Source organism: Spodoptera frugiperda, chromosome 31 (genome assembly GCF_023101765.2).
Source record: "Spodoptera frugiperda isolate SF20-4 chromosome 31, AGI-APGP_CSIRO_Sfru_2.0, whole genome shotgun sequence".
Taxonomy (NCBI): domain Eukaryota; kingdom Metazoa; phylum Arthropoda; class Insecta; order Lepidoptera; family Noctuidae; genus Spodoptera; species Spodoptera frugiperda.
The window spans coordinates 5,697,743-5,819,638 of record NC_064242.1 but is presented as its reverse complement, the minus strand read 5'-3'; the positions used below and the strand labels follow the sequence as shown (position 1 = coordinate 5,819,638).

Here is a 121,896-nt window from a genome sequence, read left to right as displayed (position 1 = left end):
TTCTACTAACAAATTACTTAATTATCTCATAGATTGACAGCTACAATTCTATGATTATTTACAGAAACCTTTGACCAATTGTATTGAGCAAAATAACCAGCTAAGCATTTAAAAAGAACGAAAGATAAAGAAAATACATCTTTTTCACACGCCAAAAAAGCTAATGACATGTAGGTACACTGTATTGTATATGCAAAGATTTGATATGAATATGATTTTATACATAGTGTCCGGCAAATTGGGAGTATGTGGCGAAATGTAACCAGTTCAGCATGTGCAAGACAGAGCCTTGCGCTGGTATTTAGCAAAATAACGCCTTGATGTGTGACAATATGCTCACCCATATTTCATGCAACACCTAATAAGTGAAAAGTGGTTATTACTTACATAGAGGATCTATTTTATGTGCACAGAACATTGAAAATAGTGATATTATGTAACAAAATAAAAAGAAAATTCAATAGGAATTCTTGGACCTCAGCTTAGAACCCGCTTGAAGTACCACCGTTAAGTACTTGGTCACTTATTTGTAGAAGGACTTGCAAGACGAGGCTATATACACAAGACATATTGAGCTATACAAATCCAGTATACCAATGTCTCGCTTTGAATGGATCTTCTGTACACTCAACAGTCAGTTTATACTGGTATTCTTAGCTTGATGTGTTCCTCGCGTACGTATTTCACATTTAATCTTATAAGTCGACATCGTGTGTGCGTGTGGGATCAATGACCGCTACATGAAACTGGCAGAGCAATATTATGTACATGTCTTATAACATTTATAAGCTTCGAGACTCGAGACGTAAACGTCCCTTGAAATCCACTTAATCATGATTTGAATATTAAATGTCACATTTTTACATAGCATATTAAGCTAGATTTGTAGGCAGATATCATAATCTTATGTTTTGTAAGTCTTGTTTACTTATAAGTCGTAGTTTACAGACTTATTTCATTTTACAGTACGTTAACATACTTATAACTATTTGTGTTACATAATATTATATTTATTACAATACAATAAGAAGCGACTTAATTACGTCAATTTCATTAGCACCATCTTTCTGCAAACCGCTTCGATTTAATTATGTGCGTCGCATAATTTTCATCTCCTTCCTTTCCATCCCTTCAACTGGTTTTTACTGGTCTCTCTCTTTGTCATAATAATAAATCTCCCGATAGATTTCGATCACGGTAACCACTCTGTCTAGTTTAATTTACATAGGAGATATTATAGTGCACAAGTTTGTGCACAAACACAGGGTCACTCTCTGAACACGATAGGACGGTAGACCGATACGATCGGAGAGAGATCAGGTGCAGGACTAACGGATTGACGTGTTTCTCGAGGCACGGGGGTGAAACACCGCAGAACTTCCTGACTCCGGCTACTAGTCATTCTACTCAGAAAATGCCATTATTAATTTTGACCGGTACGGGAATCGAAGTCGCAACACATTGCACTGCAGCCGGTCACCCAATCACTGCGCCAACCGTGTAGTCAATTAACTAAATACCACAGCAGAATTTCGAAACAAAAGTCAAAATAATACTTTGTCCAAATTAAGCATCAGATCCTATATTTAAAAGTTACACTGACGCCTACTCGGCTAACGAGGTAGTCATAAAGTTTATCACTTATCAGAATAAACCTTATTAATAAACTTATGCCTCAAAGGGCCAAAGTTGTACGAAGTCAAGGACAGATAGACAGGTCAAATACATCTTCTATCTTTACCTATATACCAAAATTAAGCCAATAGATCAGTGTGTCTGTACGTAGAAAGAAAAAAGAGTAGCTATAGCGTTTCATCAAGTGAAATGGCTCGACCGAAGTGTTACCATGGCCTCACAGAAAAGCGGCGTGAAACAACGCTTGCGTTGTGTGAATGAGGTTACCAGATGCCCAATTGACCCCCTTCCCAATCTTCCTATCTTATTTCGGGTGTCCATGGGCGGCGGTGATTGCTTATCATCAGATGATACGTCTGCTGGTTTGCCGGCTTATATCATAAAAAAAGTTTCTTTGTTTGTTTGCCAGTTAAACAATTTAAAAGAACACCATGACCTGGGTAAACATAGTTAATATTTTGGGCATCGAAAACTTGCCCCATTAACATAATGGGTACAACTGTGGCCGAAGCTAACACATACGAAGAATACTTTTAGTCCGTAAATATTATGTTTTTGTGTTTATAATGGATAAACAGCTGTATCGAATTTCACGCGTTTTAGCACAGATATAGGACCTACCTCGAAGCCAATGAAACGCTTTATTGACGTAGTCGAAGCTACAGAGATATGTAGTACTTTATTTGCTTTATTACTCTTGGAAAAATAACACACAATCTGTCGTCTTAAGTTTTATTTACTCAGTAAATGTAACAGTCAACTCAAGGACATCCCTAACTGCTTACAGTTCTAGTTTAGTGCCATAAACAGAAAGATTATTTTTAGTTTCCCCTATTGCGGTAAAATGCGTAAATATAAAGCTTTGAGATAAAAGAACTTAGGTACATACCATATATAAAATAAACAACTGTTTTTACTATTATAGGTAATAGACTATAGTATTTTAATTGAAAGTTGAATCAATCAAAATTTAATCATATGATGAATTGATTAGGTTGAACGGTTTATTTATGTAACTTTTCGACGAATTCGTACTCAAAACTAGTAGTTTTGAGTCACGCTTAGGACCCATAATAATAAATGATGCAATTTTTTGCGTACATAAACTACAATGTAATATTCCTCAATAAATTTAACCTTGCTTCAAAGGAACCTATTATAAGTATTAAAAATAAAGGATATAGTAAATCCCTTTGACAAAAATAAGTATTGTAGTCGGGGTGGGTCAGGATTCAACAAAAGGGCTTTGTGACTCGTAAAACTTTATGGAATTTAGCAACTTTACCAAAAACTATATTATCAGAACATATTACGAAAACTCTCAACAAAAGAAGTATGACAAGCGGCGCTTTTCATCGCACGGGTACTGTGGCTAGCACCCAAAGAGTTTGCATACCACTATAGTATTATGAAAAAAAAAAATTGTCTCCTTTGCTATATCGAAGCCACCTCTTTAATGCATGTGATATATTTAAATGGAAAGGATTTTCTTTTTCACAATATTTTAATATGGAAACTTAAATGAGTTTAAAAATGAGCTTGAAATAACGTAATTATGAGACTTCAGTGTCATAATTTATAGGAGCTTGAGTATGTTAATATTTTACTCTGTAGACAATTTTAGAGTATATGAAAGCCAAGGCTTTAATCAAAGTTAAATGTAAGTACAAAGGCATTCTGTTGAAAGGACTTTAAAATAAACTGCCTTCGTTATTACAATACTAAGGGATGTGTGAAGTTCCATCAACTGAACGTCTTTTAAATTTAAATTAAATGCTCCTATTTAATGCTGGAATATCTAATGTCAAGTTATATTTGAAGATTAGGTATCTTAGATTACGTCTGTTTTTTCTTATTGAAAGTGTTAATAGATATAGCGATTCGGTGCGATAGGATGGCTCTACCTTAAGCGTTGTTTGACGGTAAAGGATTCTGTGACGTCGTGGTTTAACTCCGGTCGAGCCGGCCTATTTGTGCCAAAATCTGGTTTCCACACTTGCACAGATTCCTACTTTGTCGTAGGTGCGTTTAAAACACAAATGAGTTAAATTAAAAACTTGTACTAATATTTTGGGTTCAAAATTTGGAACTTACTTATCTTCCGTAGTTATAGCAAAGTTAGAACTGGGTCATGTCCAAGAAGATTTTTTTTTCAAAGTAGGTGCAAACTCTTTCAATATTTTCTTTCGTGCCCTTGCCATGTAAGTAACATAACTTCCTGCTTCTAAGACTCTCATGTAACTAAGTGACAGTTTACCCAGCCCGGAAATTGAACTCATGACATCGTGCTTTGGCATAAACTTAATACGAAAGATAAATAGAAGTACATAAGTGAATAGTACAAATGGAAACTTGCATTGAAAAGGTTTATTAAATACATATATTATTATGTATAGGTAGGTAGGTATGACAAAAAAGAGATCAAGTTTAAATATGGTATAAATTATACCTACGTACGTAGTATGCCTACGTTACCTATATGCTTACATATGTAGTAGTTTGCTGCTTATTAACATAATTGTGTAAAACCTACACAGTTACTAACACATCCAAATGTGGACAGTCATTGAACTAAAATAAATTATGCAATGACGATCACTACAAGTATTGTAACGGAAAATTTTGTACGGAAGCCTGTAGATCTCAATTTGTATGTAGTTAGCAAACCAACCACAAGATCAGAATAAATATTCCGGTGAGATTTTTTGTAGATTAATGTGACACAAATATACATATTTATATGTAGTTACTTGACGTATGTATGTGCCATTATAATCATCATCATCATCATATTCATCATCATTATTATCATCATATTATTATCGATGCCTTCCGCCCAAAAACTATTTTTTATAGCAATTTTGAGTTACATACATATTCGGAATCAGCAAATTTTTCTCCTTCGAGTGATATGTATTAATGAATATCGCAAAAAATGTTGCTTAACATCTTCCGGTCAGAAGGCATCGTTCATCATGTCAGCCACAAGACGTCCACTGACGACTATAGGTCTCTCTTAATGGTATCTCGCTGCTACTATGTACTAAGACTAGTGTCCGACCGAAGGTGCAATTCTAGCCGAAGCCGAAGCCGAAGCCGAAGCCGATTAATCGGTATTCACCAAAAACTTCGGCCGAAGCCGAAGCCGAAGGTGATGGATGACCTTGAGAAATGTGATTATTACATATTCTGAGAGCTTTAGAGGTTTAGCCTAATTACGAAGCGAGTGACAAAAACATATAAGTAGGTAATATAAATTATTGTCAAATTGCTTGAAAAATTGCTCTGCGCAATCTCGGTCTCGCTCTAGTATCCTTCAAAAAATTAAAATTTTGACAACTTGCAAACCTTCGGCTTCGGCCAAAGCTTCGGCTAATCTTTGGCCGAAGCCGAAGGTTTGGCCGAAGGTGGCCGAAGCCGAAGCCGAAGCATCGGTCGGACACTAACTAAGACTAACATACTTTACCCACTGAATATCAAAAAAGTAAACAAACTTGTGCTTAACTTTGTATAAATTCTTTACTATTGATTCTCTTTAATTTATTTGTGTTAGAAAAGTTAAAAATAAGTATTATTAAGATGCTGTTGTTAGGTTACGATATATGATGAGGGTTTTGTTTGAGGAAAATATAAGTTAATGTTAAAATCAGATTTTGGAAGATGGAAATACCTATACGAAATATTATTATTTAATTACCTAAAGACTGGACTATGTAGATTCATTTCTTGATGTTGAATCAATCTTAAAATATTAAAACGTTTCAATGTGTTATTTCATAATTGTTTTGCCAAAAGTAATAAGGTTGGGTCGCTACTTACTTGATACTAAAATTCAAAATCAAAATACTACTCAATACCAAGAAAGAATCGCTTGCATCATTTCAAAAAAAGTATACAAATTCTAGAACATAGTATTATAAATCACTTTTATAGTGACGTCACTTTTAGACTGACTAGACTAGGCTGACGCACAAGGATTTAGCTAAGTGGTGTGAATTGCATTTGCAATACGACACGACATTTCTAATAGACAGCTGTTAATATGATGTGATACTATTCGTGTGTTAACTCAAATATTGCTTAATTTTGTTCTAAAAATATGTCACAAATATGAATTCAGCGTCATGGCTGTTATTGTGCACCAAAGGAAGCATTTGCACTTAGAAGTAATGGTATTCAAAATTGATTATCTTTATTAAAAGAGGAGCTAATTATTGTGATTGACAGTTATTAAAAATGTTTAAATTTACTATTTCGTCGGATAGTTAGTTAGCAATCATTAGCAGACTTGCTAGTCGTCACCGCCCATGGAAACTTCGGGTTTCACGGTTAACATCAGAGGTATTATAAGTACGTTGCCGGCCTTTTGGAGGTCAGGAATATGAGGGTTGTTGGGGAATCGGGGATTGCGAAGATTGGGAAGGGAGGTAATTCGGCCTCCAGTAGCCTGACGCATACAACGAAACACACCGCAAGCGTTTCACTCCGGTCAACCCGGCCCATTCGTTCCGAAGCATGGCTCTCCCACACTTAGATGTTAGTAAGTATATTTCCTTCTATCTCTACAAAGAAACATAGGAAAGATATACAATTTCTAAGAATTTATTACTTACTATGTAATATCAAGTGAATCACTAATGAGCTGAGGCAATATTATAATACGTTGACTAAGTAAGAAGCTTGCAAGCGTTTCCTAGTAACATCAGGATTCAATTTATTAGCAAAATATTTTTGACGAAATGTTACTGGATATTATAATAAAGGCCATACTTGAGGTTAAAAGCAACTCTAGTATACCTAAACTAAAGATAATTTTCAATTTAAAAAAGTAATAATAATAGTGAGTGATTTAGATTACCTCTACTGTCAGCGGTAAAATAAATCGCGTTTCGGCGTTCCAAATAGCCATCAACCACCACAGATGCGGCCCAGTAGGGCTGATGCCGATCCGGAGCTGCGAACTGTCTAGCGGGTACAAAGGCTCCGGCTTAAAAGAAGAAGTAGGAACGGGGTAGCTTTTAGGCAGTAAGAGTGTGACAGTCCGTTTGCCTAGTTCAAGGTGAGAGAAGGCACTAATGATTTCCCAGTGTACTTGACATTGTACATAGAAATGTACATTATATTACAGCGAATAGGCTACATGGTACCAAGTGCTACAACAACTAATCTATTAACTAATCAACATTATAAACCCCAACAGAAATACATGCAGTAGTTAATAAAACTCAAACTAATAGATTACTGAACAGAGAATAAGCAGAAAAATCTTTTTCCCTAAACTTCCAGTTCTACCATGTAGGTAGGTAACAGAGGACCAGTTTGCAATAGCCAGTCAGTTATCAGGAAAAACCAATATTATTTCTGTCGGTATAAACCATTAAAATATAAAAATAGAATTCGTAAAATCCCCAAAACATTATCTCGGTTTCGCTCTGCCGCGCGTGACTTTAGTAAGGGTATGGATGATAACGCCATTTATATAATTTGTATATACATTACTAAATACATATTTAGATCGTTCTAGCTCGTTGGTTGAGTGGTTACAGTGTGGTATGACGCTCTCTAGAGAGTATTCGTTAATGATTTTTGCAATAGACAGTTTTGCAGTATCTTGATTCAAGTTATAACAGCTCACCCATAGGGCCCATTCAGTTTATTAGTCAAATTTTTTGCTTGGCGCCTATTCCCAGTGGAGTATCTTTTGTGTCTTCAGGCTTAAGTCATTCTGTCTCCTGCATTAAATTCACCGGAAACCTATCGTTTTTTTCTTTTCCTCTAAAAATATCTTTTGATTCATTTCGTTGTGGGATCCAAGATAGTTATTTATGTTCAAAGGACCCATAACCACCACACTTAGAGTGTTCCGGTTGTATCTACTCGGACTCCCATAAAAAAGCCTTACCGCGGCCATGTCCGGCTTAAAAAGAGTAACAATCACAGATATCGCGTATGACATTGCGGCTGGCTGGCCTATACAAGTGCGATTGGCTAGCCTCATGTTCTTGCCGGATTACCGCCGTGGGAAGGTTGGAGAGCAAGCACTAAATGCTTGCGCGCGTCTTCTGTTTAAAGTGTCGCCGACGCGCGTTGCATTGGGCACAAACTCCACTTCATATTAGTGCGTGGCGGGACGAATCCGGCGCGATCTCATGGCGGAATGGGTAGATTAACGAACTGTCGCAACCGAAAATGGGCTCGCTGTCATTGCAGCGATAAGTTCCCTCTTTGACCAGTGGCAGGTAGAGTAACGGCGTCCTTTGCAACCGCCAATCAGGTGCTTACCGGACATGGAAGTTATTAGGTTCCTGTCAGTCTGAAACCATTGGGCGGGAGGAAACGCCCGGGTGTCATCCCTGCAAAACCGTCCTGAGGCTCTGCAGTGGAACATAGGTGGGTATGCCCTGATGGGCTGAACCGCCGTGTATCAGGGATTTGTAGTCATTACTAAGTACCTCTTTCCGGCATTGGTACAAGCCATGGTTGGAGCGAGTGGGACAGTGGGATGCCGTCTCCTCCTTCTGCGAAGCATTTGTCATTGCTTTTTGAAGGAGGAGGCGGGCAGCTTGAGAGAACGTTATACCTACTACGCCCCAGCCGTCGCGAGAGATGCACTCTCTTTTGTCGGGGATCGTTTTGTCTCCGGCATTTAATTGCGGGTCTGCGGACGGCGAAACAATCGTTTTTTTTTCGCCCGACCAGAACCAGACCCGTGCGTGTTGCGCGTCGCGTTTCGAGCGCGCCTAAAGAGTTATCAGACCACCACAGATGGGACCCACTAGGACTTCATGCCTAATCCGGAGCATGCTTTTAACCTAGCCTGGTTTACAGGGGCTGCGGCTCGAAAGGCAGAAAAGGAACGGGGTGGTTTTTAGTCAGTAAAAGTCTGACACTCCCCTACGCCTCGCAAAATCGAAAAGAAAAGAATAAGTCATTGTGATTTTCCCCCCTCAAAAAAAAAAAATAAAGCCCCATGTTCTTTGAAACAAAAGTAGTGGGCGGCCCATTTACAAACTCAGCTCTAATTATCCCTTAGAGAAATAAATATCTCAATCACTGTGCGGTTTATGTATATTACTAAGCTTTCCACAATATTACAGCTAGTAACTTAATACATAAAATTAATACTGAATATCAAACATTGTCTTAGCATGGAGAAGATTACATCTCTAAATGGGCAATGTAATTAGACTATGCAGGAATGAAGCAAGAACTAAATATAGTACAATGTAATGAAGTGAAGCGCTTGTAGATAATAAATGTCCTTAATTAAAGCAGATTGCATGGGTGCAAGTAATAATAAGTTCATATTTTTTATAGTAGTAGTTCGACGGTTAACCACCTGGTTAAGGAAGATTTCTGGAGTCTATCTGAGTCTAGGATGATGATGGTCAATGATGAAGCATGTGAACAATAGTAACCACTCAAAAGAGACTTATGCTGGGGCCACACTAATGGAATATGCCATTTGATTATGGCGATAATTGATGTTTGTACGAACATTTAAAGTTCATAATCGTTCATTTGTTTTCAAAATCAATGGCATATTCGATTAGTGTGGCCCCAGCATTAAAGATACTTCGTTTATATCTGTCTGAAAACTCTGATTCAGGCAAGGCTCTATTTTCTAGAAATACCACAATTTGACAAAAGCTTTGTGTATTTGATAGCTTAATTCTTCAGGATAATGGTTGGTCTCAGGGTATAAAAAACAGTCCTAGATTATTAAATGAAAGGACTGACTTGTCGACATATTCCAGGAATTTTCTGTTGAAATAAATTATTCATACTTCACTTAAATGTAATGAATTACCTTTTAATTAATAATAAAGTAATGATTATACTAATGTGTGCGCAATTATGATAGTGGAATTTTTTGGAAAAATCTCGAAGTAATTGGGTATTTAATTCAAATTACAATGTAATGGTAAACTAATTAATAATTTGAAATATTATTGTTTGAATTACGTATATTTTCACCGCAATTAGGTAACGCATGTTTTATTATTATGTAAATTTATTTTATTTTCATGTTTTATGTCTCTATCATTGAGGATTTGATTTATCGGTTTATGTAATTAGTAAACATTATTGTTTAATTTAAAATTAAAGATTTTATTACCTGAATTCCACATTCTGAACTAAACTTCCATCCATTTTAAGTCTATGTAATTATTGTATGCCTATTAGGCAGAACATATTGATACTTGAATACATTGTTAAGATCTGTAACTTACACAATAAAGATACTTTGGCTTTGGCTTTGAAATTATTTATGATATGATTTATTTAACAACTAGCTTTTGTCCACGACTTCGTCCACCTGGAATAGACTTCTGGCAGAATTTGGGATTTTCGACATACCTATAACCATCCAATATTTATTTTCATCAATTTAGTAGGCACTGAAGTTATCATAAAAATAATTCTCGATAGTCATTCCTCCTAATTGTATGACTTTAGAAGCAAATATTGAAGTAAAATAGAAAAAATTGCCTCAGTAATGATGTGTTCTAGAATTTTCCACGAGAAAATTAAAAGAAATTATATGAATTCTAGGAAGTAAAAGAGCAAACAGTCTAATTTACTTAAGCCGGGAATTGGCGCCGATAGAAATCATTCGAAGCTCTCCCACTTAGATTCGATGAGGAAATGGAATGAGTAGACAGTAGCCTTTTTGCTCTTCTATAGGTGAATGTAATGAGAAAATTTTACCTTTAGTGCTACTATGTGGATAAACTATTAACGTGTGTTTGGTTTGCATCTTGTACTTGAACTTTTTTTAAGAAACGCTGCTTTACTCTATGATTTTCTCTAGTATCGGGGTGCGATGATAAACACATGATTTCATAAAAGCAACGTCACGCCTTTTATCCTCGAAGGGGTAGGCAGGCTATACATATGCCGCTATCTACACCCACTTTTCACCATTATTTTGTGTTATAAGTTTCATGTAATATGGGGTGACCCTACCATATACTAAGCACATTCGAGGCTCCGTGCTACTACTGAGAAATTTTCGGAAAACCGAAAAAGCCCAGTAATACTTTGCCCAACACGGGAATCAAACCCGAGACCCCTTGCCCGGCAGTCACACTTGCGACCACTAGACCAACGGCAACGAGGCACTTACATGATTTCATATTATACAGATTACACCCAGATCCGAAAAACTAAGTATTTGTGTGATCCGCAAGTTGTTGTCTGGGTTTGATTGCGCAGATATCGGAACAGACTGATCCACGTTGTTCACAAGTAGATTATTATTTACTGCAACTACCGTAGAATCAAATACTTAAGTTGCAATAATCATTCTGACCATTAGATTAGATCATTGGATTGATTTTGAAAAACGACAATGCAAAGCAGTCGACCTTTCCGCTTAATAAAATGTTGCCAAACTATGTATTTGAATAAGGAAAACTTGAAACAAAAATATGTTTTGTAGCATCTGTTTTATAAGCTTACATTGGTTACTTAGTACTTATATTATGTGTATGTAGATCTATTTCAGATAAGTATGTAGGTAGTCTATCTGGTTATTATAGCAGTTTTTGCCACGATTGTGCTAATTATACTTGACTGTATAAGTAGTTAGAGCTGAGTATTATTAAAACATTTTGTTCCTAATATTTGATGTTAAACAGCAAACGTAAGATAGCCCTTAGTTTCGGTCTGTATTTCGTAATATTTAAAAAAAATATGCCAAGTCAAATGAGATCATCTCATAGATCCATCAGACCACCACAGAATGAGGCCGATTTGCTAATGTCTGATCCGGAGCTGCGGACTACCTAGTTTGGGTTTACCGGGGCTCCAGCTCGAAAAGTAAAAGTAGAAACGGGGTGGTTTTTATTCAGTAAGAGTCTGACACTCCCTCAAGCGAGAGAAGTCATTGAATGATTTTCCTCCTTAAAAAAATTAACCCTTAGTTTCGCACTGTCTTTTGTAAGATTTCTAAAAATATAGGTACTAATGAGATAATAATAAACAAAAATCGATTTTAAATTATGTTCTAAAAATATTCCAAACACACCAAAAAAACTTTGAATGGAACCTTCCAGGGATTCGCAATTTTATAGTAAGTCATGTTTTATTAAAAGTTAATAGCACTCTGGGTTTTTCGATCTCTTGTGGAAGGTCGAGAACCCTCCTGAGACCGTGCGTCAATTGCGCTCTTTTTACTACATTTTTATTTGTTTTTTAGCTACTTACGTGCTTACTTATACGAAATTTTGTTTATTTTTCTTCTTTGGCTTGTGGTAGTGAGTGGATTTAAGATGTGAAGTCTATAGTTAGTCTTTGTACAGCTCTATTGAACTTTTATTACATTGTTGAATTTATCCATTATTTACACTAAAACTACTATTAAAAAAAAATTTAGAACAAAATAAAATTGTGATGCGTATTTTTTTCCTACGAAACTTATAGACCATCTGATGGTAAAGATCATCTTAGCATTATAGTAGGTACTGCAATACTTCACATGTGTCAGACAGACCAAATGCAGACTTTTCAACGTTAAAAAAGGCCATAAAAATATAATGTCATTTATATTTATTAATGTGCAAAAAATTATATTTTAGACCTGTTTATTGAAAGTAATTATTTCCATGATCGTATTGACGTCATATAAGATTTTACTTAAATAATTAAAAGTAATATAAATTGATTAAAACATGTGTACCTATCTACTGTATTTTTGTGTTCTGATTTATTTTATTATTGTTTTATAAATAAAAATAGCGGACATATACCTATATCGGGTTTACGCGTTGCATTTATTTTTGTGGATTGGATATGAATGGATATAAGCACACTCACTTTTTTAATATTTTTATATAGGCGCCTATAAAATTTTCCAATGTACCAATCTACCTATTAATCAAACAGAAATACAGAGATACGAAATCACAGGTTTTTTTTTAGTAAAATATCAGATAAAAAATATTATTAAATGGTTTTATATTATATTTAGGTAGAGTCCACGAGTTTGATTTTCAGTAACAAAGCAAAAATAAGGCAAAATATTTAAAACTATTACTTTTGTATTATTCAGTAAATAAGCCTACTACTTATATGAAGAAATTATTAGTTTTTGCCGTAAATTGAATTTTACACCAACATTAGAATTTTCTCCTGTGTCGTGGGTGCGTTTACAAACATACAAGTTCACATACATATAACACTCAGACCCGAAACAACAATTTGTGGATCACACAAAGAGTGGCTCCGTGCGGGAATCGAAACCGCTACGCGTTAAGTGGCAGCCGATTGCCCAACCGCGCCAACCGTGCATTTAAGTGCTATTACATTATACATTCTTGCTAGACGTATAATACAATAGCATTATATAGTAAATTTAATTATGAAAGTAGAAAGAAAATATTTGTTGTTATTGCCATTAAATAATAGTGTATTACATTATATTACGCGATAATAACCCGTAATCACTAACCAATAAGTACACAGAACTGAGTCTTATAACAGATTTTAGAAGATCTGTACTAACTCAACCTCCTTAAAATTGTGACTATCGTGTGTGTAAAGTGATAATTACCTTAAAATTAAAATTTTGATTGTCGTATAAAACTGGTATACAAATAAAAATGTGAAAAAAGAAAAGATCAGATAATCGACAAAATTAAGCATTGTAGCTCAAATTAAGTTTAAAAACTATTGCCATAATAGTAACCAAAATAAAAGGGTTATGTTTTTTACTTGCTTTTTTACACTGTGTAAGGAGATAGACGTAGTAAGTTATTAGTTCTTAGTTTTAGTGTTAATTTTTATGCCCTATCTAGATAGGGCTCTAGACTATCTAGAGCGTTAATGTTCCCAACAGGTTTGAGTACAAAGTACTTTAATTTCCTTTGTGTAATTTAGTATTTAAATTAAGGTAGCCTTTGAATAGTTCGTTCTGTCTGTGTTCTAAGTTTCCATGAAAGGAGTAGAGATGCCAGATGTAAACGAGGAGACGAATCACCTGATGGCAAGCAATCTTCGCCTATGGACACCCGAACCCCCAAAGGTATTACCGGCCTTTTGGAGGCGGTTCACGTCGGTTTTCTATGAGGTAGTGGTCGCACTCCAGTCAATCCGACCCATTCATGCTGTATCATGGCTCTCCTACACTTGCCTTTACGTCAGCAGATTTTTATATCATCAATTTTAAGAAACTAAATAGAAATGTTTGTTTAATAAAATAGTCTTGTCATCATGTTAATGTGTTTTGAACTTATTGTTATGCAGAATAAATTATAAAGTTGAATGAGGAAATTCCACTATGCTTCTATTAATTCATTTACGCGGATTAGAGTTGCAAAATGTTGCGTTGGTGTCATTTACACAGAAATGTAACAAATAAGAGGTTCTTTGAGGTTTGGAACTAAGTTGTTTTAGCTTATTGATGTAGTCGCTGTTCTACCTTTATAATTATAGTCAAAATATGCCGATCTTGATCACAGCGTGAGGCTGATAATATATTTGGTAATAGCCATTTTTTATTTGGTAAAAGACTTGGTAAAACTTTGGTAAAAGATTATAACAGTAACTTTAAATAAACACATATAAAAGTAAACATGGGTAACTTCTTTTAAGAGGAACAAAACCTATATAGAAGATATAGGATGATTTTTCTGCTTTGGGTGAGGTAAGAGGAAGTCTCAGACTCATATTGACTAAAAACTACGCCGTTCCTACTCCTGCTTTGAACCGGAGCCTTAAATTTTATTTAGATACAATTTCTATATTTTCAAAACAAATCATAAATCATAAAATATCAACAAAAGCTTAGAAAGTAGGTACTACAACACGCCCATTAAAAGCTCAATCAATGTAATCAACATATTAATATTTCTCGGTCGAAGTTAGATGAAATGTTAAACGCGAAAATTTTAAATGCCTTATGAATAAATAAATATTCAAGTTCTTATTGTTCGGCGAAAAAATTCATGAATAATAAAAAAGAACGTTGATTTTAAATAGTACTAAAAATTATTTGATGTAGACTGGGGTAGAACTGGATTTGTTTATTTAATTGGTTTACGGTGTAAATGTGGTCAAACGGACCGGTTGAACCGTTGGACGCCGAACAGGAGAATGGCAAGGCCTAATGCTCTACAACTACGGGTAGTTGATTCAGCAAAGCCTCTATCGGCGCACGCGACGCTCGAAAGCGTATAAACGTACGAATTTCGAAGTATTTTTTAAATATTTAGTGATTTATATTTGTGCAGTGTGCTTAAACGAAGTAAGTTTTGGTTTTTGATTGGTAATTTTGTAATGGTGGTAAGATTTTTAATTTATGTGATTTTATTTTTAGTATTTTCTTTGTAGTCTTTTTAGTTTACGTGCGGCCAGTGTGCTGACCGATTTTTATTTTTTTTAATGAAGATCAGGGATTCGTTTCGGTTTATTTATTCTAAATAGGTAGTGTTTCATATTAAGGTATATGCTATTTTAGATCATGATAGAATTTCTATTCTTTACTATAGTCATCTAATTTATTATCATTATTACGTATACGATACATAACGCAGTCAGAGATTTATAAATAAAAATAACTGCCATTTAATATATTTTTTTCTCACCTAGTATCAATGAATGTATACTAGTTACAACTAGTACTAATAAAAACAATGATAAATGAATTATTTTCTCGGTCACTCGTACCTTTATTATGGCAAAATGTTCAGCTAGAACAATAGACTCATTTCGTATTCTTGAAAGCGAGTGATCACAATCCAATAGACGCATTTAGCATTATAAATGCGATCGGCTTTGTCCTTTTTAAGACTGATGTATTTAAGATGTTATTATTTTTAGTAGTTTTAGGACTTGTTTCACAATATTTGGATAGCCGAACGTATTTCGTATGCACCATCTATCATATGATTTTGTCGGGCACTTAGTTTAAGGTGGTGAATAATTTTAAATACCATGTGTTTATATTAAATTAAATACTTTTGAGTAATTAAATAAGGCATTGTGACTCAAACAAAAGAAAATAAATTGTAATAGGTAATTAGTATTCGAATAAATTAACCCAGTACTTAATGAGACTGTCCGGTTGAACTAGTGATCTATAAAATGTTTTATTTTGATTCTTGATACGATAAAATCTTGGTTTTTCCTAGACTACATAAGGATATTACTAACTTGGTGCTAAATGACGAATGTAATACCTACACGCATACAAATATACCTACTTATTATAAAGTGTCACATTGCTATCGGTCCTTCAAATACCTTTGGTAAAAATAATAGTGATGATATTTAGGGATTTGCACGAAAGTGAGAGAGCGGGTTCGAAACCTTGCAATGGCAAGAACCAACGTGATTTTTTCCGAGTTATATGTACTTTCTGAGATTATTTAGACACACACGTAAGCGTGGTGATTAATGCTCAAACCTTCTTCATGTGAGAAGAGACTTTGGTCAGCAGTGGCCACTTATAGGCTGATGATGATGATATTTAGGAATAAACACATACAAAATGTATATATAGAACACAGCCTAATGGCAAAATAATTAGAACATAGTGGAAGGTTTAACGCAATACCGCCGACATACCTACATCAAAATGATGCAAGTCTACAACGATCCAATCTCGTGGCATCATGGTTTCAAAATATATACGAGTATATTGCAGATTTGTTAATTCGGATATAAAAATAAACGTTTTATCCTCAATAGGACGAATAGAGGTGATAGCAATTTTGGCAATTAAACAATTATAAGATTTTAATAAAGATGCTTAACTTTTCGAATTCAAATCGGTTATTGCGACTATAGGTACAAGTGTAGATGTTACAGCAGTTATTATAAAATAACTTTAAGACAATATATTCAGGACTAGGAAAATTAAAGTTTTTGTCATATACCTAACTGCAACAAAAAATGATGTGCCTAATCCGGAGCTGCGGACTACGTAGCAGGTTTACCGAGGCTCCGGCTCAAAAAGCAGGAGTAGGAACGGGGTGGTTTTTAGTCAGTAAGAGTCTGACACTTCCGTCTTGCCTCGCCCGTTATGAGAAGACATTGGATGATTATCACCCTCAAAAAAAAAGCAAAAATCATATTTGAAAAAATACAACGCATTGTAATGCGTTGTATTTTTTCAAGCTAATAATAGTTTTGAAGGAACCGTTATACAAATGACACTATAAAAAAACAATAACAAAATAATTTGCTAATAATAATCCAAAACTGGTATCTAGCTAATTAATCAGAATCGCAATTAGCGTCCCTTAAATTGTTAATTAGAGTGGCTACAATACGTCCGCCGTCAAATGATCGACGGACCCGTTTTAGTGTTGCCACTGAACTAATTACTAATCACTGCGCAAATACATGCATGTCCGTCTGTCCAGCCACTTCGCTGTGTTGGAAAACGTTTAATTAAATGGCAACATTACTGCTTGCGTTTTGTTGTTTGTGGGTTTGTAATTATGTATGGAGATGTGTAAAAAGTTTATTCCTATTAGAGATAATGCTTCTTTTGACTGTTGTTATTTTAATGTTTTGATTAGCTCAATGGCCAATGCTCGCAAGTCCATTAGAAAAAGTTGATTGTGCCGAGTTTGTTGTTGTGGTTTTCGATAGTTTTTTGGTTTGGAAATTCCCAGTTACTTTTGTTACTTATGAGATACTTTTATTATTATTGTAAATTACTCCTCTGGTGTTGCGGGTGTCCATGGGCGGCGCTGATAGCTTACCATCAGGTGACACGTTTGCTCGTCTGCCTCATATTCCATAAAAAAATGCGCTATATTTGAAAATTTCCAGTCAAAATCTACTACAGTGTTTCTGATTAAATGTAGTTCTACAACAAACCCAATACTATAACGTAATAATAAATTCTTAACAAGAAAATTTGCCAATAAAAATATTATTATAAACAACCAACTTTTACCAGTCGCGACTAGTGGCTCAGTGATGTAACTCAGTAACAGTCATAACACCGGGTTGTAACACTCACTGTTACACAAAAACCCGGGTCAAGTTCATTGTAGTTACGCACTGAGTTGAACGTAAGAGTCACTGAGTTCCGTCATAAGATCCTACTTATGATTTTATTTTTATGTCAAATATTGTGAAATTAATTGTTGGTTGTTTTGTGTTTGACTAGCGACTTAGTAACGTGTCTTCTATAGATTTATTTATAGGAATTTTCCTCTTGAGTCATTAATATAATTTAACATTCGAACTTTTAAAAAGTCAACTCACGATGATGATGCTTTTTATGGCAAATAGAATAGATAATAATTGGATGTCTGTCATTATAAATAGCTTAAACAAATCTACTATTAGTTAGGTGTACACAGATCTTTGGTTGAATTTAATTTTGAGTGCTTTTCCATTAGAGATTTGCTGTGTTACGTTGCTGTGGATGCGTTTGGCTTCCATCAATTATATTTATTGATAGATTAGCACTGGTGGAAACGCATTTAGCTAAGCTTTGTTTTTTATATAGAAAGATGCATGCTATGGATGGCTTCCCTACTATAGATACATCGCAAACTCGAGCTGCGCATCTTCCTCGCACAGCTACATAGCTTAGTATTGTTGGAAATGGTCACTTACTTTCACAGCTTAGCACTGGTGGAAAATCATCCTTATTCTCCGAATAAGTAGATGTGAGACAATTATTTACAAGTTATGCAGTATCTAAAATGTATAAACCTATTAAAATTGTTCTCCATTAAAGTCATTTTGCGAATTTTGTTCCTTGAATTACTAATCAAATTACTATCTTTTTGATTTGAATTAAGTCTCAATTCGTATTGAATGAAAGATGCCTAAATAACCACTATCTTCTTCAGAAAACTGGTCTTTGATGATTGATTCTATTATGTAACATAACTTAAATTAGCTAGAGGATTTGGTAGAGCCAGCTATGCTCTAATTAATATAATAATGCCCTGATTAATAATACGTTCTGGATATTAGCCACATTACCTAGATAAATCAATAACACATCGCGGGATCTATTAGGTTTGGTTAGGAATTTACTATAATCATAATATGGTAAAGAGAAATTGTATGAATGGGATGTAGATGATTTTTATACTGGCACAAATGCAGTAAATAATAATGATGACTAAACAAAGTTTTGTATTAAATTGTCCACTTCTTTAGAAACTCTAGGTGAGTACGCAATCCATATCGATCCTCATTTAAATATTTAGCAATACACAATTTATAGACTTGTTTATATTGTAACTTTCCTGAGACATACTTAATTAATTATTATGTCTTTTGGCTTACTCATGTAACTGTTTGACGAAGAATTCGACTATTTTCAAGCCATGTTAAAGGGTCATATTCATGAGTAGATTTTACCGACAGGCTTTTCCTTGTCAAATATTTACGTGAATAAGTTGAAAACATAGTAATTATTATTGTAAGTACTTAACAATTTATAAATAGGCAATACTGTTTTAATTGAGATAACTTTATTTTAGTTACAAATTACGCGAAACTAAATCAAATTGCTTCAGAAAAGCTCGATAAAGTAAAATGTTTCACCAAAACAATTTAGTTAATTACTTATTAAGAGTGCCTCAATATTATACCGATTAGCTCAACGGATTAGCCGTGAGAAGTATGGTTATATTGACGGGTAGAACAAAGTATTTTAAGAATTTCCCCTGTTGCAGTAGTAAAGTGCAATTTGGAAATTTGCCCGGTGAATAGGTTGCCCTGTAATGTACGAGACTCATAACTTAACTGGTGAATTTGAGGTGTTGGTTGTATCCACATATTAGAGCATAGAGCACCACCACCTCTGTTAAAGGAACAAAAACATATTCGATGCAAAAACTATTTCTACCAGTTGTGTTATATGTAAAAAACATTATTCTTAATATAAAATTTAAATATATTAAATACCAATCTTCTGGAAGTGCACAAGTTATATTTTGTTTTTTTTTGTGAAACACGCCGGTAATTGAGCAGACGTATTACCTGATGGTAGGCAATCTCTGCCGCCCATGGACACTTGAAACACCAGAGGCGTTACAAGTGCGTTGCCGGCCTTTTGGGAGTTAGGAATTTAAGGGCAGTTGTTCGGGAATCGGGGATGGGGAAGATTGGGAAGGGCGAAGACGTGAAGCGTTGTTTCACGTCGTTTTCTGTGAGGCCGTGGTATCACTCCGGTCGAGCCGGCCCATTCGTGCCGAAGCATGGCTCTCCCACACTTATAACATATTTATTTTATTGTGCATTTAGTTGTGCATGTTAGGTAGCTGTTTAAATGTTAAAAGAATAAGATTAATTTATATTACTGATTACTACCAGATTTATTACTTATTTACCAACCAAGGTCAATTGGTTGTAAGTTTGACTGCGGAACATGAGATCTCATGTTAGATTGGTTTAGCAATGAGCTAATATCTTCTAGATTTTAGTGTTTATTTATTACCTCCCGGCGATTTTTTACACTCATAATAATTTTATAAATCGGTAAACGAATAACAACGAACGACGAACGGTAAATAAACAAATAAATTAACGTTTGTACCTTTTTTGGAATATGCGGTCACATTAACTTAAAAAAAAAATCGGGTTTTGACCCACAACTCCTACCTGTGGACTATGCAAATATTAATGTGGGTTAAATATAATATTTTATCAAACTTATTCTGATCAAACATGGCGTAATTATTGGTTGGAAAATAATATCATCTTTTTTTTTATCTTGTCTTGTCTTAACTAAAAAGTACGTTTTACTCACGTACATTAATGAGAAAAGCTCTACTAGTTTCGAGTCACAGAGGGACTCTTAACTGCACGCGGCGACATCCCACTGCGCGACACCGTCGCGTCTGCGCACGCTGCTAATACGTGATATATTTTTATGATTTCATAGTTGTTATAAAAATATCCTTTTTGTCTTGTTGTTAAATCTTGTCTATAAAATCCTAAGCTGGGCAAAGGTCACTTAACAAGCAGAGAAGGTATGAATTATTCTCAGCTAAATAACGAATACTAATGAAAACAGGCCTTGACGGAATTATTGATAAAATTAAAATTATTAATCGAATTGCATTAGTTACGGAAAAATATCAAATAAACCAATCCAGTTAAAGTTCATTCGAAAATGAAAAATAGTTAAAAATAATAGTCTTTTTTTACCAACGTATACGTATATACGTATTGATAGAAACAAAAGTCAGTTAATATAAAAAAAAAAAATATTTTATTTATTTACTACTATTTATGTGCATACATATAACATAAAGGATAACACATACATAAAATTGAGGTATATAGGTTTTTATATTAATTCATAGAATATTTATTTATAAAGATTCTTTATACTAAGTATTTTATAGCATACTAATAACAGTATTATCTAGTAGGTTATAAAACGTATGTATGTATGTAATGATTTGCAATAAATCGTCGACATAATATAAAGGCCCGCTGCCTTTCATCATCGCTGCAGATAACTAATGGAGTCTCTCTACTAGAAAATTGGAATATTCGGTAAAAATTGGATCAAATTTTTCACACTTCTGTTATTCGAACTTTGGTACAAGTTAAATGTTACGTTATTGTTTTAATTGGTTAGTTTTTGATACAAACAAATATAACACGCCAATTTTTAAATCTCGAATGATCACACAATTATTTGTTTTTATGGTTGAAAAAGGTTTTACCTGCGTCGATGTGGAATTAATTAACTACGTAACTGCTTGCAAACAGAGACATTTATTGATTATTAAATATTCCTTAATAACGATTTTCTATCGAAAACTATTGCTAAGGACTATATTAAGCAACTATTAAACGACTAGGAGTATCGTGGTAAAACATTTGGGTAGACACATTAATAGGTTAAGATTAAGTGTGTGTAGGAAAAATTTATAATCTCGATGCAAGGTGTGTTTTGTATTGGCTAATTGTTTGCTAATATCGAATGACGTCTCTATTTTTTGTCAATTCGATACGATGACAAATCAATTTTTGTTCAAACACTTACAAAATATATGATTGAATATTAATAGTATGAACTGTGAAGGTAAATATTGATTTGAATTTTATATCTTCGCCATACCGTTTAAGCAAAAATAACTTAGTATCTGGATTTTCATAAAGTAAGTACATAGTTCATATCATCATAATTATGTATTAATTTTAAATTAACCCCACTTTAGAATTTTATATTGTGTACTGAGTGCATTCACATTTAGACAGCTGTAAGACATGTGGTTTCCTTAGGGACAGTATATACTGTCCTATATATAGGCGAGCTTTAAGAGGATTTACCAAAACACCAACGAAACGTTTTACACGCGTTCGAAACCGCTACACAAAGTTAGTACTTTAGTACCATAAATAAATTATGTAGTAATTAAATCTGCTCTTGACGAAAACAAATTCCCGGCATATCATATTGGCATTGGCATATTGTTTATAAACACAAACAAAACGGGCAATGGAGTTGTAATTAGTTCTAGAAACTTCGACAAGCCGTTTGTAAAATGTAAAATACCATGCTGTTAAAAGTTCTTACACGTTGTAACGTTAATTAAAATGTTACCAGTTTAGCTAACAGTTTTTCGTTTAAAAATATCATGCATGTAATTCATTGAAAACATAGGTAAAATTGGTTACCAAAATAACTAATTTACTTCAGTCTCGTTACTATTAAAAAAACTGGGCCAGATTCTACAGCGTGCGATAATTTCGAGATCGAAACAACCTAGATAGGCTACTTTCCTACTAGTCAAATTCAATACTTTTTTCGAAACGTCAAAAACTATATTTTCTATGAACTTTGTATGAAATAGTGCGTTATGACGTCATAAGTTTTTGACGTCAAATAGCAGACTTATTTCTAGAAAATTAGTTAGAAAAAATCGAACCTTTTTAAGTTCATGAAATTTATGAATGAGAGTGTGATTATTTTTTAATATTTTATTGTATTGAAAAGTTCAAATAATTTATTTTTGACCGAGGATAGTACCCAATTACTCGCTTGCTTGTAGGCTCGACCAATCAGCTAGTTTGGAACAAATTCTTAAATAAAAAAAATACTTAATTTAATTTTAATAAAAACTATGACTAAATTATTTACAACAAAATATCTAAAAATAAACAAATAAAAAAAAAACTCCTTAAGGCGTCAAAGTACTCGTCCGCATCGCTGCCACTGGGTAAAATTCCCAGAAGACTGTCCGCATAGCCACGTTGAATGGCAATTTAATTCATCATAATTATAAACCCGTTCACTGGCTGGACATAGGCCTCTAAAATTATGTAAAATAATTATAAAAAGGTATCGAAATATCCAATTGCAATGTGCTATAATCGGTAATGACGTAACACTGACGTGAGGGAGTGAAAGTAATAGTGACGACACTGAGATCTGAGATTGATGCAATATTACTATCTGAGTGACTCAGATTTATAGTTGAGTAAAATGATACGATTTCATTACTTCATTCTTAATCCTGTTCCTATTTACACGATGTTCTTAGAACACTGTCTTGTTTGTAACTTGTAATTTATATAAACCACGTGAGTCAGACTCTAGATCTTTGAATCAAGCTGTGTCTTACAACGTTAGTATATTGCATAAGTTTGAAACTGAGCTCCATGATAAATAGGTACTACGATAGAGCTTAGGTAATTAGAGTACCAATTTTTCATCAACCACTATAGTTTATACCAGGAGTTCCCAACTTTTTCCTGAACAAGAACTATTTTAGCACCACTATTTTTATTAATCCTTTTTCTCATGTAGTCCCACTACTCCCACTTAAGGTTTTTTTTCCAGAGTCATGATATTCGTTATCATAAAAAATAAAAAAATAATTTTATTAAAATCAGTTAATTTTATCAGTTGTGACATTAATTTTATCTGAGCTCTAACTGTGGTATTTTTGTTAAGTATTGTCTCGTATATGTTTCTTCTTTCGCGAACCATATTTCATTTTCTGCGGTTCACACTGCAAAACGGCTTATACACTTATATATGAAATGTTTATAAGTACATATTAATGATTTCCATTTCCCTGAACTTGTGCCATAATATCATGTTTCTTCTTTCTACCAGCTATCTTCACTATATCATGCAAAATTATCTACCGCACTATCCATCTTTGCTTCAAACTTTCCCTTCCTGTGAACCCCTTTCGTATCCATCACTCTTTTATTCATATAGTTCATCCTTTTTCATAACATGCTTTTACCATAATAGATGGTTCTCCCTCTATTTACTTATTAATAGCTCTATCATAGTTAATATACTGAAAAGTTCACTGTTACGAAATTAAAGCATTTAATTTTGTTTACTAGAATGCTTATCTGAGTATGATTCGAATAGCATTACCACATAGCCATTTACTTACTTACTACTACTACTACTACTTAAGTTACTTACTTATCAGTGTACCTTTTTTAAGAATAGCTACAATTAATAATAATAAAAATTTACCTGATTAAAATAATATCGATCAAACCTGAAACTTGATACTAGATAGATCGTAAGGATGCTTTTCCAACAAAGATGAACTATGTAGCCGTTTCCATCGATACTTAGCTATGTAGATGTACGAGTATGCGATATATCGATCGTAGGGAAACCATCAATAGCTTAGCCTTTCCATATAGAAAAAAAAAACTTAGCTGCGGCCTTTTCCATTAAAGCTAAGCTATGTGTACCAATGAATATGATTGGTGGAATCCAAACGCATCCACAGCAACGTAGCATAGCACAACTCTACTAGAAAAGCATTCTTAACCTAACAAATACTTAATCAACGAAGCAGTCAATAGGTACCCATTGAGATTAATAATTACTATTTAATATATAAGTTACTCTGTACCTAACTAAAGTTTAGTTACTCCCTAACAATAGATGGTACGAAATCTTAAGCACACACAAGTTCGAAGCAAAGATTTACTTAATACTTAGTCTGAAAGGTTAACATTCTAGACACTTGTGTAATCAGTCAGTCTTATATTGTTTGATGTTTGAGTGTATTAACGTGATAACTACTTATTATATAAGGCGTTGCTTATATACGGGATTATTGAAAAACAATCAATGAATCACATTTAAATAACATTGAATTTTCATCATTCATTAGGTACAATACCTTCTTGGGAATTGTTTCAATGGGAATTGTTTCAATTTATTTGAATACAACATCACTAACTATAATAATGAAAAGGAGATGGCTAAATGACTGACCCAGGCATAATAACAAGAATACGAATTTCACGCTAACCTGTATCATTTAAATATTCACTTATGAATTATTTTATGTTTAACTAATTCTTATAACTTGGTGAACAAAAATTAACAAAAATAAGTTTCATAATTGATTTTTTCTGTTGTGGTTTGACATGACAACACGGAAGTAGGTACTGCAAGCTATTATTAGGACATTAGTTTCCCCGAAAATCAAATCGAAATAGTTAAACGAACATCAATTTTTAATAACGGTAATATAATGACTTTTTTCTGAAACCAAATAATTGAAAATGTTTTGATCGACACAAAATATATATTTTGTATAAGATTGCACAATCTTACTATATATTTTGTGTCTGTCCTTGGTTACTTTGTGTTCATTTTCTAGTATAAGCAGAATTGTTTACCTATCTACCTCATATATAAATAACTTTCGGCTCAGGTACATCAAAACGCCTTGATAAAAGTTCACAGCAATGTTGTGGTTTGAAGTTTTTGTAACGTTGTTTGACGTAGGAGCGCTACTTTATTTTCAGGATTGCGCAGATATGCCAAGTTTCTGGACCTTCTTAATTACAAAATATCAATTTTTAATTATGCGGCTTTATTTATTGCTAGGTACCATATTTATACCATATTTATTTGTACGGGTTACGACGTCCATACTTTGGTTTAGCCATGTCCTTTAAATATAATATATTTATGGACTAAATAATACTACTATTATGACTAAAAATATATACGCATCGAAAAAATTGCCCTCAGAGGAGTTGTAAAAATTATAAATTTAATATTTTTTAGCATTCTTACAAATTAGACTTGTAGTTGTAGAACGTGGGCACGTCAGTTTAGATGAATAAGATATACTTAACATTATTTAATATAATAGTTTTCATGTAGGATTAGAATTTAGAGAAATTTTAAACCAAGTTGGTAAAGGCGGTTGTTGGAAACCAACGATTCAGTATCCTAATTTTTGTTGTGACTAAATCATAAGTCAATCAAAATTCAGAAAATAATTTATAGTATTAAAATTTCTATATTCGGTTCTATACCTTTGAGTCTTGTTTCCAAACACACCGAATCTCAATAGGTAGATACGACCCAATCGAGACAGAATGTGCCTGAGTCACATTATTGGTCGTTTATTGAAATTCGAACCAAACCATTTCCATGGGACATTGTTTTGGGGATCCAATGCGTTGTACTCATGAATAAAGGGCCCGCGACTCTGTGAAACAAATGTTTGGCTTCGTGTTACATTTTGCAGATTTGAATTATCAGCGATTTTTTCACATTACAATTTATTAGGAATCTTTGTGATATATTTTTGTGAATAGAATTTTGTTGGCAACATATTGTTCAGTCCCTTTAAGGGGAGCTATAGAGTTTCTTGATACATTAAGTTTCGAATATAATGGTCTCACGTAAGTACTATGGTTTTCCAGTTAATTTTTGAAGAGATATAGTAACTCCGTGGTGATAGTAATAAAGCAACCGACTGAACATATTCAGATAAAAATAACCTTTTTGAAATACAAGTACACGTGTCACTTTCCCAGGAATCACAATAATATTATAAATGTGAAAGTCTGTTTGGTTGTTTTTCCGTTAATCACGCCGAAACTACTGAACGAATTTTGATGAAATTTAGTATACAGATAGGGTATGAGCTGACTTGAGTGATAGGATACTTTTTATCCCACGGAAACGCGGGCAAAGCCGCTGGCAGAAGTTAGTGAAGGCCTGTATCTAGAAAATTATGTCAAAAAGGTTTTAAGAATGATTGTAGGTTTATCACAGTCTCCCTGAGGGAGTTGGTTGACGTCGTCGTCGGGTTCCGTTCCCTCCCCGTGCTCGTCCTCGGGGACTTCAATGCCAAGAATCTGGCTTGGGGTTCCCGGATCACTGACACGCGGGGTAGGATGGTGGAAGACTGGGCTCTGGAGACAGGCCTAGTCGTCCTGAACCGGGGTTCTGTCCCCACGTGTGTGCGGATGCAGGGTGAATCGGTTGTGGATATTTCGTTCGCGAGCCCCGCTCTGTCACCGCGTGTCGTCGACTGGTGTGTCATGGAGGAGGTGGAGACATATTCCGATCACCGGTACATCCGGTTCGATGTTTCCGCTGAGTCCGCGGACCCACCGGTCAGACAGGCCCCATGTGGCCCGCGTTGGGCGCTGAGGCAACTGGACCGGGAGCTATTCCTGGAAGCCGCCATCGTGCAGGCCTGGGTGATACCACCGGACAGGCCTGCCGACATTAACGAGGAGGCACGGTGGCTCCAGGACGCCATGTACAGGATTTGTGACGTGGCGATGCCCCGGGTCCGTCCAGGACAGCGGAAGCGCCAGATGTACTGGTGGTCGCAAGAGCTGGCTGCTCTGCGCAGTGCGTGTGTTGCTGCGCGACGCCAGTACACTAGGCACCGCAGGCTTCGTATCCGTCCACCGGACGCGGAAGCTAGAGAGGCGGAGTTATATGAGGGGTACAAGGCGGCGAAAGTCGCCTTAAAGACGGAAATCCGGCGAGCCAAAAACCAGGCCCGCCAGGAGATGCTGGAGACTCTGGACAGAGACCCGTGGGGACGCCCCTACCTAATGGTGCGTGACAAGCTCCGCACACAGGCTCCCCCGCTGACACAGAGTCTTCGGCCAGAGGTTGTAGAGGAGGTGGTCACCACCTTGTTCCCCCAATCACAGAGGGGCTACATCCCTCCGTGCATGACTCCGCCCCCTGCGGTGCCCGATGCGGGCCACAGCGACGACGACGACGACACACCACCAGAAGTGACCGAGGCAGAGCTGAGAGCGGCGGTGCGCCGGATGGGCGCCAAGAACACCGCCCCGGGACCCGACGGATTGCCTGGCAAGGCGTGGGTCCTGGCTTCGGAGACTCTCAGGCCTCGACTAATTGGTCTTTTCAGCGCATGTTTGGAGAGGGGCCAGTTCCCGCTATCATGGAAGGCGGGTAAACTGGTCCTCGTGAAGAAGCCAGGGCGCCCTGCGGACTCTCCGTCCGCGTACCGGCCCATCGTGCTACTCGACGAGGTGGGAAAACTATTTGAAAGAATAATTTCAAACCGCCTCGTCGCGCACCTGACGGGAACAGGGCCGGACCTCGCGGACGGCCAGTTCGGCTTCCGCAGAGGGCGCTCCACGGTGGACGCCATCATGCGCGTGAGGGACCTAACGACGGGGTCTGCAGTGTCCAGGGGTAGAGTCGTCGTGGCGGTGTCTTTGGACATCGCCAACGCCTTTAACTCTCTGCCCTGGAGCTGCATTTTGGAGGCACTACGATATCATCGAGTGCCTACCTATCTCCGTCGTATAGTCGAGGCTTATCTGACGGACAGATCCGTCATCTACCCCGGTCACCGAGGTGAGTGGAACCGGCGAGAGATGTCGCGCGGTGTTCCACAGGGATCGGTCCTGGGACCGCTCCTGTGGAACATAGGCTACGACTGGGTGCTGCGCACCGACCTCCCGAGCGGCGTCAGCGTGGTTTGCTACGCTGACGATACGCTGGTACTAGCACACGGGAGGTCGCACCAGGCGGCGGCCGACCTGATGATGAGAGCGGTTGCGATAGTCGTTGAAAGGATCCGGCAGCTGGGACTCGAGGTGGCGCTTCATAAGTCCGAGGCCATGTGCTTTTATGGCCGCGGGAATGCGCCACCTCCGGGTGGGTTCCAGATCATGGCAGGAGGGGTTTCCATCGGCGTCGAGGTGACGATGAAGTACCTGGGACTCGTCCTCGACAGTCGGTGGAAATTCGAGGAACATTTCCGACGTTTGGCTCCCAAGTTGGAACGGACGGGGGCTGCCCTAAAGCGGCTCCTGCCCAACCTTGGGGGACCAAACGCCTCCTGCCGGAGGTTGTACGCGGGGATTGTGCGGTCCATGGCCCTCTATGGGGCCCCGGTGTGGGCGCCAAATCTACGGCGACGACCAGCTCGTGCGCTGGTTTCATCCCAGAGGGTCATGGCCATTCGGATGATCCGTGGATACCGCACGATCTCCGGGGAGGCGGCTAACCTCCTTGCGGGATCACCGCCGTGGGATCTGGAGGCGAAAGTGCTCGCGCACGTATATAGCTTACGTGCGGAGGCGCATCGCCGGGGCGAAAGTCCACTGCCGCGCCAGATTAGTGCGTGGCGGGATGAGCTCCGGCGCGATCTCATGGCGGAATGGAAGCAACGACTAACGCAACCGAGGGCTGGGCTCGCTGTTATAGCAGCGGTAAGTCCCCTCTTTGAGGAGTGGCTAGAGAGGCGTCACGGCGTCCTCACCTACCGCCTGACGCAGGTGCTTACCGGACACGGAAGTTTCGGTAGGTTCCTGTTTCGGATTCGGCGGGAGGAAACGCCCGGGTGTCGGCATTGCGTGGATCACCCGGAGGACACGGTGGAGCATACAGTAGCGGTGTGCCCTGCATGGGCTGAGCACCGCCGTGTCCTTAGGGATGTGATCGGCGACGGTGACCTCTCGCGTCCGGCTTTGGTTCAGGCCATGGTGCGGAGCGAGAGGGAATGGGACGCCGTCTCCTCCTTCTGCGAAGCAGTCATGCTAGCTAAGGAGGAGGCGGAGCGCGTGAGGGAACGATCCTCCTCACGCCCCAGCCGCCGCAGAAGACACTCCGGGCGTCGGGGATCGCGTGACGATCTCCGGCCACCGTAAGTGCGGGTCTGCGGACGGCGAGCAAGGGTAGCTCGCCGCCCGACCAGAACCAGACCCGTGCGTACGGCGCGTCGCGTTCCGCGCGCGCCTCAAAGAGCCAGACCACCACAGATGGGGCCCTGTAGGGCTGATGCCTGATCCGGAGCTGCGGACAACGTAAAAGGTTACCGGGGCTCCGGCTCAAAGCAGGAGAAGGAACGGGGTGGTTTTTAGTCAGTAAGAGTCTGACACTCCCTCCCGCCTCACCCAAGGCGGGAGAAGTCATTGGATGATTTTCCCCCCTCAAAAAAAAAAAAAAAAAAAAAAAAAGGTTTATCACAGTGCTGGTAGAGTTGTTATCACAAATGTTCCAGTCTATGTGGGATGTGGGTGTTATGCAAACTTTGGTAATCGTTACATGGATTTTGTTGCGTATTTTCCTTGACTAACTATATACTGGATATTCTCCGGTTTGACGTTCCTTCTTTAGAAGTTTTTAATTACCTAAATCAAAGAAAGAAATACGGTCATCAAGAATGCATGTAAAAATTATTGGCCATGTTGTAGCTTAAAATGGTTATGGTAATTAAAATCAAGAAATGTCAAATTGGAAAATGGTCAGATACAGCGAGAATATCTAGGTAGATACCAATAACAAGATTGTCGATCTATAATTCAACGATTAAATTACTAAAGTAAATTCTGAGAATTAATTTAGGAAAGTAAAGCCAAAGTTATTTATTCAGATCATCAGAGAGAGAATATCAGGATTACTATTCAGCGAGTGTTCTTAAAATTAATTCTTAAATCGATTAAATAGGTTTACTTAGATTATTGCAATAACAAATTTTCTTATTTAAATAAATACTGTAGTAGTAGAGTTGAGAAATATTTTGAGGACGTCATTATGTATAAATACTATAAATTCATTCAAATATACACTACCGAAGTATTATTGAATTAAAAACTGAAGCGTTTATTTTATAAATCAATTTACGAATCCCTATAGAAATTACTTGATCGTTCGGTCATTCACATCTGGTTGAAAACATGCAGAAAATTTTATATATTTATCAAATATTTTGAAGTATTTGAATACAAATAAAAGAAAAATTCAATCACCTTTTCTGTGTATTATGTATGTTAGGGATTTTACTAACAAACAGATTTTTCAAATATTTTCGTTAAATGTATGTGTTTTCAACCTTTGATAATGTTTTTGATGGATTGCTTGAGTTTGAATTATATTCTTTTTAGATACATTCAATAAACTCAGGAATAAAATTAAATATGTCATTCAATTTGAATATTCAATTGTTGTGTTGCTTCTATTGTATTCTTTTATGTCTAGACACCAGAACTGAGTTTGTTTTCAAATCGTTTGTTTACCGAAAGGAATTAGTCAAAATCTAATGAATATTATTGATTCTAGTATAATATTTTTCAGTTGTCATTTGCAATTTTACAGGTGGAACCATTGTGAATAAACATCATCTTAGTCTTAAAAACTATAAATGTTTTTTTAAGAAAGTTCCTTATAATTTAATATGTTGAATATATTACTATAATATAAAACTTAAATGTTAAAACAATTATTACCACTAGTAGATATATGTAAATACATTTTCATATACCAATAAAATATTTAAAAATGAAATATCTCCCTTTTCAGGAAACATGAAGCAATCCGGTATAATACTGTTCACGGTGCTCGTTGTTCAGGCGTATTCGGTGAGTATTATACTTTTCACAATAATTAAAATACTTCAAGTTATTTCCAGTTATTCGTGTATTGAAATTGACACGTAATTACGTATTAAAGCACGTATTTATGGTTACGAAATTCTTGTTAAATTGGATTTTAATACTTGAGCTTTTCCTCAATACATCGGATTGGGTTTTTCGTTAAATAAAATGTTGTATGCATTGTGTATTTATTTGTTTAATGTATGTCGTAACTTAATGTTCAGCTTTGATTGCTATTACCAGGTAGTGCCTCTTCGGAAATGAGATAAATCTACAATTAAATTTCAATAGCTACTGAGAATTTCAGTGTCAAAAAGCTGTGCTTGTTACAATTTTATGCTCATAAATATTATTTGTTAAACCAAATCAGTTGAGTCTGAGTACGCAGATGTGTTAATAATTCAATATAAAAAATATAGATCTAAATATATAATATTCTCTGACGTTTGTTCGCTACGTATCTGGTTTATACAGGTTATATGTGTATAATGTCTGTACAAAATATGTAAGTAATTATGCGTAATTTAGACATTCACTTATACTACGTCTCTACATATTTGTACGACGTCAAGAACGGACAAAGGTCAGTGGTTTAAAATAAATAATTATGCTATACAGTATATTTAATTATGCTATTTATATATAAAACGCACAACAGTTTTGAAAATACATTAAGTGAATAAATAACACGAATTCTCAGGTTAATTATATAACATTCTGAAGGACGCGAGTATAATAGTACTTTGATATGTAAATTCAAATTTTCTCGCACAATAATTAATGTAAGATTTCTTGAGGCTTGAAAATCCCTTAATTTATTACAACTTTGTCTCTTTACAATGTGTTATGTGTTCGAAAATTTTGTAGGTCGTGGAAAATTTAGTTTAATAAAAGGAAGATGGATGAAGGCGGTTTAATGAAGTACGGTAGTGAAATGAAACGATGTTTATAACACTTTATACAAGTACACTTTTGATTTCGTTAGTGTCATGGATGAGGTATTCTATGTCAATTATAAATAGTAAATTAACTGGATCACAATACGCAATTAATAACTTAATATCGGTAAAACGGAATCGGGACAAATATCATTATTTGTTGAACAAGCTTACTGTTTTTGTGGTATTGTCTATCGAAATTGAAGTTTAAGACATATCGACATTTGTAATCATCGGAGACAGAAATGATCACACTGAATGTTTTGATTCGTGTACATACGTTTTTCAGGCGCAAGCTAATTAAGTACCTACATTAGACTACATTCAACATAAAATAAATTAAATAATTTCCTCTTGAGCTTGAAAGCAGATGCGTAACAAAAACAATCGTATGCGTAAACAAAACATTGCCCTCATCATAATGTCCTCGTATGATAACGTACATGAAGTTTAACCTATATGCAGGGTTGTCTCCAAAAACGCCTGTTTATTTTGGCTAGTCTGCGTGCCCGAGTTCATATGTTGAATTGAACAATTTATCAATGTCGCATGGACCTCGGGCGCTTTGTGACTTGTGAAATATTATGCGGTCACCCATCCGGTAGCTGGCTTCGCGGACATTTTGGGATATTGTATAATCATCATCATTTTTAAAATTCTATGGTGTGGAAGAAGATGGTGAAATACTGGGTTTTAACGTGTTTTTTGAGTGAATTGTCCTTAATAGTATATCAATCGTAAGTTGTTTGTGTTTTTATACAAAAGTTACGATTGTTAAGACTTTTGTTGCTCACTGCTTCACAATTTAACTAAACAAAAAAATTGTAAGCTGTGTATGCAGTATAGACTACAACTGTACAGTTCGATTATACAGCTAAAGCTGCATTAAAATTGAAGGTATGCAGTCTGTATTAAACTCTTTGCAGGAACTATACAAATACTACTCTTTAACTAATTATCTTAATGTTAATAGAAACTAGTTTGTCATTTTGACGATGTGTAAAAATAAACAGCGATATTGAAACACTAACCAACCTTAGTGCTTCCTTTCAATTACGGTTTGAATTGGAAAAACCTGTGTAGAAAGGAGAATATTGCTTTTTTCATGTAGGCATAGAGCATAAAATATATGCTGGTAAACTTTTAGGAGCTGGACGAAGCCCAAAAATCCTCTATGACTAGATTCATAACAGAATACAATGCGGCTATGTAGCTTTAGTCATCCAGGGATGTACAAAACACAACATAATATATTTGAATGTTATAATATGATACAAAGGCACATGCATAACCTTCACACCTGTCCCACAATGGGGTAGGCAGAGATTATAGTACGCCAATATACCTACTTCATGTAATGAGATGTAAGTCAGCATCTTATATAAGAGGATCGAATCCTATCTATAGCTAGTATAAGTCTTTATGTAACTTTAGATAAATACTTAACTTTATCTGAGTATGGAAATACTAACTTTGTGCCAATTGGCCAAAATACTTTTTTTCTCAGCACTCATACAATCAATGTATAGAGTTTAGATAGCTGCAAGAGGATTGGTAAAAACAACATTATTGCCGGATTTAAAAAAAAATATATGAATTCTAGCCAGTAGAAAGTATTTTTTGAAAAAACCTCCAGAGAATCCAATTTAAATCTATACGTACAAACAAAAAGGTAGAAACAAGGCAGCCTGATTAGATGGTTGCCTTTTATACAGTAGTTTCAGTATTGTTTGTATTTGTATTTATTATTCTGAGCTAAAAATGTTGCTTTCTTAGTTTTATTTGTTAAAAAAATACCGTAACAATATTTCGTAAAAATATAAAAGAGAACTTAAGAATTCAATTTTATTTTAGGTAACGTTCGTGTATTATGTATACGTTCTTCGAAATTTTTGTAGCGAGTTTCAGAGTAGGATACGTACTTCTTTTCTTTCTTATTTTAATATATATTTTTTAAGCAAATATCCCTTCGGGCTTAAAAGGACGAGACTGCGTCACGTCTTCTGATAATTCTTATAGTACCTTCAGAAGCAATTGATATGTATATCAAGTTCATTTCTTTTTACCAAAAGATATATCGTTAGGCGTATTCATATTTCCGGACGTCGTCGTCGGGGATCGCGCGACGATCTCCGGCCACCGTAAGTGCGGGCCTGCGGACGGCGAGCAAGGGTAGCTCACCACCCGAACAGAATCAGACCCGTGCGTGCGGCGCGTCGCGTCCCGCACGCGCCTCAAAGTGCCATCAGACCACCATAAATGGGGCCCAGTAGGGCTGATGGCTGATCCGGAGCTGCGGACTACCTAGCGGGTTTACCGGGGCTCCGGTTCAAAAAGCAGGTGTAGGAACGGGGTGGTTTTTAGTCAGTAAGAGTCTGACACTCCCTCTCGCCTCGCCCAAGGCGAGAGAAGTCATTGGATGATTTTCCCCCTCAAAAAAGGCGTATTCATATTCTTCTATTTTTGTTGCATTCATTACTCTACAGAAGACAACTACAGAAGAATTAATGGAACGCCAACATTAATATTTGGAACCTCTGTTTCTGCTCGATCAGTCGCTGTGTGCACTATAATTATTCAGATCACGTTTGAGTGGGTGCGGTACAGCGCAGACCTTTACCGGTAGTGGTGCAAAAGGCCAAATTGATTGATTGAACACCGTCGTCATAGCATCCCGCATTTTGTCCTCATAGGACAGTGTACATACCGGCACACCAACCTATCCAAGTCTTCGGAAGACTGCAATAGATTTTGAACTTTGTCTCAAAATTATAAGGTTGAATCTCTATTCACTAAAATCTTACACTAGAGTAACTTGATGTGCGGTTGTCTGAACATAATATAAACAGAATAGAACGTACATACATACATGTTATGTATATCTTGTCGTACCTACAGACTCGGAATGGGTTTATACGTATTTTAATTACTTACCTACCACACTTCCTGCATTATAAGTCTACGTTCTAGTGAGTGGAGGCTTTGTAATGGAATTTTGTATTAATATGAAGCCTGTTTGACATCATAACATATTCAGATGGTAATAATTATCTCTAGTACTTCAAATGAGTAAGGAAATACTTATGTGCTCAGTAGCTACTACGTGTAATGTGAACTAAATTTTTTTCAACTCTAGTAATCGACTAGACTTTGAACTTAACAGATTTCGTTGTACTGTTTCAACTATCAAAGTTTTTTACTTATGTTATAAGCCGGTAAATAAGCAAAATGTAATCACCTGATGGTAAGCAATCGCCGCCGCCCATAGACACCCGAAACACCAGAGGCGTTACAAATACGTTGCCGGTCATTTTGGGGTTAAGGAAATGAGAGGTTGTTGGGGAATCGGGGATCGGGAAGATTGGGAAGATCCAGTAATCTAACTCACTCAACGACACAAGCGTTGTTTCACATCGGTTTTGTTTGAAGCCGTGGTATCACTCCGGTCGAGCTGGCCCATTCGTGCCGAAGCATGGTTTTACTATCACCTTTCCAAGTTACTTTTATTAATAGAACTTAGTAGCTTGTTTAGATCAAGTTGAAACATTTCCGCCCAAAGCGTTTTGACGCAACTTTCCTAAGTTTTTTTTTTATTTTCACTTTTATGATTGTAGATTGTCCGTTAACAATAAACATGGCCCGTTGATTTTAATAGCCCAATTAATTGAAACAAAATTGGAAAAACCCTGTGAGCCACGAAAAAGGATTTTTAAAAAATATCGTGTCAATTTTTAGTGATATTTTCAAATTAAAATAATTTTCTAAGTAGCGTATAATTAGCTGAAACTGACTGTAACTAAAGTAAAGAAGAGACTTTAAATTGATTAATAAAGTTAATTAATTTTGGTGGCATTTTAAATTAAGTTAGCTAAGTTCGTTTGTTTTCAAAGTATGCCCGTCTTGAAAGGAGTGAAGTAAACATTTGTACTTTTTGAAACGTTTGCGAGTTATTTAGAGGAATTTCTGAGCTTACGGGAATTTTAGGATTACTTGCTTCTAAGCTGCTTCGCTCTCGTCCCAGTGGGATAAAAAGTATTCTATTACCTAAGTCAGTTCATACCCTGTCTGTATACCAAATTTCATCGAAATTCGTTCAGTAGTTTCAGTGTGATTGACGGACAAACATCCAAACAAACAAACTTTTACATTTATAATATTATGTATAGTGTGATGTGTTTTTACTAAAATTAGTTATTTTCAAGAAAATCACATGCCTGAAATCTAATTTAGCTTAAGAAAGTACCAATTTTGGTTTCTTGAAACCGAGGTTACTTGTTGTGTCTGCGAAAACTCTCACCAATAAACCAGGTTGTATATGTCATATTCTGACAAGTTCCGCCCTCGAATAGGTAACTAGAAAAGTGACATACTCATTACAATAACAACAATAGGTATTCTTTGTTCTGTTTGACATAAACATGTACTTAAACAATAGCTTGTCCGTAACTCCCAATAGTCCTAATAAGCAAATCAATGAGAAACTAGTTACATTACAGATTTTCATTTAAGAGAGATATAGCCTTTTTTTAAGGGGGAAAATCATCTAATGACTTCTTCCGCCTTGGGCGAGGAGAGAAGGAGTGTCAGACTCTTACTGACTAAAAACCACCCCGTTCCTACTCCTGCTTTTCAAGCCGGAGACCCGGTAAACCCGCTAGGTAGTCCGCAGCTCCGGATCAGAGAGATATTGCCTACAATTTTTGTTTGACCTCGTAAGTGAAACCGCGATATGAAAGCTAATATATAAATTATTTTATCAATCGCATGTTAAAATTAATCGTACGATGATATAGTATGTGCAAATGTTTAGGAACTGACGAAACTATTAAAAGGGTATAGAGGATGTTACAAATTATATTTACGTCTAATAAAGTGCTTGTTTTTATGTATAGTTGCTTCAGAACATCCTGGAACAAATTGACGGTCACGCTAACTATACGTTCAAGGAAAGATTTGTATACCGCAATTTTGAACCTTCACCCACTAACTAGACCTAAAACGAACGAAGTAAGAGAACGAAAATAAAAGTAATTAATTAATTCAATAACATTTTTCTCTAGATATGACCGAGACTTTTAGTAAAAATGTAGACGTTAGAATAAAGTTGGACAAATAAGATTTAGACCATATTTATATTACAGTTACCTACTTTATTTAGGGCTTGTGGGGGGAGGGGCCATCTAATGACTTCTCCCGTCTTGGGCGAGGCGAGAGGGTCAGACTCTTACTGACTAAAAACCACCCTGTTCCTACTCCTGCTTTTCGAGCCGGTAATCCGCTAGGTGTCAACAAGTCAGTGTCAAATGGCAGAAAATAACCGCCAGTGACCTTTCAAGGTTTAGCCTAAACCACAAAAGAAAACCGTTACCTCCGTTATTTGGCTTCAATTTCTATTTAAAAATATACATCATAATAAATAAACATAACTGTTATAACTTAAGTTTCATCATTCAATGTAAATGAAGTTTCTCTGTTTAGCATGTCTAGTTAAAAAAATATACAAGCCCTCTTATATGAACATCCTACTAAATAAAAAAGTAGCAATAAGTTATTAGATTTAAGTAAGCTTTTCTTTTTGGTTAGTATTACTAAACAGTTATATAAAAATCTATATTTAATTATGACTTAAACTAAGGTTATTAGTATTCATAATCTCTTGTTATGTAACATACATCATATAAACTGAATAGATAATTTAATAAAACCACTCAAGGTCGTTTAATTCCATTGAGGTTTTATTACACATACGTTATGTACACATATTTCTCAGTAAATTGGTACCAGTTACTACCTTTATCTATATTAACCTTTACATTAAGTGGAATAATATTTTGTCCACTCAAAATCACTTAATATACAAATATTTTTTTATTTAATAAGTTAAATTAAATACACAAAAAATAACACATTGATAGTCGAAAAGAAAAATAGGTTTTGTCTTTAAATGTGTTTATTTATTTATACTACAGAATACAACGTTTCTAACCAAAATTGAAATGAGCTGTCGTCGGCGGTATTTCCGAACCGATACGACCTTCAAATCTTCAAGAAAAGAGCATACTCCTTTTTAAAAAAAGGCTGGCAACGCACTTGTGACTCCTCTGGTGTTGCGGGTGTCCATGGGCGGCGCTGATCGCTTACCATCAGGTGACTCGTTTGCTCGTTTGCCTCCTATTCCATAAAAAAAACAGATGTTCCTAAATTGGCACAGCAACCAAAAATGGGTCAATGAGTTGGCTAACGATTTGCATTAGTTCTCTTTTTTCATTGTACCTATTGGAGTGTGTACACAGGATTTATCTTAGTACAGGCAAATAACTTTGTACTAATTTACGATTAAATTTATTTATAATGACTAAAATTTTTGAATAAAAAATATGTTTATTTATTATTTATTGGTAAAGAAGTATATGAGTTTAAGTGAGTAGTAATGAGTTTCAGTTTAACAGTATTAGATCACTCGAGAGAATTTCTAAGAAAAGTTTATTGGAAAATTAGAATAAAACTTTATTACTCCATCAAATCCGCGTATCGAATAAACAGAATCATAAACCAATAAATCGAATACAGAAATTGATTTTATAAAATATAATTAATTTCCGTTCGGACTTCCTAAAATAGCTAAAGTAAACTTGTCTCCGCCGATGATCAACAAATCGTCAGCGGAGCACACTAATTGAATTATCCTATTACCAAGTAATTTGGACATCCAGCTTTGTTGTTCCTATAAGGGGTTTGACGAAATTGACTTCGAAAGCGAAATGATTCAATGATCAGATTTAAATAATTCATTTTGATGTTATTCAAAGGAATCAAAATGTAAGAAACATCTTGAATTGAATAACAAATTGAATTAGTGTAATCAAAGTTGTAATTGGTTAATTGGTTTTCATTGTGAAAGTAATATTTTTGAGGATTATTTTCCTCGTTGTTTGGACGTTGCTGTGTATCTTATTTTGTGTTTATTCAATTTTGTAATTAATATATTTTCTGCTCGACGTTTTCCGTAAACATAATTTCTATTACATTTTGAAGCATGTTTGTTTTGGATTGAAGGATTATTTGTAGGATTGAATGCTTTCGATTTTATGTTTGCGTTTCTATCTAAACGATAAATAGGAATTATTAATGAACCGAGTGAATATTTATATAGGTTCAAATCTTTGTGTTATAACTGATACCTCAAACGAACATATGTTCTACGATTGAGGTACAACACAGTGATTAATTCTCCATTAGTATGATACTCTGAGTAAATAGCCCGTTCATTTATTCTTCATTACAACTTGTGTTACAATTACGGAAAAACTTCTATAAAATGCTTTGATGCTCTAACAGAAGCACAGAACTCATTAAATCTTGAGTAACTATTTTTGCTCTTGTTATTACTGTTCTATAAAGAACGTAGTATTAATGAGAAACTGGAATATTAAAACCTGTAAAAGATGGTGCAAATTGCCTCATTATCGGTTTTATTAAAGATTTAATTCCATTGAGGTACGAAATGATTACGTATTTCGTACTTTACTCCGTACAAAACTCTAGATTTCGATATAAAATATGACTACATTTTTTTAAAGGGGTAAAATCATACAATGTCTTCTCCGGCCTTTGGCAAGGCGAGAGGGAGTGTCAGACTCTTACTAACTAAAAGCAACCCGTTACTACTCCTGCTTTTCGAGTCGGAGACCCGGTAAACCCTCTAGGTAGTCCGTAGCTCCGAATCAAGCATCAGCCTTACTGGGCCCAATCTGTGGTGGTCTCATGGCTCTTTGAGCCACGTACTACCTAGAGGTATATTACAAAAATAGAAGTCAGCTACCAACGTCAATGTTACCGTTTGTAGTAATTAAAATAAAAGAATGTGTATATAATTTACTCGCTGTGTCTAAGTGTGTCGTAATACAACGACCTAATAATTATACCGCGCAATTGCCGTAACAGCGAGCTACGGAAACATCCAGCCTCGAACAATGAGTGATACAATGGTGCATCCAAGTTATAAAAAATGTGTTATAGGTAACATAACAATAAGGTCGGTTATTATTAACTACTTGAAGGGTTCACAGAATGGTTTGAACTGTAGAGTTAGGTCAGTTAACTTTGCAAACTATTTTTAGAATGTTTGTGAAGTGAAAAGTATATATCTCTCAGTGGTAAAACAAAGAGTTGTGATAAGATTTCATAGTGGAAGATGCATTATTCTATTACATTAAATTCTGATTTAGGTACATGTAGAATGAGTCATCAGGACAATTTTAGATCTGAGAGCAGTAGGTCTCAATTCCAAAATACCGAGGTCCGAGGTCCGAGATCCGAAAGTCCAAAGTCCGCAAATCTGACGATGAATTTTATATTTCGACATAACAATGATACAGCTATCGTTGAAATAATTTCCCCAAACGACTAATACCAACGCTCCGACGGATATAATTGCACATCAGAAATACCGAATGGTAATCACAATCACGGTTCGTTTCATATCCTATTATGCAAGTTTTGTGTATAAATAATAATGACCGGCCTTGAACAGTTATCCGATATGTGGACATTATAAAGGAAAGAAGGGTTTGGTCAAATGTAGAAATGTGTAGTTGAATTACTGGTTGACTGTATACCTACCGTACACAATATTTTTCTTTATGATAAACGATACTTAAATTTTCACCTAAACAAAAAAAAAAAAGATACGATACACGAAATTTTATAAAAAGTATAATTTCTATATATACCTACTTAACTTTTTTTTTTAAAAACGTTGCCCCACGTTAGGATTTTCTCCTGTGTCGTGGGTGCATTTTCAAACATACAATTTCACATGCACATGACACCCAGACCCGAAACAACAATCTGTGGATCACACAAAGAGTTGTTCCGTGCGGGAATCGAACCCGCGACACGTGGCAGCCGGTTGCTCAGCCACCGCGCCAACCGTGCAGTCAGTCAAACTACTCGTATACTACCTTTAAATAGAATAACTAAGAAATTTACATTACATAATAAAGTCTACAATGAAGGTGCACGAGAGCGGTCACCGGTGACAGCTTGGGTGTCACAAAGTAAGTAAGGATACTAGATTTGAATTCTCGGGACGATTAAAGTAATGTTAGGATTTCAGAAATTATTTGTGTCACCGTTTCGTACTGAGCTCATTGTTTGGAATTTGACCTCTATTGCATAGGACTTAGAAGTTAGGAAACAGGGTATTTGTTTAAATATTTGCCTCTCTGTATATTCTATCAGGGAGTAAAAGGCATGATGTCGTGATAAAAATGGTACTAAAATAGCTGACTTAATGTGCTATAAATAATTACAAGTTGCACGCCACTTTGTGCATTAAATTAATAGACATTTATTGCTTTAGGTTAATATTCTATTACAACAGCGTCTATTGGTTTATTAGAACTCTGTAATTATTAAAGAACCTTTCTCACATATCGAAAAAAAATGCTACTAAGAATTAGGTACATTGAAAATCACAACACGTTTATTTTGGGACTTAAAATTTTGCAGTTGCGCTGCTGACTATTAAAATACCGATGCGCTCAATACCAAGGAATCAATAAGGAAAAAGATGATTTTGATTTCTTAAAATAAATACTTTATACCTACTTATTTAGCTCTGTCTGGTTTCCTTTTGGTTGGCTACCTATATTCTCAACCAGATTTTAAAGATTATAGGTACCTAAGTGACTGAGTCGTTAGTTACTTCAATATACAATGGCACGGCACCTAATTAGATTCACAGACGAATACATTTACTTGTCGTTTTTTGTTTCAATTTGTGGGAAAATTACTATTGTTTGCGTGTTTGTTGAAGTTTTTGTTGGAATACGTGATTAATAATTACATAATACTAGTATCTACTAACAAAGTTATTAAAGATTAGTAGCTGCTTATGTTTGGGAAAATATATTCCAGGTATTTTTTATGGTATAAGTCGGTAAACGAGCAGACGGATTACAAGTGCGTTGCCGGCCTTTTGGAAGGCTACCAAAGATATAGTAAACTTAGCTGTCCAAAAAACGGATGGAAATATGTTCGTTTGTCCTTGACAAAATTATGTATGTCGATAAATATCAGAAAAAATAAATAAATAATACACTAATTGCTTACATCTTACCGCCACACTCAGAGTCATTTAATGATTACTTAAACTATTCCTTAGTAACGATTTTGTTCTTAAAACAATTGCTAAGGACTGGGTTAAGTAATAGTTTAAGTAACCATTAAATTACGAGGGCGGGTCAATAAGTCCGTGACTTTTTAAATAAAATACAGGATTTCGGATATTTTTTAATTTTATTTTTAACCTACTCTCCTTAGAGATCCACACACTCTGTCCAAAGATTCTTCTATTTTTTTATCCCTTCCAAAAATATGATTTCTCGAAGTCATCAAAATGAGCATTAGTTTGTGAAATGATTTCATATTTGGACTCAATTTTCTTTCCACCAAGCCACTTCTTTAAGTTTGAGAACAGGAAATAGTCATTTGGGACTAAATCCGGAGAATAGGGTGGATGAGGTAGCAATTCGTAGCCCAATTCTTGAATTTTCGACAGTGAAACTGCACAAGTGTGCACCCTTGCATTGTCCTGTGAAAAAGAACTTTCTTCTTGGTCAAATGCGGTCGTGTTTTTTTTAAATTCACATTAAATTGACCCAATAAGTTGGCAAAATATTCACCATTTATTGTTTTACCCTTTTGAAGGTAGTCCAAATGGATAATGCCGCGTGCATCCCAAAAAACGGTCGCCATGACTTTATTGGCTGACAAACCCACCTTGGCCTTCTTTGGGGCCGATTCACCCCGAGAAACCCTCTGTTTTGGGTGGTGGTGTGTTGTAGTGGATCCATGTTTCGTCCACGGTTATGAAACGATGCAAAACCTCGTCCATATTACGGTTGAACAACGCCAAATACGCTTGCGAAGTTGTCACACGTTTGCGTTTGTAGTCGATTGTGAGCAATCGCGGCACCCATTTTGCAGAATGCTTTCTTATAGCCAAGTGATCATTTAAAATTGTAACCATTGAGCCATATGAGATGCCTATGGCTTCCACAATCTCTCTCACTTTCAATCTCCGATCGGCCAACACCATATTGTGGATTTTTTCAATGATTTCGGGTGTGAGACGTCAATTGGGCGTCCAGATCGTTCAACATCTTCCGTGCTCCTTAGGCCACAACGAAATACTGTGAACCACTTTTTTACCATTGGAATTGATGGTCCAGAGTCCCCGTAATATTTATCAAGCTTAGCCTTGGTTTGCGTAATGGTTTTTTTCTCAAAAAATAAAGCTTGATGAGCACACGAAAATCACTTCTTTCTATTTTCTTTAAATAACGCGGTAGTCTGCTCAATCAATGGCCCTCAAAGACAAACCTCAAGCCGCAGCTTCTTAAAATTTTGCCAGAAGTCAACTGATAGATACCTGTTGACAGGAGCAGTGTTGCCTTTTTAATTAAATAACAAGAAATAAAAAAAGTCACGGACTTATTGACCCGCCCTGGTACTCCGAGGGCCAGTTAGATTTCGACATATTTTCTGTGACATAGTTAAAGTTTCTTGTATAGGTTTTTAACGAAAAGAATAACCAGAATACTCTTTCCAGCATAATTTCTTTCACAAATACCGAAATTATACCCCTTTTCGCCCTATCTCACGAAATGGCTTCTCGATAACTAACGCTCTTACCCTTTTCATGGGCCAAGAGTCGTGGAGTGGCAAGAAATAAAACATAGATCCATATAATGCAGGCGTGAAGGTTCCGTACTAAATATCCCGATTATACTTATCCCAAGTTGAAGGGCACTTTGTATGCTATCTCAGTATACCGTAAAATATATGATACTTTGATAAAATTAGATATATTATTTTTCTCTTGCAATAAAATAAGATATGTTTTAAAGATAGGACCGCTACACATTTACTGTTAAAAGCAGTTAGGATCTGCTGCTTCAAGCTTCTGTCGCGTAAACTGCCTACTACAGACTTCTACATACGAGATACACGAACTGCTTAAGCATAGAATTTAATAGTGCTGATGAAATTTTGAAGCGCCTACTAGTAAATAGGTATATCTGGGTTTAATAGATAATGTTAATTTATATTGATGATGAGGACATACTACGTTTAAAATCATGTTAACTAAAGGCAGGCCATTTTTGGATTTAGAAACACAACGCAATATATTTCTACCCTTGTTATTTCTTGTGTGATTGACGTGTCATTTGTTTTTATTTTGCATTGTTCTAAATGCGGCAATAAATTGCACTTAAAAAAAGAACACCATATATTTCCGTCTCTTTAATTTTGGGTCTGACGTCATTGACGAGCCATTAGTTTCATTTTGCCTGTTCTAAAGGCGGCAATAATTTGTATTTAGAAAGAGCAAACGATATATTTCTGCTCTTGTTATTTTGGGTCTGACGTCATTGACGTGTCATTTGTTTTATTTTACACTATATAGCTGACTTGGTGAACAGTTCAATAAAGACGTATTTATTCCGTGTCAAAGCATGGTACTTATAGCAAAATCCTACCTATTGTGAAATATGTATACAATGTGATAGGGGTGGGACTTCTAATTTTATCGATAAAATTAGATGTAGTACTCAGCCTTAACGGGTTAGAAGTATCAACCCTATCACATTGTATAGTAAAACTTTTATAATACTTCAGTACTAGCAAATTAATGAGAAGATTTCAAGCAATACTTTTTTTTATTCAACAAAATATACCATATAGTATACGGCATTATAGTTCATTATCCTATATCAATAGTCGGTTTTCCCGGCATCGTCGTCAATACCACACATCTAAACCCATTGTGGTATAGCGACTTAAGCTCTCGACTGTTTTCTACATAAAACACGTACACGTACCTACATTTATTGGAATAGATCAATTTACCACAAACATTTCCATGGATACGAAGAAATGGATATAATTATGCACAAGTAAGTAGGTCTGGTGTTTATTTTAATGATACATCTATAGATTTTAATAGATACATTATAATAAGATCGTAGGAAAGTCTAAACTGCACATTGAACCTTTTTTTGAAAGATTACTTGGGACGTCATCTATAAACGATGTTGAAGCCAAAAATATATTTTGTGTGTGGGCTATAAAATCAACACGGATATTGCATGGATTTACTTAACATTTAGTACGAATATTACTCAAAGGCCGGATAAACATAAAAGTAGGTTACATTATCATGCTATCATCTACGAGGGGGCGCGGGAAAACTATCCAAAGTCACTATTTCACGCGGCTGAAGTCACAGCTAGTAATTGATATGTTAAATGAAAATTGATGGAAAGAGATAGATGTTTCACCACCAAGTAGTTAACTTTATGGTATTATGTCAAAGTCAAAGTCATAAGTATGACAGGTAGATTACACTTAATGATCCAATGGTTAATTAAACCAATGGTAATATAGTGTTACATTGTTTACTAACATCATTCTTAATGAATTTATGGGAGCTCAGGAGGTTTTGTTTTTTATCCAATGTTTATAAACAATCGGAGATAATCGTAAGAAATTAGGTAAATATTTACCTTTATTATGGCCAATTTATTTGTTAAGTATAGTGTGTCATCTAATTGGAAAGTAGTTTTCTTTTTATCTATTTTATCACAAAAACCACTGTGGGACAATGAAGTTCTGTATAAAAAACTTAACTTACTTCGTTTAGTTGTCCCAATCATAATTATTTACCAATCAATTCGCATTATCTTACAAAATATGTTAAAGCTAATTCTTATGACATTCTTAGACGAGTCAATGAATAAGTGGATAGACACATCATACACTATTGCGCAAGTCTTACAGACTTAAACAAAAGCCATTGTTTTAATACATTAGAACCCAGTACTTCTAATATAACCATTAGTAATCACTTTATAAATTGCTATTAAAAATTCTATGACATACAGTACAATACTATACTGTTTATATGATTACTGATTACCCATACACACGTGTTAATCCCATGACGTGATATGTATGGGTATTTCCAATGAATTATACATTAAATTGAATGTTGTTTTTCAATGGTTTATAATGGTTATGCTAGTGATGGCAAAAGATAATAACGGTTCAAGATGAGTAATTTTTAATAGGGATTTAATAGCAAGTGGGAATTTTGTGTTAGTTTTTTTAGCTTTGCAGTTTATTGACCGCTAGTTTCGATAGTCATGGCCAACGAGATTGTTGATTTTGAAGTCAAAACATATTAAGCATTAAATCCAGGCCATAGAGTTTCTTATTGCAAATTTCTCATCGAGATTTGGTAATAAGCTTAAAAAATAACTAAATAAAAACAATTGAGTAAATGTGGGTGAATATAAAATTCCACTTTTACTCAATAATTCAAAGTTAAACAGACGCGATGATGATATACTTACCATGTTTTGTCAGTAATAAATAATGATTTTCAACTCAACCTGGGCTGTACAAACCGCCCTAACTGTACAAACCGCAGCCTAAACGTTGGATGAGCTCGTTTTTGTGATAAAACCAATAAATTATTTAAGGGATCGCTTAAAACACAATTTATTGGCCATCCTCTATAAAATTTTCAATTTAGTACTCTCTTGAGTCAAATTTTGTTTAAATATCTGCCATAAATGTGTCTACTGAAGCTAATTGTAATTCATTATGTGAAAAGGATTCGTTTTATTACCGTTTGCAATTAAGTTTCAGTAATTATCTATAATACTACTCGTGCACCTCGTAATTGGTCACGATCCCTCTTAATTCCCAAATCTATTTTATGGGTTGGTTAATTAACATTCAATATTTTGTATGAAAGTGTGTATTTTGTGTGTTTAACTACTAACTAGATAGTTAGCGAGTTAGTTACAGTAAAACATTCTAGTCTTTTTTTGTAAGGGGAAAAAATCATCTAAAGACTTTTCCCGCCTTAGACGATGCGAGCGAGAGTGTCAGACTGACTAAAAATCACCCCATTCCTACTCTTGCTTTTCGAGTCTAAGTCCCGGTAGCCCGCAGCTGCTAAGAGCTTGATTTTCACTTGATTTTTACTATCTTCGACTGTTACTGGCATAGTGAAGTTGAGAAGCAAATCTGCATTGTAGTTTTATAGACAGGCTAACATCGTACGTTTGCTTTACCGGAACAAGACTATCCTATAGCACCGTAGTATACTAGCATTACTTATAGCTTTGGAGAAAACGTCCAGTCTATCAACTACAATGGTTGCCATGACGATGAAACGATGAGAAATAAGGACAATTATTATTAAACATCGCGTGCAAGCTTCGAATACTTAAATACTTCTATCGGTCTAGCTCACAAATTTAATTTTAAACTAATATTATCAGTCTATTTTTATTTTAAACGAATACTAATATATCTTCTTTACAATTGCAAGAAGATTACAATACCTGCACATGACAAGCAGATCTGAAACAAAAATAAAGATTAAAATAATCATTATTAAAACCGCAATATAATATGTTGTCAATCAGTAAAGTTGTCATTGTCAGTCGTGTGGTTAAATGATAATGCCACAAAATGAACAATCACTTACAATAAAATATAAATGTCAAGTTAAAATGAACTTTAATAGAAATAACATTTGATTTAAATTATTGTACAGAGTAAAATAAATTACCTTGTAATCAGTTAATACGCCATAAAATAGTAGTTACTCAGTAAAATTATGAGCAATTTCGTTTTAAGTTTATTGTTATGAATTTGTATTAATTTTAATGTTTCTGTCTTTGCAGGCTCCACAGTTTATTACCTTCAGTGAGGGTAAATTGGGGGTCAATTTCGGTGGATACCATGCCGGAGTCGGTCTTGGAGGGTTGGGTAAGTCCTCTTATATATTTATTTAATGTTATTAGCCTCTTCATTCAAGGAAAATTAAATGTAATATCTGCTATTGGAAAACAGAATGACCATATTTATAAAATATTCGTTAAAAGATCATCGTCAGTATTCTGTTTTTATAATCAAACAAAAAGTATAAAATACTCACATTCTAAACAAATAATTCCCTGAAAAGATTAACATGTCATTCAAGTGATCGTATAATTATTAAATGAATAATGACAATGACCGTTTTACTATAAGTAATCGCGTAAAATTAAAAAGTAAACTCGTAGGTACCAGGCATTGTTACTTTGTTTTTGTCAAAGCTTATTACGTAAAAAGTATCCAAAATAACTGTTTATTTATAGACACTTTAGATTACTTTATCTTAATTTTCCTAACCTTTTGCAATATAACTAAGTGAGCACTTAGAGTAGGTTATGTATGTCTTCCCTTTATTCATTTTATTTACATGAAAAGTAATGCGTAGTAGGCACAACTTATTATGTCTTTAAAAGTTTGTTAGCTGTTTCTTTGTTCTATTTTTTCCATAATTTTTATTCAGCTAATAGCAATATATTTAAACCGTTTATGGTCTTATACAACGCTGCGTCTGTTTAGTTCAATGTTTGCAAATATAGTGTATGTATATAGAGTTTTCGAGTATGTACACATTATTATTGGGATTTTTCTAGAAGCATTAAGCGCACTCAGATTATTTAACCCAGTCCTTATTAGCAATAGTTTTTGGAATAAAATCGTTACTAAGGAATGATTTGAGTAATCATTAAGGGTCTCTTAGTGCGGCAGTATAAGTTCTAATAATGAGCAAGTTTAATGAATGAATAATAAGTTTAACCTATAATTTCAGAAATTTCAGTTGTCTGACGCTCCTAAATTATATTATTCGTACTGAAGTGTTTCTTATTTTTAGACCGAGCCCACATCGAAATGTTTTTTTATCGGATCAAAAGGAGATAGGTATCTTTTATTTCTTCATTTGTCAGTTTCCTATCTTATCCTAAATCCGAAGATCAAAACGGACTGAAGAATCTGTATCATTAATAATATTCTATTTTTGTTTACAAATATAAATTGCTGACATCAATTTTGTTCTTAGGAGAATGTTTAACGAGGCTCTTATCTATATAAGATTATTTATTCTCTAGATTTTTTATGTTACATTTTTTTCATACATTTATTTCACTGCTGGGGGTAGGGCATAAATTTGTTTTCACAGTTCAACTGCTTTTCATCTGTTGTTAGGATTAATGTAAATATAGGGGAAACTGTAATTGAGTAAAAAGATATACCTATTAATTAACTTCTTTCTATTCTAGCTGGAAAAGGGAACACAGCTGGTGGACTGTATGCTGAAGCTGGAACTCCTTTCGGACCAGCAGCTAAGGCTGGACTAGGTGGAGCCGTTGATGGCAGCAGTGGCACAGCTGGTAAGATAACTTACTTTCATAAGAGCAAAAGCAAAAATTAGTCTGATCACGTATCTCTATTTTAAATGTGAATTAATTTAGATAGGGACCAAAAAGGTCTTTAAAATATAAATGCGTTTGTACTATGTGAAGGCAATGAGTGAATAAACTTTCGACTTTATCATAATCATAAATGCATCATAAATAATGATAAAACGGTAAAATATACACGTATGCAAAAAGATAATGAAAATGGCTAGATGAATGAAAATCTTAAAGCTTTTTGTACTATATGAGCATTATAATAGCACATTATGATTAATAGTACGTCTGGAGATATTCCAGAATTGATTACATATGACATCGTTTTATCTTGCTCGACTCGACTTAGCGCAATGATTGCAGTAACTATTAATTACGTTTTAACACCTAGACCTTTGAACTCAGATTGTAATCAGATGCCGTTTGAAAAATGAGGAGACAAAACACATAGACTTGATTGCATATGTCACGTTTGCTTAACTAACAAATGAAATGAAATGAATATTCATTTATATGAATAAATGAATCCATCCAGCCGTTAATTAATTAACGAATAATTTTGTTCAGTATTTACTATTAATGCTGGATAATGTTTTCTGATCTGTGCTAATTTTCATTTGAAATAGAAATGATTTGGGAATTGTAATACGTTGCATTTATTATGAATACGGATTAGTGAGCGTTAACTGTCAGTGAATATTAGACCAATAATTTGGTTTAATTAGTCAAATGAAAGAAAAGTTGCTAATTTTGAGCCCTGTTTAGGTTGATTTGCGTCATAGAAAACTTTATTTGTTATACAGGTGGATTATACGCCGGTGCTACAGCTGGAGGAAATGTGAATGCCGCTGCTGGTCTTGGAGGCGCAGTATCTGGTGGAAAAGCAGTCGGTGGAGGATATTCAACAGCTCACTCAGGAGGCCATTCAGCAACATCGGTCCTGGTAGGTGACAGAGCAGAGAAAGCACGAAGAAAAGAAGAGAGACGTAGAATTAAAGAAATGAAAAAGTTACTCAAAGAACAGCATAGACATTAACTGGTGGCGGAACATTTTATGTATAACTTATTTTTTCATAAACGTTCTATAAGAGAGACTTAAATGTTATGATTAAGCTATTAAATATTATTTCTATTTCAGTATTTACCTATGGCCATACAAACTTTAACAAATGAGATAGGTAAGTTAGGAAAAAAGTCTTATCGAGCGTTTATGGATATTATGAAACTAAAGTAAAAGATAACGATTTTTTTAGAAATATAGATACTAATTTTATTAACTTTTATAAGACTATACCCATGATATTATTAATAATACTCATTGAATATGGAAATAAATATCTAACAACAAATGTGTTATCATTTAAAACAAACTGCAGCCATAATAGGAAAATGGCAAAATAAGGGATTTTTATCACAAAGCCATATAACCTCCAGCCAAAACTGACGTAAGTGAGACTAACGGGTGGTTACTTACTGGAATAAGGTAAAAGTACCAAGTTTGTTCTGTGCATGCACTCACAATGCACGTTCAGTTTGTCATTTTTGGGGACTCCATTTTACGCTTTTCCTTTTACGCAGCAAAATATCTTGCATGAGGCACTGTGTAGTGAAGTTCACAATTATAACTGGGTATTTACACTAGATAGATTTCAGTCATTTAAATAGCATGATTGGACAATATTTTATCATTAACATAAAAGCTAAAGAATATTTTTATCATTACAGGGCGGTGAATCAGGCGCCTCAGGATCAGCTGGATTTTCAGTGTCAGCCCACAAATCTGTTGAAGTGCCAGTCACAGTAGTAAAAGAAAAAGAAGTTTCTGTTATTCCCGTGGAAGAAGTCAAGACTGTACATAAAAATGTTTATGGAGAAGCTAAATATGAGGCTTCTAATGAAATAGCTCCGGTTGCTAAGGCTGGTGTTGAAGCAACAGCTAACGTAAATGTAAACGCCCAACATGGGTTTGCCAAAGAAGTGAGTAAATGGAAGCGTCCTTACTATAGCACTCCTATAATTCCAACAGTATTTTTTCAGACTCTATTTAGTTCTTTGTTGGGAAGTCCACAGAGGAGTTACACGCCACCGATGTGGTTACCACCCCTTAATTATAATTATAAACAGGTTCGTTAAGTAATCATAATAAAATGGTACGTGCACCCAGAGGCTTGAAGACAGCTGAAGAATTTTTGCACTTTTTGTACATAATAGCACATTTAGCACTTCTTTACAAGTGCATTTATTTACACGATGATTTGCTAACCTACTGTATGTTTTATGTTTAGATACCAGTGATATTTAAAATGTACTGAAATCAGCTAATTTTTACAGCAAAGGAATAAGATATATCCTCAGCTAAACAGCGGACTCACCGTATTTTTAAGTTGTTATCCACTTACATGATTTTTGTTTCTGATTATCTCATATCTCCTCTACATCTGTACTTAAAACTTTTATGTTTAGTGTCTTTACCAAATTAAACCAACATGAACTATAATACTATTTTCATCCATAAAGGTCCACGTAGAGCCAACAGAAGTAGTGTATGTACGCAAACACAAGCCACACAGACATCATGTTCACAAAACAGTCTATCTTGGTGGATACGTTGGTGCTGGTGGTGAAGTTGCAGCACCAGAAACCAAAACCGTCTACAAAACTGTCCAGCCCATTGAGAAGAGAGTAGACGTTGAAGCTCATGGTGAAGCTCACGGAGAAGCAGGAGCTGGCTTTAACGGAGGAGTCCGTAAAGAAGTGGTTGTCAACGCAAGACCTAGCACTTTCTTCCAGGATATTTTCAATGTGAGTTTTAAATTAATCGGGTTTCCTAATTCATTATGAGTTGAACAAGTAAAGAGATTAGTGTAATACATTTATATGAATAAAAAAGGGAACTATTGCAGAGAGCTATGTAATTTTGGCGCAAACAGACAATGAATTGTTCAATGTAGGAAGCCCGGTAGAAATTTGACCTTTGAGTAGTCGCGATAGATCTAGCTGAGATTTATTTAACAAGCGATAGGAATCTGACATAATCTTATTCAGAGCTTGTGTCCCTTCTACTAAAAAATCTCTATTCACTATAATGTATATCAAGGTACAGGTAGAGAGAATTTCATTTATCATTGTGTGTTTCAGATTCCCATTTCGACGTTGAAGGCAGTTAGCGGATTTCTAACTAACACTGCGGCAAATACCGGTGTGTCTGTACAAAAGTCAGCCACGTTCAAAGCAGGTGGTTACTCGGGTTTCTCTGGAAATGCTGGATATTCTGGTCATTCTGGTTATTCCAGTTATTATTAGAACACATTTTGTTTCAATACGTAGTGAATAAGTTTTATATAAGTACACTAAGTGCGGGTTATAAATTATTTATAAGATAAATTACTATGAATATTATTTTGTATTGAAATCACAAATTCGATTTATCAAATTGAAGCAGTTGAAAATCTTATTTAGCATTTATGTAATATTGAGAAACATTAGAGATCATTTACTACTTCGCTAATGTACTTCATTTTTATTTATGGTTCGTAGGGCTACGCAACAAAGCAGCGTTTTATCAGATTATCTTATGTTCTACTTAGGGTAAATCATGGTGATATTTTACGTCTCTCTTACAAATTGTAATAAGCCCTGTTAGCGACTTGCAGGAAACAGCGCACTATAGTCTTGGCCTTACCGTTACCCTCGTAATCTTCATGATATTTTTATCTTCTAGCTTTTATTACGTTTTTATTTTTTACGAGCACCCCCTTCTGGAGCAAGCGCCTTCGTTGAACTTATTAAAATAATAGATAAATTTATACAAAATAACAGCTGCGTTAACTCGTAAAATTGTTGGGTTTGTTTATTTTAATTTTAAGGAACATAAAATTGAGGATTTATTTGGGAAGCTATGTTTTCCTTGCTAATTTGGTTTTTGTGGCCTAATTTCTCTGTTTTTCCTAATTTAGGTAATATTATGATGGAAGTACAATTTTTAAGTTTTAATAGTTTACACTGTGAATTATGAATACACCTTTTTTATCTACAGCTACATGAAACTGTTTTGTTTGACTTGTTAAATTATTGGCAATTGTACAGTGATTAAAAAGATATATGGAGACATTTATTACAAATAAAATTGTCTGTTTCTATAGATATTCACGTAGTGTCTATAAATTACCTTAAAAATTTCTGAATTTTATTTTAAGCAATATTAATAATCATTTTTGTAAATTCATATTATGTTAAGGTTCATTATCGCATGACGATTCATCTTTCTGTATGGAACCTGATTGATCCTATTTGTGACTAATTTCTTATCAACTTTTTAATTTCCTACAGACTCAGATGCGATAACATCGAAGCATGTGTCTCCTTCATCTTCATCGTCAGCTAGTTCTGAAGCTCATATATCGGTACAGACACCGAATGCTTCTAAATTCATTGATGACATTTTCGCTGTAAGTGCACGATCATTCATCGTTATTAATATTTCTAAACCGTGTTCAGTATCTTCATTAGTTTTGTTTCTTTTTTGTAATCTTATTGCATGATTTTGCATGTTTCGTGATATATGAAGCGCATTTTTAATCTATTTACAAATACTCATTCCACATGATATCATTATAATTGTTGCGTACTGTGATTGATGAAATAATTAATACTTTAGTACGATGAGATTTGTAAATAGAAAATTTTCTTTTTTGAATTGAAAATGAGACCATTTCAAAAGCATTTTAAATACTTTTTTAAAGTGTTGAGTGAGCTTCACTAATTGCTACCAAGAGTTTTGTTTTTTGAGTTCTGGTAGATATGTAATACATGCTGCTTTTTTCACTTTTAATCAAGAGTCACTTATAGTCAAACTATTATCAATACTAACACAAACATAATCCAGTATATACAATCACCCTATAATATATCGATGCAATATATTATACGAAATTTTGCTTTAAACTTATCATATTTATAAGTATTATTATAGCATCATATTTTTTGTATCAGTGGTATTACACCACGAAGGGCCTTTTTTTCATTGTCTGAATAAGGGTTTACATAAATAAATAGGTCTGTATGGCTAGATAAATCTGTACGAGTCGGTACCGATCAGCACAGGTATAATTCATTTATTTATTTATTTATAATAGTTTCTTTATAAGTGAGTTTATCTGAACCGATCGATCGACCGATTTGTTAAAACGTGTGACAGTTAAATTAATTGTGACTTAAACAGACATAGAGAAAAAGGTCCTTGCTCTATTTTTACGCAGCTTTGCCTTTAACAGCCGCACTCAGAGACATACTTAAACTATTCCTTAGTAATGGTTTCGTATAAAAAAAAATGCAAGGGACTGGGATAAGGAACCATTAAATGACTCTGAGTACGGCGGTAAGTATGTAAGGAAAGGCGAGTTTTGGTCTTATGTATGTATTTAGCAAAGGGTGAGAAGACATAGGTTTAGGGTTTTGGTGAGTAAAGCTTTATACGTAAATGTGCTCTTTATTACTCATTGATGTAGGAGTTAAAATTTAGTAATTGTAATATTTTTTTTTTATAATATTTTAGATACCAATTAACACCCTTTCGGCTGTAAACAAATTTTTAGAGAACAACGTTGCAGGAAGGAAAAGAGTTCAGGTGTGTATAGACTTGATTTTTTTTTTTTTGCTAAATCCGAAAAATTGCAATTGAGAGTGCGATCCATGAAATGTTCATTTTTTTTATAAAATAAAACTAAAATGTAAAAACCCTGTCTATTGAATGGGCTATTCCGCCAAAGGCGACGATTCGAAAACATTACAGCTTTTTGAAAATACGAATGGATATGGAAAGTATTTTTTTTATCGATTTTGTTCGTTTAGAAGATTTTTTTTTAATAATGGATATACGTGAATACGGTTGCATATGGGTAGACGTGCTCCATCGTAGGCCGCATCATCACTTACCATCAAGCGAGACAGCGGCCAAACGTTGACATCAAAAGTAAAAAAAAAAACGTATTTTTTCAAATTGTCTAACTATAACTCTTATATCACTTGTGGACCATACACAATAATTTACATAATAATAGTAAATGTGGACTAAAACCTTTTTAAATTCACAGGTAACTTCAGAAGTATCAGGAGAACCTACAAAAATCCGCCTAGGACCTCATGCCCGTAGGAGGGCCAACAAACAAGTAATTGTAGTACAACAGCCTTCAGCTTCCAAGGAAGAAGAATAAAAAGTATTAAAAAAACTTAGCTAATAGGTCATTGACATTTACAAAACAAAATATTATACAACTTCTTGATAGAAGATTAGAATTGTACAAAACTAGAGTGATGTTACTTATATGTAAATATTTTAGTTTTAGAAAATATTAATAAAAATTTTGTATAAAACATTTGTCTGTTTTATTTTTTAATTTTCGCAACGCAACGTCATGCCTTTTATCGCGGAAGGGGTAGGAAAGGTGCCAGGTACAGGTACAATATATACCTACTTTTCACCATTTGTGTTATAAGTCCCATGTAATAAGGGATGAGCCTATTGCCATATACTGGGCACAATTCCAGACTCCGTGCTTCTACTGAGAAATTTTCGAAAAAACCCAGTAATACTTTGCCCGACCCGAGAATCGAACCCGAGACCCCTTGTCCGGCAGTCGCATTTGTGACCACTCGACCAACGAGGCAGTCAGCTTTTAATTTTCATTTAAAATAATTCTATAGGTAACTGTTGGTTGTTGAATTAGTTTACTGGCTATCGATGAATAGACACAGTATTTGAATTATCAACCAAAGTAATTTTAAGAATATTATGAATGTAGGAAGACTACGTTAAGCCCATGTCAGTTAATACATTATTGTGTCTGACAATTTCATCAAACTATTATTTCTATTGGGCAGTTGATTTAAATTCAATTATTTAAGTACAATATCTTATTTAATGTTATACATAATTTCATCATTTTATATACTTTAGATTTTAGGATAGTTTCGTGATAACACACGTTGAAACTTTAGTGCTTTTTGCTGGCTATTAAATATACATAACCCGCCCCCTGTATTTATTGTACAAATGATAATAAAATAATGTGGGATTATTAATAATTGCCAAATGATAATGATATCATGCCTTTTCTAATAAGTACCCTAAAGTTTAAAGGGTTATATTATGTTCATACATACATACTCTATTAAAAAAAATATTATTATATGTGAATATTATCTAGCAGCAAAAAACACTGACTTTAATTTATTTTCTAAACAATCTTGTACAAAATGAAGCAGGTATTTAGCAGGTAACAACTAAAGCAGAATAAAAAAAATAAGTAAAATAAAGTACACAAAGGTAAGAAGAATATTTATTTATAATTACATACATCCATATATTTTATAGAAGAGTAAACTTGATTCTGAATATTAGATAATGAAATAACAATGATTTATTGACTTAATTATTCTTCACATAATAACGCGATTTAAAACAGAAAACTGTACCAGATTTTTTATAAAAACTAAAAAATACTAGTGTTTCTCCGATCTCTTTAATTGGGAAGTAGTGAGCGTCGACATCAAGCTTCGTGAAGTCCACCTTTTGGAAGTAATATGTACCCTTGTAATACTCACAGGTCTGTTCATTGTATTTCACATTACTTGTTATCAAAGTCAGCTTCGGTATTACACTCTTACAAGTCAACTTTTGGAAAGTATTTAAAGGTTTTATGGTGTGGTCAGGCTTCTCAATGGCAGACTTTATCTTCCAAAAATATCCTTTCAAGTTTTCTTTTATCGTTAAATTACCTCTGAAGTACACCAATCCATTTTTAGTATAGGGTTCCACCACCAAAGTGACCAATGGGTCTTGCTGATATGGCGGATCGGGTTTGGTACATCTTTCTGTACTGCGCCAAGTTATTCTGTATATCCTTGGCGACATTGCTTCCGTGTCTTCTATTAATACCAAAAATAGAATAAAAGTCCATATCGATGTCATAATATTTGTGAACCATGTATAAAACGTTACAGTTGCGACGATAATCAAATTGAAATACGAACAAAAATATATCCAATTCAGTAACAATTAGAATTGATTTTAAATCTCATTATCTGCAATTTCTGGAACGTTCTCCTTGATCCAGTCAATTGAATTGTACCTAATACGTTTATAATGAGGTTCTAGTAATAATTAGTTTATAAACGTTCACATCACAATACAACGATCGATTCAAAACTTTTCTCATTACGAACTTATTTGTGAAAGTTATCTTTGTTAGATCAATACCTGAATTTGATGTTGCTAGGTCGATGTGTAAAGTTCCTTTTTTTCTTCAATATGATGTTATTTTTTAGTTAATGTAGCAAATAAATATTATTATTATCATGAATTTTGTTGTTCGTTTTCTACTTAAATTACATAGGAGGTTTGTCTATATACAAGGTGTAACAAAAAGGGGGTATACACATCAAGTGCACAATTTCTAGATAACAAACGTTACGTTTGTACGTTAACGTAAAGGGTTTTTTAAACTCATGTTTTCATGGAACGAAGTTATGAATTTTTTCAATACATAAGATACATGAAATCCTACATTTGGAAATGAAATCATTACATCACTTGCAAGAAATCAGCTGATCGGTGTCAGTGCAAGTGCACTCAATGTACTTAAATAAAATCAAAACCCTTACTCCTGGTATTTCTTCGAATAAATGAAAAAAGGGTTCCGGATATTTATTTTTCGTAACATTTTTTTTTCTTCTTAAAAATTGTTTTAAGAAGAAAGGTTTTCATAAAAAACAAAGAATATGTTTGTAGACAAACTAAGTCAAAACCTCGAGCGAGTACAAGCACCGGGCACTTGTAAAAGAAAATCTCGTCGGCCGCATACGTGTCCGTTAGCGCGCTGCTTATTATTTTTTTCTAAATAGACACGCTAGCATGCGAATCGTGCGACCCGCACCAATTTTAAATTATGCTAAGTACATAGACAAGGGTATCCGTAAGGATATGAAATAATTAGGTACCTATCTGGTCTTTACGTGATACAAAGAGATACCATTTTTTTTTGTTTTACTTGGATAAGATGGTCTCAAACAAATGAGTGAAGTAATCTACCTTTGCATGTTTTTCTCACTAAGACTAAACTAACTTGTTGAGCTTTTCTTGAACTTCTGTCAATCTCTGTCTCCTATCTCTCTGTTGTGGGTACCTACTCTTACCTACCTTACCTAGTCTTAATGAGAAAAACATGCAAAAGTACCAGGAACCCATAAGAAACGAGAATTGTTATTACATACATTGAAGACGTTACGAAAAAGGGTTTCATATCATAATATTGTGTTCAACTGAACCCTAAATATCAATTCTATGCAAGTTATGTGTGTCCTAGTACACAAAACTCCCAGTGAGTTCCGTTCTTAAATATTTTTTAATGTACGTTTTTACTTGGAGGCGTTTAGAGAGATTGACAGAATTTAAAAAAAAACTCAGCATATTAGCTTAGTCTTAATGAGAAAAACATGCAAAAATACTAGGAACCCATAAGAAACGAGAATTGTTATTACAATAATTGAAGACGCTACGAAAAAGGATTTCATATCGTAATATTTGAACCCTAAACATCAATTCAAAGCAAATTATGTGTCTCCTAGTACAAATAAACTCACAGGGGGTTCCGTTCTTCATTTTAATTAAATTACCGACAGAATTTACAGATAGATAGATAGACAACATTTCACGAAAAACTCAGCAGCTTAGTTTAGTTAACATGCAAAAGTACTAGGAATCCATAAGAAACGAGAATTGTCATTACATAAATTGAAAAACGGTTGCGCACTCACAGATCCCTAATTTCATATTAAATACGATAAAATCTTGTTTCCCAGTCGCACGCGTTGCTTGAGTGTATTATGTGAGAGAGATGGAAATGTTGTCATCGTCTGTTGGCTACTCTCTTTGGATGTCTCTCTCTCTCTGTACATAGGAATTGTCATTGAGGATGGGGGACTCGCTCCGAAAGAAACCGATTTAAAGAAAATACGATTTATCGTTCTTGGTTCGATGTATTTCATAATAGTTAAAAGGACACTGTAAAAATCAAATATTATTTAACTATGACTAAGTTGTTAACTTTTTCAGGGCTAATAAGAGTCTGTAGTCAAATTCGACGTTTATTTCTAAAATACGTATTTGATTAAATTAATAGATAAAACACACATGTTGTATTTTAATTGGCTACTATTCAATGCATTTCTTTACAGTGGAATACATAGAAATATCATTCATAATCTAATTTACATTACCGATTTAATAATAATGAGAACCGATTAAAAATAGGTATCAACCTTTTTGGTTCGCGGGAAAAAGATCTCAGATCGCCAGTCCTAGTTGTCAGGGTTGACATAATATTGTCATCATGAACGTTTCAGTCATCTCAGTATTTCGGAAAAATATTAGAATTTTAGTTTTACGAAAAAATATTATCAATTTCTTTAATGTGGAGTTGAATTATCTTTCGTTGGTATTGTAACAGTGTTTGTAAGAGAGAAGATTATTAACGTAGCATTCAGAAGGTGTTTGATATTGTTGTGATTGTGATTGAGATTTGTTTTACAAGCAAGCAAAAGTGTGTTGTGTATTCACTATCACGGTAGTCACATCGAACCACATCTTTAAAAATGTAAGTTAAATAAATTTTTCATTTTAATATTTAGGAAAATTTTAGCATACAGGTACTAGGCAAACAAAGCGTCTAATGTACCTACGTACGCATCGTCGCCGCGCGAATCAAAATTAATTAATTAATTAATCAAAATTAGGTAGATAGGTACTAGGCGATCAGATTTACAGAAGAAATGTCTCGACCCCTGTAGTGTTGTGACACGTTTGTATGATTTAAAATCAAGAATCATACGACATCAAGAATTTGGTACCAATTTTTTTTTAAACGAATTTTAGGATGAAACTTTGTATAGAGATTCTATTAAACCTGTATTCTTCAGTGCTTCTTGATGTATATGGGTATTTTGTTACACCCTGTATATCTATAACTTAATTAAAGTTTTTGCAGGCGGATAGGTCATCGAATTTTAAAGGTTCAGGTTAATCAGAAAGCACTGCAGAATTGTGTTTATCAAATAAATAAGCCCGCGGAAAGAATAATGTGTGACTTGTCATGTATTCTGCCTTCCAATTTCTACATCTCTAATTTGAATGATATTAAAAAATCGAAAGTGTCGAAGCTTGTTTGTTTGTTATACATAGAGTAATTTTTATCTCACGGAAATGCGAGCAAAGCCACTGACAGAAGCTAGTGTATATATAATTTGTATGTTTTAACAGCTTAGTGAAGTAACATCGTAAATCACATCGGTATTCCATTTGTGTGTAGCTAAATGGAATGGGAGGAGTATTTACTTACTGTATTTACTATTTGCACCAAATATATACTTTATTTTCTATTAAGAAAACATAAAGTGTGGTTTTATTTCGGTTAGTGCCGAGTAGTAATAATGAGATTCGAAATGAAAGAACGAACTATTTATTTGAAGTTTTCTCTACTCTTTTTTACGAGTTGGTTCTGGAACTGAATACGTAAACTTACAATTAAAGGTTAAATAAGTTAAACAATTAATAAAAATAATACTTTAAACATTTTATTAAGTACACAAATTAGTAGAAGATAGATAACAAATATTTAGTTTAAGAATATTTATTTATGTATTAATTTATTATACTTTAACAAACAAAACTTTTGATTCCAAACAAAAGCAAGTCCCACCGGGCTTATAATAACTTAAAAAATAAGCGTTCACTCCGAGCATTCTGGTTGGTAAAAAAATAGCAGCACGATCAATCTTAGATACTTCCAAATTGCGAAAAGAATAATTTCCTTTGAGAATATCACAGGTCTTATGGTCATACTTTATAGTCGACATTCCATAAATAAGTTTGAAAATAAAACTCTTGCAGGATAGCCCTTTAAGGTCATTCTCGTAAATTATTTTTCCGTCCTTTTCGTACCCTCTTTTGTATCTCCATACGTATCCAGATAAGTCTTCTTTAACACTTATGTTGGCATTGTAGAAGAATTTATCGCTATTATTGACCACTGAAAGGCTAACGTCCACTTTTCTAGGTACCTCGTAAGGAGGGTCGGGGTCTGTACAAAATTCATCTCCTTTATAATACATCTTATACTTTACGCAGAATACCATTGAAACTACGAATTGCAAAGCGATTATTGTTTTGAAATTTAACTTCATAATTAGTGTTTGCTCGTGTGTCTCCTATACTGATATTAGATAGAATATGCATTATTGACAGTCTCGATTGACGGTCATCAAGATACCATTAATACTATTACAATAATCATTAACTACTGATTACTATATCAATAAGTCATTGTTACATTCGTGAGTATAATTATAATGCTTGTTACAGACACTGTAATCAACCCCTCGTTAGGTATCAATTTAGTTCTGATCATTGAAAAATATTTTGAACTATCATTACTACATTAGTGTTAGTTTCGGAAACATGTATCATTTTATTTGAAATAAATTATTAGTAGTTATAGGTAAGGTGTTCTAAAAGTATCTGCCATGGCTTTAATGGAAGGTGTTGTGTTTGAAGAGAACAATAGTAAATATAAATGATTGATTATTATGAGTATTTTTTTATAAAATAAGTCTACGTAATAGTTTGTTATCAAAGAGCTCTTTCATTGAATCTCTCTCATGACGCATAGTGCCTATTTGTGAACAACTTTATGCAGAGTAGAGTCATTGTTTATTTAACTTCTTTATGTTCTTAAATTGAATTAACTGTTTCGGGGTACAAAATTTCTTCATTATTGTATTTTTCCAACACAACTCTACCACGCATTAAAACCGTAGCAGATAATTTGAGTACACCTTATTTAGTCGTTTTTATTCATTATACATATTATTTTCTGAGTGTAGTTTTAAAACCATAAAGGAATACAAAAATGTTGTAAGTAAACTGTAGGTATTAAATAAAAAAGGACGTAATTGAATAAAGGACGTTGGTATATAAAACTTTTTCGATATTGAACAATAGACTATTGTAATGAATAATAAATATTTTTTGTTCTAGAAACAGAGGTAAGTCGACATAAAATGAAACATCATTTGTTTTTCCAACAATCTATTATTAATTTATTTGAACCATGTTTCAAAGTATAATATTAAGGTTTTGTAAATAAAATCCGAGATTGTAGACATACACAAGTGCCTTTAGGCTTAAAATAACTTAGAAAGTACACATTGATACCAATCCGTCTAGTTGGTAACAAGTTTACAGCTTTATCTAATGTAGATACTTCCAATTTGTTTATGGAGTAACTGCCTTTAAATATATCACATGTATCAGGATCGTATTTGATATTGGAGATACCGCTGATGACTTTGAAAATGAAACTCTTGCAGTTTAATCCTTTAAAATCATTTTCGTATATCACCTTTCCAGATTTTTCGAAACCAATTTTGAATCTCCAAAGGTAACCGGAGAGTTTTTCTTTAACAGTGATGTTTGCGTTGTAGTATAATTTGTCATTATTGTTGACTAAATCAAGACTGACATCAAGTTTCTTCGGTTCTTCATAGGGTGGATCAGGATCAGCACAGAATTCGTGGCCTTGATAAATCATCTTATATTTTACACTGAACACTATAGGTAAAAGTCTCAGTAATAAAACTACACCGTATATTAATTTCATTTTCAATAGTAATATTTGGTACAGTTCCGTTTGGTACAATGTGTATTTAGTGTGTGACAAAGTTAAAATCATGGTAAATAATGAGCCCAATTACATTAGATAAATAGGAATTGTTATTGGAAATTGGTGCTCTATTATTTAGTTCCGCTACGTACGAGTAGATATTTCATGTACCTATCTAAATAACAATCTCAATCAACCTATAAAAATACAAGTCATTCACTGTTCGGTGTAAACAGTCATGTAAAATAATATCAACATCAAGCAGTGGATCACATAAAGAGCTATCCCGTGCGAGAATTGACTCCGCGATACGTTGCCTAGCTACTGCGTCAACTGTGCAGTCCTTCAACTGGACCAGAACTATATCTATACTATCTATACTAATATTATAAATCTATTCTAATCTATACTAATACTAATTATAAAGCTGAAGAGTTTGTTTGTTTGAACGCGCTAATCTTCGGAACTACTGGTCCGATTTGAATAATTCTTTTTGTGTTGGATAGCTTATTTATCGAGAAAGGTTATAGGCTGTAAAACATCAAGCTACAATTAATAGGAACCGAGCATACCGGGTAAAACTACAAAACATCTTTTGAATTTGATTCATTTCGAAATAATAAGAAGCCGTGTAATAACGTCTTCGTAGACTAGACATCTGATACCATTACTTCTTCTCTTGCCACGGGTTTGGTAGGAGCCAACTGCAGGATTACACATTTAGTCCAACCAACTTGTCAAGCGTGGTTTTTATAACAAACTTTCTTATAGAGTATTATATAGGACATCCATAGTCCAACTGCTGTAGTGAACGAAATGTTGATATTGTTTCATCGCTTTAATCGTAAATCACATCGGTATTCCATTTGTGTGTAGCTAAATGGAATGGGAGGAGTATTTACTTACTGTATTTACTATTTGCACCATATATATACTTTATTTTCTATTAAGAAAACATAAAGTGTGGTTTTACTTCGGTTAGTGCCCAGTAGTAATAATGAGATTCGAAATGAAAGAACGAACTATTTATTTGAAGTTTTCTCTACTCTTTTTTACGAGTTGGTTCTGGAACTGAATACGTAAACTTACAATTAAAGGTGAAATAAGTTAAACAATTAATAAAAATAATACTTTAAACATTTTATTAAGTACACAAATTAGTAGAAGATAGATAACAAATATTTAGTTTAAGAATATTTATTTATGTATAATATTATTATACTTTAACAAACAAAACTTTTGATTCCAAACAAAAGCAAGTCCCACCGGGCTTATAATAACTTAAAAAATAAGCGTTCACTCCGAGCATTCTGGTTGGTAAAAAAATGGCAGCACGATCAATCTTAGATACTTCCAAATTGCGAAAAGAATAATTTCCTTTGAGAATATCACAGGTCTTATGGTCATACTTTATAGTCGACATTCCATAAATAAGTTTGAAAATAAAACTCTTGCAGGATAGCCCTTTAAGGTCATTCTCGTAAATTATTTTTCCGTCCTTTTCGTACCCTCTTTTGTATCTCCATACGTATCCAGATAAGTCTTCTTTAACACTTATGTTGGCATTGTAGAAGAATTTATCGCTATTATTGACCACTGAAAGGCTAACGTCCACTTTTCTAGGTACCTCGTAAGGAGGGTCGGGGTCTGTACAAAATTCATCACCTTTATAATACATCTTATACTTTACGCAGAATGCCATTGAAATTACGAATTGCAAAGCGATTATTGTTTTGAAATTTAACTTCATAATTAGTGTTTGCTCGTGTGTCTCCTGTACTGATATTAGATGGAATATGCATTATTGACAGTCTCTATTGACGGTCATCAAGATACCATTAATACTATTACAATAATCATTAACTACTGATTACTATATCAATAGGTCATTGTTACAATAGTGAGTATAATTATTATGCTTGTTACAGACACTGTAATCAACCCCTCGTTAGGTATCAATTTAGTTCTGATTATTGAAAAATATTTTGAACTATCATTACTACATTAGTGTTAGTTTCGGAAACATGTATCATTTTACTGATTTATTTGAATAAAATTATTAGTAGGTATATGTAAGGTGTTCTAAAAGTATCTGCCATGGCTTTAATGGAAGGTGTTGTGTTTGAAGATTACAGAAGTAAATATTAAATATTAATTATTAATTATGAGTATTTTTTATACAAAAAATCTACGTATTAGTTTGTTAAGAAAGAGCTCTCTCTTTCCATGTATTTGTATCTGTCTCATGAAGCATAGTGAACAACTTTATGCAAAGTAGAGTCAATGTTTATTTAACTTACGTTCTTAAATTGAATTAACTGGTCCGGGCTACATATTTATTATTGTAAACTTCAAACACAACACTACCTTCCATTATAGCCGTAGCAGATAATTTTAAAACACCTTATACAAATACTAGTTTTGATTCATTATTTCATGTTGTAGGTAACCGGTAGGTATTAAATAAGAAAGGACGTAATTGAATAAAGGACGTTGGATATAAAACTTTTTCGATATTGAACAATAGACTATTGTAATGAATAATAAATATTTTTTGTTCTAGAAACAGAGGTAAGTCGCTATAAAATATGAAATGAAATACCATTTGTTTTTCCAACAATCTATTATTAATTTATTTGAACCATGTTTCAAAGTATAACATTAAGGTTTTGTAAATAAAATCCGAGATTGTAGACAAACACAAGTGCCTTTAGGCTTAAAGTAACTTAGAAAGTACACATTGATACCAATCCGTCTAGTTGGTAACAAATTTACAGCTTTATCTAATGTAGATACTTCCAATTTATTTATGGAGTAACTGCCTTTAAATATATCACATGTATCAGGATCATATTTGATATTGGAGATACCACTGATGACTTTGAAAATGAAACTCTTGCAGTTTAATCCTTTGAAATCATTTTCGTATATCACTTTTCCAGATTTTTCGAATCCTATTTTGAATCTCCAAAGGTAACCGGATAGTTTTTCTTTTACAGTGATGTTTGCGTTGTAGTATAATTTGTCATTATTGTTGATTAAATCAAGACTGACGTCAAGTTTCTTCGGTTCTTCATAAGGTGGATCAGGATCAGCACAGAATTCGTGGCCCTGATAAATCATCTTATATTTTACACTGAACACTATGGGTAAAAGTCTCAGTAATAAAATTACACCGTATATTAATTTCATTTTCAATAGTAATGTTTGGTAGAGTTCTGTTTGGTACAATGTGTATTTAGTGTGTGACAAAGTTAAAATCATGGTAAATAATGGGTCCAATTACATTAGATAAATAGGAATTGTTATTGGAAATTGGTGCTCTATTATTTAGTTCCGCTACGTACGAGTGGATATTTCATGTATTTAATAACAATACATAAAAAATACAAGTCATTCACTGTTCGGTAAAACCAGTCATGTAAAATAATATCAACATCAAACTGTGGATCACATAAAGAGCTGTTCCGTACGGGAATTGACACCGCGATACGTTGCCTAGCTACCGCGTCAACTGTGCAGTCCTTCAACTGGACCAGAACTATATCTATACTATTTATACTAATCCCACAAAAACATTTCATGTTAAATGTTGCCAAGACGAGACCATATAGCTCGCACTGTCAAAAAGTAATCAGATCCCGTGTAGAGCCAAGTTTCTAACCCTATACTTTTGAACTGGCGAGTCGGCCGCACGGACTTTTTGCTATTCGTCATATGGGCTTGAGCTTAAAAATCTATTCAATCTTCTAAACTCTTTCCGTGCGGCCAACTCGCCAGTTCAAAAGTATAGGGTTAGAAACTTGGCTCTACACGGGATCTGATTACTTTTTGACAGTGCGAGCTATATGGTCTCGTCTTGGCAACATTTAACATGAAATGTTTTTGTGGGATTTCATTTCTTTTTGTAGGTTGCTTATGATAGAAAGATAAAATGAGCGACAAATTCACCTACTAAACTACTAAATTTATAAGAAAATTGGAAACGTAATCCTAATACTTTTTATCAATGAAAATTAAAACACTAGTATCTAAACCTTTACCTACTAAACTACTAACAATTAAATATTAGGCAAATGGTTTTTTTCTCCGCGATAGCAAACTTTTAAATCACCGAAATATTCCGAAAACTTTTCATTCAACGAGACAACTGTCAACGACGTCTGCCCTCGCGCGTCTGCCCGCGTTCGGGTGCCGCGCTCGCTGACGGGCCGATTATTTTTAGCTACTGCGCGGGGACGAGGGGGCAGGCGGCGGGCGTTGGCGCATACTATACTTACGATGCTTATGTTCAAAAGTATAGGTTGATTAATAAACACTTACCGAAGTGAAGTGTAGTAATATTATTCATATCTAAGTACTTATGGGTAGGATACCTAATGTTTTGATTTGATGAAAAGTTTGTGTTCTATGTACTTGTGTATAATTTTCAGATTCAAGCAGGAAATAGGGAATTAAGTTTCCCTATTTCAGATTTTTACCCCTCCGCGGCCGCATTCAGACCTCTAGCGTCAAAAGTTGCGGAAGTCTCGAACAAACTTTCACCCCCTAGTTTAAGGGGTTGGGGGTAAAAGTTCCAAGTTTTAGGATTTTTTTGTTGTTTGGGTACTAATACTAGCTTACATACCAAATTTCAGTTTTCTAGGACTTCAGGAAGTACCTTAAGAATTTTGTTGATCATCAGTGAGTGAGTGAGTGACGAAATCGGGGTATTTTAGATATCAATAAAATCTAAAGTATAAGAGCTATGCAATTGAAACTTTAGAGGTTTATTAAGTCTACCACTGACATTATATCCTGAAAATTTTGTTTATCTGGTATAACCCAAACTCAAGTTATGAAGGTTCAAAAATACGACGAAGCGCTTCGAGAAAAGGTAGGTAGTGCCCTTGCGCTTCGCTTGGCTCGTCTTGGCGGGGCACTACCGTGCCCCCAGATATTATAAATCTATACTAATCTATACTAATACTAATTATAAAGCTGAAGAGTTTGTTTGCTTGAATGCGCTAATCTCTGGAACTACTGGTTCGATTTGTAAAATTATTTTTGTGTTGGATAGCTCATTTATCGAGAAAGGTTATAGGCTACAAAACATCACGCTACGATTAATAGGAACCGAGCAGACCGGGTGAAACGGCGCGGAAGTAGCTAGTAGACTACAAAAAATCTTTTGAATTTAATTCATTTTCGAATAATAGGAAGCCGTGTAGTAACGGCTTCGTAGACTAGACATCTGATACCATTACTTCTTCTCTTGCCACGGGTTTGGTAGGAGCCAACTGCAGGATTACACATTTAGTCCAACCAACTTGTCAAGCGTGGTTTTTATAACAAACTTTCTTATAGAGTATTATATAGGATATCCATTGTCCAACTGCAGCAGTGTACTAAATGTTGATATTGTTTTATCCCTTTAGTGGATTACCATCACGAGAGTACTAAACAACTTCTCGATAAATGTGAAAAGAAGTACTTAGGTAGCACTCTGGGGTTCGCGAGTATCCATGTATGTTTGATATAAAGTGACGGAATCAATTCTCTCTTACCCCTCTTATGACAAGGCGAATTTCTTTGCGATACGCTCCATATTCATCGACACGAAATCGGATTAAATTCCTGTATCATTCTGATCCTATCAAATCGAATGAGGCATTGACTGTACCAGTGAATCTGTTGTAACGATAGCTCAAGGTTTTGGGTTCGATACTCGAGTCTGGCACAGTATTTTTGAAAATATTATTCATAGAAAAGAATTGTGACTGAATTTTAATAGAATCACCCCGTACGAATGGGACTTGTAGCGATAGCTACAAGTCCCAAAGTGTTCGATAGAAAGTGTTCGATAGAACAATAGGTCTAGTTTGCTATTTTTCAGGCTTTTAGTAACCATGATAACGTTCCTGAGACGTAATTACAAGGAACACTTACTTATCTATTTCAACAACAAAATGTTGTACGAAATCCAAATCTTTACATAGACATTAGGCCAAACTTCGCTCCGACATCGCACACAAAATAAAACACAACAACTTATTTTTTAAACTTTTTTTAATAAGACACGTACTTGGATACAAAAGCAAGTTCCTGACGCTTTATAATAACTTAGATAAAAAATATTAGTCCCAAGTCTACGCATTGGATAATAATTCGTGGCACGATCGAGCTTATTTAATTCCAATTTTGTGAAAGAATAATTTCCCTTACGTATCTCACAGGTTTTAGGGTCCAAATTAATTTTTGTCATTCCACATATTAGTCTTGGTATAAATGTTCTGCAAGACAGTCCTTTAAAATCGTTTTCGTATACGATGTTTCCAGATTTTTCGTAACCATTTTTGAACCTCCAATAGTATCCTGAGAGATTTTCTTTGACACTGAAGTTACCTTGAAAATATGCGCTATCACTGTCATTGACCACAGTCAGATTCACGTCGACTTTTTTTATTTCTTCATAAGGTGGGTCTGGATTTTCACAGAATTCTTTACTTTTGTATATCAATTTATATTTTTGTCCAAAAACGATTGTTGAAATTTTCATAAAGACTATTAATTGGAGAATTCGTTTCATTGTGAATAATCTTTCTTTTATTAAATGGTTTTAATTTTGCTACAAATTATTTTATATAGATTCAATAAAACGAATTGAATTTTTACTTCAACAACGGACTGTTTCATAGTTTTTGGTTATAAAAACGACAATTTACGTGTAACTTATCTGATAATGTCACCCTTACTGAGCACAATAATTTATCCGTTTAAGGTAATTATTAAATCGAATTTTTATTTATAGAAGTAATGAGAGTCCCCATAGATAGTTTTACCGCGATATGGCAAAAGTATATAAGTATTTATTGATATCGTAAAAATGTCTTATTTATCAAGAAAACTACGGATATAATGTAATTAAAAACGTCTTTGACCAATGAGCTGTAAAATATGTTGACCCGAAAATTTTCTGCGAATTTTCCGGAATAAAAGACGTCGTATTAAATCATCGGTTTTTCCCGAAAGTATGTCAGACATATACTTATATGACATTAAACGTCGTATTTTATATTATATTACTAATGTTATTCATATACAAATATTAAAGAAATATGAATAAACTTTGAATATATGAGATCAAACATGAAATAATATGAAAAGTTTAATTATTATTTGAACTCAAAAATATCATAAACAAAAAATAAACTTCAAAACTTTTTATTAAACAAAAGAAAATATATAAAAAAGTAAATCTAAAAACTCATATAAGTTTTTTGTGTCATCACAAATTTTGAAATAAGAAACGTGACGTGTTACGGTCATAAAACGTGTTCATATTTGAAAAGAGGTTATGTGAGGTATCAAAATACCGTAAAATTCAGACATCTCGATGTCACATCTCACATACGAATAATAAGCAAGCATCACTAGCTGCCAAATAAAAAAAAACATGGAGATGACAATAAAAGTCGCAATAATACACAATGTGGACTCGTAAACCGTGGAGTTGCTTTGTTTACAGCGCGAACAAAATGAAAGTATGAAGTAATTTTACGGCCGACATCTTTTATGATGGGAGGCTATCAAAATACAACTTGAAAATTTGTTGGAACTGGGAAAGAATGCCGAGGAAGGTTTTTCACAATGAGTTTGATGTAGCGTCAGCGGTACAGTTATCATTAATACCCCATAATGTTTCCATAACGTATGTTATTTTATTTCTTTTCGTTTTTCGAAATATTGAAGTATCACTGACCATCATTGAGATTTTAACTCGACCCCAGGATCGTGTAAAGTATTAGTCAGTTCAGTCTTTTTAGATTATAAATAACTTTGAAATACATTATTATGTTCAAAACTTAGCTAATAATTTAACTGGAGATTTAGTCAAAGTTTGTACTTTCCACTCTAATAGACAAATCAATCCCATCGCATCACTGAGTTAACATGAGCCGACCCTCGTTAGGTTTCTACACTTCTAATTGAATTAAAACTACCCAAATCATCTGCTGTAAATGCGTCTATTTCAAATCTTCTCACCAGTGGGGTACACCTGGCACCTAATACCTACCTAATATTATAAGCATATATGAATTTAGGAGCTCGTGACTATGTAACCGTGAGACTGCTCTTCGAGTTAATTTATACTGTATTTGGTTCATGTATCTTTGTTCAACTATTCTTGGTATGGAAAGTGCTATGGTGTAAAATGGTATGATAGTGAATATTTTCTTCTAAAATATTACAACACCACAATTACCTATAATAAAAATTTCTTGGAGACTGTGTTTAAAAATTTAAAAAGGATAACACGCCTGTATAATGTTGTCACTCACGACATGAATGGGTGTACAGTGGAGGACAGATCCGCCTGATCATTTTAAAATTATATGGCTTGAACCCAGCAAAAATGCCATGCTCCATAAATGTCTCATATAAAAAAGCAATAACGTCGTAGCTTAGTGGCCAGCACTGCCCACCGCCCTGCTTCATTCGTCAAGCAAACATTAACTTAGTGGTGGTCAGGCGAATGTGACCAACATTGTACCAACTCCAACGCATATTCTTCATATAACCTTCACGAGAAAACATGAATGTGTCTTAAATACCTCGTGTTGGCTACGGAAGTAACTTAATATATTTTTCACGCACAAAATATTAATCTTCATTCATGAAAACCGTTTAAATCTTTGTATAGAATTTCGTTTGTTAACATTGTACACCTATGCATGTGTTGAAAATTTGATTAAATATGTAATTATGTAATTACCCACATTTGACGACGTGACAGCGGCAAATTTCTCTCATTGAAGTTAATGACTCACCAACGTCAGTAATTTACTCACTTTGGTAACAAATATAAATTTCCGTACCATATTCTAACTTACTTTGGTACAAGCTTTCCTATTTTCAAAGCTGTTATATTACTTGATATATTTTTAAACTTTAATTTTAGTAAAAATATCTTTATAATTTATTATGAATACTTTTAAGTTATAAAACTATTATCTACTAATATCTTTAAGCTGTGTAGACTAGAGAAAAGTATATTTTGTACATTTTGTATACGTTAAAATAAATTATAGTTGTAGTTTTTATGCTTATATACTGGTATAAAAATTTAGATCAAGCTATCGATACCATATCTGTCTATAAATTTGATTTGTAAAGAAACCCACTAAAATGTTAATGTCAGTATTTGGAGCACCTTTTACAAGGGCTGTATCTCTTTTCCATACATAAAAAGGTAACTTTATTTCAAAGTATGTTACGTATTCATTCAATATAACTACGTACCTACATACCGTTTGCTTTTAAGACCGAACGAAATACCAAAAACCATTTATTGAAAGGATCTATTCAAAGCTATTTCTTTTTTAAAATTACCCAAAGCAATCTAAATATTTCTTTTCACGAAACTCCGCCAAAACTTCTGGGAGTCATAAGAAAAATGGCGTTTCACCAAAGAAGAAAATTAAAGGGATGAATAAATTAAAACAGTTATAATGAAAGTAATTTTAATTTTTGTTTCTACGGGAAACGGATTTTGAAATTATACAAAATATTAATATTTGCTTGAATGTCTCGTTTGCTTAGAAGTAGGAATTGCGACTGTTAAGCACTTTTGGTCCGATTCTTGAGTCGAATGACATCTAATACTAAGATGTTTTATTGCTAAGCTCAGTACTATTTTTGGTATTCAACGTTATATAGGGTGACTTTGAATTCGACGTATTCCTCTCGGGAGGTGATAATACAACTAATTTCCTACAAAATCAGCCCTGAGGTCCTTGGGCGGAAAGTGGCTAGTTTCTGAGATATTCAACATTTTTGGTTTTTGTAAAAAAATCCCGAATTGACTACAAAAACATCAATAAATAAAAAAATACGGGTTGGATTTTAGTTCTTTTAGTTTTAATCAGTTGCCAATACATCAGTTATCATTTATAAATACTAATAATGGCAGAAATATCATTCGTTTTAAAATAGCATGTATTTTCTTATCAAATTTTGTTTTGTGTCACTAATTTGGTCAATAGTAAACTAGATTTATTAAAAAAATATATATATGACACTAAGCGTACAAACCATTAGAAAAACTGCCTTGGTTTATTAGCTACCCAGAAACATAAAATTATTTACAAAATTCTCAAAAACAAATGAATTAATTGATGTAAGTAGAATGTAAAGAGAAAAGGGCAATTACAAAAACATCTTAATTTGCAAAATTTTGTTCAAAGTGATCTCCCCTACGACGAAGACATGTCCAAATATGCTTCCTTATCTCTATGACGGTTACTCTTGGACTGAATATGCGTTTTTTTTCGTCACTGTCTTCAAATATGTTTCGGAGGAGAAGTTCGATACACGGCCAATTCCGTCCGTTTAAACAAGGGATTTCATGTAAAACTCAATCGTCGTCAGATTTTGGACACCGTGTATGCCATGGAGCTGGACCCACCTGCCATAATAAATAAATTGCCGTAATATAACACGTAGAAACCGAGGTATTCAACCATTGCCGCACCGTAGTTTGATAGTGACCTGAACAATTGTCGTGTTCGAATACCTTCGTCATCTTGTTTCTAAATTCAAATTTAAAACAATGACCCTAGCTTATTCCTTAAAAATTCTTCATATTTCTTACCATTTAATTAATATTATAAATTGTTAGATAAAAAGTACAGTCCAATCAAGTAGGTAATTATTTATGATACCCATCCTAACACACCCATCTAAACATAATTGTTTACGTTGGTTTTGAATAATAGATATTTTGATAGTTTGTCCAGTGCACTATCGAACTACTACTGTGCAGCAATGGTAGGATACCTCAATTCCCACGCGTTATACTGGCAGGAGGGGCCAATTCCATGGCATACACGGAGTCCAGAATCTGACGACGATTGTTTTTTTTACATGAAATCCCTTGTTTATGCGGACGGAATTGGCCGTGTATCGAACTTCTTCTCCGAAACATATTTGATGATATTGACGAAAAAGACGCATATTCCGTCCAAGAGTGACCGTCATAGAGATAAGGAAGCATATTCGGACATGTCTTCGTCGTAAGGGAGGTCACTTTGAACAAAATTTTGCAAATTAAGATGTTTTTGTAATTGCCCTTTTCTCTTTACACTCTACTAATCATCAATTAATTCATTTGTTTTTGAGAATTTTGTAAATAATTTTATGTTTCTGGGTGGCTAATAAACCAAGGAAGTTTTTCTAATGGTTTGTACGCTTAGTGTCATATATTTTTTTCGAAATAAATCTAGTTTACTATTGACCAAATTAGTGACACAAAACAAAATTTGATAAGAAAATACTTGCTATTTTAAAACGAATGATATTTCTGCCATTATTAGTATTTATAAATGATAACTGATATATTGGCAACTGATTAAAACTAAAATAACTAAAATCCAACCAGTATTTTTTTATTTATTGATGTTTTTGTAGTCAGTTCAGGATTTTTTACAAAAAACAAAAATGTTGAATATCTCAGAAACTAGCCACATTCAGCCCAAGGACCGCAGGGCTAATTTTGTAGAAGTTGTATTATCACCTCCCGAGAGGAATACATCGAATTCAAAGTCACACTGTATATTTCTTAGATGTTTATGATATATTATGTATATATCATATGATATGTATCATAAACATCACATATTTGGGTAGATTTCCCTATCCAAAATAAGGGTCACCTTTCACAAATATACGCAAGTGCTTTCATAAACAAGGGAAACAAATAACTTGTTATTTGACCCTTGTTTGATAAGTAATATGATCTTCCAAACATCTAGATGTTTCTTTAGTATTATTATTGGTATTACATTGTTTTTTATGATCACCTGATGGTAAGCAATCCCCGCGGTCCATGGACACCCGAAACACCAGAGGCGTTACAAGTGCATTGCCGACCTTTTGGGGACTAGGCGTTGTGTACCGTGCGCATCTCAAGATGCCATCAGATGCCATCACTCATGAAGTCTAGTACGACTGATGCCGACCCGCCGCTACGGAATACCTAGCGCCACCGAGGCCCCGGCTCGAAAAGCAGGAGTAGGAACGGGGTGGTTTTTAGTCAGTTAGAGTCTGTCACTCCCTCTCGCCTCGCCCAAGACGGGAGAAGTAAACGAAAACTCAACCCTAAAAAAAGACTTGAAATAGAATCAACGTATTTATTTTCTTTCTGACCAACTAATCTTGTATGACGAATATGTTAAAAGGCTATTTTTAAATATTTAATTAGAGGAATAGTGCCATTCACTTAACTCTCATCCCTTTTCTTTACTTATTACTGTTTAATCTTTCCGTCGCCAAGTATTTGGAAATAAATCCAAGTGCCTCCTATAAAGTAATTAGAATTACCCAAAACCCTTATAATCCTTGATCTTACTTTGAGTGGTACTTTCAAGATAAGTAATCTAACAAAACGTAAGTTATGATCCTACTTAACTTACTTGGTAACTTGCCGAACTCATAGTTTTGTATATAATAATATAAAATTACAAAATACCTACAAAGCTTCTACCAGCGGCTTTGCTCGCGTTCCCGTAAGATAAAAAGTATCTTATTACTCAAGTCAGCTCATACTCTGTCTGTATACAAAATTTCATTAAAATCCGTTCAGTTGTTTCAGCGTGACTGACGGACATAATTATATCCAAACATAATATAGACAAGCAAACTTTCACATTTTATAATATTAGTGTGATAACGTCACGCCTTTTATTACTCAGGTATTACAAGCAGGCAGAAGAGCACATCTACAATATAGCACCCACTTTTCCCCGGTTATGTTATGAACCCTAATGTAATGGAAGCGTATTTATGTCAATTGAGGTACCGAAATATTCACCTACCGATACATTACGTACAATTTCTATTACTTTCCAAAATATATAATACATCGATATTCATGATTTCAATATTTAAACCTCGTCATGTTATGGCAGATTAACGAAAGCTGAAACTGTTTGTATATTTATTTAAATAAACGAAATATCGAGAAAAATCAAATAAAAACCCCAATAAGGTAAAAGCTCACAAAAAAGTTTTCACTAATAATACGATTCCAACAAAAGGCAATCTGTCCGATTTTCGAATCCATTCAGGCCATATTTTAAAACCCTTGTAACAGATTTTTGATCCGGTTTACTAGCCATACATTACAATGTATTCCACAGTTAGTTTGGAATCTTTATTTTAAGAAAAAGCAGACATATTATGTAGTATATACTTACTTACTACCACAACCATATGCCCTAAATTCACATATACATTAATAGGCCATAAGTGGTCACTGCTGACTAAAGGCCTCATCTCACGCGGTTTTGAGCATTAATCACCACGCTTGCTCAATGCGGATTGGCGCTCAATGCGGGTTGGCCGAAATTACTTCTTATTAATTAATTAATGGTTGTGAAATGTAAAATTAGACAGCACGTGTTCCCATATTCCCACAAGAGAGCGTAGCCCAAATATCCAAACATTCTCCAGCCACTTGATAACTGTTCTTGGAATTAGATCAGGACGTCTCGTGGGAGAATTAATTTTGGACCCTAATCAAACTTGGTCCATGTTCGCTGGAGTCGGTTTAAGTCAAGACTGTAACTTGTAGGAGCCTTCGTATATGCATTCAAATTACTTTATCTGATGTTTATTAGAGTATTATTTGGGGTAATTAAATTATAAAGTATTAGCTGAAGAAAAAATTATCAAATAGTAAGCTAAAATTGTTGCTCAACCTGGGGATCATCGTGAGATCTAGTCTTTGGTAAATTAGATTATTAAATTTTATCTGCTAGTACTGCTAGTCTGCTCGTACTTCATAATAATGTGCACCTTCATTATGTCAACATACACATTCCAGACCAATTAACCCCTTTCAAATCCATAACAAGATAAATATTTAAAGACTAAAAACATTTTATTATCTCATACATTTCTCCTCATCCAACGTATGTACGACACCATCTGAAACCAGCTCAAATTATCTTTGCGAGAGCTTTAAACGGATTTCTCAGATCCTCTGTTGAACGCGAGTTTAAATTATTTTACTTTAGAATAACACACTTCCTGGGAATTCATGAATCACGTGTCACTCTTTCACATAATATTATTATATTATTGAAGGTTCTAAACGTTCCATTACATTGAATAGAATTGAACAAATGTCAAAAGAGTTAATAACTCTATTCATAGAAATGAATTCAATCAATGTTTCCTAAACTCCTTTGGGAAATATAATTAATAGATTACGCTACGTATTTGTGTGGTTTCAGATATAATAGAAACTTTGTTATTTCAACAAATTATATATTAAATTGATGAATATGAATAATTGATTTTTCCAGGTAGCAATTAACATGGCCGACAACTAGAAATATGTAGTTACATTAACTTTTTACTTATATGTAATTAGCTTCTGCTACGGCTTTGCCCTCATTCCTGTTGAATATTAGCGTAGGTAAGTATTATTCTAGACTATAATCTACCCCTGTTCCAAATTTGATCTCGATCCTTTCAACTGTTTTGACGTGTAGGAGTAACAAACAAACAAACGTACAAACTTTCACATTTATAATATTAGTAGGATACCCATTACACAATCATATTATTTATTAAGGGGATTACGGTGAGGTCGAGTAATATTTCATTTGACATAAAATAGGCTACCAAATGAAAAATATTCCTATGAGAGATGTTAAGCTACGGATTAGTTACCAGTTTTAATTTAATTTGGCCTATCACATTATTTAACCAGCTTCCATTGAACCCACGTGTTTGGCCTCATAACATAAAACACAGTTCCTACGGCAAAAACGTTATTAGCTGATTACACAAAAAGCATTTCGTGATACCAATAGTTTCCAATGGGAAATCCTATTAATACGACGGCCATTTTGTTACGACAAATTGGTAGTCTAGACAGCACCTACTGAAGCTTAAAAGAAAGCTTACCTAATCTTCTTTTAGGGATTCAGATCACATATTCCAATATCCCATCCCTTACATTCAGGCGGGGATCTAATCACCGGCTAATTATACTATAACTAAAAAAATATCACAAACCATTTGGCGAAGCGTAATAGGGGACAAGGGGATTGTACGGGCTGATTTTATGTAATGAGTACACAACATTTTTCCGAATAAAACGCTTTGTCGTGAAATGTTTCCTGCTCTGTTGGACGTCGGAAATTGTGTTTTAAGGGTTCCGCAATTAAGAACTGGTGGGGAAACAATCATTTTCAATTTTGACACTAATGTTATATTTCTATTATTATTGAATCGGCTTAAATTTATTTTCAGTTTGTTTCAAAATATTTATATTATACAATATTTCCTAAGATTAGGTGTCCTCTACTGTGTCGTAGGTGCATTTACAAATACTCAAGTTCACATACACATGACACTCAGACCCGAAACAAAAATTTGTGCTTTGTGTGGAATCGAACCCGCTACACGTTACACGGCTGCCAGTTGCCCAGTCACCGCGCCAACCGTGCTTTCAAAAGATTATTACATAACCGCATATAAGACTATTGTATTGATTTGCTTCCATATGATTTCTAATTGCATTTTAAAACTCAAATATTTCATTGTACTTTAGGTTTTGGTGAAATCTTTATAAGTGGTTTTTCTCAGTTTTACCAGCAAATGCGTATTCTTTTGTTGGAAATTTCCAGGCTGTTTTGCATAAATGTAACTGAATACCGTTGCTGCATCGCATAATATCCTTTTTCAAGGTGTGGTTGGTCGTTATTTGTTGGCATAAACTTTAGACTTTATAGAATACGAAAGAAAAATTCAGATAACTTGATAGCTGGATTAAAACTTAGAACTTTGTTTACGAACACTGACTGCACGGCTGAATTTCATTTCAGCCACGTTCATTGGAATTAGAAAATATTTTAAACAGACTGAAGCTCATATAAGTGTGGTTTAGGGAACATCTAAAGTCACCAATTCAATATAGACTAAAGGATTAATTAGTCTTACACACATTTTATTATAAAAACATCAGCAGTCTGTGTTACAAACTACTGTCCTGTTCCAGACTTAAACGCGACGTGAAAAGACCGAACAATATTTATTTACTCATTCCAAGTAGCCACACGCTGTATAATTTTTTAATGCACATTACTCCGAGTATCGTTCAGATTGTTAAGTATTAAATTTCGCCATGTTTATGAATATTTTATAAACCGTTAAGTATGTGCGCGCGTGTAATTTAAATCACCGTTAATTCTTATTTGCATACTTCTTATTATAAATGGAAAAGCGGATTTGTATAATTTTCAATGTTGTTTTCGTACGTGATGAGGGAATTTTGGCGATCACATAAACATAAGAGTATCACGCCTTTATGCTACACATGAATAATTAGGTACATGTGATAAACGTAACCAAATTTGAACGAGTTTAGTACACTTGCACCAATTTGTTGTCGATTATTGATATCCTAATCTATTTAAAAAATTGAGTATCGAAAGTCACAGTTACGACCGTTCTACGAGCATCAACAAAGTGGACATGAGACAGTGTCTGTGATAGTACATATTGCATTTCATTCACAATAATAACATTTAATAACCGCCACGTCAGAAACTGGCATCTACTAAAATCTAAAAGAAGAGAATTTTACATTTGCTCTAGAAAAAACATGAATGAACTTTATACATTTTTCAAAATAATAAGAAAAATGGTTTTACACATTCACATTTTTATTATTTGAACAAGGCTTCATAACGTAATACATTTTCCACAACGTTTGCTCGCGCGACTGGTGAATACGTTGGTGTTATACCTTCAGGTTTTAGGGTTCTATAGAAAAAACTGAGATTGTTTTTATATGCGAACACATCAGCGCTTTTATGTCGCGAATAATTTGGTGCCTAGATCCAGGTGTTCTTTACTTATTGAAAACGTGTACAATCATTACATAAATTCCATATTAAAGGTAGCCAGATTAATTGTCAGATTTTTTTTTAAACTTGAGTGTTTGTCTAGAATTTCTTAACCCCATAATCTGGGAATTAAAAGGTTCCTTTATGTCCAAGTGTCACAAAAATATCATTCAATACAGAAGAAAAAATAAATATGCAAGTGTACCGAACTCATTCAAATTTCGGTACGTACCTGGAAAATGCTTTTTTTTTGCTTTAAAAATGTGAATAACTCACCCCAGTGCATCCACAATGCAGATGCAAACTTTCCCTCATACATTATCTTTCTGCCCCGTTACTTTCTTTGAAAATACTTTTTGGGGTGAAACTACGCTAGAATAGAATAAAGTTCCAACACTGTTGCAAGTGTTTAAAATACTTTTGACAGTGTAGAATCTTGTAAGACATTACTTGTAAACATCCGAGTACATGAATCACAAATACTTAACAATGTTGTTGTTATTTCGCTTAAAAAACTTCGTGCATAAAGCAGTTTGATACACTTTTCTAGGAGAAGATCTTTTGTCTAAATCATTGTCTTCAAATTCAAAGTCAATATCAATATCAAAGTTAATATTTATTTCAATTAATCCCAAATTAGGCACTTTTAAAACGTCAAATTTTGTTACACTGATCTAAAATGAATAATATGTTTATCTCGCTTGTGTTTTAATTTTTTTTTCTGATTCGTTGGTTTATTCGAGTCGGCTAATCGAAACGCCAAATGCGCCTTAATTTCGATTACTTTAAACGTAAAGCAAACTCATACTAAGGGTGCAATGACCTTACGAGAACCGAAAACTGAAATATAGGTAACTAGTAATAATCAATTACTTTAATTAATGCTAAGTTTTATATTTCTAGATAAGCTTAAGTATTTAAGCTTAAGTACTTAGCAACACTGTGACTGATTTGTGACTGACTTTATTGTACACATAATAAAATTAGGCATAGTTTTATTAGCATTGTAGGGTATCTAAATATTTCTACTAGGTATGTTAAGTAAAAACAATAGCTAAATATATACAACCATAAAGTTCAAAATTCAGAATTGCTGAGTCTATTCTTCAACGGTCATAAATCAACGACAAATCGGTTTACGGCCGCTATGTATACAATTTCTTGTCGGTCAAGCGAAAGTTTAGCTGTGGGATATAGCCATTTCCTGACTGCACTTTGGTTTCACACAAACTTCCAGTTGAACGGCGTCAAGCAAAGTTGCAGTCCAAGTAAAGTTATTGCAATAGTTTTGTTGGTGTAATATAACAACCTTTGAAACTTGGTCATTTGAAGCTGACACGTTCGTTAAACTGGTTTTGTCAATGAATTGTATTAATAAACTATATGTTGCCCGCGACTATGTCCGCTTAGAATAATTACAATTTTTTTTCTAAAACGAAGCCCATGTTATTCTTTAGTTCATCGTCCATTTCAGAGATTAGTTGGAACAAATAGACAGGCAAGGCGTATGTATCGTATGTATATTGATTCACATGAATTTCAATGACATACAGTTTTATAGATACTCTAATTCTTCTAAGTTTAATTTTGCTTCTCAGGTCAGAAGAATATGTTTGAGGTTCCATTTCATAGTTTGTCGCATTTTTTTTATAGTCTTCTAAAGGATTTATGACGGTCGAATATGATTACTTAAAGTACCAACCTGTCCTCTGTCTTCAGTCATTACCTCAGCAATACTTTGCTCTTGTTTATAACTTACGAAAGGACTTACATAATCTTATACTTGTAACATATGGGGAGGACTTTTCCCTGAGGTATCGTGAGAGATGATAGAGCGGTTTGGGAAGCATCTAGCTGTGAATTAATAACGTTCCACTACTGATCTCCCATGTATGTGCTAAAATATGGCTATAGATGTGATGTTTCCAGAGTATAAGGTTAAATACAATGTGCGATGTAGCAATAACTTTAGTTTTAGATGAAGAATTAATTATCTGAACATCTGTACCGACGAAGAAATCTTGCTAATATTGTAAATGTGACAGTTTGTGTGATTGTGTGTATGCTTATTATATCTTAACGGCTGGAGGAATTGTCGTGATAAGCTTATTACTGGTACTTATTACTTACTCTACTCTACTCTACTCTACTAGGTTCTGTGTGATGCCACACGGAACCTTTGCAATATGTGAGGAAATACATTTTTTTTTCAGCCATGATCGTCGTACTGGGCATAGTCTACCTACCTTCTACTTCTTTCTGTGAAAAGAAAAAAATGTTTTGCGACCAATCCTTGTCATAGGTGCCGAGTTCATTCCACCATCCCCATATGATATTTAAATAATCAAAATAATTTTTCAGACTATTTTTTTCTCATTAAGTCGCTAATTGTGCTAAGATGAAGCAAGATAGTCTAAATAGTTTTTCTGGAACGTGGACACACCTAATTTTTATTGTACATTTCAACACAAAGTACCTCTTTGTTACGTTTCAACGCTAGCTACGTACTACGGGACGTTGTAAAAAACCTTTTAGGTATTCTCTTAACGCCGGGTGCAATGTGTTTCTTTTCTTCTTTTCCCTAGAGATGTCGCTTTAAATCCTTTAATCAAGCTATTCTAATACTAATGAAGTCTAAATAAAAGGTTATTTAATTATTAAAAAATAAATGTACTTTTTGCACTTGTTTATAACTTACGAAAGGACTTACATAATCTTATACTTGTAACATATGGGGAGGACTTTTCCCTGAGGTATCGTGAGAGATGATAGAGCGGTTTGGGAAGCATCTAGCTGTGAATTAATAACGTTCCACTACTGATCTCCCATGTATGTGGTAAAGTATGACTATGGATGTGATGTCCCCAGAGTATAGGGTTAAATACAATGTGCGATGTAGCAATAACTTTAGTTTTAGATGAAGAATTAATTATCTGAACATCTGTACCGACGAAGAAATTTTGCTAATATTTTATATTAAATGTGAAAGTTTGTGTGTATGTTTATTACTCAATTACTTACATCAAAACGGCTGGAGGGATTGTGATGTAATTTGGAACAAGCGTAGATTATGGTCTGGAATAACACATACAAGTAGGAACGCGAATAAAGCCGTTTGCAGAAGCTAATGTATAGTTGGATAATAACGATATCTGTCTCGTGTCTGTAAAAAATGTAGGTAGCCCCTTAGTGGACTTATACCAAAGGGGAGGGGGGGGTTATGATAAACGTACTTATTACTTACTCTACCGGTATCACATGAGACCTTTACAATGAGTGCGGAATTATTTTTTTCAGCCACGATCGTCACACTGCTTGGCTCTCTCTATGTAAACTGTCGTAGGTGTCGAATTCGATCCACTTTCCTTTTGGACCTATCACGAAGAAATTCACATATTATTTAAATAATTAAAATAATATTTTAGTATAGTATTTTTACTCATTAAGTCCTTATTGCGCTAAGATGAAGCAAGATAGTCTAAATAGTTTTTCTGGAACGTGGACACACCTAATTTTTATTGTACATTTCAACACAAAGTACCTCTTTGTTACGTTTCAACGCTAGCTACGTACTACGGGACGTTGTAAAAAACCTTTTAGGTATTCTCTTAACGCCGGGTGCAATGTGTTTCTTTTCTTCTTTTCCCCAGAGATGTCGCTTTAAATCCTTTAATCAAGCTATTCTAATACTAATGAAGTCTAAATAAAAGGTTATTTAATTATTAAAAGATTTAAGTCGTTTTTGCAATGACAGTAACTTAAATTTAAGTATTATGGTCTACTCACATTTGACGAGGAACTCGACTAGTTTCAAGTCATGCTAGAGGCTCATATTCATGAGTAGCATTCCACAACACACGCACATTATGTATTGATGCACCACCCGTGCATCAATAAATACATTATATAATTTAATAATAACAGGTATACCCTCTTGTCTTTTGTCAGGATTGACAAAGAAAGCCAACTGACATGGGTTGATCTTATCGATCGCGACATCTACATACATTGATAACTTTCATCTTCCACGCTCACAAAATTATGTGAGACAATCATAGATAAAGTTTTGGAATTACATACCTACTATTTAACTGTATCACCCACCAATAAATCAAACACCAATTCACACTATGACCCACTTAAACTTTGACAAAGACGATACTAAGAATTTGGCAACTATATCTAAGTAAAACGAATCTAGCCGTTCATTTATAACTGGAATCATGTGACATCAGACAGAATTCAATCAAAACTAGTAGGTACTACGTCGAATTAGAAAGTCCAATTCAAATTTTAAGTATACTTAACTGGTAATCCATCACCGCTGACTCCTCACTCAGTTCGTATTAAGTTAGAGCTGAACGTCACCTAAATCTGGTAACTGGGGCAATACATTTAAACACGGACAGTCGGACACATGGATACATGGACATACAGACTCTCTGACTCCCGGACTAAGTACTTGTAAGCTTAGAAAGAGTATTAATCAATCAGTTCGGACCTAAACCAATATACATTATGTAGGCTAATCATATTTAATTAACGTTTAGTATTCGAGTTCTGATTAGTATTTTGTATGTTATTTATTTATAAAAAGTTCAATATTTTTATCAAAATAAAAATTAAATAGTTTACAAGTATTCCTTATTCTAAAAATATCTGTTTAATAAAATTTAAAGAGTATGATGATATATAACTTATTAACGGAGCATTGGAATCGATACTTAGGTCCTTTAATCAATTAATTATTTTATTTTTATTTGACGATTCCTCAGAAACTTTTTACCTAATCTTATCTAGTGATTTATATTTATTTACAACGTAACTTTTAATTTATACCTACATATGTTTGTCTACGCAAAATAATAAAAAGGCGAAGTTTGACGACAGTAATAACACCGAAAATGTATGGAATATGCTAATGCAGCACGTAATACACAAATTCCATTCTTTGTTTGTTCTTAGCAAAGCAATCGAAGTGAACAATTGATGCACGTTCGCTGAATATTGAACACATGAGCGTCAACTCAAATGCTTCAATTTTCGATACCGTGATGATGTGTTTTAATAAATTAAACCTTATCCCCATTGGTTTAAGGATTGTTTGATAGTATGCTTCGATTAGAGGATTTTCAAATTGATCACATTAGATTGGTTTGCGTTTATCTAGTTGATTGCATGTAGACACAATGTTGCTAACCATGATTGTTTCAAGCCATCATATTTTAGATTTCTCGTAATTTGATAACTGGCAAATCAAAAGTCGACATACAAAGTGCACAATTATCCATTACAATTAATTATTTTTCTCTTAAATGTAGTAAAAAGATTCTCTTTGTAAGAAATCACGTCGGCAAATAGTGTAATTTTGCAATTACTTCTGCATAGAACTTAGTTTTTATCACAATTCTGCACCAGTTCCACGAGCTTTTCCAAAAAAAAAAAAAACCATTTAGCGATGAATAGATACAACTTTTAAATGTCACACATTAATTAAAAACCATAAAGATATAGAAAAATATAGCACAAATAATACCAACGAAAATTCTACGAACCTTTTATCTTCAATTTGCAATACAATCTTTGATCTACTACTTATTTTGTTATTTATTGTTTTTACAAGAACTACAAAACTATTCCAATCTATTACAATGTCACTGGCAGTTTCCCTGTAATTTGGTGAGCTCAGTGGCAGATAAAAAGCTTTCAGCGGGATAGTGGAACCGCGCCCGCCATATCCGATTTACGCAGTACGCCAATTTGGCTCTTGAATTCTTGTTCACTGTTTACGTTTTATAGATTAAATGAAAAAAATGTGTTTTGTGTTTGCTTTTGAATGTGTTCTGGTCATTTAACTGCTACTTTTTATTCTATAAGTGGATTTAAGTCGTATGGTCACTAAGGGCAGAGTGGGATACCTATTTGTTACCACCTATTTTCTTTCAATTTGCAGACATCGAGAGACAGCTAAGGTTTACAATAGTGGGTTTAAAACCCGTGATAAATACTGATATAGTTTTATAATCATAATGAGAATATAGTTTCACAAACCTGCATAAATACGGATAACATTAACCTACAGTGTTTCTATAAACCTACTGTACTAAATTGTAAAGATTATTTAGGTACACCGAAAATCCTTATTTTGTTCTAAATTCATTGTGTGTGTGCCAGCTACATTTACCAAATCTTTAGTGTCTGTAGACAATAGTGGCTATTAAAACGTAGCAAGGTTAAATAAAATTTAATCCTTTAATCCTTAATATTCTAGATACTTACTCTAAATTAAATATTAAGAATTTATTATTAAATCAGCTAATTTGGATATTAACTAATTTGAAAGAAAACTTGGCCAATTTAAACTTAAATACTTCATTAGTAATCAAGACTTCAAGATAGATTTTAGAACGTATTCAGAAAATTGTTTCCAGAAAATTTCTTGATTTTGCAGCGTCTTTTAGATTTCACTAATGGGCTGGGGCCTTAGTCTGCTATTACAATTGTGTCAGAATGGTCAATCACTGAGCAGTGCAAGAGGGACGGAGCTATGTAGGTTGTATAGCTCCATCCCTCTTGCACTGCTCAGTGATCGACCATTGTGACACAATGGTAATAGCAGACTAAGGCCCTGGAATGAAATACCTCCCGAGCGAGACAAAGCGTTATCTTTTGTCTCAGCAATTTTCTGTACCTTGCAGAATTTCCAAGCAAGTAATTTTCTTTAATTATATTATAAAGTGGATACTCCTTAAATTGGTGAGTGCGCTAAGGTGCCATAATTTGTAATGGACTGTTTCACGCAATCCATCATCGAAGTAATTTAGCAAAGGTAGCATGACCCTACTAATGGAGAAATGAAGTTCATACGACAACCCCTGTAATTTATGTTTCCTACTGTTCAAGCGACGTGAATTTCGACGGTCGTACGTATTATTGTTCACAATTCAAAACAGAAAACTTGTACATGAAATGTGAACATGTATGTTCCTTGTTTGTTGCCAAATGATGGAACATGAATTTGTTGCTTACTAGAAAGACTTATTTGCTTTGCCCAAAAAGATGGTTTGTCTTAATGTTTGTGTTTTAATTAATTAGTATACCGTTATTTTCGCTTATAAAAGGTACTTACCTATATTTCTCATTATTTTGTACATACGAAATTTATGTCGAGGGTCCCTATTGTATATTAATTATTCATGCCGTAAGCTCGTATTCTTTACTTTATTTACATTAATAATATTGGTTTATTTCTGGAGCTTTGTATGTTTATGGGGTTTGTTTTATTTTATATAAATTTAATATTTATTGACAGAGACAGAGGTCCTTAGTACCCATACCTACACTCTTTTACATTACCCAGTGATGCGTTTTATGAGTCGACCCTAATTTACCATACAAATATAAACTTCAACTGGAAATTCTTGAATACTGAGAATTAAATAATTGAATACTTAACCAACGAGGTGGTTACATCACAATCTTCACACAAAGTCAGAAGTAATTATTTATATCAGCACATAAAGTGAGCTAGAACCAAGTGGATAGTGGCTGTCTTGAACTAACTAGTTATCTAGAATGCATTTGAAATCAACACCGCCATCACGGTGGTATTTTTCCCTAAGTAACAAGTTCAACGCTATAAAAACTCGCTATCAAATAGCCATAAATACTTTAAGAGCTGCCTGCACCCACGGAACCAGTACTTACGGACTACTATTTCAACTATACTATCTCTACTCGTTCGCCAACTCCTAACCAAGTCCATTGCAAAACAGTTCACGGGATTCCCGACTTTATGCGAAAGCAATAACGGTGTTATCGGCAACTGACGCCGGGAAAGGTTGTTACTTTGCAAAAATGGTTTTCTACGAAAAGTAAACAAGATTCGATGAGCGACAACGTTCTTATTTTTTTGTACGTTACGGGAGATTTTATTGTTTGCACTAGATTGAAGCTGTATTTTCAACCTGAAGGTAATAAAACTCGTAAATTGGGTACAATATTGCGTTAGTAAGAACAAAAAACTTTGCTGTTGTTTGACTGAACGTAATATAGGTACGTATACGTTCAGTATCTTAAAGTTTTCCCGTTCTAAATGTAGATTTGGTATAAGTAGATTAAATTACATGTACCTAATTAATCAACGTTGATGTTACTTTAAACCAAGAAAGCGGAAAATCTCTAATCATCATTGTAATATCAAGTTCAAGAAGTCCACTGATGAAGTCTCAACTTTCAGATTGGCCGGTGGAAAGTTAACTGCATCCAGCGACTCTCTGCAAGCTTCAGGGTCAGGGTGCCTGTCAGGGTGTCTGTTTACCTTGCGGTTGAACTGTAATAACAATGCTATTTTTTTAAGTGGGTAAATTCATCCAATCGCTTCATCAAATGGGCGAAGCGAGAAAGAGTGTCAGATTCTTACTGACTAAAAACCATCCCATTCCTACTCCTGATTTTTCCCGCTAGGTAGTCCGCAGCACTGAATCAGAGTCCGCAGCTCGGGATCAGAATAACAATGTCATACAGTGACAAGCTCTATTGAACGTTTTTCTCATTAAATTACTTATTATTGAAATATTACAAACGGGCACATAGCAACAGTTCTACCTTCATCTCTGTCGAATTACTTATACCTATATATTCACCATCTCAATCAAAAATAAATCAAAATAAACGAGAAAAACTTTCCATCCTATATGACGTTATAACTCTATTGAAGAGGACTCCTTATTGTCCCTAGAATTAATTATATTTGAAAGGGCCAAAGCTATTGACATTCAGAAAGGGTCGTCAGGTGTTTTATGTAGTCCCAAAAGGACCAACTTTTTGTATTGTCGACTTAACTAAAGTAAAGAGAGGAATATAAGATAATATTACATACCTACATGGAATTGTTTATGTACTGTTAAAATATTAACAAGATGACTGAATTTACTTCCTTTCCTTTACTGAATATATATTTTTTTTAAACCTGAGTTGAGATAATCATCTAATTACGCCAAGGCGGGACCTTGGGCGAGGCGAGGGGGAGTGTCAGACTCTTACAGATTTAAAATCACTCCGTTCTTACACCTGCTATTCGAGCCAAAGCCCCGGTAAACCCGCTAGGTAGGCCGCAGCTCCGGATCAGGCATCAGCCCTACTGGGTTTTATCTGTGTAGTGAATTACATTTGGATTATCTCTTCGAATAATCAATATATTTATGTCTACGATTACTCTTCATCATCATTTGCCTTACCTATTGCCTGCCTTATCATCGCTGCCTAGACTATAAGAACTTAGAAAGCGGGAAGGGGATGATTATTTAGAAACTTTAAGTTTGCCAAAGGACACTCCCGACTGGTCTCAGCTAAATGATATACACTTATGGAAAGAGCAGGAATGAAGATAAATGTCAGTCTTCTTTTCGAAGTATTGTGATTAAGAAATTAAGTAGACATTTTAAAAACGTAAATGACTATTGAATACTTTGAAATAAATATAACGGGTTATAAAAAGTAAGGCAACTTTTCGAGGCTCGAGTTTGATTAAAACACTAAAGTAAAATGTCTCGAGGGTATCCCTAACGTTTTTCTTTCAAGATTTGTTTTGTGAATTAATTTAAATGTTTCGCCGCAAAATCTTAACTGTTTTATTTACTCCTTGAATATTTAGGTACTTAGTGCTTAAATTTGAGCACACGTAGCTTATTTTAAGTCTTTTGCGACTGAATCTTTTATAAAGCGTTAAATTTATCAAAAAGTTTGTAGATTTTCTTTTTAAGTTTGGAAAAGTAATCTTTATGTGTATTTAGGCCACTAACTTTTTAAACAATTTTCGTTGATGTTTCAGTTTTCTAGGAAATCTTAACTTCAAGGCTATTTTTATAAAAATCATTTTTATTTTTTTCTGTTTAGTTTTTTGGAATATTTTAATAAAATTGTCACTCGCCTTGCCAACTTTTCAGACTGTTTATTTGAAAACTTGTGAAATTTATCAAATTTATTGGCATATTTACAAATACCTAGTGATAAGTATTTCATCTATCAGTTTCTAGATTCTCGGTAAGTTGGAAATTACGCAGTCGTTCGTTGAAAATTGAAAGTGTTTGAGATGATTGATTAAACAAACAAAATGAATAATTCACTGGAAAGACTAGTAAAATCGATCTTTTAAACTTAAATTTATTGATTCCTGGGATACCTAGTTAGGAACTGATAAAATTAATTACTCAATGTCCGGAGAAGTAGGTATAGTTATTTATTAAGCACGTTACTACAGAACCGATTAAATTTGTGGGTGGAAATAAATTGCTTTTGTGACCTATTTTAAGTCAAAAAGTGAGGATATACTGTTTGTAGTAGGTTTTACTTCACCTTTAATTTTACATCACAGCTTTTCTTGAATAGTTAGCTTTTTTGAGAGCGGAAAATCATCGGGCGAGAGGGAGTGTCAAACTCTTACGGACTAATGCCATATAATATTCTCTAGCAATCAATATAGTCTATTTACAGTCTGTGTACTTATTACACGATATGCTTAATGCTATACGGAATGATCCCTTCACCAAACATAAGGTACAATTCCAAAATGGATTACTTCACGTTATAACAAACATGATAAATGTTGTAAGTCCAAAAAAACATTTATTGATGAGAATATTGGGTACGGCCCTATCGTAGATCGTCTGAGACAAATAGATATTACAGACCGTCTTTCAAAATTGATAGTATTATATCACTAAGTAAATGATTTATGTGTAGATAAAATATCGAAACATAAAGGTAGATTTATGGTTCATTTACACACGCAAATTTTGCCAAACATGGATATGGTGTAAATCATTTTATTTCATGGAGCGTAATCGAATAATAATTTCTCTTGAACTTGTGTAACATCACTACATAAATGTCATTTATGACATTTATTTTATACTAGCTTTTGCCCGCGACTTCGTTCGCGTGGAATAGTGACTTCCGGCAAATTTTTGGTTTTAACCACATAGTTCCCATAGCTATAGGCTGATGATGATGATGATGATGATGAGTTCCCGATCTCGCGGGATCTTTTCAAAAATGAGATGTGGAAGATATTCCAGGGAACTCTTCAAAAATCAACATAATGAGCTCTGCGTTTGATTTGAATAGATGTATACTCACTTAGGGCATTGAAAAAATAGTTTAAAAACGGACTTTAACTAAAGAAATATTATAATCTTTCCGAACTTAAGATGAAAACTAACTTAAAACTAAAGAAAGCTACGAATTACGAATTTATAACAATTAAAAAAGAAATTATATTAGAACCTATCCTTTATGCTATAATAACCAAGCTTAAACTAAATAATTTAAAAGAAACGACTTAAATCTTATCTAATTAATTTATAAATTAGACTTACAATTTTATTAAAAAAACTAACTACAGTAACTACTAATAATCGATATCAAACTAAACCTACGTTAAAAAGTTTAACCAGAAAACCAGGAAAACCCAACAAATAAACTTATTAATTGACAAATACAACGAAACCAATTTAGAATATACGAAACAGCAGGACCACTACAGACAAATAATCATACGACTGATAATACACATTTTCTACAATAGTACCGAAGCGCTCGGCCGATACCCAACCAAATAATTGTAACAAAACCATAGCGCAATCTATTTCGATCCCAACGCCATCTATCGAGGATAAAGACAACTTGGATTATTTATTTATACTCCGTTCGGGCATTTTCTTTGTACTAAAAGTTTAATTATATTGATATAATTTTTTTCATACCTTTTTACTATTTGTTAACTTTTTTCGATGAATTAAAACAATAACATGAACCGAAGTCGTGTAACGATCGACATAGAATTATCTATACTCCGTTAGAGCGTTTTCTTTGTACTAAAAGTTGTATTATGTTATATTTTTCATTGCTTTTTACCATTTTGTAAAAACAAATTTCCAATGAATTAAAACAATAACATGAACTGAACAATTGTAATTACACCATTGCGCGATCAACGCCATCTATCTACGGAGTATAGGAACAGCCCGACATTGTTCAATTCCGTACTATAAGTACGAAATTGAACAATAGATGGCGCTGTATGTCCGGAATAAATTTATTTTTTATTTTATTTTTTTTTATTTTATTTTTATTTTATTTTTATTTTATTTTTATTTTATTTTTATTTTATTTTTATTTTATTTTTATTTTATTTTTATTTTATTTTTATTTTATTTTTATTTTATTTTTATTTTATTTTTATTTTTATTTTATTTTTATTTTATTTTTTTTTTATTTTTATTTTATTTTTATTTTATTTTTATTTTATTTTTATTTTATTTTTTTTTTATTTTTATTTTATTTTTATTTTATTTTTATTTTTATTTTATTTTATTTTTATTTATTTCTGTGGGGAGGTCTCTCCTTCTCGGGTTTGACCCGGTGAAAATGAGCATCGCGTCCCGCGACCCGCAGGAAAAACGGTGCTCATTGCCCCCTACTAATTATTAATTTATAGCTCTCCTCCTTCCTCTTCTGCTGACTTCTTGAGTACTGTCTGTGTGTTGTTCTGAAATTTTTGTGGATGTAGATTGAATGCCAGTTGTGGATTGTGAGTTTTGTGTGATGGTTGATTGAGTGGTGTGTGGTGTCTGTGTTTGGGATGGCTGTAGTTGATCGGTTTCTGGAATGTTTGTGACGAAGACTGTGTCTCCTAGTACTTTGCTAAGAATGATTGTTGTGTGAATGGCGGCTTGTTTTTGTAGTATTGTAGTATCTATTGATGATTCTAGTTTGTCTGTGTATCTGCTGAGACTTTTGGCTACTACCCCTGTGGCTCCAATAACTATGGGAATAACGTGCGTTTCCGTATTCCAAAGGCGTCTAATCTCTGTCTTTAAAAGGTGGTATTTACTCAATTTCTCTATTTCTTTTGCTCCTATGTTGTAGTCGGTTGGTACTGTTATGTCAATGAGGTATGTGGTGTTGGTTATTTTATTTGTGTATACTATGTCCGGTCTATTGTGTGCTACTGTGACGTCTGTGTGAATTGGGATTTCCCACATTATTTTGCCTGTTTCGTTTTCAACTACTTTGGGTTGGGTGAGAGTCTCTTTCCACCAAAGTTTATTAACGTCCATGCCGTGCTTTCGAGCGAGACACCAGTAGACGTACTGGACAAGATTATTATGCCGTTTGACATAATAAGTTCCTGCCAGTTTTTCGCAGCCAGATATTATATGCTGCGCGGTTTCGTCCTTGACAGCGCACAGTCGGCACTTGCCGTCTACTGGCTCTTTGAGGATGTCGCGTTGATGTTGTCGCGTCATTACCGCTTGGTCCTGTATCGCAAACACGGACGATTCTATTGATGGAGAGACCTGCTGCTTTTTAATCCACCTAAAAGACTGAACTACATCTATATTCTCTTGTCCTAAAACTTTTTTTGCAAACTGTCCGTGTAGTGGTTTATTGTGCCATCTGCTAATCTGTTTTCTAATTATTGCCTCTTTAATCTCCTTATCTGTATGTCTTTCGCCTGTTGCTAACTCTAGTTCCGATTCTATTTCTTCTGCTTCTTTAATTATTGAGTATTTATCTTTATTTATATCATGTTGAACTATTGTTTTTATTAAGTGATCCTGCTCTATTCTAAGATATTGTTTATACTTTATTATTTGTGTTTTATATATATTTTCTACATTGAGTAACCCCCTACCTCCATACATAACCGGTAAGTACAGTCGTTCTACTTCTGCTTTCTGTTGGTGTGCTTTATTCATTGCAAGTAGTTTTCGGGTTTTTGTATCTATTTTCTTAAGATCGCTATGTTTGTAATTAATAATACCTATTGAATATAAAAGAATCGGAATAGCGTAAGTATTGATACCCTTTATAATATTGCGTGAATTCAAGTGCGAGTTCAGTAGTTTTTTAACTCTTTTGAAATATTCTTTAGAAACCTGTTGTCTGATGGTACTATGATCTATCTTTCCTGATTCGCTTACACCTAAATACTTGTATGTGTTCCCCTGTCCTAGTTCACTGAATTGCTCACCGCTAAGCAGAACGTGTCCCTCCCCAGTAGTGCTACTCCGATGTCCTAAATTTAAGTGTAGTACGTTGCATTTATTTAGTCCAAATTTCATACCTACGTCTATTGTAAATATTTCCAAGCTATCTAACAAAATCTTTAAATTACTTCTATTGTTTGCATATATCTTTAGATCATCCATATATAGCAGATGGTTAATGTTAAAACTGTCTCTAAGCTTGTAACCTTTAAATTTGTACTTGTTTAATATATGGGAAACTGGATTGATGGCAAGGCAGAACAGCAGGGGTGACAAAGAGTCACCCTGAAATATACCGCGTCTGATGGAAATCGGCTCAGTAGTGAGTGATTCGTGGGTGCCTTTGGCTGTCATGATGACTCTCCAAGATGGCATAGTCATCTCTAAGAAACGCTTGATCATGGGTGGGCACTTGTAGATATCAAGGATTTTAAGAAGCCATTCGTGGGACACACTATCGAAGGCTTTTTGATAATCTATCCACGCCATGCTCAAGTTTTTCTGCGATGTATGTGCGTCCTCCAATATGGCCTTATTGACCATGAGATGGTCCTTACAGCCTCGGGCACCACGTCTGCATCCCCGCTGTTCTGCTGCCATTATGTTGTTGCTGCTGCAGTGGTTGTATAAAACGTTAGCCAAAACGGAAGTTAATAATTTGTACATACTGGGCAAACACGCAATTGGTCTCCAGTTTTTCGGGTTTTCGGTGTCAGCGTTTTTGGGAATAAGTATTACCTGACCTGTTGTAAACCATTCCTCTAGACTTTCAGATCCCTGAACTATTTTTGTAAACAATTTGGCAATATATTTATGTGTGCTTGTTAAATATTTCAAATAATAGTTTTGAATTTTATCTATTCCCGGTGTTTTCCAGTTGTGTAGTTTTTTAATTGCAAATTTAATTTCGTCTATTGTTATCTCTTCCGGTTCTATTGTATTCACTTCTGACATTGATTCTTCTATTTCTTTTATCCAACTAGCATCTGTGTTATATTTAATAGGGTTTGATAAGATGGATCTCCAAAACTGCTCTACGTTTTCTTTACTAGGTATTTTAATTTCCTGCGTTTCTTTTTGGTTTCCTAAGCTACTATATAGTTTATGCTCATTTTCTCTAAATAGTTTGTTTTGTTCTCTCTTACTATTTGCATCTTCATACCTTTTAATTCTACCTGCTAATGCTTTTATTTTCTGCTTTAACATTTCTGTTATATTTTTATGATCGTTTTCGCTATGTATATTGTATTTATTGTACAAGTACTCCCTACTCCTGTCCATTCTACGCGACCTAACTCCTCTTTCAATTTCTATTAATCTAGCTAACTCTTTCCTAAACTTGTTTATCTTTTTTTGAATTCGTATTTTCCAGTTTGGGTCCCTTTTCGGTTTTATTGTGTTACTTGGTTTATATGGTGCCTGGTTATTGTTGATTATTAGGGTTTTAGCGGCTGCGTAAATTATGTCGTTTATTTCTCTTAGTGTAGTGTTAATCTCTAAAAGGTTCGGTAAGTATTTATTTATTTTGTGGCAGTTTTCAAAAAATTGTTTGTTAAAATTCGCTTTGGGTAGTAGTTTTCTCTCTGCAATAGGTATTTCTCTTACCTCGGATAGTGTGTTTAAAAAACTTAATATTATTGGGTCCCTATTTTCACTGTCTAATATGTTTTGTGTGGCCTGGATTATAGTTTGAACTTCATCTGGTGTGTATGTATGTGCGTGAGTGTCTTGTGTGTCATGTTGTGTGTCTGAGTTAGAGTTATTAATTGATTCAGTGTTTTCAGCTACCTCTACTATTCCTTCTGCTGTTTGCTTTATTCGGTTGAGTAATTCTTGTGAAAGCATATTGTTTTTTATTATTGTGCGTGCTTGTGTAGATAGTGAGTAACCATTAAATCTATTGACTTTAGGGTTGTGCGGATTTCTCTCAATGTATATACGCTGCAATCTATTGATATATCCTGATCCTGCTGAACGCGCTTTATAGTAACAATACATAAGTTCTTTCATTTCCTCATCACTCCATCTTCTTCTTCTGTCATCGCTTACTATCTCAATGTTATTCGGTTGTGGGTCAGGAGCCTCTGCTGTCTCCGGTGATGGGGTTCTGGTCTGTGTGTGGTGTTGTTGTACGTTAATATCAGTGTGTTCCATGTGCTGTGAAGTATGTATAGAGTGAGTGATACTGGGTGAATTATGGGTGCTGTGAGTTTCTTCTGGTTGTAGTGTGGGTTCTTCTGCTCTACTTTTTATTGCATTAAGTATTTCTGTGGGTATTGCTTTCCGAGCTATTATACTCCTTGCCTGTGTTGATAATGTGTTCCCTGTAAATGTGAATGCTTTGGGGTTATTGGGGTTTCTACTTCTGAATAACGTTTCTAATCGTTTGATGTATCCGGATCCTAACGCTCTTGCGCGATAGAAACAAAATATCAGTTCTTCAAGTTCTGCGTTTGACCACTTTCTGCGGGTATCTTCATTTAATGTTAACGTGGTCGAGTGGGATGTACCGGCAGAGCTAGCTGGAGACACTTCTCCGCTCCGCAAAGCATCATCCTCAGAATGGTCGGCTGTAACATTTGGGGCGCCCCTTTCTACTCCCACCCCGACTCCCGCCCGCCTGCTCAGCGGAGAGTCGCTGGCTAGCCCTACTACACGCCCGTCACCAGCACCAGACGTGTCCCGGCGATAGCCCCCGGGAAGCGGCCTTAAACGTTTATTCCTTTTTTGACTCTCCATTTTTGTTTGGGTTGCCAGAGCCCCGTTGGTCACCCGCAAAAGTAATTTCGTTTGCGAATGTCCGCCACTCACGTGAGCGTAGATGGTCAGCTCGGACGTGGGGTTGAACTTGTGAGCGGCCATTTTATTTTATTTTTTTTTATTTTATTTTATTTTTATTTTATTTTATTTTATTTTATTTTATTTTTATTTTATTTTTATTTTATTTTTATTTTATTTTATTTTATTTTATTTTATTTTTATTTTATTTTTATTTTATTTTTATTTTATTTTTATTTTATTTTTATTTTATTTTTACTTTATTTTTATTTTTATTTTTATTTTATTTTTATTTTATTTATATTTTTATTTTTATTTTATTTTTATTTTATTTTTATTTTATTTTTATTTTATTTTATTTTATTTTATTTTATTTTATTTTATTTTATTTTATTTTTATTTTATTTTTATTTTAATTTTATTTATTTTTTTATTTTATTTTTATTTTGTTTTTATTTTTGAAATAAAAATATATCTATGTCCTTTCTAAGGTTCTAAACTATATCTATACCAAATTTCAACCAAATCCGTCAAATAGTTGCGGAGATTAATGGTATAAGCATAGAATGTTCGACGTGATTCTTTAATTTGACATAACTTTTTTATTTATGAACCGATTGACATGAAACAAACACTAAATGTAAATTTAAGCATCCCACAATATATTCGTAAAAACCGCATCCAACTCGGATCAGCCGTTTCTGAGATTAGCGCGCACAGACGAACAGACAAACAGACAAACAGACAAACAGACAAACAGACAAACAGACAAACAGACAAAAAAAAAGTTAATTACATTTTTGGGTTCGACATCGACATAACAATAACCCCTGCTATTTTTTTTATTTTTATTTTCAATGTACAGACAGCACTTTTCTACGATTTTATTATATGTATAGATAGATTGTTTCTTTTACCATCCTATTTGCAATAATCAAAACTAAAACATTCTTACTAAATTAATTTGAATACACAGCATTATAAACCCTGGTCGTACCTAGAAATTAGCTGAGATACTTCGAACAGTTACGTAAATAGACATTCATTCTAATTAAAAAAAAAGTAAGAACCCAAAATATCAAGAAGTATTAAAGAAATCTATCAACGTTTTAGGCTCAGTGCGAGTAAATAAATACCAAAATTAATTCAAATACTACTGCTAACATTCAATAGAAGAAATCTAAATAAAAATCACGTTCAAACATTTTGCTTAATGTACAAACAACTCGAGCGTTACATCGCTCGCCGATCAATGTATCAGAACAGTAATTTCCGATAAAAGCTCAACATTTTTTAATTTCGATGTACCTATGAGCTCGCGAAACCACGTACGGAATTCCATGTACTTACAGAGTTAGCAAACTAGAGAGTCCATTATAATCTTTATTTGATTTTAATATCACGTTCTTCTAAGTACTAAAAATGGATTTGGTACGTCACACCTAAAGTGCTGAACAGATTTCGATTTAATTTGAATATACTTCAGTATACTTTTTGCATTGGTGTCTGTTAAGATACCTTTGAAACCAGTTTTTTACTAAAAATAATTGTGAAGAATATATTTGTAAATAGACAGACATTGAGAACTGTTTCTGTTTTGTAAAAATAAAACCTGAACAGGAAAATGAGAGTGGAAAAGTTACAAAGCTTGAGAAAATGAAAAAATCATCAAGTTAGAATTTTATTTATGAGTGACTGGAGTTTACGGTTGATTGGTATAGGTAAAAAAAATATTTTCTTACTGACTTCTTATAAAACAGTAATTTTAAGTCATTATACTAAAAATTTTAGTTTCTCGCAGTGTTTCAGTAACAGTATTGCACCATTGATAAGTTACTTAGAGAAAGGCTTTTGTGTTCTAAAACAGTGTTTAACTAAACTTAACGTTGTCAGAGAATTGTAATACCATGCTCTAATGTTGCCGTTGGATGAAATGTGGCCTATGATTTATTCCAGACCATAGTCCACCCCCTGTTCCAAATTTCATTTTGATTCCTTCAGCCGTTTTGACGAGAAGGAGTAACAAACAAAAATTTATTTATTAGTTCGACTGACCAATTAGCTTTACAAAGATACTCAAAGTGGTTTGATGGTATAAATACCAATCCACCTGAATGGCATTCGATGTGGAAGAACGTCATATAAACTGGCTTCTATCCGAAAATGGCTACACGCCAAATTGCCTTTACAGTTTCTGAGAAATATTTTCGAGAAAGTTTCAGTTCAAAGAGAGATCCAAATAACGTTTTCATTTTCGATGCTTTTGTTCGTCTTCTGTTATGTGTAGTAAATTCGTAGTTTTTGTAGATTTTGTTAGGGCACAGATTCATTTTAATATCCTCTATTTGATTACTGCAACAATCTAAAGTCAATATCTGCAAAGATACGTCACAAACACGCGTCAATAGAGACAAAACAAGGCTTTGTGTAACTTCACTACTTAAACCATTGAAGTTTACCATGCTCCTGTGTATGACATACTCATACAAGTTTCCACCAAACTGTTTCACTGGTCACGTCTTAATAGGGCCTATCTGGCAACCCTCTTGAATGTACGGACACGTGCCGTAAGGGGGAGCAGGGATCCCGATAAATTGCAGCGCTCCGTTCCCGGATTATTCCGGATACACCTAGGAACATATTGCCCGGATATTTCTCACCGGGACGCGTCGAGAGTGATGTTCCGCTGTATTTTGGTTATGCGCTTAATTATTTTGTTGTGCTTAGTCTTGTGCCATGTTTAGTTTCTTATTTAAGCCAAATATATTGCAAGCAAAGGTGTTTGCTAGTGTCTAATGCATGCATGTCAAGTTAGTCATATTGCGTTTGTTTGTAAATTTGAAGTCTTTTCTATTAATGTGTTTTTTGATAGGTAAAAAGTCGAGGCGAGAGAGAGTGTCAGACTCTTACTGACTAAAAATCACCCCGTTCCTACTCCTGTTTTTCAAGCTGGAGCCACGGTAAACGGTTTGTTAATGTGTACGGTATACAAGTCGATGCTACTACGAAAAAAAAAAAAACTTATAAACGTTTCTAAGTTATATTACTGAATACTCGAAATATAAATATGTAATAGGCTTTTAGAATGTTAGGCAAGTCATAAGTCATAAGCACCTAAATATACCTATATGAAATACTGTTATAAAAAAATGTTCCCTAATATTACCGAGACATAAAACGACTTTACTATTCAGAAGTCATACAGCGATTGGTCGCGATAACCCACGCAATGCCGTAGACCTATAGTCACTTCAAAAGATCTGGCTTATTGCCAGGCATTCTTAATGTGCGTTATGATTTAAGTGATCCCATATTTTATTAAAAACCAAATAGATTTGGGTATTTTTTTATTCAAATCGCCCATATTTTGTCTCTGTCATGGTATTATAAAGGACTTTGCTGGAGGTTTTATTTACAGCATTCTTTTTTTATATGATACTGGAGGCTATGTTATCGTGTCTTACTATACATATATGTAAGTAAGAAATTTAGATTTAACGTATACTCTGTATCTTTGTAAAAATACTTCTAATTCGTTGTCACTACGTTGCTATTATAGCCTCAAATTAATAAGGACAGGTATGTTATTTACGGTAATATTGTAATTACAAATATTATACATTACATTATTAAAAAATATTAGATACTATTAAATATAATTATTTCAAATAGATTAAAACGATTCCTGTTTGAAAAAAACAATCGATTCTAAATTATACAGATGAATATTTAAAACAAGTCACAAATGGAAGGAGAAACAAAACGACAAGAATAAAATTAATTTATTTGAATGAATTTATTGGACAAGAACAAAATCACATACATTTCTACTGAAGCGAAATGCGCCTACTTATAAAATATCTACCATACCATATGCAAACGAAGCCCAATTAAAATCTTTTGCACGAACAAATATTGCTTCTAATGTGTTCATTTTAATATTGAAGATATGTAGAAATAATTAACAGAGACACATATTTCATATCTTTATTTCTTTTAGAAATATGTCATGAATAAACATAACGAAAGCATATATTTTTTTGATACATTTTTTGTTTTTTTTTGTTCCAAATGGATTTGTATATACATTTGGCACGTATAAAAAGAGCACCCATCATTATACTTTTGATGGCAATACAATGAAGAAAACTTTTGCAAGGAAACCTACATTATTTTTGTAATCTTACTTAATGTTATATATGCGAAAGTTTGTAAGTTAATGTGTTTATTTTTGAGGGTGGAAAATCATCCAATGACTTCTCTCGCCTAGGGCGAGGCGAGAGGGAGTGTCAGACTCTTACTGACTAAAAACCATGTGTTTGTGTGTATGTTTGTTACTCAATCACGTTAAAACAGCTGAAGAAATCAGGATGAAATTTATAAAAGGGGTAGATTATGGTTTGAAGTAGCACATAGGATAATTTTTATCCGTCCGAGAACGCCGTCGAAGCCGCTGGCAGAAGTTAGTATTCAATATATTATACATCAGCGTCTACCTATTATTTCAGAATTTTGTCCCGGGTGTGGAAGCTTCTTAGAAATTTGCCGAATTACTTAGTAACGTTCATGGTAACTTTGATTCTAAGAATAGTTTAATATCAATTCCGCTTTGGTTGCACTAAATCAAAACTAATTTGGGTAACTATATTGAGTAGGAATGTGTTATATCCAAATTTCCAAGTATCAAGTTAATAGCTTTGCGATCCCGTCACATTCTCATTCAATATCCTATACATAGAATTAATATAATACGTACGTACTGAATATTACAACTTAATAAGCAAAAGTAAATTAAGGAAAAATGTTACACGCTCGTGCTGTCGAAAAAAGTTAACATGTTCGTTATATAACCACCTACAGAGGCAATCCTGTTCTGGTCTTCAGTGGACCATTTTGGCACACACATCAGGAGATCACAGAAAACCGACGTGAAACAACGCTTGCGTTGTGTTTCGTTGTATGAGTGAGGTTACCCGAGGCCCAATTACCTCCTTTCCAATCTCCCCAATCAAATTCCTAAAACCCAAAAAGCCGGCAATCCACTTGTAACGCCTGTGGGGTTTCAGGTGACCATAGGCGACGGCAATTGTTTACCATCAAGTGATCCGGCTGCTCGTTAACCGGCTTATAACAAAGATCATCTGTCCATTAGCTCCGTTAGTACTTCATAAGAAAAAAGAAACCTATGGCCCTCTACATAAGAGAGACATAAAGTGTCAATAGTGTCCCCTTATTTTACTGTAACTTATAAATAGAAACACACATCGAGACTATTTTTTTCCAACACCACACCCTGTATTTATACAGCAACGTAATTCTTCGTAAAAAAGTACCTCATTCTGACCCAAAGTTGGAAAAATTAGGGAAAGAGTTCTATTAACACCCTTCGTAAATAGATACCTAACTGAGGCGAAAGTTGCCAAGGGACCAGTGGACCGGCCACACGGAAATTTTGACCTAAATAGATAGCTGGATGAAATTATAGAATCGAAGCGTACCTTCATGGAATATTTAAGTGGGTATGAATTTTTATTTCGATTGCTACGGAAAAAGTGCAGCTTTTACTGAAAAGTTTTTATTAAATATTATAAGTTACTTCTGTTTATTTTTAAAACCAATATCAAGACAAGTTTAATAAATTTAGCTTATACATGAATACCACGAAAATTTAACTAAAAAGATATGACGAATAACTTCAAAAGGAGAAAGACATTCTTCGAAAACTGTTTCATAATTAACCTTTTAATTTTCATTTGTATATTATATTAATGAGGACATTACTGACAAATTCTGAACCGATATTTTTTGTCACTCTTTTATAAAAAAATGCACTGTAAATAAAACGAAAATTATATATTTTGTTCTTTGATGTTCCAAATAGCAATCCCCTACTATTCTGCAGGTACATGTATTGATATCAATCTCAGCTCCGTACTTTCAAATAAACGGTCATTGATCGAACAAGTCCATATAGAGCAAAATCAAATATTTATTGAGCAGTAAGCTACAGAACTTGTGTCGCTTGTGACGCCAGGTGAGTACAATGTCCCTAAGGAGACCTGCACTTAGTAGAACAATACATCTCGACTCATGATAATGCATCAATACATAATGATGTATCAACAGCGACTGAGAATGTAGGAGTCGCTTTGAGACTTTGCTTTATAGTCCCTTTGTTGATGAAGAGGTCCCATGCCAAAGACATAATAGAGAATATGAAATTGAAGAGTTAATGATGAACTGAGAATAAAAGAGCGACATGCCTTTTAAGGTAAGCTTCTACAGAACAGTATCGTACGCATTCCGTATGAGGTCATCGGTACGCATCGCATGTAGACATTGCCGATGATGCGGTCTGTACGATGCGGATTAGTGGAGGTAGTTGTATGAGTTTCTATACAAGACAAACTAAAATCCGTGCGATGCATACGACGCGGGCCTGTGGACGCTTACCTTTAATCTCCGAACCGTAGAATTGCATAAAATCAATACAAAAACAATTTTTCACCATTATTATACGCCTGGCACAAAATATTTTTTGAAAATGGAACCTGAAGACCTTATATTAAAATAATAAATACGAAACACAACATAAAACAATGTCTAAATATAGCATTTTAAATATAAAATATTATATTCACGACGTGGATAAACCTCGCGACCCACACGAAAAGGCCTTTGACCGATGATTCTAAAATTTCAATAGAGTACAAAAACAGTTAAAATCGTTTCATCGTTATTTGAATGGATATAAAAAGGTTTTGATTATTGAACGCCACAAATTATGTGTCCAAAAATAAATATCATCTTTCTGTAAAATGTCTAAATATATGTACATGAAAGTGCTTCTGATAATCGGTTAAAAATGACGTCAATCCCTGAAAGTGATATAAAAAGATCTTTAACCTTTTAACTACTGATGTGGGGGTTTCACAAGCCTTGAGAAAGATATTTATTAAAATACTAATCTCCTTCGTGCATGACACCTTCTAGTACCTTCGTTTAGTTATGCTGCAACGGTTAACGGCTGTGCATGTATTTGTGTGCACGATTAAGGTAAGTAAATTCATTATGAAATGCCTCTCAGACTCCATCTCAGCATTTACGTACATTTTTGTTACCTACTAGTTTTTTATAGCTTTTATTTTTTATCTGCAGTCATTCGAAAAGTTTTTAAACCCTAATTATCAGGATTTGAATGATCTGCCTGAAATATAGATTCTATATTACGGTATGTTTAACTTAATTTATTTTAACTTTTATAATATTTTACCGTACCTAGATTTGATAGAACAAAATCTGTAGCATTCAATAGAACTTTCTATTCAATGTTACTGTACCAACAAGTAAATGAAAAAAAAAACTAACAAAACAGAAAGGTAAGAACAAAAAGAGTTCCACAATATCCTCAGGTACTAACAATTCCGATAGTAAGAGCGTGGCCATTGCACACTATCTATGTAAGTAAATGTCGAGATTCACTCTGCATATTAATTCGGAGTCGTGAGAATCAGTCCGTGAACAACTAAGTGTTAGCTACATTAAATACCACATTTTATTGTAGGATTTTGCAGCTTAAAGTTTTTATCTGTAATGTGTATGCAAGCATTTTTTTTGGCTTTTGGTTTAGACTTGGAGTCAAATTTTTCTATGTGAATTGTATACTGTAATTTTCGTGGTTTTCTTTTAGAACGTTTTTGTTTTATAGGACGTATTATTGTATTGACTTATGCTGGATTTTCGCGGAGGATAACTCCTCAAAATAAAGTTAATAATTGTCATTTTTTTGTTACACCACTGAGATATAACAATAAAATTATTGTTACGTAAGTTGTTTACTCGACAACCTTATTTTATTTTTAGCTATGTTATTTAATAATTATCTTAATTTTTATGTAGGTGAAGTTATGAGCATAAATAGATAACCTTTTATTAAAAAAAAAAAAACTTTTTCAGTATTGTATTTCAACATTGATAGATGACTTCTTACGAATCGGTTCTCATAATTGTTATTACATAAACCCGGAAACTCCTTGTAAAGTATATAGGTATACACAGTAGTCTTAAATAGATCGATTGAAGCTAAGGGTAATCCAATTTAGGTTTCTTAGAAACGACAACTAGTAGGTAGTAGAGATGGCACGAGGCTGTCCTTTGAAGTCACAGCTGTTGGCTGTCCATGAGATATATACCTTACAATATTAACATTAAGTCGAAAATCGTCTTTTATTCCTAATTCTCAAAGAAAAACCAATTACTTAATTTTCCTTGACAAAACTGATCGTCAATTTTTTCCTATTAATTTAATCTTATGTTTTTCAGGACGTGACATTGCTTAAGAGATGATTCTTACTAATGATCTTAAGGGGATATCGCCATATCTTAGCAATATTGTTAATAGTCATATATTTGTGTTTTTACGTATTTCTGACTACAAGGTACTAAAAGGACGTGTACTATAGTTGTAATAGCAGTCTGTGCCTAGTATGATAGTACTCCTAGGTACACATATTATGATGTACATTTTTCAAAATAAAGTAAATAAATACCTACATAATATTTTTACCAAAAACTGTAGTGAGATTTTCTATCCAACTATCAAGAAGTTGTATATATTTGTACACCAACCGGAATCAACGGATTCACGTGCTTTCCGCTACACGAAAGAGTCTCGGGATGTTAAGACTTGTCAGTTGTACTAGTGAAATATTTACTAGATAAAAGTTACTCACATTATTTTGAATCCAAAAGAAAATATATACCTATAATTTTTTTTTAATAAGGGAACCATATTTGGAAGTTAAAGTGCGAGACTCCATATTTTAAGTCGAGGAATATACCTAAAATGTTCTCTTGTCTGAAATATACTATGCTGAAAACTACATCAAAATCGGTTCTGCCAAACTCAAGATGATTGCGCACAAACATTCATACTTACAGATCAAACTGAGAACCTCTTTTTATTGAAGTCGATTAAAAATATCATCAAAATATTTTTCAATCTAGCTATTAAACACAACAAAACTAGTTATTTATATATTATCTCACACATGAAGTTGTAGCAAATGATAAATTGCGAAGATTAAATAAAAGCAAAATTGAACGTAGTTAGGCACTCAGAACAACCCTTATACTCAGGTGTGTTTATTTTTCAACCCGACATATACATATAATCATAGTTTGGGTTTATTATCTTATCTAACCAGTTCATAAGGGTATAATCTCTTAATCGCCTCCCATAGAACGGGTCGAGTGTGATAAGGGATGATCCCATTCGTTGTCGGTAACCTTTCATTAGTTCGTCAAAACAAGGGACGTGATGACGTCACTAAACAATTAGCGTGATAGTGAGGTATACTTAGAACCAATATCTAGTAGCTCAGTTGAATGTTTACCCAGATTTTTTGAATAAATACTTACAAATATTGTTTTTTTAGGTATATTCTTGGCTAATACTTTTGGCTAGTAATTATGTCATCGCCTCTTTACTAGATTAAGTTACAAGGATGAGTAACCTAGATTTTTTTGGTACCTAAAATAGGTTTTACCATTTTCTTATATTTACTATGTCCTCTTAACACGTAACACGGTAGTATGTTTAGGTGCGTATAAGTTGTAGGGTGAGTGACCTCCAAAATAGGTTAATAGAACCAATATTATAACACCTGTTTCGTGTTTCACCCGGAAAAGGTAAATGATACTTATGTAAGTAACTTGAGCCAACATATTAGTTGCGTAGTGACTATGTGAAACATTTCTTACTGAATCTTTGGATAAAATATATCAGAAAATTAGTTTGATAAAACTTTACGACGAAAATGTTGAATTTCTAATAATAAAATTTATTTATAGTGCTCTCAAGAAAATTCTAGATAATCATGTCAAGAGCTCAGTAATCGATTCTTTACTTTAAAATGCTACTCACTTTCCTTTAAAACCCGGTTTAAAGCAAGCACATCAGGTCTACAGACTTATGTCTGCGACCACATTGCACTTTATGATAGTAACTTTATGATCGAAAATGGATTGAATGGGGGTTTGTTTTTAAAAAGTCAATAGTGAGGATCCTAACTCTTCTTGAAACAAACTTTAATCTAATATCCTAACACTTAGGGGGCAAATTTGAAAGCGTAGGGCATTTTTTTATAGTAGTACAGTATTTATGTGGCTATGGGTAAGTATCTACGTCAAATCTTTCGATTTCTACATAGATTAAATGAAAACGTAGACGTAACAGAAGTTAAAAATTGTTGAAATGTAATTTGATCAACACCAATATTTTTGCAGGTTTGAATGTGCTGTAAAACTTATTATCGAAAAAATTAAGCCGATCAAATTTTTATTCTATGAACGTGTATTCTATTTATGTTTCTGCTTGGAACTGTATATCTCTTTTTCTCGGAGTTTGCTCGCCGTATTTTTCCACTATTTCTACCCAGACACCTAAAATCGCATCCACAGGGCGTTATTAGTTTTATCCAAATCCTTTTGATTTAACCCAAGGATTGAAATTGTCAGTGTAACAAAGAGTTATGTGTGACTTTGCTTTAAGTGAAACGACACTCGGGTCGGATATAAATACTCTATATAAAGTTTCTGTGTGATAAAGTTAGCTATAAATAAAACATTATTCTGCTAAGCTATTTTTTCTGAGCACTACTTTCGTGACAAGATAATATGGGTATCAAGGGTCTATCTGATGGATTACGCTGGATTTGCACCCTGCCGTTCATACGGTTGACAGGCCGTTTCTTGATAACTAATATGATGTTAATCTTTTGGTGAAAACTAGATAGTTTTGGGTGAGCACATCAGTCAAATGTTGAGAACAAGACGAAATTGTTTTTAAGGATAGAAATTCATCCAATGTCGTCTCCCGCCCTGAATGGGGAGAGGTAGAGGAAGTGTCAGACTCCTACTGATTGAAAACCGCCCCGTTTTTTCTCTTACGTTTCAAGCCGGAGCCCCGGTTACCCGCTAGGTAGAACGCAGATCCCATGGAGTTTACTGGTAAAAAAATCAGCTTAAATTGTGTAGCCTTTGAAAAGTTCAGTCAAAAGTACTTTTATAGAAAAGAAAAAGAAAATGTTATATAATCTATCATATTAATAAGATACTACTCGGTGATATTATCAAAATTCTGTTAAGTGACTAAATTGGTAATATTAAGTTGAAAAGAATTTCCGAGAAATTTTAGGATAAAGCATTGGTTCTAGATAAAACACTTGCCTCATGGCCTCGTTTCACAGTTCTGTTGTAGTTGCTATAAGTGTTCAAAGATCTAATTCATTGTATTCCAAGAAAACATTTTAAGAAGTCAAACATTTTTACCGAAAAAATACCTAGAAGGTTCTCGATTAATCTATGTGCCGCCTGGAAAGCGCAAAGCTCGGATCTCTTACGCAAAGATGATTGGCTCAGCTCGGTTCATTCAGTATAGCGTCTACTTTAGTATTCAGATTACGCTTAGGAAATATTCTGGCTTTTATTAATGTTTAGGTATGGTTGGATTTTCATGTTTTTTAGTGTTTGCATCAATTATTGAGGCCATTTTTAAGTTTTTAAGTTTCTTTATCACTTTGTTTGAATACGTTGAATCCAAATTTAGTTTTAGTTGTAGTATGTCTACAAATTAAAATTAAAGAATTTCGGTGTAAGTTTGATTACTCATCTCTAAGGAGTAAGTATCTGTATTCATGTGAAAAATATCTTTTGCATATACTTAATATAAAACAATACTCGTGATACGCCTCTCTAGCATCTAGCTCCAATATATGCAAAGCTATTTTACTTTTTTAAATATCGTCACATGAGATAACTTAATTGTTCACAGATAAAAGAATAATAGCATTCGACAGACAAAGATAATCCACAGATACACCAGGCCACTAAAAAAACATTTTAGGCAATACCATCCCACACACATAAAAGGATTACAGGCCTACATTCCTAACCTAGAACTCAAATAAAAGACTTTAAGTCAAACCATGTCAAAAACACTGGTCCATAAAACTAAATCTCAAAAGCAATTGTGATCCCTGAAGGTCACAGGACCGTAGACGGGGATCAAACGTTACATTTCGCCGATCAACACATTCGGAAGCGATGATTGATGATGGTCGGAGTAGGTAAAGTAATTTCTTCCGGCGTCTTGGAATCATTATCGTATACCTACTGTGGGTAGCGACCCCGTAGCTTAGCATGACTTGATTGATTTTAGTTTCAAGGGTGTTTGAATTTGGGTTGTTGAGTTTTGAGTACTGTTCTTTGATATAGAGCAAAATGTGAGTGTGTAATGTGTTAGTGTGTAGTTGAACTGCTGAACGAACGAAGAGAACACGTACGACTCTTGAACAAGAAACATCTAGCTCCGCGTAAAAATTGCTATAAATAGTATATTTTTGAGCTATTCGCGTGTGATCGTTAGAAAGTGAAAGTTAAATACTCAACGCATCAGCGACCGTGTGGGCAAATCTGGAACTCAACAGGATCAGGAATAAAGAGCCAGACTCCTGGTACTCAGCAATAAAACCCAGAAAGGTCAGTGTAATCACCTCGTTCCGGCGAAACTGAACATTGGTATAGCCGCATCACAACCTGCAGGCACTACTAAGGGCAAAGAGACTCTCTGTCCCTAAACAAACATCAAAACAAATAATACCATATGTTTCGGTAATAATATCAACAATTATTACAAATCGCCGCATCTCAAACGCACGAACGTGACCTTCATTCAGGCACGCGCCGTCAGCACGTTCGTATATATCAACATATTAATCAAAGGCGATAACAACTGACTACTGCAAAACTGCTGACACATCAAATTCCATTGCACACAAGAATTGCGGCGCTAAGGGCTAAATATCCGACCCATTGACATAGACCGTAAAAACTGGTCGTCAACAATTGGGAAAGGCAACATCTGTTTGGCCCCGCGCGAGGAGGAGCGGACTTCACAATCGACGAACGGAACATCAGGACCAATCACACCAGTGGTTCTACACACGTCGGGCCGTGCGCGCTACATCACCACACCCCGACCACTGCAGGACATCAGCGGACCAGTCGGATACTATCATACTTCATAGATTAACAATACCAACAATAATCCCTAGAAAATAAACTAACATAATCTATAAAATACTAACAAACAACATTGTAACAAAACAAACATTCTGTTAGACTAGACTGCATACACATTTCCCCCTCTTTTTTATATTTTACACAAAGACTAAAAATGTCTACCACTAGCAGCACACGCGGTAAGCGCTCAGCCGCCATCACAATCACATCACCATCTCCTGTAAAAAAAACAGTGACGAGCATTCCGCGGTCCGGGTGTGCGTCACTGACTTCGCGTACACCAAACCATTTGATGGCCATGGCAGGGACGTCATCCATGAACGACGGATCTACGACTCGCTCACCTTCCTGCCAAGCTACAGAAGCAATAAAAAAAGTAGAAATCTGGGAACAGGCAGACATCCTTTCAGACGACGAAGCCTGGGAAATCGGATCTCAGGATGCGTCAGACTTGCAAGGAAGAAAGAGCATGCTAACCACAGACAGACAACGCTCGGGCATTACCATGGACCTGGCTAACAAATATGCCAACGAACAGCTGCAGCGGGGCAAAACAGCGCTGGAATCTGCCGGGAACATGAAGCGAGAATTTAAAGTAACGGCAATAGAGTGTCTTCAGTCCCTTTACGAAACTTGTCTCGCTCTTTCAGATTCCAGGTCACGACATATGCTAAACCTGGAGAAGGAAAGGTCTCGTCATGCACGGGAAATTATTGCAATCGAGAGGGCCCACAACAAAAAAATTGCTGAGGTAACAAAAGAACTGACCTCAGAAATAGCATTGGCCCGAAACGATTTAACAGTGAGCCTCAAAGAAATAAAGGGTATCCGTGCTTGGCTGGGCTATGAGACAATGGAACCGTACAAGAGGATAGAAGACATCGAAAGAACAACAAAAGAGATTAATGCAACTGTGACGAAACTAAACCTAAGTCACAAATCCCCACAGAAATCTCAAACAGACCTCAAATCTCTTGAAGAAAAACAGGCTAAGTTGCTCACGACAGTACAAACATTGTCACAGCAACTAGACGAACTGCGCAGATGGCAACACAAGGCCATAGAAAATACCACCACCCTCCAGATAGTAAGCCAAGAGATTAATGATAAGTTAGGTTCTCGTGAGCAAAATGTTCCAGCAGAAATAACAAACCAAAGCCAGCAAAAAATTGAGGACGACATAGTCGAACTTAAAAAAACTATGAACATCATAGCGGATCACATCAGAGACGCCTCCACACTATCGGCACAAGCTCCTCAATTAGAACAGAATCTTCAGCCTATCACCGAGCGCCTGGATGCAGTATCGTCAGAACTGCGGACAATGAGGCAGCTCAAAGAGCGAACGCCTCCCCCACCTGCACACAGCGTGTGTACGGAAATGGCATTGGCAGACATTGTCAAACAAATCCGTCAACCTACGTATGCGCAAGTGGCATCCAAACCACCTGTCCACAAACCAAACCACACCCTTATAATCAGTTCAACCGACCCCAAAAACACAGGGGACAATGTAATTGAAAAAATAAGGGTTGCTCTGGACTGTAAAAAAACCGGAGCAAAAGTGGAAAAGGTGAGAAAGGCTAAGAACCAAAAGATAGTTATCAGCTGTAGCACCAAAGAAGACATGAAGTTGGTCCAAAGCCAGGTCCAAAAGAAGGACGACCTCAAAGTGGAAGTTGCCAAAGCAAGTAACCCACTGCTCAGAATAGCGGATGTGCTGTCCTACCATACTGACGCAGAGCTAGTAGAACTCATACTTGCCCAAAACAAACATCTTCTGGGTGACGTCAGTATGCAAGACAACATCATAAGGGTGAAGTACAGAAAAAAGGCACGAAACCCACATGAGTGTCACCCAGTATTGGAATTGTCACCGGGTACCCACAAGCGATTCCTGGAGGCCGGTAAAATCTATGTGGGATTGCAGAGGAGACCAGTGTTCGACCAATCCCCACTGGTACAATGCAACAAATGTCTGGAATACGGTCACACAAAAGCCGTTTGTCAGGCTAAAGAACATGTCTGTAGCCACTGTGGAGACCCACACACTTGGGAGAAATGCCCAAATAGGCTTTCGAACAAACCGCCGACGTGCAGGAATTGCTTGAGGGCGCAGGGAGTTGGGCCGGAGACAACGCATAATGCCTTCAGCGAAGTCTGTCGAGAACGTCAAAAATGGGATGCTATAGCACGCTCCCGCATATCATATTGCTAAAGTTGACCAGGCGAATCAGGACGCAACCCCCTCAAAGGTGAACAACGGCAGAATGCGTATCATCCAAGCAAACCTGCATCGCTCCAGGCTAGCCACTATAGAATTGCTACAAGTTGCGGAGAAAAAAGGTATATCTGTAGCACTGGTTCAGGAACCTTACGTAGGGAACACTGGTGAAATGCAAGAATACCCTGGCACAAGAATAATTCAGTGTACTATGAATCGACAAAAGCCAGTAAAAGCGGCCGTAATCGTTTTCTCAGACCAGCTGAGGACTATACATGATCCTCAGCTTGTAACAGAAACTGAAGTAGCAATACTGTTGGTCTCAGGTAGCCTGCGGCTTGGAGTGATATCGGTTTACCTTGAGGGGGACCAAGACATACATCTAAATTTAACCCGCTTAAAGGAGTCCATATCTAAACTGACCACAAAAAATATCATCGTAGCTGGAGACGTGAACGCCTGGAGCCCGTGGTGGGGCAGCGCCTCGGAGAACCAGAGGGGAGCAGATTATAATTCGTTCCTAAACGAAATGGACCTCCACATTCTCAACACAGGGGATACACCAACTTTCGAAGCACTCAGAGGGGACCGACTTTTCACAAGCATAGTGGACGTTACAGCCTGCAGTACATCTTTGCTAGCAAAAGTTCAGAACTGGATGGTAGATAGAGGCCTTACAACCTCTGACCACAATGCCATAACGTTTGACTTGCAGCTGGAAAAGGCATTGGAACCCCCAAAGCCCATAACAACGAGAGTCTACAACACCAAAAACGCAAACTGGACAAAATTTAGATCACATCTGCGAGATTCTCTAGAGAAGAAACAAATAACTCCAGAAAGTATCATGAGTGTTCAGTCACCTGAAGAGCTGGAAACCGTGATTACGACCTACATAAATGCTATCACGGAGGTATGCGATGCCACCCTACCCAAAAATAAGCCGAGGAAAGGGAAATCAAAACCCCCGTGGTGGACGAGCTCTTTAGAGGATCTCAAAACTGACGTGCTTCGAAGAAAAAGGAGGATAAGGAACGCAGCTCCCTCTCGCAAACAGTTCGTCATTGAGGAATACTTGCGGGCAAAAGAAACATACACGTCAAAAGCCGATGAAGAACAAACGAAGAGTTGGAGGGAGTTCTGCTCGACTCAAAAGAGGGAAAGCATGTGGGACGGGATATACAGGGTCATCAGGAAAACAACAAAATGTAGAGAAAACACCCTGCTTAGAAATTCTGAGGGTCAAACACTGAACCCGGACAAGTCAGCGGAATTGTTGGCTAAAACTTTTTACCCTGATGACACTACCTCCACGGATGATCCCGGCCATGCTGACCTTCGTGCACTAACGGATGGAAGATGTCTAGGTGGGATGGAGGAGCTGTCGGAAAGCGACCCTCACTTTACACAGGCAGAACTGGATTTGATTCTCAACGAGATCAATCCTAAAAAAGCCCCCGGCGCCGACGGTCTGACAGCTGATATCTGCGCAGAAGCTATTTATTGTCGACGGGAGGTGTTTCTTGCCATAGCGAACTCATGCTTAGAGCGGGCATACTTCCCAAAGCAATGGAAATCTGCGCATGTTATAGTTCTCCGAAAACCAGGCAAAGATGATTACACTAATCCAAAGTCCTACAGACCAATTGGACTTCTGTCTGTGTTTGGAAAAATAGTTGAGAAACTGATGATAGGCAGAATCCAGTGGCACATCCTTCCAACTCTTCACAAAAACCAGTATGGATTTCTGCCTCAACGCGGAACGGAAGACGCACTGTATGATCTGGTCAACCGCATAAAAACTGAGATGGATGAAAAAAAGATAGTCGTTCTGGTGTCACTAGACATAGAGGGCGCCTTTGACAACGCCTGGTGGCCGGCCCTGAAACATCAACTGATAGCCAGGAAGTGTCCGAAAAACCTGTATGCCATGGTAAACTCCTACCTCAGCGAACGGAGAGTCAAAGTCAACTTCGCCGGAGCCAGCAGCGAAAAGGGAACAAATAAGGGCTGTGTACAAGGGTCCGTAGGTGGACCCACTTTTTGGAACCTAATCCTCGATTCGTTGCTACACAGACTAACAGGTGAAGGAGTTTATTGCCAGGCATTTGCGGACGACGTCGTTCTCTTATTCTCGAACCATAGGGTGAGCGCACTGGAGCAATCGGTAAATAGTGCCTTGGAAATAGTTGCAGCATGGGGAGTCAGCAACAAGCTTAGGTTCGGAGCAAGCAAAACCAACGCTATGCTGCTGACAAAAAGGCTTGTTTTTGAACCCCCAGAACTGTTCATGACAGGCACCAGAATAAACCTTGTAGATGAGGTAAAGCTCTTGGGCCTCACCATAGACAGAAAACTCACCTTCAGGTCACACATATCCGCAACGTGTAAAAAAGCTGCGGATATTTACAAACAGCTGGCACGCGCAGCAAAAGTGACATGGGGTCTTAATGGCGAGATAACGAGAACAATCTACGTAGCGGTCATTGAGCCGATTGTACTTTACGCCGCAAACGTGTGGGCCCCAGTGACGGAGCTACAGTTGATTAAAAAACAATTAAATGCTCTTCAAAGGGGATTTGCACAAAAAATCTGCAGAGCGTATCGTACAGTGTCGCTCACATCAGCAACAGTCTTGTCGGGTACTCTCCCACTCGACTTGAGAGTCCAGGAGTGTGCCAGTTTGTATCTAACTAAAAGAGGATTATCTCTAGACTATTTACCACCTCATAAGGAGCTAGAAAGGCAGGTTAACTACCTAGATCAGCCACATCCCTCAAAATTAATATCTATCAACTATGAGCTTCTGGAGAGCGATGACTCTGGAACACCTCTCGTCCGAGGAATTACCGGCCCTCAGATATACACAGATGGAAGCAGAATTGAGGGAGGCGTCGGTTCTGCCTTGACCTGGTGGGAGGAGGGTCGTGAGTCGGTGTTCTCCACTTTTAGCCTGGACCCTACCTGCACGGTTTTCCAATCTGAACTATACGCTTTGAACAGAGCTGCCAAAATGGTTCTTGACAGCAGAGCAACTAGAGTAAACATCATGAGTGACTCTAGGTCATCACTCGACATCTTAAAGAACCCCAAAGTTACCCATCGTTTGGCCAAAGAAATAAAGCAGTGTGTGGAGACCGTGGAGGAACAGGGAAGAGAAATCCGGTTCTACTGGCTGAGGGCCCATGTCGGAACGGCCGGGAATGAGAGGGCAGACGAATTAGCTAAAATTGCTGCCAAAAAGAAAAATAACACCACGGCAGACTACTGTATGGTACCCATGTCCTACGTCAAAAAGAAAATCAGAGACGAAACCATCCGAAAGTGGCAGGACAGGTATACCACCTCCACTACTGGGCAGGTCACTAAGACGTTTCTCCCGGATGTCAATGAGGCATATCGTTTAGTGAGATCGACAAAGTTGACACCTGCCCAAGTACAAGCGTTGACTGGACATGGAGGGATCGCTGAGTACCTGCATCGATTCAAATTAAAAGAAAATGCAGGTTGCGAATGCGACTTAACCATCAGTGAGTCAGTATGGCACATTATTCTCGACTGTCCCCGTTTTCTGGCCGCCAGATCCAGCTTAGAGGCTCAAATAGATACAAATCTGGATACCTCCAATCTGAGTGCCATTCTAGCTGATAAAGTCAAAAGACCGCACTTCCTGAGCTACATAGACACTATCTTTAGCAGGGCAGCTGAAAGAAACAGCACATTAAATAATAGACACCAAATAGCCACCTTGGAGAATCAATTAACAACTGCCACGGCAGTACCCGAGACCCCTCGTACTAATGAGCCGCTCATAATCAATGAGAAGCAAATACTCCTACATGGAGAACGCGGCACCAAAGGAATACGGTTGCGAGGTGTGGCCCTATTCATGAACACCAGCAGCGAAAGACTAGGGATAGCCTTCTGCGAAAAAAGGAATAGCAAATGGCTCACTATTTCACCGGGCCTAGCCTCCCTGATCAATGGCAGCACATCCAGAACAAGCATGCGACGCAAAGTCTATGACGCACTACCAGACATGAAACTGTTGGGTCGAAGCTGTCGATTGTTGCGAACACGCAATAAAACAATCGCAATGTTTTCCAGCGTCGACTCTATAACTTGTTTTGCACAAGCATGTGGGGTGCTGTCAGGCGTGGGTGAGTGGGGAGACGTAGAAGGCATACATTCCAGAATAATTAGCGTAGACGCTGCAGTGGTGGCTTATGAAAAAGGGAAAACGGCAGACCTTATGGGCTGTATTAGGGCCTCAGAACATCATGAGGTCATCGTGTACGAGGACAGGGGGGAAGATTTGAGCTTCCTCAAGAGGTCAGTTCAGCGCCAGCTAAGGGTGGATTCTCCAAGCGGCTCAGAGCGTTTACAGCAACAATATTTGCAACAGAGCGCTCTGCAACAACAACAGCGGGCCACCGAAAGGGAAAATAAAAAACTACAGTCCCGAGGCAGAATGTGGGCAATAACAACATCCATATGCTCAGTAACCGGACTCATTGCGTCACCTTTCAGGAAAAATGCATCCAAGTCCACTCAAGGATCGGAGAGCTGTCCCACTCAAATACAGTCTGCTCATTCTAGGTCATCCCCAACAAGAGCAGCTATGGGCCACGTTTGTCCACCGAAGCTTCGACAAGCCGCCACTCCCAGAGACCATCTCATAAACGCTTTTCTCGAGTTTGTCGCAGTAATAGAAGCAACTAAGCAGGTTAACTTGCGGAATTGCGAAGCCATCCTGCAGACTTATCTGCAAGGTAACGAGCTGATACTGGACGATAGACTCGAAGCAGCAGAAGCAGTCATATACGACAATAATACATCGAGAGTGCTGAGAGGAACCTCTATAAGTCGTAGTATGGCAGCTTACAACGCCACTGCAGGATTTGTGTCTCTCGACGAGAAGGAATCAAATCGATGCGGAGTAGTGAAGTTTAAAACTCCCCCCAACGATTCCCTAGTGGTGGTTGCCAAGTGTACCAGGATTATGCTAGACGATGGGATATTAGAAATGGCAAAATCCATATCGGAATCCGGACCGGACGGCATAACCTTTGAGAGCTGGTGCACTCCGAGGTTTCACTGGACGAACGGGGTCCCTGGATGCGGTAAAACGACTTGGATAGTGGATCAATTTGATGCGGACAAAGATTTAATTGTCACCACAACAACTGAAGCAGCAAATGACCTCAGAGGCAAACTATCTTGCCGATTTGGGGGACTACTAGTCAAATCTAGGGTTCGAACAATGGCGTCCATCTTAGTAAACGGCTTGAAGGGGCGAGAGAGCTGCACTCGACTAATGGTAGACGAGGCTCTTATGAACCACTTTGGAGCGGTGGTGATGGCCGCCCGAATAACTTTAGCCAAGGAGGTCCTGCTAATTGGTGACATTAATCAGCTCCCGTTCATTGATCGTGACAACCTCTTCCCTCTCCACTACGGCCGCCCTACACATATCACACCCATAAGTCAGGAGTTGCTGTGTACCCACAGGAATCCAATGGACGTGGCCTATGCCCTCAACACAGTTTACAGTGGCATATACTCGTCCAGGTCGGGCGTGAGATCCCTGGAGACAAAAAGATTCTCGGGAGCGATGATCCCAAAATCACTCCCCGACACCTTATACCTGGTACACACCCAGGCAGAAAAGGAATCCCTTAAGAACCAGGGATACGGGTCGGGCGAGGGATCACGCATTCTCACTATACACGAGGCTCAGGGGCTTTCGTCCGCGAAGGTGGTAGTTGTGAACACAGCAACAAAGAGGCAGAAAATTCATGACAGCGTACCACATGCAGTAGTTGCAATATCGCGTCACACACATAGTTGCATCTACTACACGGACAACTGTGATGACGCGATAAGCAAATTGATCAGAAGGGCTGCTGAAGAGAGCGACCATAGGATAATGGACTACAACCTGAAAATGGCCATCAAACACAGAGACGCGGCAGTTCTGGGGGCGCTTTTGGGTGAGAAATGTTCCTTGGACTAAAATAAAAATTTATATAGTGGGAGGTAATGTGTATGCGGAAATCGTAAATAAGTACATAACTGCTATATACATAATTATATAATTGTAAACTCTTTGACTTCTGTAAGCTCTGTTGAAGTCAGCCCACCCGACAGGGGTTGAGGCGTCACGCTCACATAAATGTCCTACAGTCGGTGGCGCTGTGTGTTGGGTTGTTCCGTTCCCAACAAAATGGTTGACCGGATCAATTGCTGACACACACGTCATACTCGTGAACGAGTGCCTTCTGCTGGGGCAGGTCGGCTCTCCCAGCGCGCCGGTGGACTGACTTGGCAGAGCCGCCGGTAAATTTAATTTAGTGGATAAAAAAAAAACAAATATGTTAATCATAAGTATTTTTGTAGTTATAATCTAATAGTTGTGTTTAATTGTAGTGCGTAAGGTAGATACCATATTGATAAAATTTATTGTAAAAAGAAACACAAATTGTATGACAAGGGCACGGACCAAGAGTCCGTGGAGAACAAATGTAAATAAACATATAAAAAAAAAAAAAAAAAAAACTGCTGAACGAAGGGTATACTTATGACATCCCAATGAATAGATAAAAAAACTTATTACCAACTGAAGAAAATATAATTGTCGAAACAATTGCACCGGCAACGCACCTGTGATTTCTCTTGCGTTGCGGGTGTTTATGGGCGGCGCTGATCCATCAGGACTCCGGGTGCTTGTTTGCCCCCTATTCTATAAAAAAAATATAAACGTTTCAATAAATATTCGAAATTGTGACATTTACAGGTGTAAATGTCATTTTATTTTGAAGACTTTTAATAGAGTCCCTCTATAAATCCGTTATGTTGTAAGCTACAATGTATCTTCCAGCGTCTAAAGGAATGCACAAGGTCACTCGCACCACAGCTGCTCTGCATATCAGATGGGTGATTAATTATATTCACAATATGAAAAACGATACTACTCACATTCTTGCGGCGTCATGAAATCTCGCAATATTCTTGAGTATATTTACATTGCAAGCCAACCTTGTGACGGGGTGAGTGTCGAGATGTCTCGGAGTTTTAAGACGTCCGCGTCTCATTCAAGAGAGCGGGTTCGTAACCTACCAATGGTAAGTATGAATTGATTTTTTCCGAGTTATATGTACTTTTTAAGATTGTTTAGACACCACTGACAAACAGTGAAGGAAAATATTGTAAGGAAACCTGGGCTTATAATTATTATTAATTACAAGCTCGCAATCGCCAACCCGCGTTTAGCAGGCGTAGTGATTAATGCTCAAACCTTCTACGTGTTAGAAGAAACCCTTTGTATGCTGTTGATGTGGAGAAGGCATTGGATGATTTTCACCCCTTAAAAAAGAAAAACCTACACATGTACCAAAATGTCATCTTCATAAATACACATTACCAAATATATACGAATACATTTACAATACAAATATACGAGTAAAATCAGCGACATTCTTGAACCTTAAAAGGGTTTGTATGAATGAAATCAACATACTCTGTGCGTTTAATTACATCTTGTCGACATACGTCTGTTTGTTGTAAAACGAATACATTCAACTTGAATGTATGAATGTACAGACTGTCTATTAACATTTCAAGCACTCTTGTTAGCTGTTGGAAAAAGTGATGTGGCTGAGGTTTTATTATTGTGGCTTATTGTCATTTCACCTAGGCATTAATAAAATGAAACCCAATTGTCCAGTAGTCCAAGTGTAATGACAGTTGATTATAAACACGATGTATAGAAAAAGCTCGTTTTGGCGAGGGTGTTTTCGTGTCTCATATTTAGTGTGTCAAAATAATACCTATACTTATAATATGTGAGAAACCAAGATTTCGAGTTAATAAAAAAAGTGTTTTATAGAAATTTGCACAAAGGCAAAGCAGGAGCAAAGTTTTTTATATAATTAATTTACCCCTACCAAAACAGCTTTGCATCGTTACATGAGAGATATCACCATTAATGAATTACCAAAAGCAGAAGGTGTAGTGAAGTAATATGATAATCTACGTAAACAAAGCAATTCTACATTATCCAATAAAATTTCTAAGTAACACAATACATGCCACGTGAGCATTAATTGCATTACACAGTTCCACAATAGTATTAGGATGCTTTTCCAGCAGAGATTTACTATGCAACTATACTACATAGATGTAATAGCTAAGCTGTGAAAATGCACAGCTTGAGTATGCGAATTATCGATAGTAGGAAAGCCATCCATAACACACATCTATACCACGGATCTTTCTAAGTATATAAAAAACATAGCTTAGCTCAGTCGGTTTTTATCAGTTCTATGCTATGTGTACCAATATAAATGTTTGGTGGAAACCAAACGCATTCACAACAACGTAGCATAGCACATCTCTGGTGGAAAAGCATAAGGTAACAATATGATCAGTTCAGTATTGAATATTCAAGCCTAATACAACTTTATTGTCACTTATATGACCAACACATTGCTTCATTTGCATTCAGTTGTGTAACAGTATTGCAGATATTGTGTTCCTATGTATTAATGAAACTGTGTTAATGAAAATAAATTGGTTTAAAGTGTTGTTAAGTAGTTGGAAACGGTAAGGATTATATAGTATTGGATTTCCAAATTGTGGTATGAATAATGATGCTTTATAATAATATGTACATTGTATACAAGTTGAATGTATAACTTATTTAATAAAGAGAAAACTTTGTTTTAACACAACATGCAATGCATGGTTTTTGTTTAAAATTATCGTAAGTATTTAATATACTAACTACTAATATACTTGGTTTTTCTATGAAAACATTAATTTATTCCTTTTCAAATTGAACTCAATAATATTTTCCAATAAGACTGTTGTTTATTGACTGTATTCAAATGAAACTAAACGATTTTCAACGTAAACCTTTCATTTATACATACATAGTATCCTGAAAGTTCTATATTAAGTTAAAACAAATTACACTTCGTGACAGGATATTGCGTAGAGCTGCTACAAACATACAGTTTTAATTAAATCCCTTGTTTAGGGTGAGTAGACATTCGATTTATATTGATTTTATTTTAGATATATAGATGCGACAAACGAATAAATGAATACCAATGAACAACAGTTGGGCAGAAAGCAAGCCAGGTATGATAACCTCGCCTGGTCGGAAGATCCTCCTTTTCTTATTCCACTTGTCATGTCATGTGTCGCTATATCGTGGGTTTTGATACCTCAAATTAATTATTATCTATACATATAATAAAATCGTAGAAAAGTGCTGTCTGTACATTGAAAATAAAAATAAAAAAAATAGCAGGGGTTATTGTTATGTCGATGTCGAACCCAAAAATGTAATTAACTTTTTTTTTGTCTGTTTGTCTGTTTGTCTGTTTGTCTGTTTGTCTGTTTGTCTGTTCGTCTGTGCGCGCTAATCTCAGAAACGGCTGATCCGAGTTGGATGCGGTTTTCACGAATATATTGTGGGATGCTTAAATTTACATTTAGTGTTTGTTTCATGTCAATCGGTTCATAAATAAAAAAGTTATGTCAAATTAAAGAATCACGTCGAACATTCTATGCTTATACCATTAATCTCCGCAACTATTTGACGGATTTGGTTGAAATT

The 121,896-nt window shown here is 35.1% G+C and overlaps 1 protein-coding gene across 4 annotated transcripts; it reads left to right on the top strand.

Moving 5' to 3' along the window:
- The first annotated feature begins 14,668 nt into the window (after positions 1-14,668).
- LOC118276113 (glycine, alanine and asparagine-rich protein) lies at positions 14,669-118,396 on the top strand. Of its 4 annotated transcripts, XM_035594284.2 has the most exons (11): positions 14,718-14,884; positions 31,175-31,233; positions 47,957-48,041; positions 49,385-49,495; positions 50,320-50,459; positions 51,242-51,493; positions 52,034-52,318; positions 52,655-52,751; positions 53,846-53,964; positions 55,071-55,142; positions 55,609-55,890. In XM_035594284.2, exons 2-11 carry the CDS (start codon positions 31,180-31,182, stop codon positions 55,726-55,728), a joined length of 1,335 nt encoding a protein of 444 aa, XP_035450177.2. In that variant the 5' UTR covers positions 14,718-14,884; positions 31,175-31,179; the 3' UTR covers positions 55,729-55,890. The 4 variants fall into 4 exon arrangements, with proteins under 4 accessions (XP_050563197.1, XP_050563196.1, XP_035450177.2 ...); XM_050707241.1 differs by lacking the exons at positions 53,846-53,964; positions 55,071-55,142; positions 55,609-55,890 and having other exon boundaries at positions 14,770-14,922; positions 52,655-53,665; XM_050707240.1 differs by lacking the exons at positions 49,385-49,495; positions 50,320-50,459; positions 51,242-51,493; ... (3 more) ...; positions 55,071-55,142; positions 55,609-55,890 and adding an exon at positions 112,987-118,396 and having other exon boundaries at positions 14,669-14,922.
- Positions 118,397-121,896: the final 3,500 nt, after the last annotated feature.

Coding starts and splice junctions, on each gene's coding strand:
- LOC118276113 (XM_050707240.1), top strand. CDS start 48,015: ATGCCGGAGTCGGTCTTGGAGGGTTGG. Junction 48,042..112,986: donor AGTCGGTCTTGGAGGGTTGG/GTAAGTCCTCTT, acceptor TTTGACTTGCAG/CTGGAAAAGGCATTGGAACC.